Source organism: Barbatula barbatula (genome assembly GCF_947034865.1).
Source record: "Barbatula barbatula genome assembly, chromosome: 15".
Taxonomy (NCBI): Eukaryota; Metazoa; Chordata; class Actinopteri; order Cypriniformes; family Nemacheilidae; genus Barbatula; species Barbatula barbatula.
The window spans coordinates 10,319,351-10,463,529 of NC_136778.1; the positions used below are offsets into that span (position 1 = coordinate 10,319,351).

Genomic DNA, 144,179 nt, shown 5'->3' on the forward strand with positions numbered 1-144,179 from the left:
GCTGCATTTCGACCAGTTTGCAAAAACAAGGACATTATCTCCGCTGATTTATTTTATTTATTACAATGCCTTATAAAGTGTTCCAGTTTATTTGTGTTAATATGAATTGATTCATTGAGTTGAATTGTGCAGTCATTCTCAAACAGGTATATGTGTTGTATATCCCAGGGGCTCTTAAGCAAGTTTTGGTAAAGGTTTTGCTTAGTCACACTTATAAAACACATTTTACCATGATTTCCTTCAAAGCTGTCAAAACGTATAGAAAAAAACAACAACATTTTGATAATGTTTTGAAGTGAATAATGGTGTCTTTAATAAATGAAACGATAATGTTGAATAATACCTTTATGAATGTGGTTTAAGATGCCGGCTTAAAAACCCTCCAACCATGTACCTGGCCATGTACCTGTTCCACAATCCAGTGTTCTGGGATCTCTACAGTTCCTTCCCACTGATTTAACAAAACAATCAACATCCAAACATCAGTACTCATGCCTGTAGAATAATGCACTGTAGTGCTGTATAATCAAAGACCAACTGTGGCAGGTGTTGAGGCCACCGCCTCTTTTTCTCTTGGGCAGAGTCCCCAACAGGTCATGGATATTGAGATTTAAGCATTCACACTGCCAATGCAGTGATGACTTTCATCTATCTCCAGAACAAAAGGCTTCTGGAAATCTGCATATGCAAGGACAGGTGCTGTAACCAATTTTGTCTTCAGGGTTTGGACACCATTCTCACGACCTACAGTATATACCATACAAATGCTAAAGGTAGCTGTGGGGTCTTTCCCTTTTATTAGGAGACACTCTTGTTACCAGTTCTTGAAGAGGTTTAGCCAGCATTGCAAATCTATCGATAATCCGACGATAATAGCAAACCTAATACCAAGTTCTGCTAACCTACAGGACGATTCCCGTCTTTTACTGCTGCCGCTTTATCAGGGTCAGTAGAAACTCCCTGCTCAGACACTAGATGTTCCAAATACTTCACTTGCTTCTGGAAACAATTACATTTGATCAGTTTAATCTTCAGACCAGAATCTTCTAAACCACCTCTACCCATAACAAATGTTCCTGTACAGAAGAGGAGAAAACAATCATATCATACTCAAACGGGGTAAAAAAAAGCAGCCTTACCTGCCTCAGGGACTTCAACCTGTTGGTAATCACTAGTCAAATCTAGTGTAGAAAACCATCTTGACCCCGTAAGAGCATCCAGAGACTCCTCAATTCTTGGCAGTGGATTAGCATCCTTCCGAGTCTTTGCGTTCAATTGATGATAATAGAGACATATCCTAATCGTTCCATCCATCTTCTGTACCAGGACAATCAAGGGACGAGTAAGGACTACTACATTCCCTTGTTACCTTACTGTCCAAAAGCTGTTGAATATGAGAGTGTACAGACTCCTAGAGAGAAGGAATTTGTTTATATGATTGTCAGACTGGTTTATCATCCAATAACGGATTCTCATGTTTAATCAGGGTAGTATAGCCTATATACCCCTCGGTAGTAGAAAAATGACCTGGTATTATTTAATAGCCCCCTTGCCTTTTCTGCTTCATGTTCAGTCAATGTGGCAACTAGGCAACTGCTCCACCATCTGGAACGACACAAGTTCTTCAGGGCATGATTCGAAAAAAGGCTCTTGGGCAGTTACCACTTTCACTACCTGAACTGTATAATCTGACGTGGTGCTACCCATACCTCAATACTACCTACATTAACAATGGGTGCGTATACCGAAGATGGAGACATTAGCAAACCTTCAGGAAGGGGACGTTTTTCTGGCTCAGTCCGTTCTAGGAGAAACTCGATAATGGCATCTCAAAATTGAGGGCAGGTAACTGGAACCATGTTCAGATAATCCACTGCTATACGAACTGGGGATTTACCCTGCCCTTTCACCTTAAACAAAGAGGAAGAATCCGACATACCTGCAATTTTCCGGTTTCTATGCTAATGTAGCTGATTGTATCTTAAAAAGTTCAGCACCAAGTTCTTTATCATAACACTCTCAGATAATGTTCATACACAATACAGCACCATTTTCTGGTTAGTGTGACCTCAAATAAAGTAAAATTTAGTTCTGCATACCCCACACAAGGAAAATCGATGCAATTAGCAGCTTTTAATGCCAACCATGCACGAAGACCACCTTTACCCAAATCAGAAAAATGTAGATTAAAATAATTCTGTTAAAAAGGTTTTGAAGAGATTGGTATTTCAGTAAACTAACCCCAGTTTGAGAGTTCTTCTGAGACTCATGATCAGAAAATGCTCGTGTACGATTGTGTGACTTCATAACAGAGGTTGTTGAAAAACATAAACCCGCACTGAACTGACAACATCGACAGCTTCCTTATCTAGACGGGGAAGGGACCTATCTTGATAAACCTACATTTGTTTAGTGAATGTAGTTTGATCCCCACATTAATTTAATTAATGCTGCTAGAGCATAAGGGCACATGAATTTGAGAGAAAATCAAGCTGAGAGAATCTCATAAAAAGGTGAGACTTAAACACAGTACATTTATATGTTACACACTTGCATTTTCTCTCGAACTGTATTATGTATTTGTAAAACGTACTCCGTTTGTTTCAGAGTTTAGTATATTTTGCTGTATAGGTTGCGTTTGTTTGCAAAACGCTGGATTTGTTTGTTAAGTTTAGGTACACTTTTCGCTCAATAGCTGTTACGACTATTAACCTCAAAGTGATAGTTCACCTAAAATACAAATTCTGTTATCAAACCTGTATGACTTTTTTCTTATGCAAAACACAAAAGAAGTTATTTTTTAGAATGTTGTTAACTGTTTTTACCTGCATTGGTAAAGTAAATGGGGTCCACTGTACTGTTCGGTCACAAACTTTCTTCAAAATGTATTCTATATGTTTTGCGGAAAAAAGTCATAAAGGTATGAATTTTTTTGGCAAACTATCACTTTAACCTTGTGCAAGCTGTTTATTTGAAAACATCAGTATTTGACCAAAGTCTTGTTTAGCATAATAACTTCTTAAAAAATAGTAATAAATAACATGACTCAAAATTGTCACCTTACAGTGGTGAGGGCTTATACATATAGTTTATGGATTGAAACACAGACAGGCAATACTGCAAAACAAACTTGAGTGTTTATTTATTTCATTACATGTAAATAAAAGACTGCCAGTGCTCTTTATCCCCAAATTTTATTCTAATACCAAATCAATCGTTTCGTAATAATCACATCTCACAAACATTGATAGTGCTCATAAAATTGAGTACACAAATTCCTTTGAAACACATCATACACAAATATTAGCATTTCAAGAAATTAGCATTTCCCGTAGATTTACCCAATCACAGGCCAAAATCTGAATAAAACATCAGAAAAAGATTTACTTTACCATTTAAAACAGTTTGAACGAGAAACAAAAATCTTCCAACAGAAACAACGAGTTTTCTTCTGAATACAATAGTTAGTCTATTAGCAAACAGTTCAGTCAGATTAACCTAAGCAGGGCAGATATTTACGGCATACGGCGAAGCCATTTTAAATGTACAATGAAACCATGTCTCACATGTATTTTTAAGATAAAAGCCAAAACAGGCCAATGGCATACAAGATCATTAAAGCTGTCAATAGCATTTTGCTCAAGCGGAGACAGCTCAACAATGTGCTGGTGTTAAAATCCTGATATCAGATGTTTTTACACAGACAGGAAACATTAAATAAGTAAAAATGCCCTTCTGCTTATTAAAAGAGCATGCAAGAGTCTGATCACAGTCAACTGAATATAAAATATTATAACTGACCACAGCTTCAATGAAACACCTGGACTTAAGCTTAATCAGTCATATACATTTCTATTTTGTATGTATATAAATGTATTTATTTCATGTTGTTGTTTTGAGAAAAATACATATTAAGAGGAAATAAACAAAAAATGGCGTCCTGCACCAATACTTTTATTCTGAACAATTGCTTAAATTTACTTTTGTGGCTGATTGATCATGCTTGGGTGGATTTGGATAAGTTAGGTCTGCTTAACTTTTGTCACAAGTTGGAGTCTGCACATACCTAATAATGCAAATACAAACGTATTTCATAGCTGCATAGTGTACAGCTGGAAGTCAGTTTGAGCGAAAGCAAACATGCTACTAATACGTGCATTAAATGCATTTCATCCTGTGCAGTCAGAATCCGAGAAGAGCCTGACAAAAGATTGACCTGTGACCTTGTAAAGCCCTTTAATGCGGGCTGATTCTTTATCAGTGCTGGTTCAGAGGTGACCCTGCTGCAGACTGTTTCAGGTTGGAGTGCTTGTTTATACCTAAAGATGAATAAGGACTGATACTGTACATTTTATTGTTTGCTGATTGAGTTCATCGCAGAAGAATCCCTTTTGAGTTTTATATAAGTTAAACTGTAGATAGTGAACACGGGACATGCTAATGTTCGATAATGGCATGCTTGTCCCCATGATCCGAAGTGTACATAAGGTCACTTATAAGTGTGCACGTGAGGGAAAGAAGGAGAAGAGTGGGAGGTTGGGTGGTATTCAAGACGACGTTACTTGGAAGAAGTGGCAGGCATGTTGAGGGCACGTCGAGCGTTGGTCACCTGACGTTGCTGAGCCAGGAAAGACTGGCCGGGCAGCACTAAAGAGTTGGACCGGCCGCTAAGCCGTGACTCGATTGCCATCTTCTGGAAGGTCAAACTCTGTTAGAAGTAAGTGAGAAATATTGTATCAGCAAGAGACTAAAACTCATTATATAAAAAGGTTTGTATACACTGAATGTTACAAAGTTTTGAGGCAAGTCCCCTTACCGTATTATGCCAAGCCGTCACTATTAACTTCTCCTCATATTCCTTCAATTTGGCCTGTTCACACTCACGCTGAGGAAAAGATGGAAAGAACAAGATCACAAATAAGAAACAAAATATGTTAACATGAGAAGAACATAGAGATGAGGTTCTACCTCCAGAGCAATGATCTTCTTATCTTTCTCAGACAGCTGACTTTTCAGCGACTGAATCTCAGCTGATGCTGGGTTTAGTTTGGGATCAAGAGCTCGAATCACCTTAAAAATACACAAACAAATACTGTTAGAGGAAAAATAATAGAGGAGTACCAAAAAGTAGCAGGGTCTCATTTATTTGCAGTAGCTTCATCAAATGGAGATTGTTTGACCTAATCAAAGGCGTTACTTTATGGCGGAGCTATGCTTTGTGAGTACAAAAGATCAAGTGGCAAACTGAATGTTAGGGTTAAAGTTCAAATAACTACATCACGAGCTTTCTCCAGGTACATCTTGTATCGGTTCTCCATCGCCTTCATGTCCTCGTCTTTCTTTTTCAGTGCTGCCACCAGCTTATCCAGCTTCACATCTGAAAGAAACATATTGGTTACGCCTACCCTGATGACAGTTCCACAAGGTCAGTTTAGGGTCAGTTATAAGGTCAGAAGCTCACCGGTTTGATTTGCCTCTGGCTGAAGATCTTCCAACCACTCCTTTTTCTTCATTATTTCATCTTGTGCCTCATTCAGTTTCACCCTAAAGATACATTAAAACACTAAGCTTTACAGGTATGCAAATGTGGTTCAAATATCAGTATTAACATTAACATAAACTTACATATGAGCATCCAACTTTCTCTTCAGATGAGACTGTATGGAAAAGAAACATGACATCAAAAAAAACATTTAAAGTTAAATATGTTAAATACAGCAGCCATGAAGAATGTGAAATACTACTGGGTTACCAGAAAAGTGCAGTGGCACCATCAAGAGGCCAAAATGCACACTTACATCTTCAGGTTTGGCTCCTTGTGTCTGTAAGGCCTTTTGCAGATCCTCCACCTGCTGCTGGAGCTCGCTGATTCTTGCTTTGTTTAACCTTAAAAAATAAACAATTTTCACCCGATTTTGTCTTTGATTTGAAACTTTGCAACAACTTCAGTTAAATTATATAATATATTAGTATTTGGTATCGCCACTTTTTTCACATCATGTCCTTGAGCTGGCATTGTTTACATTTGACTAGTAACCTTGAACAGCGTAAAAGTTTAGAACCTTATACATATTATTTTAGTATAGTATATTAGAATATTATACAAAGTTGTTTTACTGTAGCGTTTAACTGTGGCTTCTCATATATGATGCTGATAGTGTGTGTTTGACGTTCAGTACCTGTTCTCAGTGTCTACTTCACTGCATGCCCGCCGGGCCACCTCCAGCTGTTCCTGCAGCTCAGTTATGCGTTCGTTCTCAGACTCTTCCTGCTGCAGCCGCAACATCTTATTCTCATGCTGCAGACGGATGAACTTCTCCCTAGAAAATCAAGCATGAAATTTAATTCATATCAACATACACAATGAAAATGCTACGTGATATAATCCTTCAAATATCATACCTGTATTCAATAGGCAACATCTCAGCTGCCAGGGTATCATGGCTTGGACTTCCTGTTTGATATTTTTCTGTAGGATATAAAATGTGAACAAGATCAAGTCAAAGTCCTCTTGATTAAAAAGTTTATGAGATGAGATGTCCAATGACCAAGTACTGAAATATCTTGGTTCACTTTTACATTCATGCGGACAGAATATATATACGATTGGCTGTATCTCCTCTGATTTACCAGATTTGTATGAAATCGACCTGCATAGGACAGTTTTACTTATTTATTGCAGTACGGCTTGCTTCTGCCCAATCGTCTGGTAATATGGTTTTATCCCACTTGTTTCCCATGTGAATATAATGCAAAAGAAACAGAGTAAAATATGATGCATTATCACTTTAATTTGTGTTTTTAAGAAGCATTAACGCATATACTGTATGTAGACCCAGTCCCAAAAAATGTATACATTAAACCTGAATTTCTTACATAGACAAAAGTCAAACAGAAAAGCATTTAGTTACACAAAAGCCTTTTTTCTAGCATCCAAAGATTTAACAAACAACTATTCATATTCCCTATGGTAAATAAATACAAGTAAACTGAATTACCCACAAAACTTGTAGGCCTATTAAACAAGTCCATACTGGAAAAGGATCTTATTTACCGAAGAGGGCTTCAGATTTTGGAGTCTCTGCTCCAGTATGTGACCGCAAATACTGAAAGCTCTTTCCGATGGAAGCTGGGATGCAAATTAATGCTGTGTTCATTTGCATAATCTGAAAACTCTTGACATCATCTTTTCCACTTCTTCATGACAACCTTCGTGTGCTTCTGATGCGTGCAACTTTTGAATATGCTACACAGCTCTCTTCCAAAACGTCTCATAGAAGTACTCATAGTAAACTCCAGTACTCAAAATAAACTAAGACATCAACTAGATCTTTTGAAAACATTCACAGAACACAGGTGTGTCATCTGCATACATACCTGCTTGTAATAGCTGGTCTTGTTGTGCCTGTGTACATCGGATCTCCTCATTGGTCTCTCTGAGTGTGTCCCGCTCGACACTTATTCTCTGATGGATCACACAAACACAGTTATCACAGGACTTTTAAAGCAAATGGATGTATGTAACTGTTAGAAACTGGCTCGATTCTCCCAGTTTATCACTTATAGGAATCGTTCACCCAAAAATGTAATCATTTACACACCCTCAGATTGTTCCAAACCTGTACACCTTTCAGGAACCAAACAGATCTCATTCCCCATTCACTGTCATGGTATTTATTTCCCCTACTATGGCACTCAATGGGGGATGAGGTCTGTCTGCTTACTGACATTCTTCCAAATATCTTCCTTTGTGTTCAACAGAACAAAGAAATGTATACAGGCTTGAAACAACCTGAGGGTGAGTAAATGATGACAATCTTGGGTGAACTATCCCTTTACGGTCTGTGGGAATGCATGTCAATGTGTGTGTACCTCTTTCTCCTTAAGTACAGTGTCAAATTTTTCCTGAAACTTCTTCATCTCGAAGGCCAGGTTATCAGCCCTGCGGGATTCTTCCGACATTTTCTTATGGAGCTCCTGCACCTGTTGTTTGAAATTCAAAGGTTATGTGGATGCTCAACCTTGAGGCTTGAAGCTGCTTCTTAACGTATTTTCATAAGATGCTTTTATTAATTCACAGTCATTTTTAAGTTGACTTTCACTGTATAGACACTAAACCACAGAGACATTCCTTGAACTATCTTCTCTTGTTTTTCACAGAAGAAAGAGTCATAACAGGTTTTAAATGATATGAGGGTGAATATATTATAACATTTTACTAAGGTGAACAATCCCCTTAAATCTGGTCATGTTCGTGTCTTTATTCGTGTACATGTTTTCACACATATTTGTACCTGTCTCTTGTACGTTTCCAACTGAGCTCTTGCAGCATTGGCCTTGCGTAGCTCCTCTTCCAGGCTGAACGTATTGTGCATGTAGGTCATATTCTTCTCCTCTAGAGCTTTCACCTGCCGCCTGAGGTCACTCAGATCTTCTAACTTTTTCCTGTATGTCTCGACAGAAGACTCTAGCTTCACTGCCCGATCAGAGTAACTCCTAAACAAACACATGCAGATGATGGGATCTATCTGTCTCAAGTTCTCCAAAACACACATCATAGACAAGAACATTCAAAGCACAGATAAAGATACACACACCTCAATACATCTAATTCGTCTTTAAGTGCTCGGGACTCCTCAGCCAAACTGGTCAGTTCATCGTTGCGATGCTGTAGCTCCACTACTTGTTTCTCTAGTTCTTCACAGTGGGCGCGGTAATCGTCTTTAGCTGTCTCCAGTCTGGGTAGTACATAAACATCTATTATAGACACCATAACTGTTTAATATTAGTTTAATTAAATTCTTTAAGAGAACTATTGGTAGAAAAACACATGTGGTTGAATGAAGATGCACCTGAAGTTCTCTTCCTGAATCTGCTCTAACTGAAGCTGTAGTTGGCTATGCTTCCTGCCTGAGGGGGTGCTGAGGTCGTCGAATGTATCAAGCTGATTGGCTTGATCAGTCATGAGGTCAATTTCTGCCAGAAGACCGTTTCTATCCTCCTGCAGCGCTGTCACCTGATCAAAGGACAAAAAGGACATTTGTCTGGGATCTATGGGGTACTTTATAGCAATTCAGATGATTGAATTAATGTATAAATTAATCATGAGGTTAGGAAAAGAGGTTATAATACATTTGTTAATATAAGCTGCACTTAAAGGGATAGTTCACCCAAAAATGAAAATTGTGTCATTATTTGTTTAACCTAAAGTTGTTTCAGATCTGTATAAATTTCGTAGTTCTGTTACATACACAAAAGATAAATGATTTTTTAGATATTTTGAAGCATGTAGGAACCAAACTGTTCTGGACTACTGTAGTAGTCTATGGTGCCCCAGAACCATTTGCTTTCCCACATTCTTCAAAATATATTATTTTGTGCTAAGTGCAACAATAAAAGACATTTCATTTTTGGGTGGTCTATCCCTTTAATTACTTTCAATATATTATACACATGAACATACATTTTCATGATCATTTACTCACCCTGTTGTCGTCCAAGATGTTTATGTATTTTTTTCTTTAGTCGAAAAGAAATTAAGGTTTTTGATGAAAAAAATCCACGGTTATTCTCCATATAGTGGACTTCAATGGACTCCAAACGGTTGAAGGTCAAAATGACAGTTTCAGGGCAGCTTCAAAGGGCTTTAATGTGACGTTTTCAAAGTAATTATGTATTACGTGAATGTGCTTTTTAGAACAGAACAATTTGCATTTGTGTTTATAGAGCATATACATTAAAAAAAATGTTAAACGACCGATCATTTCGCTGGATTAGACCCTTATTCATCGTCTGGTATCGTTTTTAAACTGCACTGAAACTGTAATTTTGACCTTCAACTGTTTGGAGTCCATTGAAGATAAAATGTGAATTTCTGTCATGGTAAACTATTGGTCACATTACTGTTAACATTGTTTTCATAGAAAAAATTGGGTGAGATTACACTTTGAGATTAAACAAAATGTTAATTTAATATTAAAAGTCCAACTACTAACCAACAAAAGAAAAAAGATAATGAATGCAATTCATGAATCCATTGTTAGGCTTGTTAAAATTGTCCAACAGCCCAAAATTCTTGTTTTAGTTAATCTTAAAATGAAAACCCCAGCAACCTGATAGCCCATACATTCCAGAATTATTCCAATAAACTCTTATCATCACATAAAACAACTCTGACCACTTTGACTTAAGTTTCTCAGTTTAGTGATAGGTTGGTTAGTGGCAACGGAGGATTTAGATTTAGTTAAGCCTTGTTGCCATGCGTTCCTTCAGACTCACCTCTCATACTTCAGGGATACTTTTACAACTCAATCTGTCAAGAATCAGCAACATATGAATTTCTATCCCATATAAATGCACAGAAAATGTCACTTGGCTGTTTAAACCTCAAACCTAATGTAGTATTTTCTCACGAACGTATTGAAATTCAGGAGCGACAGGGATCCTAAGCCTGAAATAGCTTAATGAAAATACTGTATATTACACATACAGTTCAACACCTCCATGTAAAAACTGCAATCAATGTATTATTATTTGTCTCTGCAGACGCCAACAAAAAATTCCTGCACTCTAAGGCCGAATCTGTTCATCCGTGAAGGTGAAAGAACAGAACAGCACGACACAACAATTCCTGTTTACTGAGCGACTTGAACAGTCTGCAACCACAAGCATTAAAACATATGCTCTGACTGCCACATGATGAAACTCCAGCTTGACTGTTGTTTATACGTATATGCTGTCTGTAGATATTTCTTTGTACCCTTCTTTGTCTGACTCTCTATCATTTGTAATGCACTTTCGATAAAAGTATCTGCTAAATGAATGAATGAAAACTTCAGAAAAAACAAAGCTTGTGCAGTTTGGCTTTCAATGGCAGAAATCTTTAGTTAACTATCATATTGTATATTTGTCTCACCTGCATGTCGAGCTCCTGACAGCGCTGGGCCAGCTCATCTTTCTGCGACATGACATCAGCCAGATCTTCCAAGGCTTTCTTTAACTAAACAAGTTTAGCAAGTGACTCACTAATCTTGCAGAACATGACTTTGACGTTATACAAACATAATAAACATAAAGATGCCTTACCTGTTGGTCAACATCTCCAAAGGGTTCTGTTCCTAACTGTGGCATGGTCTCCCTGCTCATTAGCTACACAAATGAACAATACTTCAATTTCACATACTTTTAACTCTTGAATGTATATCAATGTTGAATGTTAGACAACATAAAACCAGCTTAAGATATCTAAATAACTGAATTACCTCCTGGATGGCAGTCATCACCACATGTTGTACAGATTCCTCCAAGGTCATGATTATCTGGATATAGTCTATAGACAAAACATTTAAAATTATGGAACAGAAATATATTACAGAAGTCTGTAACATATTATTTATGTATTACTCATATCGGTTATTTTTTTGTGTTATTTTGCTTTCCCATCAGCTTTACCTTGTTTTCTGTCGCAATTGACTGCACAGCCCAGGATGAGCTGTAGAAGGCGCCCTAACTCTATTTGATCAGAATGCTCTACCACTCGGATCAGGTCAGGCATAGGGAAATCTGTGATCTGCTGGCTCAAAACCTATTAAAACACATAAATTAATAGTCAGAATGAGAAAAGTTAATTATAGGTTAGGTGTCTTGAAAAAAAAGCATAAATTACTAGGCATTACAAAATTTTACAACTTTTAACTTAATTTCTTAAATTGTTTAATACTGTTTTTCTGAGGAGTAAAGTGTCTGGTGGCATGCAAAACTGAAAAAGCAAAAATTATGTATGCATTTTTAATAAATCAAAGATTAACTCATCATTTACCTCATTATAATAGTCAACCATCATTTGAAGAATCTTTTTGAGGTTGTTCAACTGAAAAAATGGAGTAAAACAGACTTAAGGTTTAGGGACCACATTGTATATGGCATGTTCTTAAAATAAAGTTTTTATGCACAGAGGCCTAAATATAAATATACCTTGAGTCTAAAATTATATCCAACATCCTCTTTAATACGTGCCAACCAGTTCTCACTGAACCACGAAGGATCTCTGTAATTGAAACATATTTGTCAGTTTGGTTCAGCTAATTCACAAACTTTCAGATGATTTACAGTAATTCATAACATGACTATAATTTGTACAAAATAAGTCCAGGTTTTGTTCTCTTTACTAACTGTTTAATGGCTGTCAATCCATTAATCGTGATTTAGGAAAGATGAACATGTATTATTATTATTATTATTATAAATGTTAATTAATTATAATATTTAACATAAATATATATGTGTATGTTTTATAAATAGAAAATTAATATGCAGAGTATACACACATATATCATGTTAACACAAACTTTTTCTCTGGATGTGATTAATCAATGGATAACCCAGAATACACAGCCTCAATAAACACAAGATGCTACATTTCAGTGCAATTAACCTTAATGCATAAACAAGAAAAAAGCTAAAGCATCTCAAAACCAAGTGTCAGGAAATGTGACTCCGAAGACTACCCACAATCCCATGCATGTCATAAAATATTAAAACGCTGACCAGTTGATGCATAAATCAGTAATGCTGGCAGAGAATATGATTTAGTAGTGGATGTCAGTGAGAAATGCACAACACAGTCAGGTTTGTGTAAATGACGAACAGACGATCAAACCAAACAGGGTTGACTTAAGTCTTTATTAAGTGAAATAGGAGTAGTCTGTTTAGTCATTGCACACCTATGACGGAAAAGAATAACAAAAACAACTGCTATTGCATGGTTTGTGAAGCTGACTGGTAGAGCGTAGCACTACCAACAGCAAGGTCAAATGTTCAAATACCAGAAAACACAAATACTGATTAAATATTGAACGCGTTCTAAGCTGATTCGCATTAAAATGTATATCAAATGAATAAACACTCACATCTGATGCAGTGCCTGAGACATGGCAGCTCCTGAGGTCAGATCATCCACTGTCTTACATGGTGCTGCGGTGTTGAAGGTCTGCAGCTAGGGTCAAATATACAAACAAATCCAACTGTATATTCAGCATATATATACAGCAAAAGTCTAAAACCATAGTGTGCCTATGATAAATAACATTGGACAATTGTGCGTTAAAAGTGAGTATATAGTGAGAAAAAACTGCCACAGTGAACATTGCAAAATCATTCTGACTAAAAGCAACATAATGGAATAAACATTAACAAAATGCACGTTAATGTTTATACAGTATGTGTTCCTTTTCCACAGTTGTACACCATGTTTAAAGTTCTGATGATAAAGATTTGCTATGTATATCACATTGATTTAAATACGCAGAAAAGCATAGACTTCTGATCCATATGGTTACACTACATTTAAAGATTGTATGAATACACTGGACGCATTACAGTTCCTTCCCATACGAAATGAACCACGGTTGTACAATTGTATAGTATTTATAGCAAAAATTAGTAACCAGAAATTAACATTGGACTCAAAATAGTAAACAAAGTTTAAGTATGATATTTGTAGTAAAATACTATGCTCTGGTGCATGCGCAAAGTAAACAGCCATGGTTCAGATCCAAAAAGAACCTGTTACTATATACAACACATCACATCCAAAACTCAAACCGATATCATATAAGACTGATCTGGGAAATATTTTATTGCATATAAGCGACCGAAGAAAACCCCAATACGAGACATTCCACAAATACTCTAGTTGAAAAGATTAGACGATTAAATCGGATGAGGATGAAGTTGGCCGTGACTGTTTACATCTCCAAATTACATTCAACCCTCTTCTTTCTGATATAGAAAAGACACATCATTATATATATCATGCTGTACATAATGTACAGCATGTACCGCAAGCCCATTCAGTTTCAGCACACAGCCATGGCTTCGTTTAAATGGCTTATTTCCGGTATTTATGAACCACGGCGCTACAAGTACGCGACTACCTGCGACAGGTAACGCTATCCTTATCGATCCGATCACACATAAATAAACGATCCATCACGCGCGCACACAAGATCCCGTTGGACATACACTTCAAATAGACGGAATCTTACCCAGATAATCAGGCTCTCGCACAGCACCGTTTTATTTAAATCCATTTCTCCTCTGCGCTGTCGGCCAAATATCTCCGTCCACCTGTCAACAATGCGCTTCCCTTTCCCAGTGCATCAGACCTCACCTGCGAGTGTATTTGCGTTACGCCGACTCTCTCAACGTTCAGGTCTACAGCGTCTACGCACTAATTAAAGCGTAAGAGTTTCGTGAATGCACACCGCTGATACTTGTCGTGCTGCGTTCATAAGGATTGGGGGATCAAGAGCGCTTCAGCGAGGAATGAAACGCCAATGAGGTGTGTTTGACTTGATGCGGCGCTGCGTAGACTGATCAGCAGTTGACAGTAAAGTGTCGCGAGAGTAGACCAAAAGCTGTGCTTATCAAATGTTCTCGCGGTACTTTGATGTTAGACGCCGATGGGTCTGCGCAGCGCCGCATGAAGTCGAACACACCTCATTGGCGTTTCATTCCACACAATACAGAACTGGGAAGAGTGGCAGTGTCGGGTAAAGAACAATCAGTGAACACGGCTGTTTTCTTAACTATTTTAAATTCACATATTTTAAATATTAGTAGGCTAATGTTAAAAAAAGTGCTATAAAGCATGTTGCAAAAAACAGAATTAGTTCGAAAGACGTGCAATTTAAAATGTATAAATTTATAAATAGACATATTTTTTGCTTTATCAAAGTCTGGTTATAATGGCATAGTGGTATGTTTTTATTATAACGTCAAGCCTAAATATGCAAACGAATCTCTTTTTGAGTTTTTAATTCAACTTTATGTTTAATTATTTATATAAACGAATCAAAGGGTTACAGCTGCTAAACATTAGCAAATCATGATGTTTTAATGTGCCTCTGAAACCTTTTATGACCCCTTTGTAATAAAAACATGCGATTGCGATGCAAAGTCACACGCATCTAATGAACATACCTACTACTAATGATATGTAAGAAAAATTACTAAATCACATAAGTGTTTATTTCATGCTGAATGTTTTAATGTTTTTCATTTTATATCCATTAAAACCCATGAAATTTAAATCCTGGCATTAAACTAAGTATAATTTACACACATTTGTGTAGAAAATCCAGATATGCTGAATGTTGGTAAAAAAATCTGAATAATATTTACAACACAAACCCATTTAAGAAGTTTAAACGAAAAGGCAATAAGCTCAATTGTGCCAATAATTATTACACCTAAATTAATAACTTGAAAAATGTATGTGGAATAGTGTAACAACTGCATGGTGATAGTCCTTGACTAACATGACACTGGACTTTAACCTTGAGGATCTTGGCCCAAAGAGGCCACTCTCAGATTCTGATTGGGGGCAGGGGGTTTATTAACCTGCATCTGTGACACCAAGGTCTTATGGATCTATTTTTAGCCAATGTGACCTTGCAGTTTTGGGCAAAAGAAAGATCAATATTAGCTTAAGAAATTTTTAGCAAAGCTAAGTCAAATGAACTGATATGGTATAAACGTGGAAGATGTGGTAACTTAACTACAGTACGTGAGCTATCTCGTGAACAGACATTTAGAAAGATATTTCTAAATTGATTGACCCACTCACACACATAGGCTACACACAGTCATACAGTCAATGCAAGAGATTAAGCAGTTGATTTTATGTGAAAGCATTAGAAGGGGCATAGTAATGTGTAGCTTTAACCTACATAAGTGTCTTATAGCTCTTTTTATTCGAGGGAATAGTACATTATATTGTGCAAACCTATGGTAAACTATTGACAGGATACCCAGACACTTAATACATTCCTTTTTTTTTCTTACTGTAACAGGAGGACATTTCTTCGAACTTGTGAAAGTGGTCACGTGACAAAACATTGCCTGAGGAATCGGCTTTTATTACTGCTATTGCTCATCCAAACTTTAAACTTGATATGAACATATATTGATATCTGTGGAGGCCAGTAAGTCTCCTCAAATTTCCTCAATGTCTAAAATCCACCCGGAAATCAGCATATTTACCCAACCTCCAAAAATAGCAGCCATGTGGGAGTGAAAACCCTGGTTAATGAATGACTGCTCTGTCACATTTACTGTGTGCAGCAGTGAAAATCATTTCACTCTCTCTGCCTTCTGAAACAGACGGCAACTGAATTACCTTCAAGAAACATGCTTACCAGTCACAGCATCCACAACAGGTGAGTTAGTCAATTTGTGTTAGTTTTGTATTGTATATATTTTATGTAAATTCATGTTCCAGGTATTTCCTATACAATTGCTAAACTCTGTGCTGCAATAACATAATAGTCTTTAATAGGTATTTAAATATTTACATTTATCTTGTAAGAACAAAGCAATACATAGAAATATTCAGAGGATTCAAGTGAAGTGCTATGGTATGTTGGGCCAGCAAGCGACGCACACAGAATAGCATGACATCAGAGAGTTTAAGTTCAGTTCCAAACTCACAGTGATACAATTCTCAGCTATGTTCTGTTATCTGATGAGAGTAAAACACAGATGTCACATTTACATTCTGTACGTGCTTCTTTAGAGCCCAGATACTCAGTGATAAAATAAATGTCATGAAAAAAGTAAAAAGAAGAAATAAAACAAAAATAGTGACTTTTTACCTTGAGATAACAGCTTTTACCGAAATAAAATAAAGCTTTACTTTTGTTTGCTTTCTATAGTATTCTCAGGAAAAGAAGACTGCATTAAACACTTGTGAACATAAACTCCAATGTTTTACACTTCAGTAACTGCATCTCTCACTTTTGAAGGTCCCATCATCTCTCGCAAATAAGGAGTCAAGGTCACATGAACAGAGAGGTGAGTGCACGTATCTTCTACACCCCTAACTACTACAACAATACTTCTAACTCTGCTTTAAAATGTGAACAATATTATGCTTCATATTTTTTTTATATTTATCCCATCATTATATTTAACATCATGTTTGCAGGATTTGCGCAAGCTGTGGTTACCAACTGGCAACAGTGAACCCCAATGCCCCGTATGTTTGCAAACAGCCAGCTATCCTGTAGAGACCAACTGTGGGCATCTTTTCTGTGGTGCGTATCATCACACATCAACAAAACACATAACACTGCACAGGCATAAACCTTGTTTAAACTGTTGATAATGATGTATTTTAGATTAGGGTGCAAATTCCATATATCATAGACTATAGAGAGCAGATGGTGGTGGGCATTTACACAGAAGGCGTTTAGTCAAGTATTTACTTAAACACTTGCTGGGTCATGTGACTCATCTACAACACTGCATTAATTTTAATATTATACTGCTGTCATAGCAACAATAGTTGCACCTGTCAGCTGACACAGACCTCAAACATACACAACTGTTTTTACAGGACGTTTTTACATAATCTAGATGTATTGTTTATAAGTTTTATCAAATCTATTGTTTATGCCTCTAAAGCAATAAGATACCTGGATAGATTATTGCAGTAATAAATGCACAGATTTCTGTCTGCCAATGAGACTTGGCTCATGGCACAGGCTGAAGTAGAGGCCATTATTCTGTAAACACGTAGCCCACGTTCATCTGTCTCCTGTGTTTTTTATTTTATTATTTAGCACCGTGCCTGATATCATATTGGAAACATGGCTCCTGGTTAGATGCCATCAACTGTCCTTTGTGCAGACAAAAGGTAGGAGAGACCTACTTCCTGAAGTTCTTATAGCTAATGCATGTATACATGCATTTTGTCCTGTATTCATATGCATTTCTTACAAAAGAGGTAAATATATGATTGGTCTTTAATCCTTTCATCTCAGGTGAATATGATGTGTCATCTCTTCGGGGACAATACAGCTGACCGTACAGAAAGAGAGATTTTGAGACATATTAAAGATTACAACAAACGTTACTCCGGAGCACCACGACAGGTAAATTATAACACTGTTGTACTTGACCCAAAATACTCACCCTCATGTCATTTCAAATCTGTATGACTTTCTATCTTCTGCAGAACACAAAAGAAGATCTTTTCAAGAATGTTGGTAACTGAACAACTACGGTACCTATACATTCTATTGTATAGACACAAAACATATGCAAGTGAATGGGTATCACCATTGTTCAAATACCATCCTTGTTTAAAATATCTTCTCTTGCAGAAGAAAGTAATACAGGTTTAAATGACAAGAGAAGCTGTTGAAGGGAGTGAATAAGTGATTGCCAAATTCACTTTTTCACAAATCATTTTTGGGTGAACTATCCCTTAAAAATGTGCTTAAATACAACACAACCTTTGTTACTAGCAAATTACTTGAGTAACTCAAGTGTGTTGAGTTACAGAAACATTTCAAGTCTATGTTTCTGTCTATTGTTGCCAATCCCATACATCGGACACCTGCACATCGGTTGGGCAGATTCAGTTACCATAACTACTTCTAAGCAGAGTTCATCACTTTAGATACTCTGGGCATTGTCACGTCACCACACCCATTTTTGTTCCTTTTTAATGTCACAAAGATTGTGAAACCACCGAGACGAATGGATCACATACACTATAACTAATACACATGTGCTGTTGTCCCATGTGTTGTCTCAATATTTTTTTTATTCCTCTCTTTCCAGATTAAAGATTACCTTTGTGACGCACCTCTCTTCATGCTGTTGCTGGTGCGGTGGTTAGGTAACATGAGTGGTCTGGTTTGGTTGTTTCTTTTGAGGGTGGCTGTCTGTGGATTTGGGGCTGCCATGTCTCTGGCATCCCCGCTGGAGACCCTCCCAGGGCCTTTGGGTGGTGTGCTGGGCATGCTTGATGATTTTGTAGTGGTTTTCCTTCTTCTGATCTGCATTATTAACATCAACCAGCAGATGGGGCCAGAGAGGACAAGAACTCAAATGGTCACACAGGGTGTGTTGACAGATGTGTTGTAAAGGACATTGATCCTGTGCAAACTAGCATGTTGAAATTACAGTAACGGACCTTGTTGGCAAAGGTTAACAGTTATGACCTTGTGCACTTTCTTGTCAATAAAAATTGATTTTCAGCAAAGATTTGTCTAAAATAGACAAACTGTGATAAGAGTTGAGAACGATAGTATGTATAGTACATGTAAAATACTTTTGTAAATATACACATTTCTAATAAAACATTTCATACAAACCATAGAGACTAATGTTATAATCAAGTTTTTATTTAATGCCTTGATAATACTTGTAGTGTCTATCACAAAAGCTTTGTTTTCCCATGTATTTTTAATCATTTCTGGAATGTACATTTGAAGTAAAGAAACAATTCTTCTAAATATAAGATGAAATTGTAACAATTGGCACAAACTAATGAAATCTCCATAGTGCAACTCTAAAGGCCCCTTATTTTTATCAGCAGTTTACAGTAAGAATGTTAATACATTAACTCCACATTAATTGTAATGTATTTATACAACAAACTATTTCTGCTATTTAAAATGTAATCTAAGATTTTTAAAGATCGTCCACAATCTCCTATTACTCTCCATGTTATAAGTTTGGCTATCTGGTAAACTCGCTATTTCAAAATACTGAAAGTATTCCTACGGCTATTGCAAATTTAATTACAATCACGGTACCTGACTTCTTCCCACCCCTTTCTATGCACTCTGACACCACGCTGCTGCATTGCGGAACATACTAAGCCACGGTGAGGGCTCCAGTGATCCCCTCAGGTGCCGAGGGGCCCAGGCCCACTGCCAGCCTAACACTGCCCGCTCAGGGTGGGGCATCATGGCCAGGTGGCGCCCATCTGCCGAGCAGATGCCTGCAACACCTTGTGCAGAACCGTTAGGGTTCATGGGATAGATTTCAGTGGGGGTGCCAGAATCATCCACATAACGCAGAGGAGCTAAAGAGGCATTGATGAGTCTCCGCTGAGCTTCTGAAGAACGAAACTCCATCAGACCTGTAGAGCATAGAGTGGAAAGATTTTTACTACTGGGATCAGACTTCTGGACCACACTGTATTATGTACCCTATTAAAGTAAATGTGTGTGTGTCTCATGTGGATTGAACAGATTTCGAACCTTCTCCATGAGCGACCCATACACCCAGAGAGGACCCCTCCATTCCCTTAAGCATGATGGATGGAGAGGGCAGGATGCTCACACTCACAAACCTTGACTCGAACCGGCCCGACTTGTTATGAGTCAGAGTAACATCAGAACCTGTTAAAAAAACGAGTAAATATAATAAATGATTCCTGATAATTCATCATACACGCTCGGTATATACATTGTAGGAATGAGACCACTTCACCTTCATCTTCTCTCTCGCCCACCCAGCCCAGCAGTGCCAGAAGCTGACATCCGTTACACACTCCAAGGCTCAGGGTGTCATCACGGTTACGGAAACGCTTGAACTCATCTCGAGCCCTGGGGTTAAAGGTCACTGTGGCAGCCCACCCTTATATTTGGAAAGATAATGCTTGCTATTGCTTGATGATTAACTGCTAATAAAGTTTAGCATGCACTGGGTCACAAAACTTAAACATACAAAGGCATATATCTTTAAATGTTATCACAGACAGACAAATGCATACACACAGTTCAGTGATATCAACATGTGCTGCAACATGCAATAGTATGATTTTTACCTTTAGCTGAACCCAGCACATCTGCATAGCTGAATCCACCGACAAAGACCACAGCTCGGAAGGGGTCAAGGGTCGTAGAGCCTGAACACAGATCCTGCATTGTGACATCCCACACCTAAAGGTCATAAAAGGCAAAAGGTGAAAAGTCTCTCAAAAAGATTAAGTCAATATCGCTAAGACTTTCTTCATGAAGATTCTTTATATTCTTTTGCTGATAACAATAAGTTAAATACCTCAAATCCAGCCATGAACAAAGCTGCAGACATCTCTCTGTCACCATTACTGCCTTCCTCTCTTATTACAGCAACGCAAGGTTTTCTTGAAACTAAAGCACAATCTTAACGTAAATGTCAAGAAAATAGAACACGTATAACTCAATCATAGTGAAATGGCTCTCACCAGGTTTTTTATTGATGGGTGTTTGGGAGGGGTCAAAGGTAAGTTTAATGTAAGGCTGTGTGCGAGAAACAAGCCCTTCTTCCTCCTCCCGGACACAAAGTGGATTAGCCTGCAGTCGCTCTAGCTGAAAGCTTGTGCTTTCCCATAATGCCCTAAGTGTTGGAACACGCTCATTCAGCACTTCCTGTCCACGTAGACACACTCTGACCTGCAAAAATGGTACAGTACAAATTTACATGCATTACTAGACTCAAATAGAAATATCATGATTGCAGAAGCTATGCATATGCATAAGAATCCTACTTATTCTAAAGCTCACCATAGCATCAGGTCCAAAACCACAGGTCGTGCCAATCCTGTGACAGAGCAGACCAGCTTCTTTGTATTTTTGACAGACGCTCAATGCGTTACTCTCACACACCTCCAATACCAAACCAAGTTCTTCTGAAAACAGAGCCTCCATGGCTGAAAACAGAGAAAGAAATATCTTTGATGGACACCTTATAGAAACAGACAAGTCACAAGCGACCAATTTTTTACTGTAAAATGAAAACTTGACAACCTTTATATTACATATCAAGGACTCAAGTGATGGTCTTCGGGGTTAAAGACTTTATTTATAATATAACAAATCAATTTACAATGATTTAGCAGGCGCTTTTGTCCAAAGCGACTTACAGTGCATTCAAGCTTTACATTTTTATCAGTTTGTGCGTTCCCTGGGTATCAAATCCACAACCTTTTGCTCTACCAATGGAGTGCTCTACCACTGAGCCACAGGAAAATTTTTTATTACCTACCTTGAACACCTTCAAAAGGCAAGTCCACCTCTATCCCACAATTTCCTGCAAAGGCCATCTCTAGCAAACAGGAAATAAGCCCTCCGTCACTGACATCATGTCCTGCAGTCAGCAGTCGATCTATAAAATAAACCATTTAAAATCAACAAACTGTATTAATGTCAAAATGGTCTTGCAATGTTAGGATTCAAAGTAATTCATTGCTAATGTGGTATCCATGTTATTCTTTTCTTGCCGATTGAAAAAGCAGCATTACTTTGTTATTATCTATGTGCTCTCAGCTGCGTTTAAACAACAATTTAAGATATGAAAAGACGCTTATATATATATATATATATATATAAACATGTAATAAATAAATTGCAATGTTTTTTTTGTCACCTAATTTTACCAGTTGAAACTTAATTACAAAACACCAACGTTGCTGAATTTTAATCAACTCGGGTATTATAAAAAATATTAAATAGACCCGGGACCCGAAGTAACAGGATTTGGACCCAACCCGGCTAACCAGGTAAAATATAGACCCGAACCTGTACGAATCCCGGGTCTGGTCTCAGGCCCTCCAATAAAACTTCTAATTCAGAGAGTTTAAGAGGTACTGCCCCTAGATGCCTTTATGGATTTTTATTATTTATAGTATTGTATCAACTGATGTTGTGATTAATGTAGCAATACAGGCAGACTTCCAAAAAGCAGGCACTGACCCTGAATCAGTGTCTGGGTGGTGTTGAAGCAAGCAGAAAGCTTATCTGGGTGATCCAGATCTGGACTGCAGTCTCCAAGTTGCCCATAACATTGTGCCAGGGCAGAGCCACCCAGCCTGTATTTACCCGGGCTCACGGGTACATACAGTAACACACCTAAGAAAAAGATAGACAGACGATAGCACGCAAGAGATGTCTACACACAAACAATCTATTAGCAGAAATACAAGACTGATATAATAGCTGCAGAAACATGATAGTGAGTTCAAAAGGGCTAGTGATGTGCAGGCCTGACCTTTGCCATCAGGGTTGTCCAGGTCAGGGGTCACAGTGGCTGTGATGTCAGGACACACAGCATACACGGAGATAACCAAAGAACCTAACACCCATTTTGTTGCGAGATATAAATTAAACATATGGAGAAAATGCTGACATTTTTTAACTAGATACGTGTACAAGTATTTGACTAGTCAACTATTATAGTTGATAAGATTCATAAGGACATCAAATTATAAAAAATTCTAAATGTATTGGTGACATAACATTTGTGAATAAAACTAAAAGTCATACATTCTTGTCACTACTTGAAATGCTAATTACTAATAGCATACACAAGTTGAGTACCTGGTGCCTTAACAGTGTCTCCACCGACACGTGCAGCCATACTAAGAGAATCCTTTCCTCCATCCACGGCCACACCCAGCTGGCCCATGACCTCACACATGGCCTGACACGCCTCCCACAGACACGCCCCCTCACCTGGCAGCTTAGCAGCCCACATCCAGTTACCACTGCACTTCACATCCTGTGAAGATATGTGCACACATTCTTGAGTCCCATTTACTAAAAGACAAAAACATGCACCTAACGTGTAAATAAAATGGCCGACACAGGTGTTGTTTTTTTGTACCTTGAGAGCAGACACTCGTGCAAACACCAGGTTAGTGAGAGCTTCTCCCACAGCCATACGAGCCCCAGCTGCTGGTGACAGCAGCCCTTTGATTGGTTGCTCGCCTATCGCCGTGGCTGCACCCTGGAGGCTGAACGATGACAAGGCAACAACAGCCACATCAGCGAGCGGTGTGTGCAGAGGACCCACACACTGTTGCTGGGCAACCAGACCCGTCACAGATCGATCAACCTAGAAGAGAAATTCTCATTTAATTTCTTAAATGTAATGTTATGCTTGTCATTTACAGAAATAATCTTTATTCAATCTATACTGTAGTAGTGACATTTATATGGATGTTGTACCAGATGTTTTGTTCTGAGTTTGATCGAAATACTTTGTAATGTCAGGATGGTAGATGAGACTATAATGAATTCAATTTGTGAATCAAATGAAAACAAATCATTGTGAGCATAAAAAAGACAAATGTGTTTCTAAATAATTCTGTTTCCAAGATTGCTGCACGCAAGTGGTTTTCACATTACTTTGCCTCGGGACCCACATTTTGCAATGCACATGGTAAATCTTAGACAGTACCAAAAATACATATAGTATTTATATGATGTCTTTTTGGTATTAATAATATCATAAGGATGAATAATTTTCAGTTTTTACCAAATTCTATATACAAATATGCACTTATTTGTGGAAAATGTACACTGGACAAACTAACAAAAAAGATGCATGCAATGTTTGCAGAACTTGATTCTGTAAAGAAAACAAGTTCATGTTCATTTTTAAACAACACGGTATTAAAGTTGTACTTTTTTTAACTGATCATAAAACACAGGTATAATGCAATTGTCTGATTTGTCCACAACTTTCACACATCTTTGCATTCTTTCAGTTTTCACATTACTGTTGGGTAACTCCAAAAGGGATACTTACCCCAAAAATGTAAATGCTGTGTAGAATATATTTTTTCTGTGTTCATCAGAACAAATAAATGTATACAGATTATACTCAAAGGTAAGTAAATAATGACAGAATTTTGGGATGAAAAATCCCTTAAGGTTTGTTTCTGTTGAAATTCATCAGACACTGGACTGGAATGGCAGCTGTATGTTAATGTGTTAAGAAGAATGTATGGTACCTTGTTGGTGAGGTAGCGTTTGCTGGCCACTGCAGGCAGTCGGAGAACTCTTTCTAGAGCTGAAAGAACAGAGAGACCAGCTGGGAGAGAGAGAGGCTGCAGAGAAACGGCCATGTGTTCCAGCACAAACTCCTAAAACAAAAGACACTGATAAAATATTTTGTACTTATGGAAATGCTGTAGTTCACAAATCATCCAAGTTAGGGCAAATTTGTTCACACTTTTTTTAAATGTCAAATAAAATCTTAATCAGGTCTCATATAGATGTCTAGTACAGTTTAATGCAATTAATTTCTTGCACCTTTTGTGGCATCTTCCCCAACACCCAATCCAGCTCCAGATCCACAGGGTTCCGCCCACCATCAAGCCCATTGGCATCTTTATGCAGGTCGTCCACCAGCACAATCTATTGAGTAATACATGTGCAGAAGTGTTATGCAGATTCTCAACATGTATTTGAATGCTTGTACAAGCTCTGCCAATCACATGCTTTTTACTTACCCTTCCATCACCAGTGATTTTGCCCACAAAGTCAACGGGGCATTTCTCCCTCTGACACACCCTCTCAAGGAAGCTCCGGTCAGATGGACGAAGCAAAAGAGAATTACTCTCCTGATACTCTGCACCCCACAGCTCTAAAACACTAAGGGTGGGATCACCTCTCTGTGCATTAAAGCAGAAATGCATCAAATTAAAATTAAAGTTGACGTAAAAATCTAAATATTACTATTAATATTTTCTTTATCTCACCTTAAACTTGCTAGTGTAAATAACAGCACCAGCAGGCTCACTTAATTCTTTTAATACGTTACCTAAACAAATAACATGTCATGTTTAAACTCTCTTCAGCACACAAGTGCACAATAAGATTGTATAAAGCTACACATATTTTTATCTCTTGGATCATATTGGTGTGTAAGGGAACATAAAAACATTTCAATATATAAAAAAGCATTACCGTTGCCCCCAGCGCCCTGATCATGTATGCTGCATATGGGGTTTCCTTCTGTTCTCTCCAGACAGGCCCTTAGAGCTCGATTCATCTTCTGCTCCATTTCCGCATCTCCTCTCTGAACTGCGCCTAGATCTCGAGCACTTGAGTTATCACCTTGAATCTACATAAAACAATGCATATATTCATTTGCATGACTCCCTCAGAAGAGAAATTGGAGACCTTAAATAGACAACGAACTTTAAAATGTACCTGTACAGAAGAGGCAGCACCTCCACCAACACCAATCCTGTACACTGGGCCTCCAATTTTCACCACCTCCATGCCTGGCAAAGAGACAAATGAGATCAGGATAAATAGATGGATGGATAGATAAATGTGTTTGCTCTCGTACCTTGCTCAGCTTGCTCTTTTTTCACATGCTGGTCTTCAATAGAGCCCAATCCTCCACTGAACATGATTGGTTTGATCCACTCCCGTCGCTCACCATTAGCCAATCGCATTCCAAAAGAACGAGCAAAGCCTGATAATGATAAAAATAAGATAAAATATATTAACTGTAAATATACAGGAAATAAAACAGGAAAATCCAGATATCATAGCCAAACACTACCTGCAAGGACTGGCTCCCCAAATTTGTTGCCATAATCAGAGGCTCCATCACTGGCCTCTATAGCCACCTGGAGTGGAGGTGCAAAGCTTGATGGATACTCCCACCCCTCCTCCTCCCAGGGGAGAACACACCCTGACAATATAAGAAAGCGTGTTCACAATAGAAGGTCAAGGGCATACTGCATCTTGCTGCAATTTAACAACATGTTTAGGAGTCTATTGATTTATTACTTACCTGGGATGTGGAGGTTACCAAAACAGTACCCAGCAGTCCCTGCGATCACATGTCCACCCTTACCGGCACTCTGCACATCCCTGATTCGTCCACCGGTGCCTGTGGTAGCACCGCTGAATGGAGCAACGCCTGGCCGTGATACGAAGATATGATGACTACATGCGAAGGACTGTCATACAGCACAATCTGTGTTTACTTTTTTGATCACGTTATTGTCAGTCTAATCTGAATCAATAAAAGGCTTCAGTTTTTGGCCTCTGACCTGTGGGAAAGTTGTGCGTCTCAGCTGTGAAGATGATGTGTCTGGTAGTCTGTCTGGTTTCATACTGACTGGCCTGTGCAGGGTTTGTGGGATACATACACTCCAGATCCATGCCTTTAATACCACTGCAAAGACACAAGAATCATATATTTAGACATTCCCTAAGGCGAAGGAATCATCTTTAGAAGATTGACATTCACGCTCCAGCTTCTAACCTGCTGTTGTCAGAGAATTTGATGACGTTATTTTGGTTACTATGGCGCTGAGTGCCCATAATAAGGCTGAAGAGTGTCTCCTCCTGCTCCTCTCCATCAATGATAATGCGTCCTCGGAAGAACCAATGGCGACTGTGCTCACTGTGAGAATGCAATACAAAATGAGAACACGAGCAGTGTTTATTTTAGATTAAACACACGTTCAGAAAACAAACCTGTTGGACTGAGCCAGATCAAAGCATTCAACGCTTGTTGGATTTCTTTTCACCTTTTCAAAAAGAGCAGTGTAGTAGTCCAGATCCCATGAGTCAAACGCCAACCCTGCTCACAAACACAGAGACAAAGGTCAGATTGATAAGTCATAAAAGCTTTTTAAAACCCCCCAAATCCTATTGAATTTCACATTTTAATGAGAAGACAAAAATATCACACTTTTTTATTTAGTCCATCAGGCATTTACCCTTCTCTAGGGTTGCAGCAATATAGTGTTGGCACATCATGGTACAATGTATTGAGATAGAAAAAGTTGTGATTTTTTTTAAGACATCACATCTGTTTAATTCTATTGGTTATATATGCCAACATGTGACCTGTAAATGATGTGAAATTGTTAATGTTTTTAGAAAAAAAAAATGTATTTGAATTCTTAAAAAATAAATACTATTGTGTGTGTGTGTGTATTGTATCTAATAGTAAGCTGAGTGTATCATTACACTCCTCCTCTCCTCTAATACATGCTGGAATTAAAATCGATTTGGTGGTACTGTTAACCAGACTGTCCTAAACAGATTTCTCTAACCATGTGACGTCAATTCTTCCTCTAATCATGTTACGGATAATGCGACTCTGCAGATTCCAACACTATCTGCGTACTACTGAGTACTGACACACACAGTTGTATACCCTGTTGTTTGAACCTTTTTTAAATATTCTTAGTATTTAAACATTAAAATCATTTACTCAATCTCAGATCCAAACCTGTAATTATTTATTTGTTCAGCTGAACACAAAGGAAGATACTTAGAAGAATGTCAAGACTTTTTCCAAATATCTTGCGTTGTGTTCAGCAGAACAAAGGAATTTATACAGGTTAGGTACAATCTGAGGGTGAGTAAATGATTACAGAATTTCCATTTTTAGGTGAACTATTGTTCTAGCGTTTGTGGAAACTAGAAACTTGGTATATGAACTTCTTATTTTCCCTGTATTACATATCGCTTTATTGCTCCCTGAACTCTCTGTAAGTCGCTTTGGATAAAAGCATCTACTAAATGTAAATGTTACCGAGTTCATCATTGGCCATCTCTAAGGCAGCACGACCCTTTCCTAGAATGTCCACCTCGAACACTTCCTGTGGCCGAACATCAACAGCAAATGATGTGATTGGCTGAGGGTAAACACATTCAGTCATGCTGTCGTACAAGATGCAAATCAGTCTTTCCATCTCTCCATCCTTCATCACACAATTGTGTCCCTCCCGTGGCTAGATGGGGAAAATAAGACAACATCCAATAAAATAGCTGAAGAAAAAACATTTAAACAAAAAGCTATTTAAGTCATAATCTCTTCTGACCTTGATGAGATGCCTACAAGAGAGCTCTACTCTGGACACCTGGTTCAGGCCTGCACTTTGGCAGATAGACACGGCATTCGTGGACCAAGCAGTAGAGAAGTTTAACCTACATGGGGCATCACATTAATGTAAGATGTTATACAAGATGCATGAAAGGTGCTGCAAATAAATACAATGGCAGGTGTTACCTAGGACCTATCTCCACCAGTTTTGCCCCATCCATTGCGTTTAAACTGGGCTCTTCTGACAGACTTGCAGAATAAGGAGGAGTGAACAACCAGCGCAGAACATCTTTCTGCCCCACGCTTAAAGAGTCGGACCCTGAGAGACACAGAGGAATGGATGAAGAGGGAACAGAGAGACAAACTCGTCACATCCTCTATATTTCAATACACAACATTTTCGTACCATTCACTTGCACATTGTAGCAAAGCTCAGTTGTTATGGTGACTTCAGGATAGAGCTGTGCAATGCTGCGTATGACCCGCCCTTTACCTGCATCCTCTCTCCTGTAGAAGCGTATGACTGACATGACCCTGAGAGAAAGAGAGTAACCATAAATGTGCTCAAAACTTTGATGTTGCAATAGGAAACTATAAGTATGACAATGTTCTTCATGGGAGAAAATCAGTTGATCGAATCTTAAATCGGACATCAAAGAGAAAAATTACTTAAAGTAGTTTTAACACATTTATTTAACACAACTATTCGTTTCTTTAGGAACTTATTATTAGATCATGGCTCAAAGCAGGGGTCAAACTGATAAGCAGAGAAAACAATCACAACGTAGAGACTGATATTATACTTAAGATTTGATTTAACGACATAATATCATGCTGAGTGCTCTTATTATGTCTTTTTAAAGCACTGACTCGGCGGACAAAATAGACGCCTACGAATTATTTAAAAACTTTTTGAGCACAGTTAACCAGTAAACAACTGCTTTGTATGTTAGTCAAACAAAACAAAACGTTTTTAAAAGTTTTAAGCTGACATCTTACTAATATCGGTGCGAGTAGTCCCCTTGTTAGACAGCTGTTGAGTATTCACTTCTGTGATGATGTTGACCACTAAAGACTACTCGCAGATCCACGTGTGTCACAGGGTTAAACACGAACCTTCCGCCACAAGCACAAGCCCCCATATGCGCATGCGCGTGACTGCGATTGTCTGATCAGAGAGATCACTTTGTGAACTTAATTAAAAGAAAACAACCAAAGATTTCCAAAATTAAAACAGACTAGATAAAAAGACTTTTGACACGCAAATTTATTTATTTTGTTAAACGTCAGTACATACATTTTGAGTATTACTCAAAAACATGCGTATGTTTCCGCTCATATGTATACGCATATTTTGTGTTTGTACAATCAATAAGAGGTTGTACGCATTTGAAATACTTAGTATTATTGATTTATTAAATCACATTGTTAAAACACTTCTGCTGCTTCATATAGATACCCGCGGACCATTTAGCCAATCATGGTCATCGTTATTGAGTGAAGCCAGCCAATCAGAATGTGTTTCGATGCGCACGCCTGTTACAGCGAGGTCAAACATGGCGGCGTACACACGGAGGGCGAGAGAAATGATGGGCTTGTTACGAGTCTCAAGAAATGTGGTTCAGAGCGAACGTATGTTACACTGCTTTATATTCTGCACTGCTAAATCAGTTTTACATGTTCATTACAGAAGTGATTGGAAATTGGACAAAAGATTGTCGACATATCCGTGATTAAACAGCTGTCATGCTGAAGCATCACCTGCTTTGGGTATATCATGATGGGAGTTGAACGTACATACATACTGATACTTATAAAAGTATACAGATATGTAATGTTTATTTATTTGTAGGACTTTTTTCGACGTCAACGTTGAGGCATGCTGTGGCTTCAGACGGACCACCAAAATTCACTCCTCCCCCAAAACCTGTCATCATAGACAAAACACAGAGCGAGACGTCTTTGCGACGGTTTGTACATCTCTGTGAATAAGTGATCTTTATTTTCAGGTTTATTGGATTGTTTGATTGTTACATGATGTCAAGTTGCATCCTTTGGATTTGCAACATCTTGTGAATTACTGGTTAATCACTTTTTTATCACATTATTTGTGGAATGTATACAATAGTTTGGTAATTTGGATATGCTTGCTTATAGTATGTCGGTTTAAACGGAGTGTGTCACTTAGAATATACAAAAAACAGTTAAAACATGTATATCTTGGTTAGGAAATTTGCTCTGATTGTCCTATGCTTAATTCAGATTTAAAATGGGTTTTTTGTAGGTTTCTGAGTCCAGAGTTTATTCCTCCACGTCAGCGCACAAATCCCGTTAAGTTTTCTATTGAACGAAAAGATATGATAGAGAGACGGAAAATTCTCAACATTCCAGAATTTTATACTGGTAAGAAATAACTGTCAGCCATTAACACCTCTGGATTATTTTGTATTTGATACAATTTATTGATTTGTAAATTTTCCCTGTTGCATCTCATATCAATTCCATATAGGCAGTGTTTTAGCAGTCACCATGTCTGACCCATATGCGAACGAAAACCTAAATCGCTTTGTTGGGATCTGTACTCAACGCGCTGGCAAAGGATTGGGAGCTACTTTCATCCTCAGGAATGTGGTAGATGGCCAAGGTAATAAAAAGACATTGCGTGATATTCTCAGCTGAGATGTCGTAGTTTTAGTTTTTTATTCTACTTCCTTGTGTTTGCTCTGAATCATACTTTTTTATTTATTTGAATCATGGTATGTAGTGCGTTACATAAAAAAATTTAATGGCTTTAAAAATTATGTATTTATGTTGTCTGTAGGTGTGGAGATGTGCTATGAGCTGTACAGTCCACGTCTGCGGCAAATTGAGGTGTTAAAGCTGGAAAAGAGGCTGGATAACAATCTCATGTACTTGAGAGATGCTCTACCTGAGTACAGCACCTTTGACTTTGACATGAAGCCGGTTCATTTTGAGCTCACAGGAGATGTTCCAGTGAATCCAGTAAGAGAAGAATTAACCCTACATCTAATTTAAGTGCATAACTAACCTAAAACATTTGCCTGGAATCTGCAGTGTTTGACCACCTTGTTTAGTTGTAACCCCTCTAACAGTTACCCCTCACAATTTATTTAAAAATCAATTGGTAGATGTAAATGTAAAATCTTTGGCTTATATTGTTCTATTTATTTAGTAAAATTGCATAAAGTGCATCTTAACCTGTTTACTCCAGACACACTCTCATGGTTTTCCTTTCTTTTGTTTTCCTTTCTCATAGTTAAAAGTAAAAATGAAGCCAAAGCCATGGTCTAAACGATGGGAGCGTCCCAAGTTTAACGTTCAGGGTATCCGTTTTGACCTATGTTTGACCCCAGAGAAGATGGAGCATGCTCAGCAGTGGGCTCAACCTTGGAGGAAGTACGATATGCTGCAAGAGTATGACACATCCGAACTCGAAGAGCAGATCTCGCAGGAGGTACAGGAAAACCTTAGCAAGTGAGCAGTCCATATAGACTTGTTCCAACTTTGCAGAGAGAATTCTGATGAAAGGGCCCGGTGCCAAGTCAGCAAATGAGTGAGTTGGTAAACTAAAAGGGGTTGAATTTGATGAGGAATGCAGATGACAATAGACACTTCCATGCATTCATCCACCCACTTCTGGTTACACACAGATGACCAAATATCAAAATTGGAAAAAGAGTCTTGTCTTGACAAGAGTCTTGTCTTTATATGAGAGTGTGTGTTTGTGTACATATTGTTTCTCTGCAGCTCAGAACTGTTTGCTGCTGATGCTTGCTTACAAATAACCATCTTCAATTAAAAGTTTTCTGTTATTTATCATAAATCTGTGTCATTTTCAATTGGAACAACAGCACAATGCATTACTTGGACCAAAAGATGGCAGCAGAGCACTCAATTGTTAACAAATAGCTAAATACGTCCTAAAAACAATTATAATCTAATTTTCCAATTAAAACAATGCGATTGATCGTTTATGAAGTGCACGCAGTGGTCCATTACCACAGAACAGCGATTTGCTGCATGTGTGTGAAGTATATATTACTGAGCCTTATTAACATGACTCAAATATTTATATAAAAATATGGTTTAAATATATATTTAGGTAGTACTTTAGTGAATCATCATTAAGAATTCGTTTCTTTGCAAGAATCCTTTTTCAATTATTTACTGTTGTAATTGCATGGTTTGCAATGATTTCCATGCGAGTGGTGGCTCATATCCAAGCGCGGAATTTCAATGCAAGCCCGTTTCTAGATATGTATTAACCACAGCATGAATTTGTCATAATATTATCGTACATGGATTTTTTCCGACATCATCTGGAGCTGTTCGCGCTAATCCTCGTGCCGAGCGCATCTGTCCTGCTCCAGAGAGCGAATGTGCACGAAGCACCGCCCACCCTGCTGTTGTCTGTGACGTCAGCCCTATCACTTGTAGATAGTGAAACGACGCCGCAGTCAGCGGTCTGCAGTGAGCATGTACAGCTGATCCTTCACCTGAAAACGAGACACTCATCGCCCTTTTCTGTGAATATTTTACATTGCACTGGCGCTATTTCTAAAACACAGGAAGAACACAGGATCGGTCTTTTTTCAACGTGAACGGTAAGCAGTAATACTTCGCAACATTTATCCTTTGTGGGTCCTTTTATGCTTACAATAACCTCTCTACCTACTTATTATAAGGTTGCGCTCTATTCTCTGTTTACATATCGCGTAATCTGCATATTTTTTGTTGGTTAATCAATGTTTAAAATTTGATATAAACAGCTTAATTATTTTATGCAAAAAATAGAGGCAGCACAGTTCCGGAACAAAAGCCTGTATGCCGGTGGAGGAGTGAAATAACTGTTCGCACAACGGACGAACTTGTTTGGCAGGTTGTGAACTTACGGATACAGTAACTCTATCCGTGTTAAACTTCAAAATATCCTGAAACGTTAGAGCGGCAACATTGTGTTTCCCCACCGGGTTTGCCAAAGTGTCGTCAGGGATGCAACACCTGTCCCACGAGTGCACTTGCCTCCAGGATACCTGTGTACATATATCACCCTAAACACCCAGTTCTTCTGGATATCCTCAATGCGCAGACCACTTGGCTCATCTGCTAAATAAACATTTGAGTTGGTATGCGTATGCTAGAAATAGAAACGTTAAAACGAATCATTTTATATGAAGTGCTGCTTTATTAGTGTTATTTAATACTTCCTAATATAATTACTGTGTGACATGTTTAATGTAATAGAAAGTGTGACCCCAGAAGTTTTTTTTAGATCACAAGACTGCTGAAATGGGTTATGTGGCGTGGGCCAACTGCTGTATGTTCTCAACGCCCTCTCTTTCTCCAAGGCCAGCTATGTTAATCAAAGCACAGAGGCTATAATCTGTTTCGGCTATTGCATTTCAGGATGTGGGGCATGGGCCAGTCCGAGGTAGTAAATTACCTGCTTGATAAATGGGTGACTGGTCGGACGAAATATGCAGACAGTCGTTCACTTCCTCTTATCAGCAGAGTGATGGACTGTTCTCCCGTTTCATATACCAGCACTGTGAAATTGATCACTGACATTAATATAATCGTAAGGTGTCCGTTCACCGACCAACATGTTTTTTATGGCATGCATGGCTGTATCTGTTATCAAATGTGCAGGTAATATTTTTTTGCAGAATCTTTAGAAATATCAATAATCTGGGTATTTTCTCTTGCTTTGATTAAATGTTTCTGAAGTTTCGAATACCCTCGTGTTCTTCTAGGCTATATTTCAGATGCATATGCAGCATCTTTACCTGAACAGTGTTCTGATGGACAGGTTGTAACAGATTCAAATGGTTCTAATTACCAAGACCATTATGAACCCTCAGCTGTTTACCCTTCAAACCATTATAACATTCCTTTATGTAGACTACAGTTTTTTCTTAAAGTAATAATCAATAGTGTTTTATTTGTTACCATCCCACCAATACAACTAATACATTACCAGTGGAGATCCACAGGGACCATTGGGGTTTCCTTTAAAACCCATAGAATTCCTATTGTAACCATTAAATAGTTTTTTTGGTGATGGTTTTCATTAACAGGGGCGTGGTGTGTTATTTAACATCTTAGAATGAAACTTAACGTTTCGACGGTTGTGATCGACTTGAATTGGCATCAACCCATACTAAGATTTTTGGACAGTGGTTGTCAGAAATAACCGCATACAGCTGACACGTTTTTATTTAACAGGACAGCACATCTTTTTGCAACGTTTTCACCCTAAATATTTCACCCTGAAATGCCAGCCACCCATCTTCTGTGAGAGAGTGTGTGTATATCTCCCTAGGGTGAACAGGGTGGAGTGCCCCAGAAATATGCCTCATATGTCCCACACAGAGAGAGGATTGCTTTCTACAAGAGGAGGTTGGCTGCCCTAAATACTGACAGTATATATATGTGTCTGTGTGTGTGTGTGTGTGCTTTTGGCTTTACCAGAGAGATGGAAAGAGGAGAAAAAGAAAAATAAGTGGAGGTTGAAACTGAAATAGTGTCTGTAACCATGTGTCCTCAAAGCGCTCTTTTATATAATCAGATCTGCTGGAGTCAAATTCTGTACTGTGTATTATCCAGAACTTCACAATCTCACTCTCTGAATATCAATGGCGATAGAGAGAAACCTGACTGCTGTCCTTGTGTCACCTTCAAACAGAAAAAGACTGATGAAGGCTTGAGGAGAAAATGAAATTCTACACAGAATAAGAATGTTGGACGTGAAGTAAAGAGAATCAGTTCATTTACTGTACATTCATAGGTGCATGGTCCTTTCTGGTCCAGTCTGTTATTCTGTCACAGAGAGAAGCTGCTATTTTTTTAATTTAATAATTCAATGGTGCCTTACGTTTCATACTCACCTCTGCAACATCGACTCTGATTCTGGACTGAATGGTTGTGGCTGGCCTGTTTCATATTCTTGTTTCCTGTGTGGACAGAGGAGCCCTTATTCCCCTTCCCTGCACAAAGCATGCTGGGTAATGCACCCAGAACAGACATGTGCTGTGTGAGGGGAATGATATGTTGAATGCTGATTGGCCAGTGCTGGATGCAGGTGTCCATCACAGTTCAAGGGACATTTGTATGTGACAATCTAGGTAAAAATGAAGTGAAGGATGAGAAACAGGCAGAAAAGCTTTAAGAAGCGAATACGCGTAGAGAATCGAACATAACATGTTACCTGTTGTTTTTCAGGCGAGTGTGAGGTTTGGGGTGATTTTGGGTGGTTTGTTATTTTGTATGTGTAAAGGACAGCTTTTTTTCAGTATTGTTTCCCCGCTTGTAGGAGTTTTATACTGTCCACAGTGTCTCGAATCTGGAACATAGTAATGGTTAAGGACTTTTGTTTTCCATAAGTATTCTGTCTTACAGACGTGTCTGTCTATCAGTTTGTCAATCTGTTCAGCCAACATCCCCTATAATTTCTTCTCAGGGCCCCAGGAAAATGTATTTTATGTGTTTTTGCATTTGTGTGGGTTTAAACAACAATTTTGCTCTTGGACAGCTTGAGTTTATTGCGTAAAAATTGTGTGAAACCTTTCTAAAACCCACATTGACTTATAGTGGAGTCAAAAAGAGAGGGAGAGAGAGGTATGTTTGAGTTACTCTATAATAGACATGGCTTTGCAAGCCTTGCTGTAAGATCAGTGATGTGTGAAGTCCTCTCTTCTCTTTCTCTCTTCTCTGCTGCATTTAAAAGACCCAATTTAATATTCAATCTAAGTCAACACGAGAACAGTGAAATAGAGAATGGATTTGGAGTCTTTTATAAGCAGTTCATTCTTGGTCTATTACACCTCTCAAACCAAACCTTACATTAGCAGAACCAAAAAGCTCTGAAACTTCATTTACACTTCTCATAATCTTAAAACCATTTAATCTCTTACATATTTGGATGAATGATTTTTCCTTTTCTTGAGGAATATAATTTGTACCCATGCATTTCTTTAGAAAGCTTAAATCGTAATTAATAAATGTTAAACACATTGATAAGTTAGACCAAAACAGAAAAATAACTACACTCTAGAAGATAGAAAATAATATTGAAAAAAGTCTCACGAAAATTCTCGGTTTTCAAAAATGAAATCATGAAAATGACACAAGGCGTTAAACAAGTAATCTTATGAATTCTACTGATCTATGAATCCGAATACAATTTCCCCGGTTCAGCTAGTAATGACATGCAAATGTCAGGATTTTATTATGTGCATATAAATGAGATGCTTGTATAAGAATACATTGTGTATTGTGTCTTTGTCATTGTTTGGGGCAAGCATTTACATGTTTTTTTTTACATATTTTCTGTGTTTGGCATGAAATAAATAGTCACTTTAGGTTCAAATCAGTAATTTTCACATTTGAATATAGTGAATTTTATTGTGAATTTTACCTAGTGGTTGGCCTTTGAAATTATAAATTGTACCTGTTTCATAAAGATTTCGTTTCAATAGCTAAAGTTGGAGGTAGCTTTTGAGGTTATCAGGGGTTTTGTTTCAGAAGAGACCCATTCTCTCAAAATAAACGTACACCAACACAGCCACTGGAAACTAGAGTAAATATTCACTCTAATTCAATTCTATGGGAAGAAAAGCTTTGTTATATTTGGAGCCTGTATGACAAGAGTTGAATTGCACAGGAGAAATGTTTGTGTGAATACGAAACCAGTAGCCTGGCACTGTATAAAAGTAAAAGTCTATGAGATGTCCTCACATGATCCTTAAAATAGTTTAATTTACTGAGATCCAGATCACCTTCTAATATGCACTCTATGATCACATGCTGTTAAAGTGTGTGCGTGCTAATGTGTATGCACACAGTATTTGTGTGTGTGTGAAAGAGTGTGTGTGAGAAATTCAATTACAATAAAAGTGCTTCATAATGGCAAAAATGACAGTTTACATCTAAACATTTAGATTTCACTTTAGTACTTCAGACAAAATCAGAAAGCTTATTCCACATAGAAAACAGCAGTAAGTTTCTCTATATATACTGTAGTTTCTTAGTCTAGCCATCAGTCTGTTCCATCCCAAAGCACACACTCATTTTGATCTGTAATAGACTCCATATTTTCACGCAATATTTTAATAAAGCATGAAAACCCTTGCTTACTTTTTCTTACTTTCTCAGTCTCTTCTATCTCAGACGTCGGATTCTCAGCGCATATTAAGTTAAGGCTACAATTTGCTTAATTATGATGTGGGTTCATAGCATTTCCACAATGACAGACTCTATGAATCTTCCATTCCATTAAAGGAAAGTTCTGTTATTAGAAGATGTACACAGATTTAAATATTGCTTTTTAAGTAAAAAACCCCGGAGATACCCAACCAGGATATTCCAGTTCCCCTCTGGCAAAAGCTCAACAGTAATTGCACAACTAGGCTAAATAAAAAATATAATTTAGTAATAAAGTAAATTATAGGTTTAAGATTATCATGAATAATCTAATAGCGGTTGAATTTTTGTAGTGAAGACTTGTCAAGTAGCGGGTTCCTTCCTGACCCAGCTCTATCATCTCAGCTCTTCTCAGGCAGAGATGGCAGCATCCCATTCTCATCTCTACCGTCAGGTCTGGGCATGAACTGCATCTTGCTGGCTGTGGTAACCTCGGAGCAATGAGGCAAGACAGCTGAGAGTAGAGTACTGTTCTGCACTCTTTGATGCAACAAGTACGTCAGTTGTTATTGTTAACCTACTTGTTCCGGTTGATCTAACTAATGCAAACCCTTGAGACGTTTTATGTTATGGAAGTGTTGTGTATGCAAGATTGAAAAGATGCCTCTTTAGTCTAGATTTAAACTGACTGTGTCTGCCTCCCAGACAGTAGGGAATAATGTTCCAAAGTTTAGGTGCTAGAAAAGAAAAGGCTCTACCAACAGAACTTGATTTTGATATTCTAGGTATTACCAACTGGCCGGATGCTTGAAAGCGTTGTGCACGTGAAGGAGTGTAATGCAAGAGACGCTCACTCCGGTACTGAGGAGCTAAACCATGTAGGGCTTTATAGGTAATTAGCAATATTTTATAGTTAATGCTATGCTTAATAGGTAACCAGTGACAGGTGGACCGAACCAGGCTAATATGCTCATACTTTTTTGTACATGTTGGAACTCGAGTTGCCTTGTTTTGGACCAGTTGGAGTTTTTGTAATAAGCCTGCAGGGCAACCACCTAATAGTGCGTGACAGTAATCTAGTCTCTATGTCATTAATGCATGAATTAACTTCTCTGTACCTTATAGTGACAGCATATGACGCAGTTTAGATATATTCCTGTGTTTTCCTGTGGCTCAGTGGTTAGAGCATGGCGATTTCATGAGTTCGACCCAGGGGATTGCACATAGTCAGAAACAAATGTATACTACAATGCAGTGTAAGTTGCTTTCGATAAAACGTACATGTACATGTAAATATTCTTAAAATAAAAAAACGCAATTTTACAAATGTTGGTGACATGGCTCTCAAATGACAGATTACTATCGGATAAAACACCAAGATTTTTTGATTACGACGAAGGGTTTTGTGGAACATCCGACACTAGTAAGCAGTATTCTTGGGTGTTACGTATAGTGGTTTTCGGTCCAATAAGTAACACTGTTTTGTCAGAGTTCAGTAATAAAAAGTTGTTAATCATTCAGTTTTTTTATATAGATGCATGATAGATGCATTCCATTATTCGATTGAACTGCTGTTTTTCATAAGGCTTCGAGGAAATATAAAGTTGAGTATCATCAGCATAGCAGTGAAAGCTAACTACGTGTCACTTTATTATATCTCCTAGAGGTAGCATGTATAATCCGAAGTCGGAGGCCCTACACCGTACTGGAATTGCGATTTGCCTCACACCTCATTGTTTATTGCTACAAATTGAAAATGGTTGGATAAATAAGTTTCAAAGCTATTTCATCAATGCCGACGTGTGCAGTGGTCAATGGTTTCGAATTCACACGCTAAGGTCTAGCAGAACCAATAACAATATACAACCTCGGTCAGACACAAAAAGCAGATAATTTGTAACTCTGTTCAAAGCAGTCTCTGTATTGTGTGTGATGAAGCATGAATTGAAATGAATTTTAGAAACATGATGACGTTTGGTTAAGTGTTAGAAAAGAAAATGTCTCTTTCTAAGATTTTATTGTAGGAATAAGTTTCTCTTCCACAGTGACTAAACTGCTTTTAGCATTGTTAGGTTAAACAAATAAGACTTTTAACAGCATGACATAAAACTAACGTACAGATATTACTCAGTATTTGCTCTATTTAATGGTCCGTGACACTGTATTGATCCTAATATCCTCCTCTGCCCAGGAATGAATGATATCATGCTATTTTCGTCTAATCACATATGCCTCAGCACTTCTTAATGCAAAACTGATGATCACTGACTTTCATTCACTGCCTGCTGTTTTATTCACTGCTATTCAGAAAGATAAATGAGTCGTCTGTGTTTTTGGTTGATTTCAGTGGTCATTGAGTGGTTAAAGTCAAAGTGCTGATTCTTCAGGAATAGGTTGATCAAACACAGCTTAGGAGTGCTATTCAATGTTGAATTGGTTGACATGTCTGCAACAGACCATTGTAATAGTTGGAAACCATCGGCATCTAAATATTAAAGTAAAGGCTTTTACAGAGCTCTGACTCTACTGGCAGCCGTGAAAGCTCCATGACTATGGGAGTGCAATGCAATAATTTAGTACCACGTATTGTAAGTGCAAACCTGCTAAGTGAAGATCATTGTATTAAGCAAATGCATGGTAATTATTAAAAAATATCAAAGGCTGTAAAAACAAACAGCTTGTCCTTGGGAGTAAATAATGTCAAAGAGAAGTACTTGCTGTTGAATAAACTTAAACTTAGATGACCTGTGTAGCCAGCAGGGTTATTATATGCTTAAGGCAAATAAGGCAAGGTAAAGTTTACATTGCAGGGATGGAATGGGACTAGTGCAATTTGAGCATGTATCATATACAGATACTCCAGAAGTTATTTACCAACTGACCTTGGTTATTAGCCTAACCATTCCAAATTGAAGATATTCTGCATTAAAATCCCCGAATCATAACAGTTACAGTACAATGTGAGCAATAATGCTTTGAGCTTCAGCTTATTGATAATTAACTTTTTTGCGTCAGACAGTTTTAATAGGATTAGACTAAATAAGATGAATGAATGATGCAGTTTTGTGCACTATTGAGTGACTGCCTGGAGACATGAGACTAATTAGCATCTAAACAGTTATTTCAAGACTGCTTGAAAATATGGTGACATCTGATTTGTATACTAACATATTCTAACGCAAAGAAGCGGTAGCTGTAAGATGTTATGTTTTGTCGTACACTTACAAGTGGGTAATAACCAAGCTGCACTGTTATTGCCTTCCTCACACCAGCTGCTGTGCTGAAACACTTCCAAGTCTTTTGAAAACATTGCTTTGGCTTTCTTTTAAAAAGCAAAAGATAAGATAAGGTCGCTTCACAAACGAATGTTAGTAAAATTATGGATTCATAATGGGTCATGTTTTTAAACATATGAGGCATTTGTCCTGAGTATTGTCACTTATAAAAACTATGTGCACGTTGTAAAGACATGACACCTTTGTGCATTTACTTATAGAGAGCATGTTTTGGGTTTGTATAGATATGAAGTGTTTATCATGTTAACTTTCACTTATAAGAGCAATGTGCCAGATTTAAAGACGTAAAAAAAACAACGTGCTCTTATGACTCTCACTCTCATACAAAACAATGTGTTTGTTTTTTAAAGATGAGACAGTGTTCATTCTCCTTCGCTTCATGACCATTCTATTTAGTGTTGTTGTTACTGGAAGCACCGGCTCACACAGCCCTGCGCTTTCTGCTGGAAAGGGGGAACCGACATTTTTGATGTTGGGCCATTTCAATGTATTTTGAAAATACTGAATTAATCATCTTTTTGCAAAAAAGAATAGTCTGGAAGTCATTGGCTAGACTGGTGTACCACCCAACATACTTTTGTGTTTATACAAGTGGCAGTTTCTCACGCTGTTGGTAAAAGTTTAACTTCAGTAAGGATCTTTGTTTACTGGTCTAAAATGTAGATCATTGGTTGAATAGGAAACTTCATGTACATGCGATATAGGGCGTGAGATGGTCACACAATCAGTGTTTGGGATCGATATCCATATTTACTATTTATAATGTGTGTGACTCTTATATTGTCCTGTAAACACAACAGAGCAGACAGTATCGGATTTTCTGTGTGAACTGAAGTCCATACTCTTTCTCAGATTTCAGTAATATCAGTAAACATATTCTTTATAAAATGAAACACTCAATAAGGTCCGTTGTGTAATGTTTTGGAGGATTTTTGGACAGAAATGCAATATAATATACATTACTTTGTGTGCAGAGGTCTATTAGACCTGACACAATGAAGTGTTATGTCTTTTTTACCTAACAATGACCTATTTCAATCCACATACAGCATGGGTCCCCTTGCATTGAAGTCGCCATGTTGTTTCTACAGTAGCCCTATACGGACAAACTGCTCTATAGAGTGCGTTTCATAAATACGTTAAGATAAGAAGCTAAAACGTGAAGACATATTAGTCCTGTGTCAGTCACCCTAGTGCTTGCAATTCACAACCTCACCGCTAGATGCCGCTGGATTTCATACGCTGGCCCATCAAGGATTTGATAATTATTATAAACAAATCATTCAAAGGTTTGGGGCATTTCTGGTGTTTTTAATTCTGTCAAGTTCTTTGTCGAAATTCCTCTAGTTCTGTTTTGAGGTTGACACCCAATTTCTCTACAACCAAACACGCTTGCAAAACTCAATTGTGACAACGAGAATTTCAAAATCTGTCTATGCTTGTTCCATTATAATTAATGGAATTGTGGATGAACAGTGCAGTATTTACCATGGACAACCGCATTTAACAGCTTTATGAACACAGGAAGTAATAGGGCGGTTTTCTGGAAGGCTCAAGCCGTTTTTGAAATTTGCTGAGAGCTCTTCAGATCTAATTGGTTTATATTTGGCCTGTGTTTGTTCAAATCGCCTATGGAGCATTGACTCTTAAGATTTTGCTTTGAGACTCAGGGCTAGCTTCCCAGAATAAGCTTTAGAGCTAAGACAGAGCTGAACGCAAAAAAAACCTGCATTAGTTGAAAGCGCTATGGCACAATCAATGTCCTGTTTGTGTATGTGTTTGTAATAGTGTTCAAGGGATGTGGCTTGTTGCATATGTGTGTGTGTGCGTGTGTGTTGTGGCATGATGGATAGAAACAAACGAACAAAATAAGAGAGAGTGCATCTCCATTTTTGCCTCATTCATTGCCGCTCTTTACCATTCTCATCTTTGTTCTCGTTCTTTTATTTAATCCTTTTCATTTGTTCACTTTTTATTTCTGTTGCTATCACAGTGTGTTCTTTGTAGCTCTTCTGTGTGTAATTTCCTTCTCACAGTGCAAATCTGTCTCTCTCTCTGTTTTTGCAGATGAGCATTAGCTAACGTGTCGAACTGAGGGTCCCTCACATCCCACCTGCAGTCATGAATGGTAAGAACACAAGTCCTGTTGTGTTTGTGTGTCTGGGACGTGAACTCGCTTTTAAAGGGATAGTTCGCCCAAAATGTTTATTCTGTCATAGTTTATGTGTTTTTTCCAAACAATGAACATCAATGGAGATAACTGCACTAAATGCAATACACTGTCATTTCAATCTTTTTCTAATACTAAGCTATCTTACTACTTAAAGGATAGTTCGCTCTAAAATTATGTTTCTGTTATTATTTATTTACTAACTTGTCATTTTAAACCGGTATGAGTTTCTTATGCAGAACACAAAAGAAGATATTTTGAAGAATGTTGGTAGTCAAACAGCAACCATTGACTTTGGTTAATCGGTAACACTCTCTCGTCCCTATCTATCCCTTTTCATTGTATCCAAGAGACTGAATCATTTAGCTAAACTTCTCCTTTAGTGTTACATAAGTGAAAGTCATACAGGTTTGGATTTGGAATGACATGAGAATGAGTAAAATGATGAGATTAATTTTTGTTTTCGACTAAACTGTCCATTTAAAAGATAAAGAGACAAATTAAAAGGCGGAGACCTTTTTTCTTCACTCTTCTCTCTTTCTCTGCCTTCATTTGTTACGTAAAGAAAATAACTCCGCTGACTGCTCATTTGGCTTCTTTAATGAATTGTATCAGTACAGTTAGTATATACAAATTTGAGGAATTTAAGAATTTTTAGGATAATGTGAGAGGATTTTCTAAAGTTTTCACAAAACGACTGTGATGTCATTATGCATATAAATGGATATATTTAATATATTTTTGTGTATCTCCATTTATGGTATGAGTATGTGTGTGTAGTTACTAATCCTCCCAGATCTTTTGGGACAGGGTTGCTTGTTCACATCTTAATTTATGTGATAGCGCACAGCGTAAAACAGATAGCCTCCTGTTTGCTTAGCATTCGGTACATTCAGCGGATAGATTTTGTCTTGGTTCATGTAGTTATTGCAATTAGCGGAGTTATCTCTGTATAAATCTTAAAGGCTAATAACTGAACAAGACTAATCGCATGACTAAAATAAAGCAAATCTGCTAGTTAGAACTAAATGGAGAAATAACTAAATGGAGTAATAAACCCCGGCTACATGTTTCAGTGTGTGGCCTGAGGAGATTTCATTTTCCCAAAGGAGCACCTGAATACTCCATCACACAGACTCCCTGATTCCCACGCGACATGCGCTGTTGCCACGTTTCCTTGAACACACTAGACAACGGCTGGTGTCAAAGCAACAGTCTGCTCGCTAACAGTCTGAAGTGATTGTATTAAATAATATATTTGGTAACACTTTACAATAAGGTTTTATTTGGTGACATTAGTTTATGCACTAGCTTATACTTCTGCAGAATTTATTATCTTAGTCAGCATTTACTAATACATTTACAAAATGTCTGTTGACATTGATGCACAAGTGAACTAACATGAACAAATATATTGCCATTTATTAATTCAATTATATGAATTTAACAAATTCAACCTTATTATGAAGTGTTTTTAAATTCTCATGTGGAATGGGGTAAATTTGTAAAGAAAGACGTTACAGGATTTCATAGGCCTCTGCTTAATTAATCAAGATGGCCTTTTTGGAACCCTGTGTTGCTGACAATGCAAAAACATAAAGCTAAAGGAGGCATATGTGTGTACTCCCCAGAGTGAGAAGAGTGAAACTAGAGAGGCTAGGAAAACAAGTGTGTTCCCATTTCTTTCATTGCTTAATATAATAAATGTATGTATATTGTTCACACTGTATGTATGACAACTTGAAATTACCGGAACTATCACTGTTTTTTTCCATACGTTTGATGCAAACCAATTGCTCAGTGAAGCCGTTTTAAATCAAATGCTGTCTTTTCCATTTAGGGCAGTGCCAAAACACACCAGAAGGTGATAAATGGTGTGTCTTCAGCACTCTGTGTGAAAGCTCTGTTGAGATTGGCCCAATTTAGGCAAGGCATGTTGCGTGAAGGACGGATTGTTACTGGCCACTTACGTGGTTGATGGATCGCTGCACATTGCCTTCGAAAGCTGTCAGGGTTTATATTGACTCCTCTATGATGTTGATCCTGCTTTGAGAATCTCCGTTTTAATTCATGTTATGTTATGATAACAAATTACAGTGACAAACAGTCACAATAATGGTCTGAAACATTAAAGCCCAAATGATCTAAAATATGAATCACAGATTTAAACAATACCTCTACTAACAATTAAACTGCACACAAGGCAACAACCCTCTTTAAAACCCCCATGCAATATGACGGATTTCTTAGAGAAGTGGTCGAATCTTAAAGACCTTAAAGAACGAGCGTAATAATCCAAAGAAAAATCTCTCTTTCTGTTTGTCTTTCAGGTGGTTTTAGTATTTGGGCTATAACACCAGAAGAGAGGGTGAAACATGACAAACAATTTGACTCCCTGGTTCCCACTTTGGGCTATCTGTCAGGTAAAAACACATACAGTGTTTACAGACTAATACTAATGTTTAAAAGTTTGTTTATATGTTTAATTTTTGTTTTTAGAATGATAGTAACCTCAACTAAATAAAGTAAACAAACACAAATGTAAATAATGATCTAAATAAGTATCACAAATGATGAAAATTCAATGATATATGTTGGCATCTTCAGTCTAGTGACACTTTGCCATGAAAGTGTAGAAATACTGGCATTTTGTTTCTTGAGGCCTCACCCTGGTATGCTTTTTTAACACTAATGAAAGGTTTCCGGTCGATGCTGGGCGCTTATTTGCTGTTGTTTTTTCATTATTCTGTAACAGTCATCCCTTTCTAAAAACATTCTAATTAAATACATATTAAGTTTTGTAATGAAAGAAACCAATGTGTTTGGACAATTGTATTTTTGTTGAACATTCAAGCATATTAAACAATTTGCTCATGTAAAGCCTAAAGAACTCTGTAGTGCTCTGATGTCAGTGTGCGTTAGTATGCAGGCTTTATTTTCATTTCCAGGAGATCAAGCACGAAAGTTCTTTCTGCAATCTGGACTTCCAACAGCAGTCCTGGCTGACATTTGGTTAGTGTGCACACTTACACACACCCTTACTGTACATACACACTTAATCCGGTTTTTAGCGTCTTGTTTGTTTTATTTTTTCTGTATATAAATATGCGTGTGTGTACCTGTGTAGTCGTGTTTTATTTGGCAGTGCAGTAGTTATTATAATGATGTCGTGGAAAGCTGTGTGAGTCTGTGGAACAATTAAATTCGTAGCCACATACCTCTCTGAAGGGTGGAGGTTTCCTTAAGTAACCTCTTCCTGTCTGCGGTTCGTTTATGGGTGTAAACACTGTCGCCCATCCACAAACAGGAAGTAGATAATGTCTGGCAAGATGTGCAACTTTTGATGTAAGATCATAGCATGCAGGTTATCTTCTCTACCCCATGTGTGTTTTAAAATTCTCCTATTTATAAACAAAATGATGGTAGCAAAACAAAGTTGAGCTCTAATGATGGTGCTCTGTCATCACGCACATGATTTTGTTCGGCTCCACTGGGATTGTGCTGGCAATTAGTGCTCTGTAAGCCACTTTGGATGAAAAGCTTCAATGGCTGCTTGCTTCCTTTCTTTCAGGGCACTGGCGGATATGGGGAAAGACGGGAAGATGGACAGATTGGAATTCTCCATCACAATGAAACTAATTAAACTGCAGTTGCAGGGTCAGCCTCTTCCCTCCAGTCTGCCAGTCATCATGAAGCAGACCCCCACCCCCGTTATGACGTCATCATTACGTTTCGGTACGGCTGATTATATAATTACTTCTGTGACTCGTTTGATTTGATATTAAAGTTGAGACTCAGATGATCCAGTTAAGACACAGATTAGGTTTCATGAAAAACAATATTTGTTTTGGACGTCTCAGATAAACTGACTGGGAATTGATTTTATGATGTCTGATTTACAGGGATGGGATCAATGCCAAATCTCTCTGCCATGTCGGTAATGCCCATAATAACACCCGTGCCAGCATGCCCGGCAGTGACCCCTTTAGTCCCTGCGCCCACACTGATGCCAGGAATGCTGCCTCAGATCCCCAGCTCTCTCAGTGTGCCAGCCCTGCCCAACGGCAATGCAACACTCCTCACTTCAACACCAGGTATTTCTGTTTTTTGTTTTGTTTCATTTCAAAGGAGGTGTTGTACTCTGTGTACATTGCAGTTTATTGTCTTCCTGCTAAGGTTCCCAATCTCAATGGGTTCCAAAGAGATCGATAAATACCTGCCTATACAACCGCTCACTCTATTCTGGATTCAACCAGTTGCATTCTGGGAAATTGAATTTCAAGCACACATGTTTTTAGAAATGCAAGCATTGATTTTCTTAATATAATAAAACCCTTAACACAAGTTTATCTGCACCGAATAAATCACTCTAACTGTCTTTTACCACTCCAGCGTTCCCAGTTTCCTGCTGTTTAAGTAAATCTCACTCCCTCTTGGACCTTGGATCTAGCAGGTATCAATTTTGAATATTATATTGTACTTCTACATAGATATTTACACCTAGATTTGTATTGGATTTCCACATAATATGCATTTGAGTGTGTGGTGACATTTTGGTGCGTTTGTTGCCGCAAAGACAATGACATCCATATTGCAGATAAAAATCAGTTTGTAGGAAACATTGTTTCTTTGGTCTTGTTTTTCCAGAACATGAATTTATATAGGTGAAGTTACTAAGTGCGTGTTGGCTGACATAGTGCAGCTGTCTCTCAGTATCTTAATAAGATCTTGTTAGGGTTCCTCTGAGAGCCATCCAACCTCTACATGGCGGTAGATAAACTCATAGTAAAGTCATTAACACCTGCTCAGTGCCTGTTTAAAATGAATTTGTGTTTAGGGTTTACATGAAAGACTATACCTGAAAGGTTACCAGACAGGTTTAATCAGGTGTATTGTAAAATTTAAGATTATTCTGAAATCTTTACAGTTCAAACTCCTCCTCCACCACCTCCCTTGCGAGTAACTCCCCCCAAACGGGCTCATCTGATTGGTCAGTGCCTCAGGCGTCGCGTCTGAAATACCGCCAACAGTTCAACAGCTTGGACAAGCTGATGAGCGGATACCTGTCAGGTGAATACTTAATGTTTGTAAATGTAAAGCAAAGTTGGGAAGGACTATGTTTACATTAAAGTGTGTACACTGTGCTTGTGTGTATGCATTCACTTTTTAAGTGTGTGTTTGAAGGTCCCCAGGTCAGAAATGCTCTCACAGTGTCAAACCTCACGCAAACACAGCTCGCCACCATATGGTGAGTACACAAAACATATTTGTAATGTGTCAAGGTTCATCAAATATGTATTTGTTTGTGCATCGCTACGCAATTATATTTCTGTCTGCAGGACTCTCGCTGATGTGGATCGTGACGGGCAGTTAAGAGCAGAAGAATTCATTCTGGCAATGCACCTGGTTGATATGGCCAAGACTGGTCGTCCTTTACCTCTGAGTTTACCTCTTGACCTGGTGCCTCCCTCTCTCAGGTAAGACACCCGGACCTAGTTGTGCTGAAATACACTAAGAGGGGAACGTCTTTTCCATTGAAATTGTTTGATTTATGAGCCCGTGTTTGTCTTCAGAACAGGGAAATCATGTGACCTCTTAAACGGACCTCTTCCTCCAATCAACACTGAGCTCATTGAGCCCGAACATTTACAGAATAACAAGAACAATGGTATTTACATAAAAATTAAATGATACTATATTTGCACATCATTTTGTGATGTGTTCTGTACCTTTAAGCATTTTCGTTCAGATAACACTTCTCATCTCACCTCTCTCTTAGTGTCGTATGAGGATAAACTGAAGGAGAATTTTCAGAGAGGAAATGCAGAGCTGGAGAAGCGACGTCTAGCTATACAGGAGGAACAGAAAAGAGAGGAGGAGAGAAGAAGAGAGGAGGAGAGGAGGGAGGAGGAGAGGATACGACAGAGGGAGAGGGATGAGAGAGACCGGAGGGAGAGAGAGGCACGGGAGATTGAACTGAGGAGACAGAGGGAGGAAGAGAGGAGGAGAGAGAGAGAGCGACAGAGAGAGGAGGAAAGACTTAAAGAATTGGAACAACGAGAGGCAAGTGGAACATACAACAGTATATAGCAATACAAGAAACAAAGATTACAGGTTAATATGATAGATTTCAAAATGATTTAAAAAAGGTTTTCTGAATTTACTTTTTACCGGTATGTGTTTAGGTAAAATGATGATTTTTGTTTCAACTGCCAAAATATTTCTCCCAAATTTCAAGTGAAGATGTAGTTTTTTTGCATTTGTTTGCAGAAAATAAAAACTGAAGAAACAGCTCAAAATAACAGAAATACTGTTAAGAAAACAAATTCATATTCACTTTAAGCATTACAAGAAAAGATGTAATATTTGTTCAAGCGTTTAGGAAAAGTTCAAAACTTTTTGTGATAACCTCGATGACTTTATGTCACTCCTTTGGTTTGATTTAATTGAAATAAGACACTGACACTGGACTAGTATGGTCAAAATACATCTAGAAATGTTGATTAAATAAAAATCTGGAATGGTTTCTTAATAGTTTTCTGTGGCTGTATATGCCTGTCAAAATGAAATCCTCTGTCTCTCTTTTTCTCTCAGGAAGCAGAGCGTCAGATGCGGATGGAATGGGAGAAAAGTAAACGTGTGGAGCTTCAGACACAGAAAGAAAAAGAGCAGTGTGACATACAGAGACTGAAGGACAGGAAGAGAAGTTTGGAGATGGAGCTGGAGGCTGTGGTCAGATTATATACATTTTGTATATACAACTTGTAACTAAAACACATTTCTTGACAATAGATTTCAGAGAATGTGAAACAACAATATAAAAGACCAGTGAATTGCTAAATATCAATGAAATAGATCAAATTAAAATATACAAATATTTAAAAGCATTAGGTAAAACATTATTTAAAAAATGACAGCTTACTAAGTAATCGCTTAACCACTGCTTATAAGTGAAAAATGTTTTGTGTTTGACTGTAGTTAAGTAGGTACTGTAAAGCTCTGTAAATAAATTGTAGGTTTTGCACAATGTAAACATTATTTTTTATTTCACATATAGAATGTATATACATACATTTTTAAGATATATTATATTACAAAAACATATTTCAATCTTACTGTCTCTCAGGGCAACAAACATAAGCAGATCTCCGACTGGCTCCGGGATGCCAAGAGTAAGCGGCAGGTGCAGAGGGTCGAGCTGGATCTGATTAATCAGAAGAGCGAGAGTCGTATAGTGGATATCAACTCTATACAGTTACAATTTGAGGTATAAATATTATTTTTGTGTTGCATGAATTATATACATTCTTTTTTTTAAGTCATTTGTAAAACGTTATACCAATATTTCACTCAAAAAAGAATAATATACTTTGTCCTCTTCCCAACTGCTATCACTCATCCATATTCATATATATTAAAATATATAATTATTTACGTAAAACTGAAATGAAACAATTTATAAAAGCTCTTTATGTGTATCTAAAATATATTCATACTTCCATGGAATATAAAACAAATATTTATAACGATATATATTTTTAATATAAACGTGATATTTATACTTCCATTTAATATAAAAAGGAACAATGTTCAAACTGCTCTTTCTATACATTAAAAGTTGAATGGTGACCTTATCTGTAAAGCAAGATTTTCATGTGTACATTTCAGTTTCTCATTGCACAAAACTGTCTTACAGCTTAAGACTTGATTTCCTGCCACAAGCTGAATGGATTTATTTTGTGATGCTTTTATTGTGTTTTCATGGTCACCATTCACTTTCATTGCATGAAAAAGACAGCTCAGACAGGTTTGAAATGTCAAGAAGGTAAATAAATTGGACCAACCGTTCCTTTAGCAGCAATACAATATATATATTTTTTGCAGCAAATTCAGATGCAGTTGAGTCGATTGGGTCCTGAGAAGCAGAGACTGACCGACAGACTGCTTCACCTCACCCAGAACACCTCAAGTGAGCATTCCTGTTCATCTAAAGCACTTCGTCAATAGAAGTGTGGATGAGTAATTACATTCGTGTCCATTTCATTACTCTTGAACCCAGGGCTGGGGTTTCTTTAACAAGAGCTATTTTTCTCTGTCCTTCTTTCTCATTCCCTTTCAGGTCCTTTGATAAACGATATGAAACAGAGCATGTGTGAGAAGGATCTCAGCTGTCGGAAACTCAAGGAGCAGTTAGATGCTTTGGAGAGAGAGACCTCTGCTAAACTCTCACAGATGGAGCAGTACAACAGAGAGATCAAGGTCGGATTTAATTGCTTCTCAATATGTACTTTGAAAACAAGTGGCGTGTTTATATTAAACCGTAATGTGGGTTAGAACCTCACTCTGTAGTTCACTGTTCTAGATGTTCCTGTGATTTAAACCTACAGCTTAACGCCCAGTCTTGAAGACAGGAACACTGATCCTTACATGTTAATATTCACTAATAAAGAAAACTTAACACACAGACATTTATTACTAACACACATTTACTGCATTTCACCCGTTGATATCTGAGAATCAACTTTTGTTAGGTGTTCTTCTAATATTTCCCTCTCCAGGTTGTTCTTTCTTTCTGTCTTTGTTTCTTTCTTTCCTTCCTTCCTTTTTTCTTTCTTTCTAACCCTTATGAGCATTGCGCTTTATTGTTGCCTTTCCTCTGTTCTCTCTCTCCTTTTTTTCTCGTTGTCTCTCTACGCTGCCTGCCTTTATAGTTTGTAGAAATGGATGACTGTGTGCTTCAGGGACTTCTCTCTTTGCTGGGCTGCTTAACCAATCTCTTCCTTCTAATAAAGGTTGACCTCTCTTTGTCTTACTGTCATCTCACCATTTCCTGTCTTACAGTCATTTTCTTTATGTTCTTACAGTCATTTGTGAAGAATAACATAAGCTATCCTTCACAAATGTTCCTATTTTCAAATAAATGAGCTTATATTTTTTACCTTAAATATTTTAACATCTTTATCGCTGTGCCATATCCATCACTTCATTATGGCATCCTTCAGCAGTCTAAAGATTTCTACTTACTACCTGAAAACTAACAACCATGAAATTTGTTTAAACAGACATAGAAGCTCAATACCATAAGATTGATTCTTGGGTTGATTTTGGGTTAATTTAGGCAGACAGTGGAGCTCATCACATTGCTGTGCCAAAAATTGGATTTGAAGCATTGTTACTAGTGGTCGACCGATAGGGTTTTTTCAATGCAGTATTAAAGGAAAGCACTGTGGCCGATATTGCCGATAAGAGGCAGATATAACACAAATGCAATTAAGTGAGAGACATACAGAGAATTGGTGAAACTAAATGAACAATTACTGTGTATTGTGTGCCTAAATAGCAACAGACTTGAACACACAAAAAGGTCCACCCAAGACTTTATATTAATTGTGGGCGGTTAAACATGGCTTAATATGAATAAAATATAGCAATTTAAACAAATTATTGATCATTTTTGTATCTCATCCACTTTACACCACCCATTTAACTGTGGTCATATTACATTACTAAGTAGAAAATACCTGCTTTACATCTTAGTGGTGATCAAACATAAGAAAATATTGTCCATTTGTAAAAATGTATCGGCCGATGCCTATAGTTTAAAAATTCCAAATATAGTCTGATATATCAGCCATGGTAATATATTGGTCTATCACCAATTGTTACTGTATATTTAGTTGTAAACATATTACAAATGTTGAGGGAGCGTGTGTGTAACGTTGCAGGAGTTGAGACAGCGGCAGAGCCAGCAACAGAACGTTCTAGAGCATTTGAGGAAAGTCAGATCTGAGAAACTTCAAGAGCTACAGAGACGCAGAAAAGAGGAAGAGGAGAAGAGGAGGAAGCAAGACGAAGAAGAGAGGAAGAGGAAACAAGAGGAGGATGAGAGGAAGAGGGAACAAGAAGAGGAGGAGAGGAAGAGGAAACAGGAGCAGGAGGAAATGAAAAGGAAAAAAGAGGAGAAGGTGATACAGAAGAAAAAAGAAGAGGAGGCTGCCAGGTAATCTGTTACACATTTACATATAAAATTTGACTTTTTGTGTTTTTAAAATAATGCATAGTAGTTACGACAGGCTGGCAATGTCTGTGATTACAAAACAAATGCAATGTAGATGTTTCAGTGTTTACATCTACAGTAGATTAAAATGAGATACTTATTGTATCTTGTGTTTACTATAAAAAATGAGTAACAATGCTACCATATTATTATTCATGTCCCAGTTTATGCTGGAATGAGAACTTATTTTCAGTGTAGACCTATTTAAAATAAAAATGCATTAGGCCACCTCATTGGCTAATACTGTTGGTTTAATTTTAAACCCTAACCCATACATCACAACAGAAAAGCTGGATGAAGACCTATTGCCTTTGTTCCTGAATGCTCTAAGTGGTTAAAACACTGGAATATTAAGTAGTACATAGAAACCACATTTCTCCAATTATCACGCTACAGTTTACAGAATGGTAATAAAATATGACAATAACACATAGTTCAACTGTGTCAGAACTAATTCATCTTGATAATGTCGGATAACTTTAATAAGGTATTTAATGAAGTAGGTTGAATAGCTGTCAGCTGTTTAATTTATGTACACTATTAAATACTTCCAATTTAGTGCAACCAATCACAAAATGATGCAGAAGAAAAAAAAACTTAAAATTTCACCAGGGAAATAAAAATGACAATGCCTATTTTTTTCACAAAATATTGCAGCGTTTATTGTAAATAGTATCAATGTGGATCATTCTCTTTTTCAAATGTGTGTGCCCTCATAAACTTTAGTTAAAATCTTAACATTCACTTCCTTTAATGACTATCCATCTTAAATGACGTATGTTAGACTGCTTGGGCGGAGCATCCGTAAACTCCATCCCTTCAACTGTCCACTGTATGAAGAATATTTGGGTATAATATGTCACAGTTTACTTTATTTTGCTATCACAACTTACATAGAGGAACTACAGTGTCAAAGAATTGATGTCTGAATAATTTTTGGTTTGTCTGTATCAATCTACTACAATCAATTCAATCCTTGCTGTTTTTAGCATTATTTACTAAAATCTGAATATTGAAATATTTTTCCCAGGGCATGAAAAAATTCCTCCGCACTTTCTCTGAAACATTTTGTAAAATGTGCTTTAGACAGGAACAGGAGCGTCTGCAGGAGGAGGAAGCAGAGCGTCAAAGGAAACTTGCCCAGGAGCGAGAGGCCAAACTCAGGGAAGAGCAACAGCGACAGGCCCTGGCCCGACTTCAGGAGGCACAGGACCTGGCACGAGAAAGGGAGGAGAAGAGAAGAGTTGAGGAGAGAGAGAGAGAGGATAAAGAAAGGAACGAACTGATGCTACATACTCAGCGCAATAGCACAGAAATCAAAAGTAAGTACTTAAATGTGTGCATGTGAGAGGTGCTCTGCCAAACCTACAAACCGGTTTGAATTTATCTACTTGCCCAATATGAGGTTTTCATTCTATTCATTCTAATGAGTGTCATTACTCTGAGGGCTTCATGATTCACTTTAATTACATCCCATTAATTATATGAGTTAGTATAACAGACTCCGCTAGAAGATAGCGAGTGCTTTGAGCGAATGAACAAAAGGAAAAAGACTAAATATGTTCATGCGGTTTGATACAAAAGTATTTTATTTTATTTCCTACACTGAACAAGTACTTTGTCTACAACATATCATTTCACTGTTAAGTAGTACTGGAGTACATTTTCATCTTTTGGCATTTAAAATAGTATAGTATGTACGTCAAACAAATGCTTTGATATGACTGAATTCATCTAACTTTACTGGGTTACATCAGGTAAGTCATTTTAAAAGTTGGATTAAGGAGAGATGGATCCTTGAGGGAACATTTGCAGGTTGCGATTCTTAGTGTGCTATAAATAACTCCTTTTGTGTTTCACAGTGGAACAATTTTCTTTAATACTTTCAGAAGGATTGAGCAAGTAATAATTTTACTTTATACTTGTTATGACTGACCAGTAGGTATTTTATATAACTAAAAATATATTCCGGTGAATCTGGAGGATGCTATTTTACACAAATACAAATATATTAAACCTATTGTATATTAAATCTGGAGTATACTTTATTTAGTATATGTAGTGTGAATTGCATTGATGTTAAAAGATGTGAGCTAATGTGGGCTTTCTGTTTTCTTCTAATGGGGTTTTGGGTGTTTTGTTATAGGTTTGCCAGTGGTGATTACTGAAGATATATGTACTGCCCTCACCACCTATAGAGCCTTGTATCCCTTCACAGCACGTAACGCAGAAGAGCTCTCACTGGAAGCAGACTGTTTGATTGAGGTACATGTGTAAATGTGATCGAGGTCACAGGTTTGATTTCCAAAGTGCACACTAATAAACACATTGACTGCAAAGCATGTCAAACTTTCATTTATGCATTTGGTATCTTTTTAAAAGACACGTCTCATTTTGGTTACGATTGGATCCATAGGTAGATGAATCAACAGTTAGGGAGACGGGCTGGCTGTATGGGCGTTACCGTGGAAACAGTGGGTGGTTTCCAGAGAGTTATGCTGAGAGATGCTGTGCAGACAGTGGGACTGAGCGGACTGCAGCTGTTACACAATCCACAGTGCCCTCTACCGACTACCCTGGGTATTACAAACACATTTACTACACTCTGGCTGAAATAGTTAATTATTTTATAGCATGTGAAATATAGTAAATTTTGCAATGCCAAACATTTTAAATGTAAATATGCTACACTTTTGTCAAATGACCTTGTGGCGTGGGTATGGCACATGTTTGTGCAGTTCATCTTCATCAAAAATAAAATGTTTTTTATATATTCGTTTTTAGAAACATCTTAATATTTTGTGCATTACAAATAAAATAAATCACTACTTACAGTTTATTCGACACTTGCCATTGTGCATATTATGCACAGCATGCATAATGGAAAAACAAAAAGATTAGAATGGTAGTGCAATGTTTGAATTCAATTTCTTTAAGCTTCACATAATCATCCTAAAATGTTACAGTAAGTGTATGTATATCAGAGAGACGAATCCGAGGTGTTTCGTCTGTCACCTCTATTTAGTCATCTGTCACGTCTTCTATGTGCCTAATCTGCGAGTGTGACAGACATCTGAAAAAAAGTGTAGTGGTTCAGCAAAAACACATCTTTGACTGGTTTAAAGCAGTTTTGGCTTAACAAACAAACGTTCCTACTTTTGTTGTATTAGTTTGTATCTTGTTGTTTTCAATTAACACCAAATCAATTGAAATCACTCTTTCACAGAATACCCAGAGTGGATGTGGAAGGACCAACACCAACACACACACCGGCATCTATAAGCACGCAACACTCAGAGGTACTTTACATTCACATAAAGGTTATTGTTATAGATATTTTTTATCATAATTTTTTATTGTTTGTGTGTGTCGATGCAGGCTGTTGCTTTGTGTGAGTGGTGTGCTAAGACTGACAGTCACCTGGGCTTCTCCAAAGATGACATCATCACGGTTCTTGAAAAGCAGGAAAGCTGGTGGTACGGAGAATTAAACGAGAGCCGGGGCTGGTTCCCCAGTTCATTTGTCTCCATGGTTACCACCAATAACACACAGACCGAGTAAGGACGAAGATGCCACTCGCTTAACCACACAAACATGCATCAATTGGATGGACTGATCTCTAAACAGCAATGTACAAAAACAAACGGAGAGAGACACTAAAGATATTACAATGTGTCCTTTTCGAAACATGGAAAAAGCACTGTACTTTTTAAGTGATGAAATATTGAAAGCGCTTTTTAAATACTTTTTATCGGTTAGATATTTGCAAAACTGAGTGACAAACATAAAGGGTGACTAATAATAATAATAATTATTCATACATTTTTGTATATTTGTATATTTTTCTCTAGACCATTGTATTCTACTGTCGATGAGATTGATCTTTCAGATTCTGGTCTTTTAGAGGGTGAGTAATATAATTATGTTTTAGTAAATCTAATGTATGTTTGTGGTTACATTTTTAATGTATATATTGGCACACTTAATTGATCTGTCATATCAGAGTGTGTATGTGACTGAATGTGTTTTTGTAATTTCATCTAATCAGAGTATGTGGCTCTGTACACATATGAGAGTCCGGAGTCAGGTGACCTGACGTTCTCTGTGGAGGATGTTGTCCTGGTAACAGAAAAGGAGGGGGAATGGTGGAGGGGCTGCATCGGAGACCAGTCAGGCCTCTTTCCATCTAACTACGTTAAGCCCAAAGAGAAAGATGTGCGTTCTGCTAATGTTATAGATTGTCATTTGACTTGAATTACCCTTTGTTTATCTCCTGAGGTCCTTTTTTAGCTCATTAGTAACCTTATTTTTATATTACTTTGGTAATGGTAATATTGATTTTCACATAATGGAAATGTTAGAAAATCTGATTCTTTATACGATCACACATTCAAGGACATCTATTCACAGTATGTATTGTAATCATTATGTGCTTACTGTATTGTTTTTTTCAGACGGCCAAACCCGAAGGCCCTAAAAAGCCAGGTGAGGTCTGAAAGCACTACCACAGAAATACAAATCAAGGCTGGAAGGTTTAAGATTTTTAACATTGTTTGTTTCATGCTGATTGTTTTTTTAGAGATTGTTCAGGTAACAATGGCCACTGCTGCCACAACAACAGAGCAGTTGAGTCTTATGCCGGGTCAGCTGATTGTCGTGCTGCATAAGAACTTAAACAACTGGTGGCTGGGTGAGCTACAGGTCAGTGTTGAACATGACACAAGCATATTTTCTTAAAGAGATTCCATAATAACACAATCATAAGACTCCGTCGAAATTATGTGTTGATACTTTGTGTCTATGTGCGTGTGTGTGTGTGTGTGTAGGCAAGGGGTAAAAAACGTAAAAAGGGCTGGTTCCACTCTACTAATGTCAGACTACTGGAGCCCAACAGTGGCAAAATAACTCCTGTACCTCAACCACGTAAGACACTGTCATATTCTTCTGTCAATACTCAGTCGTGTTCCTGTTTGAGATAGTGTTCTGCACCATTGCTCTCGTCATTTTTCATTCTGTCCCTCTTAGTGTGTCAGGTTATTGCAATGTATGACTACAAAGCAGCCAATAAGGATGAGATGAACTTCCAAAAGGGTCAGCTGATCAACGTACTTAACAAGGACAATCCTGACTGGTGGAAAGGAGAGGTCGCTGGGGTCACAGGACTGTTTCCAACCAATTATGTGAAGATGACCACAGAATGCGATCCCAGTCAGCAATGTGAGTACTATTAGTCTTAACGCTGATCACTTACTATTTCCACGTTAATGGATAAATCACATGCTAATGAGATGCTTATGCAGGAAATGCAAGCCATGTTTAAGAATAGATCATATTTAAAACCGAACGCTTTATTATTTATTCCAATATAACTTTACTGAATCTGAAGTTGGGGCTTTATAGGGACAAAACAAATATTTTTTGAAAAGAAAAGCTTTTTCTTTCTTTCTTTCTTTCTTTCTTTCTTTCTTTCTTGCTTTTTTCTTTCATTTTCTTTATATGTGTTCTAATATTTACTCTCTTTCCATCTTTTCATTATCCATCCATTCTCTTTTCCACTTCCACCTCATCTATGTTTTATCATAGGACTATAGCCCTGGCCCCTCCTTCCACTTCCTCCTCTTTTATCTGGGCCAATCAGAACACTGCTCTGGTTTAGGAGGCATCCTCAAGACTCCGGCCTGTCTAGCTTGTTTGGATTTGACTTCCTCATTTACTCTTTGTTTTAACTTTGTTTTCTTTTACATAAATTTACCCCCACTCGCTTTAGCACATATTTTATTTTTTGTTTAGCAGAGATCCACAAGCAACACAATATTTCACTATTTGTTTAAGAAATAGAGATGAATTAAAGGGGCCATAACATGATTATAAACTCAAAGCCTTTTTTTGCTGCACCTGGCTGTGGTCTTAACAGCATCTTGAAGAGGGTGCAAAACAGTTTAAAAGAAAGTGCAGAAAAGGGTCACGCAAACCAATTTACAGCTCAACACAGCAGAAAGAAGTGAAAGAATATACAATGCTAAAAAACTGCATGAAATGACCCCTTTAAAGTGAACCACCCTTAAGTCTCTTACACAAGCAAGTAATGCTCATCAGCACAAATCATACTGTACATGTGTAGATCGTGGGTTTGTTAGTCTGCCTCTGCGTGTTTAATTGTAGATGAAAGACCTGATGACCAGTGACATGTGTTGCTCTTACTCTTGATCAGCTATGCATTCAGCTAATACTCATGACCTTAGAAATCATTAGACTCATTCGCTCTGAATGTGATAACCTTTGCTCTCAACAAAGTTTTGTATTAAAAGTATATGAATCCGAATTTCAGAAATAAAGTTTGTTATTGTGAGAAGCTGTGGTGACGTGGTTACTGTATGGGTGTGGATGTACTGTTTGTGGTCGTGTGTGTTACTTGTGCTGTGTGTGTAGGGTGTGCTGATCTGCTCAGTTTAGAGTCTATGTCTACTGAGGAGAGAAAGAGGCAAGGATACATCCATGAGCTCATTCAGACAGAAGAGACCTACCTGGAAGATCTTGAACTTGCACTGGAGGTACAGTAAAGCAACACTTCAGAAATGCTGCTTGAGCTGTTGTGCACAGCTCTGTTTATAATATCTGTATTTTTGGAGAACTCTTTTCAAATATCATTTTCAAATATGTTTGTATGCTGTGTTGGGATGATGACTGGCTGACGGCATTTTAAGTCGCATACATGCCAAACTTTGTCAGGCAATACACAATACTCAACACTCAAATGTGAGCCTGTTTGTGAAAACCCAGCTTAAGTTATTTTTGTTGATTTACCGTTTTCTACGTAAAACAGTTCTATGTAATGCAAAGAACAATGTAAAAAAGTTATTTTATGGAAGTTTACTTTTACCGTATAAAGTAGTTTTGTAATACAGTAAAAATGTTGGTTTCACTTTATATTAAACACCTTGCATGTGTTTATCTGTTTTCCTTATTTTCTCCTGTAAAACTGCTTTGGAAAGTGCTTTATAAATAAAATGTAATTGAATTAAATATTTAGGTCCACAAATTAACAAATCTAAAGTGTCACCAAAATGTCAAATTGCAGACATTTTAGCAAATTTACAACTTGGGTGTAAAATTACATGAAAAATATGTAATATTATTGTACAATAGGGGTGTAACAGTACATTTATTCGTACCGAACCATCAAGGGGCAAATTCCACATGGAAGTGGAATCATTCCTAGTTCTACTCCCGTCGAAGGGTAGAGCCCTCGGAGTTTAGACTTTGGAGTAAGCAGGGCATGTGCGTGCCATTATGTAGACGAATGCACTTGGCAAAGGGAGCAGGGTAATTTCCTTATTGTCTTCAGCTGGCTTGTTCCTGTGACAAGCAGCATGGTGTCTGCCAGCAGATGTCGCTGTTTTAATGGCATAACTTAAGCATAAAGCGTAACTGTTGTAAAAAAACATACAAGTATATTTATTAGTGTTTATATATTATATAGCATATTTTAAAAACTTTTTAGGCATAGGAATGATCACGTCAATGTGGTATTTGCCCCGTGACGGTTCCGTACGAATAAATGTACTGTTACTCCCCTACTTTCAAAAATAATGTTATTTTGTTATTTTACTTTTTCTTGTGCACCAGCTGCCAAAATATATCAGTGAATGTTCTATAAAATATATATTATATTATAAAAAATATCCTTTATATCTTCAATACTGACTAAGACCTTTTCAAAGATTGAAAGTTATGTTTAGAAACTAAAACCTAACGTCTGGTATTTTTGCTCAAAATAATATGTTGTGTAAACTGTAATTTCGCTATTTATCAGCAAAATGCTGCTGCCGACCAATCAGAATCAAGTATTCCATGTGCCTGTGTAAAAAACATGAATATTTGCCTATTAGTGTGTCTGTGTGTGTGTCTGTGTGTGTGTGTGTGTCGCTGTTTAGGTGTTTTATAAACCCATGGCAGAGTCAGGGCGCTTGACAGAGGCTGAGATGAACTTGATCTTTGTGAACTGGCGGGAATTGATCATGTGTAGCACCAAACTCTTAAAGTGAGTCAACACTCCAATCACTTGTAAATCTCTGTCTGTCACTGTAGCAATGTTCAACAATGTCACGGAACTAGAAAGTTACAAAAGTGATGTACTCAAAGTATAATCTCATGAATGATATAACGTCCTCGTGATATTCTGTGTGCATTAGAGCTTTGCGTGTCCGTAAAAAGATGTCAGGTGAGCGGATGCCCGTGCAGGTGGTGGGTGATATTCTGTCCTCGGAGCTCTCGCACATGCAGGCCTACATCCGCTTCTGCAGCTGCCAGCTCAACGCTGCGGCCATGCTGCAACAGAAAACAGACAAGTCACATGACTTCAAACTCTTCCTAAAGGTGAGATGCTGCACAATATTTAATATCATAAGAACTGTAGAGAAAAGTTCTTGTTTTTTATGTTAAAAGCCATGTGTCCAATTAGAAGCTTGTGTTGTGGCATTTGGTAGAAGTCAGTCAAACCAAGCAAATTGGAACCATGGAAAGGTTATACATGACATAACTAAATCATGATCAAAAAGTCATGTTTTTTTCATGTTCATCGTGTCATTTTTTATATTGTCAGGTCTTTTTAGTTCATGGTAATGTTAATACATTTCAGTGTTTCATTTTTAACAAATTACATTTTGATATTTACATTTTTCACACCCACAAGAGGGCGCTGCAGAATTTGCTCATGTGGGCAAGTGGATGACTTTGACTCTGTAACTAAGGATAGACATCATTTTTTATCTCCCTTGTAGAAAATCGCCAGTAATTACCGGTGTAAAGGAATGCCACTGTCTAGTTTCATCCTAAAGCCCATGCAGAGGATCACACGCTACCCACTGCTCATCAAGAATGTATGTGAAGCTTCCCAGATCTCAGCTATTTTACAAAAGAACGATAAGGGGAGTGAAGGCTATTATCTGAAAGAAGAGAATTAAAGCAGGGAAATGAGTAATGAAAAATAAACATAAGATGGCAATTAAATATGAGCTCATTTAAAGATCTTGAATGCCAAGGTAATTTAATTGTTCTTAAAAAGAGTGGAGGAATAATAAGTCACAATCAACCTTAACTAATATTTTATGAAAATGATGAATGACTGAACCTTGTCCTGCTTCGTGCTTGCTATATATATTAAATATTTAACTATTTTAAAAATAGTTATACAAATTTTATGTTTTTTTAAGTTGAGCCGTAGTTATTAAGGAATATCAAACCATTGGATAATGCAGATGACCAATCAGAATAGAGTATTCAATGCAGTTGTATTATTACTAAGTCTAACAGTATGTGAGTGATACAACTAAAATATATTTATTTCTGCAATATTGTTTATATGTTTACTTGTTGTACATTTTATTCAAACAATCCATAATTTCAATATGTGTTTTTGAAATCTGGTTATTTTAGATTCTGGAGAATACCCCTGTAGGTCATGCAGATCTTGCAAACCTGCAGATGGCATTAGAGCAGGCGGAGGTGTTGTGTTCACAGGTGAATGAAGGGGTGAGAGAAAAAGAAAATTCAGACCGACTGGAATGGATCCAGAATCATGTGATGTGTGATGGAGTCATTGAGGTGAGACCACAAAATCTAAACTTAAAAACGAAATACTGTTAACCTTAAGATGGTTGTGTTAATATAAATATTCTTTGTCTTGTTTAAGCACCTTGTTTTCAACTCTATAACTAACTGCCTGGGTCCCCGAAAACTCCTTCATAGTGGCAAAATGCACAAGACCAAGAGCAGCAAAGAACTCTGGGCCTTTCTGTTTAATGACTTCCTGCTCCTCACATACACCTCCAAACAATTCTCATCAAGTCCAGACAAACTCTTCAATCCTAACTCAAATACACAATACAAAATGTATAAAACGGTGAGGCTTCTCCACATAGTTGATTATGAATTTAGCTGTATTAGATTGTTTTACATAACTATACTTTAATATTATTTGTAAAATTAATCATCTCTTTTAATCTCTTCCTCTAGCCAGTGTTTTTGAATGAGGTCTTGGTCAAAATGCCCTCCGACCCTTCCAGTGATGATCCAATCTTTCACATCTCACACATTGACCGTGTGTACACACTCAAGACTGACACTATGAATGAGAGGTACACAAACAAACTCTCAATCAAACCGTAAACAAAACAGCTCATGTCAGGCTACTGATATGAGTGGATTATAATCTCATTTGAGTGTACATGATTTATCATTTTTATAATAGTAAGACTACTCATAAAAAATGGTAGAAAACGACCCCTTTAGTGTAAAATTTGAATCAATACAGAGTGAATGCAGTGGGTAACAGTAGTGATCACTTTTCTGTATCAGGACTACATGGGTGCAGAAGATCAAAGCAGCATCTGACCACTTCATAGAGACTGAGAAGCTCAAAAGGGAAAAAGCCTACCAAGGTTAGACATCATTGAAGGTTTAAGGATTAACTTGAAAGCCATGAATCTGGGTGTACTCATAAAAGCTTGTGCATTTGGCTCAGCTCGCTCTCAGAAGAACAGTGGAATTGGACGACTGTTAGTGACAGTACTGGAGGCAACAGATCTGAAGGCCTGCAAGCCAAACGGTTTGGAATAAACACACACACAAACACAACAATCACACAAACATCATGAAGCCTTCATGAGCGATTATTGGGACAGAAAGCAACAAGCGAGAAAAGCAATTTAAACTCAGGTCATCTATAAAATGATATTGCGTCCAACGTCAGCAGGATCCAAACATTTTATCACATAAAGACATTTAGTTATCTCTTTTATAGTTTATACCATTTACTAACAACATGCTAACCCTTATTAGTGTGTATAGAGCTGTCAATTCAGTGTTAGTTTATTATAAAATATTCGAACATAAGCATAACTAATATTATTATAATTAATATTATGTGTGTTTGTGATTATTTTAGTTCTTAGTATTGTAACATGATGGCTAGACAAACGCATGACAAAGGAGTAGGATTCTAAAAGAGTTGCGTTAATATATTGTAACACAGTTCGTAGACATAGGGAAGGAAGGAGGCGGGAACCGACGAACATTCAACAAAACTTTAATTAAAATAAACAAACAATAACATGGAAGTAAAAGACTGGCAGCCACCTCACGGTAGACTGCCGGCCATAAAACACAAACACATGTCCGGGCCCGGTCCTGTCTCGTCCACACCGGTGGGCGCACAGCTGATTCAAACTATCACTCACGTTACCGGCCCCGCCTCGCGGCTCTCGTCCCGCCTTCCTCATCACATATATCCACAAACGTAAATAACAGGAGCAAGACCGGAACAAAACAAAACAAAGACAGACAAAGAACTAAGGAATAGACGGGCTTAAAAACACAAGGGTAACATAATCAGGAAGAACAGAAACAGGTGTGGGGCAAATAACAACCATGGACACTTTTGACGGAACACAGGCAAAGCAGGACAGGAACACAGAAAACAAAATCAAACAGACTAAAACTCCCTCTCAGGAGGCGCGTTCCCGCGCCATAAAGGTCCAACTGGGGAGGGAGGGTTGGGGTTCAGCAGGTGGACGAGGGGCAGGCAATTGGGAGAGGTGGCAATACAGGGGCCAGGGTGGTCAGGATGGTGGGAGGAGCCAGGGAGGCCTGGAACAGAATGGAGGTCCAGAGACCAACCAGGGTGGTGGAAGGAGCCCATGGTGTCAGAGGCAGGGACCCGGCGGAGCCATAGCGCCCGAGGATGGAGGGTAGAGCCAGGGCAAAGGAGGAGCCTGACACAGCCATGGGGATGGAGTGAAACCACCTTACACAGCACGCCAGATCTAAAAAGTCCCTGTTGTGGTCCTCCAGCGAGCGATCTCCCTGCTCCAGGCAGATGAGCTGGATTGCAGGAAAACACCACTTTTAAAATAACTTTTTAGGTCTGCCGTGCTGTGTAAGGTGGTTTCACTCCATCCGCACGGCAAAGGAGAAGAATTCCAAAAGAGTTGCTTTAATAAATAATAATAACTAACCAAACAGACTACAACTGTGACATATATCAGGTGTTAAGTATTAAGGTTATTATCATTTACTTAAACTACCACTATTAACAAACTCTGTTAATTGAAAATTTTGTGTTTAGCACACTTAAACTATAAATGAAAATTAAAATGTTTTCTTAACAATAAACTAAAGTAAGTTTAAGTTGAATATAAATAAAAACATATAGCAATATACAAAAAAACAATTGAATAATACTATGACAAAAGCACATTACAACACTGGTAAAATTAACAAGAAAACTATAACAGATGTTATACATCTGTGTGTTTCTTAGGGAAGAGTAATCCATACTGTGAGCTCACTATGGGTGCTCAGTGTTACACCTCACGCCATCAGTCCGACACGCTCAACCCCAAATGGAACTTCAGCTGCCATTTCTTTATCAAAGACCTGTACCAGGACGTCCTCTGCCTTACCATTTTTGAGCGAGACCAGTTCTCTCCAGACGGTGAGTTGTCCCACGCCAGTGCACATACAGGATTGTTAGGCTCCTAATGCTTGGGCTCCACAATGGAAACAGACAATACTTTACTTTTATCACTTTTTATCCACATCCAGATAAAGATCCATAGTCAATATGAAGATAATATGAATACGTTTTATAAATAGGTTTTTGTACCGAACATCGTCCTTTGTTTTATTTTTACTGAATGTGCTTTCAATATATACAGATTTTCTAGGTCGTACTGAGGTACCTGTAGCAACAATAAAGAAGGATCAAGAGGGAAAGGGTCCATTGGTACGACGTCTGCTGCTTCATGAAGTTCCAACTGGGGAGGTCAAAGTGCGCCTTGACCTGCAGCTCTATGAGCAAACACCTGTCCTGTGAAAACATCAGTTTCAACAGCAAAAGTGATCAAATGTGGCTTCATCTAACAATTTATATTTCCTAAATAGTTGAACACCTCATGTACCATAATTGAGTTCACTTTTTAGCCTTGGAACACAAGCTTTAAATGCAGACATGCAAAGAGTTGATCATGCCAAAAGGGGGAGCTGTTTATTTACTGAATTTGTTAAATTAGAGTGCCATCTTTATATTTCACACTTGATACACTGTAGATAAACCACTTAAACAATGTTTACAATATGTAAAGCATTGTAGTATCATTATATTTAATGTAAAATTGCTCATGATGGGAAATTCAGAAAGACACTCAGAATCACAATTTTAGACCTGGGCTTAAACTGCATCTGAGAACTGAGCAAATAACAATTTTACTTGTTTCTTTTCATTTTTACTTAAATGATGTGCTTTCTGACACCTTAATGTGCCTTAGTTTTATTCTTAATGAGCCAAAATTACTATAATAGAATTTACTGTAATGTTGAAATTTCTGGTATGTTAACTACTGTATAGTGCTGCGAAATGAAATGCTTTACTAGTCATCGACAGCCGTGATATGCGCCCGAAATTATATAAAAGGTAAAAACATTGTAAAAAAATATGGGCACTTTCGTTAGAAGTCATATTTTCCATTTACAAATAGATTAAAAAGATGCCATTCCTATTTAAAACCAAAACTATGTTTACAAATGCCTGTATTCAGGACATGCCAAGCATGAGTTCAGTAGTTTGTAGACTCTATTAGGTGAAGCCATTTTGCTATGTCACACCATAAGACACATGCATCGTCAACTACCCATATTTTGAATTGGACTACAATTCAATCATTTAAAATAAATACTAGGAGAGATTAGCACGTTTTCATTAATAAATAGTGATGGACAATATGTTAAAACTACTGTATATGATAGAAGTTGTGACACTAATAATAATACTTTATACTGTACAACTGAGCTGTATTATACTGTAAGATTACAAATATACTGTCAAATCTATAAATGCATGCATATAGATGCTTTAAGAATGTGTAAAAGTCAATGTGTATATTTTATTTTTTAGTATCGCATTGGGCTTAAGAACAGACTGGATCTGAATATTGTCCTGTTACATTTGAGTTGTTGCTGTTGGATAATTTTATTAATTTAATGCACAATATTGCTATACCAAATTTCCAAAATAATACATTTTTGTGATCTGTTTGACCGACTTTTAAATGTTTGTCATTAAAGGGACAATACACACAAAAACGCTTCTAATAATTTACTCACCCTCATGCTGTAGGTGTATATCACCTCTTTTCTTCAGTTAAACATAAACATGTAATGTGGTGGACCGTAAAGCTCACAAAAAAATTGGAAACCCATCTTGATAGTTATAAAAGATATACGATATAAGAATATTAACTATTTTTCTTACAAAAAAATCTACATGTTTCTTTAGAAGTCATTTATTAACCCACTGTCATTTGGATTACTTTTGTGTGCATTATAGTCAAACTCACAATTAATAAAATGGCATGATTTGGATGTTGGATGCATGATTCGTGTTTGTGTGCTTGGTGCGTGTGTGTGTGCATTCAGTGTGCAAACTTTTAATTTGAATGGACGCTATTAATAAAGAACCACGTACACTGCTACACTGTTTATTTCACTGTTATAGTAATTAAATAAAACAAGAGGACCATTTTCACAAATAGCCCTGCACATCTTTATAGAGAAAGAACAGGACGTGATGAACCACGAGAAGACCAGCATTGAGGCTGAAAGCACCGACCGTCTGCCGTTGACACACATGGAGTTTCTTGTCTCCTAAATATCACACAGAGAAAAAACAATTGTACCAAAGAAAATTTACCTCTTTAGAAGAAGCCTTACAATCCCTACAATGAAATACAACAATGATATTGTCGTTGTGGAAGTGAAAGAACTTTAGAAGCAAAAAACTTAGGAAAAAACGAAAGATTTAGTTACAGTTTTCACCTGACAAAATAATAGAATGACTAAGATGCCAGTACCTTGATCCCCACCGACTGTGGTCCCCCCAAAGTCGTTCTGATACAGTGTCTCTGAAGGGTTTGGCATGGGGCTTTGTAAGACTATGCTGAGAAACAGGTAAACTCTGGCAACATGTATCCACCCGCCGATGACGATGTAAAAAGTCTGGCAAACAAAAAGCTATTGTATTACACAAGTGTTTTAATACTCACCAATATAAAATTATTAACTAGTGAAACATGAAATGATTTATATTTTACAATATATACTTCAGAAATAATAATATACTAGATTGTGAGATAATAGTTTTTCGCAGCTGTGCAAAAACACCTGTTTTGCAGCGAAGTATTGCCATTTTTTCCGTAATCATGCCTCGAGATTGTAGAGCTAGTGGATCCTGCAATGATGGAGTTAAAACCTAAAGCGCACAGAGAAACATGATCTTTAAAAAGTTATTCAATTCTTTGCATGATCTATTTTTAAAACATTTTGTTGGATAACTTAAATTGAATAATTCGGTGTATTTAGCCTGCAATGTGTAATTTGGTTTGCAAAAATGATCCACAATGCTCAGACAATTTCATTTAATGACTAAAGAACGATGAAAGCACCACGGCACCACAATGTTTACATTTGTCTTGGAAATAGACATGGCCTACAATTATAATTGTCTTTGCATATCAACCCTGGATAGAGGAAAGTACAGTTACACTGACTGAAACATTAAAACCAACTTTAATAATATATGAGCTTAAAGAATAAAATACTAGGATGAACATGACTCACTTTGTGATGCTTTGGTCTGCTGAAATGATGTATGAATGGATTGTACTCTGAAGGATCGTAGGTCTCTAAAAACACAAAGCCCTGAAATCGTAGTCACATTTTAGTCCGTAAGCTTTTCACAGCACGGTTATAGCTTACCATCGATTTAACTCTTAACAAACATTTAATGATAGTACTGTATACTTCAGTAGTTAACTGCATTTGTATATTATAGAGTATATAATAGAATATATTTTGAGCAACATGCTACCTATAATTTTGTGACTGCTGATACGAGTATATAAGTTAATCTTAGGGTAGCAGTGCATTGCTACATTTACTGTATGCAAATGTCATTAAAATGTAAACCTCTGAGCATTCAAGTGTATACCTTTGCATTACAATAGTTGATATAGTGTGTGTGCATGCTCCTCCTCAGGTTCGTTGTCTCATTGTAGCCGTGCTGTGTAAAGTGTTGTGCGATGCTCTTCTGTACAGGCAGCCACACACACTCTGTCCAGCGTTTATGGAGTAGCTCACGCTTCTTCAGGGCTAATGTGTCTCTGTGATTTAGGTAGTGATCTAGATTCTGTACTGACACACACACACAAACACAGTATCCCCATAGACTGTTCAATGTAAACCTATACTTTATATTAATACATATTAAACACAAACATTATAACCTTTATGAATCCAGCCTCAGTTTTCAGCAGTGGTTTTGTTATGGCATAAACCTCCTTCTGTTCAGAGTGGAATTGTTCCTACAGGTGAACAGACAGACCAGTTGCAAGATGTGTGTATTCAATTCAGTGTGTAGTCGAGATGAACATGCATGTGTCGGGTACCATAAGCTGCTTTTTGGAGTTGACAGAGAAAGCGAGTTGCATGTCATCATCAATCCTTGTGCGTGTCATTATGCTGGTTAGTTTTGTTCTTGTAAGGACATTTCCTGTCTGACCACTTTACTTAATGACAGCTGCTTTGAGAAATAACAGCATCAGAGCAAAAGCATCGTATAAGTGCATATGAAATGAATGTAGGCTATGTAAACGTCAGCATCAAATCAGTATTTTATTTGAATGTGACTTCACATGCCGAGTCTCATTGCAGTTGACCTCAGTGAGTCTGTAACCTGAAATGTATTATCAAATTCCCCAGGGTTTTGAACAGGCTCACCCTGACACATCTCATATACAGGCAGAACAGAAAGAAGAGGTATCCATGCATAACGTATGTAGCTGAAAGACTCATCTATAGACCATGAATAATCAGAAGGCAAATATACAGTTTACCGAATACAATGTTCAGAAATGACGTTAACAGCAACATATTTCAAAGACGGTTGATACTCACAGTGTCATAGAAATGACTCGAGAAACACAAGTAGGCCTACTCTGTTTAGAGACGCCAGTACGCGCTATCAGCGCGCGCTCCCTTGCATTGCTATGGAGACGTCTCAAACGTAAAAGAATAGAACGCGCTTCATCGGATAGTCTAGGGACGGTGCGCAAACTTTAACCTTTTACGATTCATCCTAGGTCACATTTCTAAATGGTGTTTCCAGATGTGTCATTAATTTCAGTGCCAATCCTAGACTGGGGGCCCTTTGCAAACCTTTGTGAGGGACCCTCATCATAATGCCTCAAATTAGATTAGCACAACTGTAAAATATAAGAAATAAACCAATTAACACACTTCAATGAATTACAACTGTAAGACAAAAAACCTTAAACTGACAAGAACAATTAAGTATAACATTAAATTCACGTTTTGATTCATATGTAAATAATATTTTACCTAAAGTATCACGTGGCTCTGGAACCATCTAGCTTTTTACTAATGAAATGAGTGATTGACAAAAATAAGACAAGATAAATATAGCTTACTAGAGAAATTTTTTTTTCTAAATGTGATAACACAAAAATAGAGACTCACGGGAACATTGTACAGCTGGTTTTGTGACTAAGTGTATGTTAATGTGTATGTAACTTTGGAGACGGTCCCTAAATTCACGACAATCAACATAGTCAAACCAACTGCATGCCAGTGGACAAATACTGAAATAATTGTAAATCTGTACTTGCATTAAGTTGCCAAATAAGACTTTGAAATAATACAGAAACACATGCACTCGTGTTCTTTTGCTTCACATTGTTGCTGTTTTTGTCCGCTACAGATGGATAGCTTCGTTTTGAAGCCATGGCATATGTAAAGACGCGTTCCCCTTCAGTCGGTCTCTCGACGTTGTGAGAGACTGACTGGGGTTTGATCTTGAGAACCTATCATCTCCGAGATAATTAATAAACACGCCAATGGTCTTGGCGAATGGCACACGCACGCCAGTAAATACGGATATAAAATGAAGATGGCGGCGGTCAATCACTTATCCCTTGTTCTTCGGAACCTGTCTAACACATGATGTTCGACGTCTATCGTCGTCGAGAGACTTTTTCCTGCTGGATCTACAATGCAGTGCAGCGGATTTCTCCTTCTAGTGCGGATTTCCCCAGGGCGTTTCGGCAGAGGAGCTGCAGACCTAAAAGAGCGAATTTCTCACGGTTTCCTCGGTTGTGACAGACTCATCCCTTCCCTGGGTAAGACGTTGTTGCGGTCACGGCTGGCAACTTTCGGGTGAATGTTGCAGCCACCCCGTTGCTTCCCAGGCGTCGACTGCCGCTACGGCGAAGCGGGGGTGATTTGGGGGTATCTACGGATGTTGCTTCGGCTCGCGGGCCACCCATACCCCAGCACGCTCACCTGACTCGTCCCCGATGGGCGGCGGTAGACCGTCCCATAGCGGGAAGACTTTAAAGGGGGGGTGATGATGAACTTTCTGTCATTGCATCGGACAGCTACCTTCTGGCATCGCATGCGGAAGATCTCTCTGAGCTCCTGCCTCCGGGCTGTCGAACCCAAGATGAGACTGACATGTGATGTTGGCCATGCTTGCGCGGGCCTTGGGTTGCAGGGTGTTCAAACACGCCCTCCCTTGGACGCTTGCGGCTGCACTTGCTGTTTCGGTGGAGGAGCGTGTGCTCTGCCCCGGTGCCATCTTTTTCCGGAGGTGCATGAGGAGCTTACTAGTCTTGGACTGCACGCTTTAGGGCGCATTCCAGGATAGTGGGCTCTGTGGCTTCCCTGGAGGGCGGGACGGCCCAAGCCTGCGTCGACTTCCCCCGGGTGGAGCATGTGGTCGCGGGGCACCTGTGCTCGTAGACAGCGGCCACCTGAGGGGGTCGACCTGGGCTTCCGTCCAAGGCTTGAAGGCTCTTTCCGACACGGGTCGGGGGGTTCCAATGCTGAGGGACAGGCCACTCTCCACGCTTCAGGCTAAAACCCTGAAGAAGCTGGATGGTGGGAGGTCCGACCTAACCTGCATTAGCAAGTTGCATTGGCACCCCAACCCGGGTCTCTCCATGCCTGGCACGTGGACGGGACAAGGGCTTGCCGTTGCATGTCTGGGAGACTGTCTTACAGGCTAGATTCCCGCCACTAGGTGGTTATACGCTTATAGTGGCGCCATTTTGTCCTGGTGTTCTCCCCGGGAGGAGAACACGCGGAGTTGCTTGATCGGGGTCAGTGCTGACCAACAGGTAAGTATCTCTGTCAGCGCGACCTGGTCACCAGGTTCCTCAGGGGCGCGAGAAGGGTGTATTCACCTTCACCGCGCTCCGTACCCTCTTGAGACCTTAATGTGGTCCTACAGGGCCTTGGTACGGCCCCGTTGAGCCCCTAAGAGTTGCCAATCTTTCTCGTCAAAAGATGAAGACTGCACTCTTGAAGGCGCTCGCCTCTATCAAGAGGGTGGGGGACCTACAGGCATTCTCCGTGTCCCAAGGATGCCTAGAATTCGGGCCCGGTGATTCTTACGTGGTCCTGAGATCCTGTCCTGGTTATGTGCCCAATGTTCCCACCACTCCCTTCCGGGACCAGGTGGTGAACCTGCAGGGGCTCCCCAATGGGAGGAAGACCCAACCCTCCAGATGTGTTGTGTCCAGTACGAGCACTGCGTCTCTACCTGGACCGCACACGGAGCCTTACAAGCTCCGAGCAGCTCTCTGTCTGTTATGGAGGACAGCACCCGGGGAGGGCTGTCTCCAAACAGAGATTGGCGCAGGGGATTGTGGAGGCCATCACGGTGGCATACCAATCCCGAATTTTCTCGTGCCCGCTGACAGTGAGAGCTCACTCCACTCGGAGTAGGGCCTCCTCGTGGGCACTGGCTCTGGGTGCCTCTCTGGCAGACATTTGTAGCGCTGCGGGTTGGGCTACGCCCAGTACCTTCGCGAGGTTTTACAACCTCCGTGTGGAACCGGTTGCAGCTCATGTCCTGAATGTTGCCAGCATTTAGGACAGCTCCTGGTTTGGGCGTATGCCTGCGAAAGCGCCTTCTCCCCTTCCCAGGTGAGTCTAGCGCGCTATTTCAGCCTCCCTACTTTCCCCCTGCTCAGGGCAAAGTAAAGGCATTCCATCCATCACTAAGCATTGGCATTCGGTAGCGGACTGGGGGGAGCAGTCTGTTAGAACAAAGTCCAGTACTGGAAGAGTCATCCCTACTCAGTTGGACCCCTATACTAGGACTAATGCCCCATACATAGTTACTCCCCTCTGTTGAATTCCTCACTCCTGATTTCCCTGTTGGTGAATCTGTGACCTCCCCGCCGGTGGTTATCCCACCTGGACTTGTCCCCCTACTCGGGCTGACACCTTTTTTCGCATGTTGTTCTCCCCACTGGTGAGACCATGTTTGTGTCTCCACATGTAACCTCCCCTGTGGGTAGGATGTGGCCTCTGTAACACTCTCTTCTACGAGAAGGGCAGTGTTTCCCCAGTATTCAGCTCCGGACAGCACCTCGCTAATATTAATGATCACGGAGATGATAGGTTCTCAAGATCAAAACCCAGTCAGTATCTCACAACGTCTCGTTCCCTCCATCAGGGAACGTAGGTTACAGTCGTAACCGGGACGTTATCACATTATGTGCATGTCATCACCCTCGCACTGAATGATGTCATAGTATTTCAAAGTATGTCACAGTAATTCAATAAATTAAGTATTAAAAAGGAAATTTCCAAATGATTCCAGTAAAGTTTGTAACGGAACAAAAGTTGAAGAAAGTTGAAGCAGCATCTTGCTTCCCCCCCGGTGGTTTGGGGGCCCTATACAGCTCGCGTTTGCGTATAGGATCGGCTCTATATCATGTAGCGAATAGAAGCAAAATTTGTAAATAATTAAAAAAATTACTCGAACGTTCAAGATAATCATTATTTATGTTTTATTAACTAATCGATTAGACTGTCATCTTGTCAGTTACATTTGTGGTCTTTTCTTTTGTTTTATATCATGTTAATCTCTAAAAGACTGGATTTTGATTTTTTTAACTTAATTTCAATAACCTTTCCTCTTACAGATACAAATGCATTATGCATTATTTGACATTGTGTTAGATTAAATATTTAATCATTTGAATTTTGACCATTTAGATTTTGCAATTGTTTGTTTAAGGTTTTTTCACACTGTAAAAAAAACGGAACAATATTTTTAATTGATAATAAGGTATGCAATAGCAGGGATTATATAAATTAAAAACTCTGGCGAGAGATCTGATGTTTTCCTATCTTTGATTCCATTAAAAGTTGTGGCTGAAGTCAGTATTGTTATAACATTTCTCGTGTCACTTCATTATCTTATTAACTCAAAGTTACATTTACCACCCTGTCTTATGTACACTAAGCAGTGTTCATTTAATTTGGGCTAACCAGATTTAACTTTATCATTTTCATTGTTCTGTTGAACACAAAATGTGCTATGTGTGATAAGGTGTAAAGGCTGCACATCTACATTTGATAAAGAAAGCTTAGCGAGAACTGCCAAGCGTACTGCAACCGGCAACTGCCGGCGGCGGAGCATGAGGCTGATGGCAGTCAGCCCAGAACATGTGGTTGACTAAAGGAAGTTTTCATAGACACACAGAATGAGTCCAAAATAATGCTTTAAATACACCACAGGGTAAAAACAAATATAACCTTAAAAGTAATTCTGTGATAAAAGTTTGTAAGTGTAAATAATTGTACACATGGATCATAAACCTTATCTCTTATTAACAAAATACTCTTTGCATGAGTTCCGTAAAGCAGCTTTGGAACAACCTGTAAAAGACGACAACAACAACAAACTTTGCCCTGAATAAAGGTGTGGCAATGCTCGCCATTTTGACACTTCATTCATTCCTTCATGCTGTGTGGTACAGTGCATCCACCGCTTATTCGATTAAAAAGGAAAATGAAAATTGCAGGTAGAAACTTTTTTATGCCTCTCACCAAATAGTTAACTGATCATCTTAATGATGTTGAACTTAAGTTGCTGTGGCTGATTTTAAGGTTGAAAATGTTTTTTTTTCTTAACGTTTGCTCGTCATGTAGCATTTAAAGCTAACCCAGATAGCACCGGTACGTCTGTAAGATGTCTGATGAGATCTGGAAAACTTCTTTAAAAAGCAGTACACACAGTTTACAAACATCTTACAAACATCTTCTAAATGTTTACATTAGTATTGCTATTGTATAATAATTGCTATTAGGGAAACAATGATTTCTAGTATTTTTAGTTTTAGGGACATAATGTAAGTTCATTGGAATTTATAATTAACTAATGGGGTAGAGCAAAATAGTATGAACACCCACTGAGGGGGTAATAGTGTTTGTTTGCTACTGGGGCAAAAACAAACAATGCAAGTATCTTTAGCTACAATGTTTAAGTGAGTAGCAGGTTCCCTACACCAACAATTGAAGCAAACTTGTTCTGATAGACAAAATGTACATTTCAATGTAGACTATTCCAAAGTTTCATAAATCTACACTCTTAAAAATAAAGTTGCTTAGAAGTTTCTTCACAGCGATGCCATCAAAAAACCATTTTTGGTTCCACAAAGAACCTATTGAATGTTGACCCTTTATAGGCCACTCGTTGAAGTACAAAAAAATCTAAATATCAAGCCTGGAGTGTTATTGGAGGTTATTACAAGACTTTTGAACTTTTATGACTTAAAAGATAAAAAAAACAGTTATAACAAAAAAGGATGTTCTATGGCATCGTGAAGCACCTTTATTTTTAAGAGTATACTGCAAGAAAGTGTGAGGTGCTATTAAAGGCAAAGATCCAACAACCTATCCACTTGTTAAGTCTGACAAAACTATTGAAAGCAACAACCCTGACTTTAATCTCCATAGAGAAATCCCAGATGGCCAGACAATAAAATATTAAAGTCGTAGTTAAAGTGGAGGCTTGGACCCAGAAATGTATAAACTCTTTCCTTTGTGTTCTCATTACTTTTTACTGTAAACCCCCTGTACTCTATTATCCTTTAATTTATTCTGTTGTTTCTACTATTACACAGATTTTAAAACCATGTTAGAGGATCTCCAAAAACAAGGTATGAAATTATATCAGACTTGTAAAATGTACAGCTCTCAATATTATATATAATATTATACATTTCTACTTTTTTCCCAACAGCAGATGAACTGGTGATGAAAAGGTTGGTAAGAAACCAAGAATGAAAAGAACACATCTATTAAATTGCACCCTCATTATCTCTGGTTAATTTCTTTTTCATCTTTTTAGTTCAGTAGGGCTGCCCATGACCTCTATGGACAAGATCTCTCTGCCAGCTAATGGTCAATATGGCCCATTTAAGTTCAGTAATATGTGTGTCGTTGATTCAATTCTGATGGCCTTATATTGTTGTTATCTAAAAACGGATCAGGTTAGATCGCTTTTTAGCTCTCACAAAATACTGAGAGCAGTTATGGTTTTTCTATCTGCTAAAAGGTATAATGAGGTCAAAGCATGTTGGGTGTTAGCACAAAGTGATTTGTACGAGAATTCCAAAATAATTATAACTAAAGCAAACAACACTGATACACAACAATTTGAAGTAAATGCTTGGAGTGAACCAACAGACCATTTACGTATATTTAAGGAACTTGAATTGGTCAAATATGATTATGATTCTGAGTATTATGAGGACAGAAAAAGCCCACCTGCTACTTCTCAAGTTCTCTTGGAAATATTAAGGTAATTCGCTCCTGTGTTGCTGAAACTTTTATTTGAAGTGATTTATCTATGTCGATTATTATTTTAAAATGAATGTGCCCTCTTAATCTTTTTATAATCTTATTTCTGTTTTCGTAAGCACATTTGAACACCTTGGAGATGTGTATGCCTTGGGTTGGAACAAGCACCAACCCATGCTCATTTTGGTGGATATCAATAGGCGTCAGTACACAGCTCCACCCCTGATTATCTCGGATTGCTACAACAGGTATAGAAGCAACAAATCTGTTGATACCTGTACAAGAAAAACAGTAAAGAGATGTCTATACAAAAGTGTGTTATTCACAATGCTTCTCAATCACTTTTTCTTAGGGTCTATGAACTACAGTTTCTATTAATGACGAGAAAATCATTTGACAACCACGTCATTGTTAGTTTACTTTTCTCTGATGGATGGGCCCTCTATGATGATCTGAAGACAGACTATGAGGATTTTAACCCTAAGAGTGCTGATTTTAAAGAGGATTTCATCATTCTCCTGGCTGGCTATGTCAACATACCAAAGGATGAACCTCACGATGGTATGAGTTTTATTGTTATGATATATTTTTTGCGAGTCTTTTTAACACATTACTTTCTCTTTTAATAGTGCCATTTGGCATTGCTGAAGAAGGAGGCAGCGGGACCAGAGTTTTCAACGCTTATCGTCCTTTTAATAATCAACAAAAAGAGCACCTAGACTGACGACTGGATGACTGCTGTAACCTTCTGGTCACACTTCTCAATAAAATATTTAACAAACTGTAACAAGAACAGTCAAGTCAGCACGATAAGCTATCATTAAAACAGTGAAGCAAGAAAATAAAAGAGACAAAAAAATGCTTTGTTTTTAAATTAACTTAAGCTGTACAAAATATGTACATTATTTACAGCTTTCTAAAAATAGATACTGTAATAAAAAAAGAATGAAGCTACAATTCATCCAGTCTTTTTGACAGGGGTACTGACGTTCTCCCAACAGGAAGAGCCAGACGGTCAAACACTCAGTGCTATTATAACCTTCGTAGTTCTTGGCCAAACTTCATGTGTCTGGTCAGCTCAGTCAAACTGTGAGCTGGTACGTAGAAACACTGAACTAAACACAAGAGTTTCTCTCTTTTCTACATCTTTCTTCTTCTCTCAGCGTGAACAGAAAAGTTCTGTTCATAGGGTTAGCTGTAAAGAGAATGAATGAATGTGTGGTGTGTTTGTCATGTTGACCGTAGGAAGTTGTTAGGATGGTTCGAAGGCAGGTTACTTAACCATACTCTGATTTTCTAATGCTGTCTTCCTTTTGTTCTGGTGTTTTAAGTCCCATTTAAGCAGTTTCCGCTACAACAGTTGAAGCACTAGATGGCGCTCATTAGTCAGTATTAAAGGGAAAGTTCACCCTCCAAACTGCCACGAATTACTCAAGGTCTAGTTGTTCCAAATCTGAATATATTTATTTGTTTGGTTGAACACACGGAAATAAATTTGGCTGAATTCTTGTAACAGTTCTTGGCCACCATTGACTACCATAGTAAGAAAAGATTTCAATGGTATAGTCAAAAGTTCCCAGAACTGCTGTCCTACATTATTCAAAATATCTTCTTTTGTGTTCAACAGATAATTGTTCCTACTATGGTAGGCATTGGTGGCAAATAAATGTTTGGTTATAAGCATTCTTTCCAATATCTTTTTCTGTGTTCATCAGATCACAGACATTTATACAGATTTGGAACAACTCAAAGGTGTTCATTTTTGGTTGAACTATCCCTTTAAAGATGACTCTCACAATGCGCATCGCTGCTGTTTTACCTTACAACGCGCATCTCTGCCTTATATTTTATCAGCAACAGGAAGTGTTTTATTGTTTGGTACTGTTTCTGACACATTATTTGGAATTGGATTCAGTGTAAAGTAAACCCATGTTGAGCCTGGGTTGCATTTTTAACGTTTTCAATTTATATATATTTTAAACTCTGTGCCAAGACTACACTAAATGTAAAAATTCAATAAAATACAGTACGTGTTTGTATGTGTTAAAAGCAAATTCTAGCGACTTAATGTTATGAAACAGCTATGCACAAGCACGTGAAATGAGTGCTTATGGAGTATTATGTGCTACACATTATGTGTATATGTCATAGGACCCTCTGTGTGGTCCTGAGGATGATGGACTGCACACTAGTTAAGAGGCCTTTTTAAAAACGTGTGGTTGACATCCTGTGTGCTGTATGTGTGTGTAAAATGACTGAAAAGACTTAAGTGTTTATATAAAAAATATAATATTTTATTTCAAACTACAAAAGTGACAACATGTAACCTTCTGGTCACACTTCTCAATAAAATATTTAACACACTGTAACAAGAACAGTCAAGTCAGCACGATAAGCTATCATTAAAACAGTGAAGCAAGAAAATAAAAGAGACAAAAAAATGCTTTGTTTTTAAATTAACTTAAGCTGTACAAAATATGTACATTATTTACAGCTTTCTAAAAATAGATACTGTAATAAAAAAAGAATGAAGCTACAATTCATCCAGTCTTTTTGACAGGGGTACTGACGTTCTCCCAACAGGAAGAGCCAGACGGTCAAACACTCAGTGCTATTATAACCTTCGTAGTTCTTGGCCAAACTTCATGTGTCTGGTCAGCTCAGTCAAACTGTGAGCTGGTACGTAGAAACACTGAACTAAACACAAGAGTTTCTCTCTTTTCTACATCTTTCTTCTTCTCTCAGCGTGGTGAGCCGATTAGCTTTTGCCGTTAAAAGCTGCCATCCATTCGCTTCTTAATCTTTACGCTCTCAGATTCTGAATCCGCCCACCACAGTTTAAGGGATGGGCTTGGCGTCATCTGCCAATCAGTGACACTGGGCGTCACAGAGTCGGACTATAGTGCAGTATTGTTTTAGGGGCGTCCGAACAGAGCCCGGTCATTTCTTAAGCCCTGCCCACTGTTTTCAACCTAACTTTAAGGCAAAGTAGCCTTAGACATCCACCATAAAAAATGAATATACATATATAAGCCCATGTTCAAGATACACTTAGACACAAACACAAAAACATGTAAAATGAAAGAAACCATGAAAAGACAAACAAGTGTGCTGAGATATGAGATGGATATCTGTTCGATTCAAGTGGACAGTCTCAGGATGGTTTTCTACTACTAGTCGTAGTTGTCGTCTTACGCCATGTCACCGATCATCTGCTTGTAATACATGGACTCAAAGATGTCATTCTCCCCTGGGCAGTTGTAGTGGCATGCGCAGGTCTTGATGAACATCATCTGCTTCTTCATGACTTGGCCGTCTGGGCACTTGAACTCCATGGGCAGGGTGGTGGTTCGGTGAGGGGTGCAGCAGCGACCATCGGTGCAGACGCCGCAAAACTTGGGCCTGTAGGACTTGGTTGTAGTGCAGCCGGAAATCTCAAACTTCATGGGCTTGGAGAGACGAGGGGTACGGATGCACTTTTTCCCTTTCTGTAAAAAGTAAGAAAGACATTTAGCCATCCTATTCTATGTAAGGTTATTATTTTGTGCTCTCGATGGTTTACTCTCACTTGACTATGAGTAAGCTGCTTACCCTAATTTTCTCTTCCAAATGTGACTCGCAGGGGCGGACCATGCAGAGGCGAGACTGCTTCTCAAGACGACACTCTCGGTTGTCATTAGTGACGCGGGTAGAGATTCCCAAGCCACATGTCTTTGAGCATGCGCTCCATTCTGTTGTCTGGACCAGACAGTTCTCTCTCATCATGGAGAGGTCAGGCCCGTATGTTTCCTCCTCTCTGTAAGCTACAACAGGAAGACAAGACATTAGTCATCACATTCCATTCAGTACTACGATGTCATCATGGTTCAGATGACTGTATTACATCACCACACTGATATTTATTATAACCACCTTAATGGAGACCATTACTGTGTTTGTATATGTGTGAATCATTAAATAGCTTCTGGTTATTTCAAACAGTCATAACGTGCTTACCTGCCAGAGCTGAGCCCACAAAGGTGTTCTGGGCAGGGGAATCGCACACCCACTCCTCACAACACTTTCCTTGCACCTTCACTCTTCTAGGCATCGGGCAGTCAGGACTGGGCAGTCTGATGTCCATACCGCAAAGTGGCACGCAACCCACGGCACCGTCCAGACACGTACACTGGTATTTACAGCTGCTTTGAAAGGACTCGCCGCTTCGATACACCATTCCGTTAAACACACAGGTGGCACCTTCTCTTGCTGTGGGACAGAGAGACACGGTTTTAGCTTACAAGTGTGGGAACTGAGCTGGAGCTTGTGTCTGCGTGTGTGTTATTCTCACCTGTGCAAACTCCAATGCGACGGTTGCTCGGGGAGCCGTAGTCACAGTAAAGGCCTTTGTGAATGTCACAGATGTCTCGCTCGGTGCAGAGCTCGCCCAACTGCTTGGCACACACTCGGCAGCATCCACAGGGGTCCAGTACCAGGCTCACACCAGGCGGACACTGGGGAGGCGTATCGGGGCACTGGCATTGTCCACTGCACTCCTGAGCTGTAGCCTGAGGAAGGTGACAATCCTTTTAGACATTTTCTTCTGGGACTTCTTTTGTACATTTTAGATCTTTAAAAGTAGGAAATCTTGGTGTGTATTTTATGAATACTTTTGAAATAGCTTTAAGAAGAGCAGAAGGCATTAGAGGATGCAACAAAGAGCTGTTGTTGTCTGACTGAGTTGGAAAGATGTCCTGATCACATTTAAAGTTTTTGACTTCACTATTTTCAGAGCTACACATATATCAAAACAAGGCATTAAAGAACTCACCCATCTCAAGAAGGTCAGGCACAGCAGAGAAACCACTCTCAAAGTCATCACAGAAATCATATTGACCTCTTCTTCTGTCTTTCTGCAGTATATATAAAAAATAAATATATTTTTCAGGATCCAACTGAGTCTTCTCTTCAGATTTGATCAAGACGATCTCGTTGTGTAGCCTTGAATCCAACTCCTCCTGTCTGTCGAGTGAAAGCTAAAGTTTAGCTTCTGTAAGAAGTTTAGGCTGAGCCAGGCAAGTGTTGCTTCACTCAGTAGGACTCAGAGCGTTCTGATTCTCCAGCAGCAGAAGGGCTTCCTTTATACACGCCCGGCTGCGGTGGACTGCCTCCACCTCAATGGAACGCTGGATAAACATGGGCATTCCTGGCATTCTTTCCTAGTTTCCTGCCCCCCCGCTCTCCACTCCCCACTCCGCTAGACCTGCACCCTCTGCCATCCTGCATTCCAGGGCTGTCATACATCAAAATAAAAGTGCACACTTGGCATAACCTTGCTCTTGCATCGCTTGCCCGATGGTGGTCTTATAGATAGATGGCTGCATGTTTTTCGAATGAAATAAGCTGGGCTGGCTTTGGGCTCCTACTGTTTGTTCTCTGTATAAGTAAGTGATGACTGACAGACGGTGATAGCGCCCGTATTAGTCTTTCTTTGGCAGATAACAATTAGTATAAAGGGGCAAAACAAAGGCGTTTGGGCTTTATTAATTCACATTTAATGTTTAAATGACAAAACAATTAATTCCAAAATGTATAAAACTAATAAGATAAGCAACGATTATGTTGTGAAATGATGTACAATAATAATGTACATTTGTGTACTGTTGTTTACATTATCTTGAATGTATTTAATAGGCAGTTGACCCCAAAATGATGCAATAAACATTGATCATTTATTCAACCTCATGTGGTCGACTCTTTCTTCTGTGGAACACAAAAGAAGATGTGTTGATGTCTAAGTAGTTTTGTGTCCATACAATAGAAGTCAATGGGGGCCAATGTTCTTAGGTTGCCAACGTTCTTTTAAATTCTGCAGAAGAAATAAAGCCCTGTTTAAAGTGTCCGACATGATATTGAGAAAATGATAAAAGATCAAATAAATTTGGGGGTAAACTGTCCTTCAAATGCATCACACAGACATAAACATGTTGTTTTATCCCCCATTTACTGCCATAGTAAGGAAAAAAATACTATGGGAGTCAATGGGGTACGGAATCTACTGGGTTACAGACTTTTTTCAAATATCTTCCTTTGAGTTTAGCAGAACTAGGAAATGTATAGAGGTTTAGAACATTCTGAGGATGAGTAAATGATGACAGAATTGTCATTTTTGGGTGAACTATCCCTTTAAATCTACTCATTTTCTGCACTTTTATCCCAACGTAAGAACACTGTGATTTGGTTCTGAGCTGTCGCTTTAACAATGCTGTCTTTCTGCATGTCTTTGCTTTCACCTGGCTAATAGGGTTTAATCAGCTGCGTGTTTTACAGCGCAGGTGCAGTGAGATTCTATTTTGCGCTTTCAGACAGAGAGTAGACAGAAGAGCAGGAAAGCGGCTAGACTTCAGCGTTTGTATATTTTCGTAAAAAAAGGATCCCCAGACTCCCCTCCTCGCTCTTATGAAAGGGAGCACTGCCTCTTGCCAGCCGGCGAATCGGAAATGAAAAACTCCCAGAGAAGAAACGGGAGGTGAAAGAATGTTATCCCTCTGCCAGCAGACATACTGTTACTACATGCACAGTCTCGGAGGAAGACTTGCCTTATATGGGAATCTTCACTCCAGGCTCTATTGCAAACACCCCATCCTCTTTTCCCTCTAACTCATTCTGTTGTCTGCGCTCCTTGCCGCTGGTCTGGAAACGGCATTGCCGGTGTGCAGGATTGTAATGGGCTCTGTCTGTCAACAACTTCTCATTCAGAGCTCTCCCCATACGGAGGACCTATGAATGACAATAAACCGTGGGTTACAATAGAGAGTAGGACTATACAACCAAATATCCAAAAGATGGTAGAAAGGGTGACATGATTCTCTATAGCTTTGACATATAATTCAGAGATCATACACTATCAGAAAAGATAGTTGTATGTTAATCTAAATTTGACATCAAGTTAATAGATGATAACACTTTTACTTGTATAGTACAAGGTAAATACTGTCTGATCAACAAGGATTTTAATGTTTTGGTCAAGCATTCATTGTTCATGAGTAAATTGCGTATTTGAGTAATGTATGTTTTGAAATAAGGTTTGAACTTTGTGACTATTTTGTGGTCTTACACAATGAAAGGTTGAGCTGTACACTGTAACTCTGTCAGATTATGCATGTAAACACATTTAGCCTCTCACACCGTCAGTCATTAACAATGTGTTCTCCGTGAGATTTCCGTGGCCTCGCAGGATGAACCGTGCACACAGTCTGGCGGTTAAAAAAACACAGCTCTGTGTGTGGCGCAATTCAGGTGTGCGCAAGAATCGCGTTCTTACCTTAGTAGTCTGCGCTAAGCTCTTTTAGTGCCTGCGGCTGCATTCCTGCCTCAATGAAGCAGAAATAAATACTTTCAGCTCTGCTAAACTTTAATGTCACGCTTACTACCCCCCGAGACGGAAGAAGACCGAAACTTTACCTCCGACAGGGTAACTATCCCAGAAACAGCTTTTTGCCAGATCTTTGAACAGAAGGGGGAAGAACCTCATAGAGTTTATTCCAGCAGGCGCGGTGTTCTAAAAAGAGCATGAGAGGAAAGCTGACAGTGTCATAAAACAGCTGGGAAGGGGAAAATGTACTGAAGGAATGTTTGAAGAATGGTGAACTGAGAACGGCTTTGAAAAAAAAGTGATTGTAATAACTTGATTTTGAAAGCTCTGAGGTGAGACGGAGGACCGAATTTAGCAAGCTTACTGGGCATGTCTGTAGCAACCGCTAAAACAGGTCAGAGGTCATTATCTAATAATGCAACGGAAAAGACCTTAGGTATGGGCGAAATAAAAACCTGTCGACAGAAGGCCCCGTTATCAAGTAGCGTGCGTTTTACTTTCATCAGAAGTGGATGGGGTCAGGGTTCGAACGCAGGCGGGTGGGTGTTCTGGTCATAATTTGGAGGCTGTTTATTGTTCTCTAGGCAAAAGCCAACAAAGTCCAAATACTTTCATGCCTGCCAGGAGCGATTTTCCATCACTGTGCTATTCCAGAATCCCATTTTCATTCTGTCTGGACGGATCCCAGACCAGTTAATTCGAGTGCTCAGGTTACCAGTGTTCAAGCTAAATTTGCTATGTTGTATTGGTATTTTAACTCAAACCAAAGACCAAATCTTTGTTTTGGAAGAGTTCCTTGTCTAGTCTAAAGAGTGTCTGGGGCTTCCCAAAGAACAACGAATATTGCGGTACTTTATCATGTTTGAGTTTGAAATGATGATAAAATACTTATTTTAGTATATAGGACACAGTAAAAAATCTAATCTCAGTTTAACTCAACATTTACCTTGATTTGTTTCATCTAAATCTTTCAACTGGATCATCTGAGGCTTTATAAATGTATCACTTTTAGTTATGGTCTCTTCAACAGGCATATGTAACATTTTTCGAGACTTTAACTTAAGTCAATTAAAATGTTGAGATGCAATGAGATTTTACTTATTTTTTACAGTATGGAGTAGGCCTATTTCACAAGTAAATGATTTTCCTTTTCTTCCTCTTCTGTTATATTGTTCATGAAATGAGGTCTGACTCGCCATCCACTTCAGTACAGCCTTAAAAACAAATAGGTAGTTACACGCATTATTATTTCCTCATGTAAAAACCCACTGGAAATATGACAATGTGCTTCAGAGTACGCAAGTAAACAATTTCCAAACGCAGGTGCTACAATATAATCCAACAAAAACACAATTGGGTCATTTAACCATGAACAGATGTTCTTAGAATTGCTTAAAACACATACAATACATAGACCGATTTTAATGCAGCCTCTGTTACTACTTCATTGACAGTACATTTATTAATTTAACAGACAGTACCAAACGACTTCCAAATGGGAGAGCATTTAACAGAGCATGTAACGCTTTGTCTATTCTAATACATTTGACTATTTTAACATTTCCTAGATTTCGCTCGTGATAATATAAACCCAGCGTAAGCAATGAAAGAGGATGGCATTGCGTAATGCGTTCTCTGAACTGGACGTATTTATATGTCTAAACGCTAGGAAATCCCATGTTGTGGTTTTTTCATGTCAGGGTTTCCTCCGTCTGGTTTGTGAGGTTGTGTTCTGGGATGCCTTCGTTTCCTCGCTTGTTGTGAGGCAGACGTTTTTGCGGCTGCATTCCTATGGGATTCAGTAGAGCATTCCTAATGGGATTTGCCCGACGTTCCTTTACTACAATTTCTTAGTTCTTCTCTAGTTACATCATTTAGCTTTCCTCTCCGCCCATCTCGTGATGTCATCGTCGCTTATGTTTTTGGGTGGGTCAGCAAATAGCAAATCTTTCTTATGGAAATTCGTAAGTATTACTAAACATTGAAAATAGAGAGTATAACAAGGTCAACAGGTTCACACGTGTTGAAGATTCAGGCCTCAATGAGAAACATTCACATTATGTGTATGGAAATACCAAAAAACTTTTTCAATCTGTCCTACGGTATGCGCACTGGAATTCAGAAGTGCTTCTGTAAAATTTCTGCCATATGGCAGATTCATGCTTCATGCCTTGAACGTTTCCAGTGAAACATAAAAATTCCTATTTTCATTCCATAATGTAATGCATCAATGAACTAAAAGAGAATAAAATAAGTGTTAAATGAATAAAAGCACATGTCAGAGTAAGACAGATAACCACGCAAGTAAGAAATTATGATGGAGCTGCATATCCAGTAGCATTTTTACTTGATCAAGCTATACCGCATGAAAGAATTTAATGTACTGACAGAAATGAGACCAGCGGCTCAACTCGAAGTGTAAAAAGTCTCATCATCAAAAGATTCAAGCAGCTATATGTGAAGAACCATAAAATAAACTCAGAGAAAGATTATTTACCCCTCGATCCGCCACACCATCTAACGCCGCTGCCTCTATAATTGGCTTCTGGCGGGCCGTTAAAAGAAAATGTTCCGCACTTTGAAACTTCAAACCCAGCCTCCCACAGCCTCAGTTTAAATACCACATGTGGCAGACACGGCAAACGTTAATGGTGGTTACGGGCCGCAGTTCTGGCCCCTTTGAAATGGTGCGGCTGGGTCAGACAGAACTGATTCAAAGTCCAGACTGGCCCGAGCCCACCAGACAACATCACATGTCTCAAAGCAAAAACCAACACCACTCATTAGATCATTTAGGGTAGCGTGAGAGCCAGTGGACAAAAATGTGGAAATTGAGTCCCTTAGAAAGGGTTAGTTGATTTATGAGAAAAGTAAAGGGGCCTGATGGACCGGTTGGGTTGCGGGAGTTTGCGGCAGTAAGCGATCAAGGATTGAGTGTCGTTTTGTTTCAAAGTTAAAGGATGGAATGTGGTGGGAAACAGTGGTCGATTTGTTGAAAGTTTTGATCTGAATGAGGAAACTGGGAAATGTGCAAATCAGTTAAATTTCAGCTGTGCCTGTTTTAAAGTTCTCTTATGTTACCGTCTGACATATTGAAGCATTAGGTTTAAATCAAATCTTGAGAATCTCAGATTTTATTTTCCTTGCTGGCGGTGGCCAATAAACTGAACAGTGCCAAATAAATTAAGTTTCAAGACTAAATGTGCTAGAAAGAACTACAGTAGGCCTAACCAGCCGTAAGTAGTTCCGTTTCTATTACAGCGGGGGACAGTTCACCCAAAAATAAAAATTCTTTGATCATTTACTCACCCTAGAGTTGTTCCAAATCTGTATACATTTCTTTGTTATGATGAATGCAGAGAAAGATATTTGAAAAAATGCTTGTAACCAAAACAGTTTGGGGCCAGCATTGACTCAAAAGCGCCCCAGAACTGTTTGCTTTCCTACATTCTTCAAAATATCTTATTTTGTGTTTAACAGAACAAAAACATTTATAAAGCATTTTTTTATACTATGGTATTGCAAAAATTGCAATGTGCCATGTTTTATATAATCTAATATATATACATGTGAGTCGCAGTCGGACGCTCCTGCTTACTTCTCCGTGCTTTACTCTGTCGCTTTTATATTTTAAACTTTTAGTAATGGGCAAAAGCAAAACTAGTTGATCTCATAAAACCAAATGGATATTTTTAATTTCATCTATGTAAAGCACTTTGAATTACCATTGTGTATGAAATGTGCTATATAAATAAACTTGCCTTGCCTATATATATATATATATATATATATATATATATATAATCTATAGTCTATATAATCTTTATTCTAAATGTATATTTATATGGTGCTTTGCAACAACACAAGAAATTGAAAATTGAATTCAATATAATTGTACTGTAACAATTATACTGTAATATAAAAGCATGTTGTTTATAAAATGTTATGTTAAATTATAAATGTATTTATTTATATTTTTATAAGTATTTTATTTCTGTCCCCACAAACAATTTCCATTTATAACAATAGACATATACATCGTAACTGAAAAGGGTGTTGAATTCTAATACCATTTTAGTTAAAAGCTTTTTGGCCCACGTTTGTGTGTGTCTCGAAAAAACCAAAAACAAAATGGTACTCAGGATATGCCTGGTAGTGATACAGCATGTGTGTCTCCTTGTAATATTTATAGCAAAGTCTCCACAGTAACAGTTGTTAACCAGTGCAATTCTGTACAATCCACCAATCAAACTGACTGATTTTCCATATGGCCGCTTGACTGGCATTACTCAGTTTATTGAATCCCCCGTCCTCCTGAATCCGGATTGTGGTTTGAACAATGTCACGACAAAGAGCAATGATTCAAATACAGGCCCCTCAACACCTCGTTCCGCCAGACGTACGCCAACATTACTGTTTCACCAGACAACGCCAAAGTATGCGTCCCCTCCCACCCCACAGCGCATTTACAAGAACATTCTATAGATGTGCCTCCATATTTTCAACTCCCTCCGAGAGATCTGCTGTTTGCAGAATACTCGCCAAACCTCAAGCAAATAGGGCGGCTTTGTCCCTGCGTGCCTTTTGAAGCTGTGTGTATTTAGACAACCGTAATGAGACCGAAGAGTAAAAGTGGACGGAGATCTGTGAGTGAAAACCAAGATGGGTTGTACCAGTAAATTTACACCGTGCTTTATTTGTCCCGAAAACAGTAAGACTTATAAATAGGGACTGACTGGGTTCATGTATGGGCTGGTTATGGAAAGTACAAGACTCACCGACCGGCCAAATAAAGTCAATTAATTGAGAGTTTACAATTTACAGCTGGACTCTGTGATTTTTGCTCCACTTACGTAACCAAGAGGAATTGGTCGTTTCCCAACATTTCTGTCTGCCGTTGGTTGGGCACAAACTCCCATGCCAAACTCCAGCTATTGGTGGATCTAAACATGCTCAAACAAACAGCCATGTTTTGGTAGGTCCACAGAGCTTTTATGGAATTTTGTCCAGGGACAACATTTAACTTAAAGGGATAGTTCACTCAAAAATGTAATTCTGTCATCATGTCATTCAAAACCTGTTTATGATTCTTTCTTCTGTGGAACACAATAGAAGATATTTTGAGAAATATCTTGTGGTTTTGTGTCCATATAATGGAAGTCAATGGGGTCCTATGATGTTTGTTTACCAACATTCTTCAAAATATCTTCTTTTGTGTTCTGCAGTAGAAAGAAAGTCATACAGGTTTGAAATGACATGAGAATGAGTGAATGATGACAGAATTCATTGTTAGGTGAAATATCCCTGCATTTTGTATACAAGTTAGCCACTGAAAAGTTGATGGTGCATCCAGGTGTTATATAATTGCTCTATATGAAGCTTAATTTATTGTACATTTGCGTCGTTTGCATTCCAGTTTGTGTTTAGCGAATCGGGTGGATGTCTGTGGCAGAGGCCATGAAAAGCTTTGATTCATCTGACCAGTACGGGACAAAACTAAGGTGCCAACACAAGCAGTGCAAGAATGTTCTTCCCCAAAAACAGGCTGCAGAAATAGCACACCGTTTAAACACAAAAACACAAAAACACACAGATACACCACTCCACAAACACAGCATGCAGATGCATCCTTAAAGTACCTGACATAAAGAACACTCTGAAGGTCGGAATATGGGATAACACTACATCTGACAATTTAAACGTGCAAACAGCAACAATAGACAAACTGACTGCACAGCAAAACATCACACCCTACCGAACTAATAAACAAAATGCACAGATTTGCTGTTTAAGTTTTAGTTTTATATTTACGCATTTACCAGATTTATCCAAGGAGTTAATGTTGCCCTATATGGAATTTGCTAACACTAACAGTCAGGCAGGTAGCAGCAACACAAAAGGGTGTGGAGTGTTTTCCACCACATAAGTGAGGTTAGGAAAGAGTGAATTGTCTGTTCGTTCGGTGAGGAATCTATCACTGTGTCCTTACTGTCCGCTAACTGCGCAGTCTCTCGCTAATCCTCACAAACATGACTGTTCGAATGTGCCTCACCCAGACCTTTTGACTTCTACAGCATTCTGGTCTATTATTCAAGGCTTGACTGCTTCATTCAGCAGTTCATATAGAGGAACGTTCTGGGTTCAATGTTCAATATGACAGATCATTTGAAAAAATGGGTATCATTCACTAATAATTGTGTAGCTGGCTGTAAAAGTGCTGTTATTCAGATAAACCTTGCAGCTCGAGCTAAAGTCTAACGCAGCTTTTCTTTCCCCTTCACTATATGATGACTGTACAGCATATATATACTATATAATATATAAAGTATATAACTAATCCTAAAATCAAGCATAGATTTTATAATGTTGTCTTAGTCAGAGAGAGAGAGAGAGAGAGTAAGAAAGAGATACGTGTGCTTTCAGCTTTTAAATTTCAAATACAAAGTTTTAGTGAGTCGTGATTTGTTCGGGAAACTGTTCGTACGCAGGTTTCACGCACAAATTTGTACTTATGCATGCTAAGTGAACGAGACCCATTGTGTTTACAGTAACACACTTACGATGGAAGCCTAAAAGGGTAAACCTAGTTTTCTTAATGTTTATTTCAATGTAATTTTTAGCAATGTTTTTAGTGTGCTTTTGTCAATTGATTATTTGTTTACTTTTTATGTTGCTAGATTTTTTATTTTTACATTTTCAGTTAATAATTTAAGAAATGTCAAATTACAGAAATAGAAAGTTGATATCATATTTTAGCGAGTGGTGAGACACGGACAAAGGACCCAGGCGCAGACAGCGGGTAAGGGGTTAACAGACTTTAATAAACAATAAAACAAAGACCCACGTGGGGGAAACAGAACAAAACATGACAATGACGCAGGAACATGGAATGACCAAACTAAACTAAACTAAACTAAACTTGACAGGACCAGGAGACACTTAAATACAATACAAAATAACTTGACTAGACTAAACTAACAAGACACATGGACTCACCACACAACCACAATGAACCAGCACAAGACAGAAGACACAAGGGCATTAAATAAGGGACCAAATCAAGAGGGGAACAGGTGTAGGGCATGAATCAATAACGAGGAGACGAGACTTTTTTTCATTTATTTTATGGCCCCACCGCTGCCTGGAATATTATCATTTTGACAGTGTAATTTTCTTTTAGTTTGTATCTCAAATAATCTTTAGGTCAATATTTTAATTGTTTTCAATAAACAGAAATAATTAATTAGTTTAGTTTTAGTAAACCGTAATAACCTTGGGCAAGACATTCCAAAGGCTTTAAAAGCAGACATGTTTTCCTCATACTGTATCTTTGGCAAAGCGCTTAGTTATTATTCTATGAAAAGATGTGTGTTATTTGAGCTGTAAAGCCGTCATCCTTTTAGTGGTGGGACTGTATTGTTCTATGTGCATTATCAATGGAATCTCTTGGAGTGAATTAGTCATGTCAATAACAATGGCACATATCATATGAAAGGTTGAATTAAAGACTGGTTTAAAAAGAGATCCTTTCACACTTGCCTTAACTGGCTGTGCATGATGCTAAAACACCAAGATCATGGGTTTTATTTTCAGGAAATGCAATAAAGAACATGCTTATAGACTGTAAAGCCTAAAGTACTGTAAGTGGCATTAAGTTGGATGAAAATTTCTAGTAAATATGTAAATGTAGTCCAATGTAAGCATGTATAATGTCATTCCTGAAGCTACGGTATAGTTTCGACACATAAAATGCACATTGTGAGGTTTGAAATCCAACATATTTCCACATAATTATAACGTATTTGGGTTTAATGGCTTTTCAAGCTGATGGATTCTGGCATTTGTACTGAGCCAGGTCTGTTCTGTCCTGTTTAATCAAGATCAGATTAAAAAGCCAAGGCGAATGTCTATGTGGTTTATAACCAAAAAGGATTAGATTATTGTTTGGTTCAATAGGTTTGCTTTGAAAAGTTATAAAAATACAGGCTATGGACAAACATTGGAAGCGTTGTATTTATTTGAGCTGTATTGCTTGTGGTGAATCTCTCATTGGAATGGCATCTTTGTTGGAGTTGGAGTTCTTTGTGCTTTATTTTCCCTTAAAAGGCAACTCAAGTGGGTTCATGGGACGGATGCTTAAAAACATTCCCCCTGGCAAAGATTAAAATTCTGTACAAAAGATGACACACAAATGTGCTTATCACACCACAACAGAATGTGGAATATGAGAAAGGAGATGTCAAAGCAGACATTTTAACTTCAGCATCAAAACCACAATTTTGTCAATTGTGACGGTACATAGATGAACAGTTGTACTTCATGAGCTTGCAAAATTGTGTCAGTGAAAAAAAATTAAAGCAGGCTTTGTGGGTGCCAAAAAGAGAGACATTTTCCAGACGACTGTCAAGTCTTGACCTACTAACAACAAGTCCAATCTAGCACGCCACCCTGCCAGATGTCAAGCATACAGTCTTTTTTCCCTTCTTTTTTTCTATTTAAACGTATTCAGGCATCCATAACTACTCGCGTGCCACCCTGTGCAGAGTAGGTCACGATCTCTCAATCTTCTGGCCTACAAAAGAAAGCTTTTATTCCTCTCTCACTTTCTTTCAAGTTCTCCAATTTGCCCAGGTGTTAGCTTCATTTGGCACGGACACGGCATGCAAGAGGCCGCACGAAAATGAGACGGAAATTTCACTTCCCTTCATTTATTTGTCTAATTTGCTTCATTCATTGAGAAGTGAGGAAGCTGTGTACCCTAACAGTCATTATCCATCTTTCATACGCTGCCATTGGCTGTTTTCTTTTTGATGATTTCACAGGAATACCGGTTTCTCTCTGTAATGGCAGGCACTTACATACCCAACTGCTTTCCTGTAAACTCTTTGAATGCTGAGATTAGTTTTGGTCAAATCTATCTTTTTGTTTCATTATGTGCCAAAGTAAATGTTTCTTAAAAGCATAGTAAGACTGCTTAAATGTGACTTAACTGTTTTTCTTTGCCACTTTATTCCAAAACAGGTGTTTCATAGCGTGATACGCCGCTTCCCTGTCCAACTCCATCGGTTCTGATCCAAAGATATCAAAGTAACCAGGTATGTTGTTTTTTTCCCCAATGAATATTTAATTTAAAACATTCATCCTGTAAATACATGTGGCTTTGCCTTTCCTGAAGGAAATGTCAGAGTCTGACAGCCTAAAAAGACCTGCAGGTGTTACAGCTTATTTACTTAATGGTCACAGACAGACCTTGAACAACATTTAGCTCTCACTTCAAAAGTTTATAGGTATTTGAACATTGAAGGAATTTGATGGTCAAACATTCATATTTTGATTTATTTCTAAATATTTCATTGTGATTCTATTTTTTCTAAGAGGCACAAGATCAGACACTTCCAGAAAGTAAATGATGAACAAATTCTTCTTATGTCATTTATTATGAACTATATATTAAACAGTGCATTTTATTCTCTGAAAGGGCCTTTTGTTCATACAGTAATTTCTCTTAATTCCTTCCCACAGTCCCTTGCACTCTGTATGGGTAAACACAACCAACAGCGCAGTCCAAAGAAAACACCTGAAAAATGCCCATCAGCGCCGATCACTCTGCCTGGAAGCGGTTCATCAATGTGGTTTGGTCGTGACTTGCCAGACAGTTTTAGTACAACCAATCAAACGGTTGGTAAAGTTGCACCCTGGGAATTTCTCATAAATGTCCGCTCCAAAATCGACAAGCCAAAAAATACATTTCTAGGGATCATCCAACCGTCAAATTATTTTAAATAGCATAATAGTTACTTTGATTCAGGTAAATTTTTTCTGTGTAATGATATTTATAATATTATATTATAGAGTTATACGAAAATAAGAGAAAAAAATTGCGACGTTACAATTCTGAATATTCGTCTTTTGTACCGAAGGGATGTGTTTGAAAGCAACATTCTTAAGGTTTTGCATTTTATCAGGATGAAACGCTAACAGATGATATGGGTAGTTAACTAATAAACAATAAATGTGTCCTGTGGTGTCGCAGCAAACATTTACAAAACAACAACAATTCAAGATAAATCTCACTTATGCCATTTTATATTAAACATATACAGTAAATATGAATAATATAGAATTTGTCATGGCACACAATAGGACACATGTATGGTATATTTGTCAACTACCCACATAGAATAAAACAATGGGGTCTTCTTATTGATGATGTTTAGTTTCAAAAATAAAGATACAGAAACACAAGAAGCAACATGATAGACTACATAAATTTTTGTGACATCATGCTTTTACCATGACTTCCTTTTTTATTGACAGCTAAGCAAAAGTTCAGCTTTATCGCATTAATCACATTACATTAAATATTGTATAGCACTTATCAGAACAAGATAAAAAAAGTCACTATTTAGTCTACTTAGTTGACCCAAATACAATACAGATGCTGCATCAGTTCTTAAACTTTCTGAGCTGATGTTGCACATCTGGCCTGCTCAATTCCCGTAGCTCTAATCTGAGCTCCACCTTACGGCTGCTGAATCAGACTGCATCTGATACGCCCGTGGAAGAAGAAGACATGCTTGATTGTGTGTCTTAAGGGTGTTACCGGCTAAAGGTCTTAATGCAAACCTCAGGTGTGGTTGCTCAACCTTGGCTCGTGCATGTGGGTTTTGGGAATCAGTATTGCATTGCACACGTTCTGTAATGTACACTAAAGCGCCCTTGAAACGAAATTTTACTTGAACCGAGAGTCATTCATCAAAGTATGCTGGAAAATTGTTCATAGTCTTTCTTATATGACTATTGACTTTGTTTTAAAAGTCAGTTCTGGTTGAATCTGGTCTCAGATCTTGAAGGTAAGATCTATGGTAATTAACTTTGTGCCTAAGGCTAAGAGTCAGGCCATGGTTCATGCTGACCCTTAAAATACCTTGAGAAGATTTTTAGGGGAAGAGGAAAAAGACATACAGGTATAACAATATTACAGTAACCTATTGATATCAAGACTCTTGTACTTTCTTTTGGTTATGTGTTAAGACGTTCAGTAAAATGTGAAAGAACATAATTTGATAATTTGGTGGCAATTATAAATATACATACTAACTTACAATTAAATCACCCGTAAGCTTTAAATGCGTTACATCAATTATGGATTGTAGGTCTTTATTTAGTTCTGGAGTCTTAGTATGTTTGATTGAATCTTAAATGTAATTGCCATTGGATATTGGTGTTTAAATAACAAATGTGAAAAACTGTATTGTAAGATTTGGCAACTTTTCTAGAATGAAACGACGCCGTGTGGAAAAAATAAGAAGTGGAACGTTCTAAATATATTGTCCCAAGGGAGTGAGATTTTCCACCTGATGAGTGAGGAAACTTCATCACATTCAGTGTCTTGGGAGAGAGAGGGATCTTGTATTTGACTGTATTTTGGTGAGCTTTTTGGTGCATTCCCTCTGACAGTCAAACAAAGCTGACACATAATGTTAAATGTATAACATATATTATTAAAATATTCAAAAAGAAGATTTAATATCTAATATCATAATAGCACAAGGGTCTTAATGGTGTTTTATATATCACTGCTCCCCTTCTCAAACCTTGTATCTCCATCTCTCATTATTATTATTCACAATATATGTTTAACTCTGGGTTTTGCAAATATATAAGCAATTCAAAGTATTAATTGTGCTTGTCAACTTTAACAACACATTATTTAATGGGATACTCTACACATTACTTCTCCCCAAGTTGTTCTAAACCTGTATAAATGTATTTGTTCTGTTGTCAGAAAGACAACTGACATTTTTGGGACATCATTGACCACCACAGTAGGAAAAATTTGAATTAGTCAAAGGTTCCCTAGAACGGTTTGCTTATCTAAATTCTTCAACATACCTCATTTTGTATTCGCCTAAAACTAAATTATGATACAATCATTTAGGTAGTCAATGATGTTGCTCACATTTTTCCAAATATCTTTCTTTGTGTTCAACCGAACAAATAAATGTATTGAGGTTTGAGGGTGAGTAAATGATGACAGAAATTTCAATTTTGGGTGGAGTATCCCTTCAATCATTTTAAAAGAACTGTGTATTTTCCATTTCCAAACATTAAATTTGGACATCTGAGGTTTTGGAAAACAGGGATGATAACATTGTCCTCTAAATCATCTTTGAAAACATGTATGGCCACAAATGAGACAATTAATTGAACTTGTAGATAATACATCTATTTTAGGTATAATTTACTATTTAAATCAGAGACCTGTGATAAATCTGAGTAGCTCTGAGACAGATATGAGTTTGAGACATGGTTTAAATCTCTTTTTATGGGTTTTTTAGGCTAATTTCGAGAAGAAAGTATGAGCGAATCATAAATGTCAATGTTTCTGCTTCTCCAATAATTACCATTGCTTTCAAAAAAAAATTTCAAAAAAAATTAAAGACTCGATCAACATGAATCTGCCAGAATGATTTTGGTGTGATTCTATTTTGTAAAAACCCTGTATTATTTGTGGAACAACTCGCTCTCATTAGGCAATACAGTCTGTCAGATTATTTGTGTTTCCTATCCAGCAAAATCCAGAGACAAGGCAAAGGACTATATAAATGGAGTGGATTACATGGCCTGTTTGGAATCTGATCTGGCCGATGTATCTGGCAGTCGCCCCAGACTCATATTGTCTGTGTCGGTGAAGGGGCCTGGAGAGCTGTACTGTCTGTCTGGCCGGGACTCACACTGAACAGTGTGCTTCTTCCTTCACTAGACCCACGCGATTCAGTTGTCTAAAATAACGAAACCCCCCTCTCAACAAAGTCTGTATGTGTAAGCTCCTTTCCCTCTCCTTTATACTATATATAGAGTAAAAATCAAATGAATGTCTTGGGAGACAAAAAAAATGTGGTAAAGAATAAATTCAGACACATCGTGCAAAGAACTCTGGAGCTGTAAATTGTACTGATATGGCCCCACCAGTTAAAAAACAACTCCTGGAACCAGCTTGTTTTTCTTAGGGCCTCGCAGGTTTCGTCTCTCTTTCCAGCGAGATTTAACCTATGGCACTTGGGTGAGAGTTACGTAAAATGTGCCTGTCCTTTCAGCTTGTGAAAAGCAGGTCTGTTTCCATTTTGGATCTCCCTTAGTTCAATCAAAATGTCTGTGTGAGTACAGTCTGGGTGTGTGAGTGGTGCAGATATGTGTAACGGTGCTAAACGTCTGAGATTTATGCTCTGAATGAAGTCTGCTGATGTACTACAGGCTTGTTATTATTGCTAAAGATGTGCTTGCTCATTAACATCTTTTTCATATCAGAAAGTGTGAAATGAAGCTGGAAGGCAGATTGCATGCGTTTGTTTACCTTCTGATGGCCTTATACTGTGAAGCGTGATTGTGTAACAGAGGACTGAGATGTGTGTGTTAATTTCTGTTTTTAACTGTGTTTTATAGATAGAAAGTTCAGTGTGTGGTCACAAAGGGTTGACTGTGTGTGTACTGACTTTTTACATCGATGCGGGGTGTCCTGTTGCTTCATACAGTAGCTTGAGTTGGGATACACTGAGGGCCTATTCACTGGCTTCAGGCCCAGAAAATCCCCCTGCGTCCAGTCACAAACAGAGGCATTCCAACACCTTTTGAAAATTCTGGGATTTTGATAAAGACTTCATGGGAAGGTTTTTAAAGGATGGAAAAGCAAAGTCCCTGGTCCCTCCTGACACCCCCAGGTCTGTGAGTGGAGTTTTCTCACCCTACCTATACCTACATTAATCCATGTGGTCATTGGTGATTTCATCAGGGAAAGACGGAACCATTGAGACAAGCTCATAGTTTCCTAAACATGAGGTGTAGATAAACAATGAATCAAACAGAATCACTCAGTCACACTCAAACACAGATACACAAACACACACTGCCCTGAGAGTACACACAGTACTGTTACTCTTCCTGACTAAATTTTTGTTCCCTTCTGCTTGTAAGGCATGAAAGCTTTGATTTTTAAAAGCAGTCAGACGTGTAGAGATATCTTCTTTAGATTTTTTCAGGGGTTGGTGTTTAAAACATTTTAACTTGTGTAAACCAAGAGCAAGATGTTGTCCAGCTGAGTGCAGCTGTAACACGTCAGAGGAGACCTGGCCCTCCCTCTTCATTAATTTATCATTGGGGTTTGAGTTCTTGCCAATGGGCCGCTGATATTAGATTAGCTAAAGATTCTGAAAACTCTAATACCATTGTAGAATGGTCGTACTCTTTCTTTAACATGTTATGTATTTGAACTTTCTCAGTGTTTCTCTTTTAGGTTTTTCCCATAAAGCTGCTTTTTGCTTTTTACAATGTTGCATTGTTTCAATGTAAATACAATTTAATTGAATTGTGAGAATTGTGTGATTCTAATTTACATCAGTTTACATCAATTTACACTTGAGACATTTGAGCCAAACACTCATAGCCCAAACCCATCAATGACTTCAATGACACTTGTTCTGTTCATTTCAGAACAGAAGAAGGCCCTTCCTAAACTGTCCAACTATATTCCACTAATATGGTATTGTATGGTGTACCATTAATTGTTTTAATTGGAATTACTGGGGGGGGGGGGGCATTTTAATTAGGACAGTAACACATTAATTTATTTGATATATTTGATCAAATAATTTAATTTTGACATAGTTGGTTAAAGAGGGGTTGTCCGATTGACAAAGAAGCTAACATTCTTATGTTGGGTCCTAATGACGTCTGAAGTGATGTGAGCACACTGAATGTGTGTTTGCTCTACAGCCGTTCTCACAGATCCATGTTGACTTCTCTCACCATAAACCTACACACTGTCACACACACAGCCCTCCATCCACAGCTCAGAGAGAGAGAGAGAGAGAGAGAGAGAGAGAAAAGGAATGGAAATAAAGCACCTGTGCTGGGTTTCTGAAAAATGTTGCAATGACGCTCTTGATAGCACATTTTTGCCATAACAGCTATTCGCCAAACCAACCCACAGTCTGGATCACTTTAACTAAATAGAACTTTGGTGCAATTTTACAGGGCCTGACAAGTCCAAATGTGCTGTAAGGTCAGAACGGCAGCTAATATCTCCAATAGTTTGTCCTCAACACTACAGGCCCCGGGTGCCCATTGCTCCGGGTGTACATGTGTTCACAACTTGCAGTGCGTGTGTTCACTATTCTTGCTGAGCTGTTCAAAACAATCTCACTGGAATTTGTAACTATTTTACAAAGTGGCTAATTCGTATGAATTCATACAATCTTATTTCTATGTTTTAAATATGATTCGCTTTAGCACCAATGACGTTCAAGGGGAGGGGCTTCGGTATTGTTTTTTCCTAATAATTGTACTTTTTGTGCTGTTCACATCGCATGAATTCATACAAATAAGCCACCTTGTAAGATAGTTCGGAACTCCCATGAGATTTTGGTGAGTTGTTACATGTTATGAAATGGTATAGCATACAGTCAAAAGAATAAATATTTTTGCTAAGAAATGGTATCAATGATAAAATATTCAGCTTCACCTAAAAATAAATAATTGATTGTCCTAAATGAAATGAAGCATTTTGCAGTTGCACTTAAAGCATGCATGCACAGACTGCAGTATTACTTTTAACTAGCATTTTTCTTCACTTAAATAGTGTTCGTCAGCTGTAAAGTAAGCAAAATGCATTCATATATTTGTTGGGTTTCCTTTCGCTTCTGTCAGAAGGATGCTGAGGAACCAGCTAGTAGGAGCTGGAACTGTGTCCAGCTGCTGTTGCAGAAGAAAAACAAGACTTTGAATTAAAACCAGACAGCCCCAAGTGCCTTAATAACTCAAAGCAGGGCCTGCTGGAAAAAAATGTATAGATTAAGAGTATCTACTTAAATCAAAGGTCCAGTGTGTAGTTTTTACTAAAATGCAATATGCATAACTGTCTTTAGAGGTCTACCTTACATAAGGAAGCGTAAATGGACAAACTGCTCTACAGAGCACATTTCGTAAATGCGTTATCTCGCATTATATCTAGCAAAAATGCAATGAGATCGTAGTATTGTGCAACAATAGTAGTGCTTCAAAAACAAGGGGTGGACTGAGCCATTGGTTGCAACGAGCGTTTGTCCATTTTGCGAAATTCTAGTGCATTTTTTCAGTCAACAAATTCATTTCAAATTGGACAAGATGTAATGTCATGGATTGATTGACAGGTGAAATCAGATTTAAATAAAACAAAATGCACAGACAGACTATATTTTTGGAACAGTATATGTCTGCTTTACCTATTGCTTCTCATTTGCACAGGAACATGCAAATGACAAATGTAATTTCTCTATTTATATATCACCGCCATATAAAAACATTGGCAGGTATAAATACTGGAGGGTGTTGAATTTATAAGCTTTCCCACAGTTCTCAACCTTCAATTTATCAAAATAGTAAATGGCATGTACTTTTTGCAGTATATATAATATAAACTATAGCATGGAATGTATAATTTCCCTGTTTGATATATATTATTCTCTTGACCTCTATCTTCAGTGCTTACACAGACACACTCATACCCACTTCTGCCGTCTTAACATTAGTGTTTCTAGCAGACCTATCTTAGATCTTTGAGGGGTTTGCGTGGCCTGTTTGGGTGTCAGCAGAGCAGTCTCACTCGCGCTATGGCACGATATGTTTGTGCAGGTGTGGACCGGCCCATAGGAGGAATTTCCTGCCTTACGGGAACCTCAGAGCTGTGTGCAGTATGGCTAGACTGTTCTAATGACCCAGCACTCCTCACATGCCCCTCACCGAGCACCTCAGCGCCGTTCACTCAACACTTCCTCACCTTTAACACAGTTCAGAGGTCACAGATGAAGCTTTTCGACTGCCTCTGTGATGTATAAACACCTGACCAGATCGTACTGGGTGTTTTTTAAGCACAGACTAAATGATTTCAATAAAACAAACAGTATATTGTACACTGTCAACGTGGAATTACAATGTGCATGTTTCTTATTATTATTTATTAATTTGGCAGAAACTGTTAGTTTAGAGTGCAGTACAGTCTTAAAAATAAAGGTGCTTAAAAGGTTCTTCACAACGATCGCATAGAAGAAACATTTTTGGTCCCACAAAGAACCATTCAGTCAAAGGTTCTTTAAAGCACCATCTCTTTCTTTTATATAATCTGAGGAACCTTTTTAAAGAACATTTTGTGAAACAGAAGAGTTCTACAGATGTTAATGGTTCTTCTATGGCATCGAAGAACCTTTTTTTCAGAGTGTATAGCATAGAAAACAAAGCTAACACGAGTTAAGTTAAACTAAGCTCAAGAGAACCTTAAAGGGATTGGACACCCACAATTAAAATGAAAATCATCATTTAATCACCCATATGTCATTCAGAACCTGTATATGGATCTTTTTTCTGAAAAGAAGATATTAAAGTGTTCAGAAATGTAAGGTTTTGTGTCCATTCATTGAGAGTCAATGGGGTCAATGTTGTTCGGTTATCAAAATATCTTCTTTTGTGATCTACAGAAGAAAGAAGGTTTGAAAAGACACGAAAGTAAGTAAATAGTAAGTAAATCATTTTTATTTTTAGGTGAACCATCCCTTACAGTACAGTATGATTTAGAGCCATAATTAACTTTTTTTGCAGGTTCTAGATAATACTTGGCAAGATATGAATTTTTCATTTTTTTTAAAGCTATTAAACAAATTATGAACAATTGATTGTGGGTCCTATGTGTCTCATTTAACTGAGAAGCTGCTTGATTTGTCCGTCTATCTGTCATATCATTTGTGGCACAATATGATCAAACTGATCATGATTACTGATCAAACATCAACTTTTTCAAATGAATGTATTGTGTGTTCATCTCTACAGGTGGACCTTCATACAGATGCCACTGAGGCTAAGAAAGGAAACTCAGCAGGGGAGTCGGAACAGACTTACGAAAATAAAGAAGAGATTCCCAAGTCAGTGAACCGAATCCAAAGTGAGCTATTTTTAAAGTTTCAAGCCCCCGAGGCTTTAGCTGTCTGTAAAAGAACAGTTCCTGCTGACATGTGTTACATCACTAAACTGACCCGAAACACACCATCAGGCCCACACAGGGGATGCACAGATGTCTGCTTCTGTCTATGAATACATTAGTCTCATTTAAAGCTCCCAGCGGCAAAACCACCATTAAATTATTAATTTATCTTTGCTGGTGGTAAGTTGCATTTTAAACAGTTTTTCCGGCTCTTTTTACATGACTGGTAATAACATGTTGCTTTTGTTTCCAGTTGGAACCACTAAAATACATAATATATGTGCTGACCAGCTGCGCTTTTTTTGACCAATGATAGTATGTGACCTAATATGTTTGTGAGTCTGTGTGTGGTGGCAGAGAGGTGAAACCACTGTTGTGTTCATAATTTCATCCCTCTACTGTACTTGCCTTAATCGTGTCACCGTCGCTCGGCAACAGTTCCGAGAACACGCCGGAGGTCTCAAGGACCTCAGCCACACACGGCGGCTGTGGGTGGCGGAAACCCTTGCTCTCATATACACTTGCAAATGCAAGGACGAATGCAGGCCGCAGCCCAGATGTTGGCTCGAGCTGTCTGTGTCCGGTACGTTTCCGATGCACCATTATTAGAAACGCGACCATTACAAAGACACGGGTTGTTGGTTGCGTCATGGTTATTCTGCTCTGTGTCAAGAGGTCACATCAGGCCTTTAGGTCACTCCAAATATATTTAGAATCTCATGATGTAAAGCCACATGTATTTTTGTGAGCTCAAGTCGGTCAGATTTAGACGACCAGATAGCACTGATCTATTAGCATAGACATTTTAATGTGATGATGTTAGGCTCTGGCTTTTAATTGGTCGGTTTTGGGTTGGCACTTAAGGGTTGTATATCAGCCACTATCTGGTGCTTGGAGACAGCGTATTTTGAAGTTTAATGGGAGTTTTGAATGAAAACAGCACTTTTGTATCATTAAAATATTTATGATTATGAAGGCATAGCTGTGTAGTAACATGCATATGGATAGTTGAAATGGCAAATGCCCTTTGCAAAAATATATTGGAATATATTGAAAAAATAATGCAATATATCAAATGATACATTTCCATTTATTGAAACAAAGTGCTTATATTTTTAATTAAAGAAAAAAGATCAATTCCTTATGTATTATTCTATAAAATTATAATATGTTAAATGTCAAATACTTTTAATATTATTGTACTTTAGTTGTCTGTCCACATTGAGTGCAACACTGCATATCATGATCAAAAATAAATTAGACCATATAAGGAGATTAAATATTTTTTATAATGGAATTTCATAGACTTAAAACCAAGTGGCCAAAAACAACTGATTTGGTGTTTTAGAGACTGAATGGCATTGCTTTGATTGCATGGTAAGGACATGATTTTAAGCCCCGAATACTATAAAAAATCCTTAGGCCACACAACTGAAGAGCACAAGAAGACCTGGTTGACCATCATTTCAAATATCAAGGAGCTCATTTTTTGGACGCTGATAAATTCAATGCAGCACAGAATAACTAGCCATGATAATGGAAGTAATGATTATCACTGCTAGCTATGTTTTTAGTTATAGAACTTATGTATAGAAAGTATGTAGAGTCCAAAATCTCAGTTTGGCCTTGGTGGTTTTGGGTGTAATCTAAAACTGCTGGCCTGATGTTTTTGGTTTTCCCACTTCTTATGTGCGTGTGAGTTTGGTGTGTTTGCGCACCTCCATGCTGAAATCATTGTTCCAGAGGTGCACACCTTCAACAGAGGTCAGCAGAAAACTTGGGAAATACCCTCACATGCAGTTTCCCCTCTGGTTTGTGCATTCAGATTTATATCTGATTGCCAGGGGATCAAGATGAAAATGCAGAGTGAAGTCAAGTCTGGGTCTTGTTCATTTTCAGCTTAATAATTGGTGCACTGGGAAGTCAGTTGGAGTGTAAAAACAGTGGTGTTATGATGGAGCTTTACCTTTGACCGGCCCAGCCCATAGTCTGTTCTCTGGGTTCAGAAAGCAGTAAAACACACATTACCACAAACACAGGACTGCAAGCACAGGCCCTTTATGGGAACTCTCTCTCACCAGGTGATCGCACCTCAATTAGCAATATGAGAGTGGGAAAATGTTCTCACCAAGTAAGTTTTCAAAGTAACAATATTGCAAGACATAAAATAAAACTCATTCCTGATATAGTCAACAACTATATTACACTGTGCACACCAGATGCAGGGACAACGTGCTTAGTATTTGCTTGAAAGAAAGTTCTGTACACTATACAGCTTTATTTTGCTTATACTTAAAAAATAAAATATAAAAATGATCCTCAGATCTAATGAAAAGTCTTAAAGTCTGTTTTTATAATATGATATACAATTTCATGAATTCTGTCAACTCAGACTTCTCAAAATCTGCAGTCTTGCTATGATGATTGCAGCACTTTAAACTCCAAAAAAACAATTTGGGATTATTATTTTTTTACAGTAAATCTAATATGTTTTGTCTGTGGGAGAGACTTTGTTTTCGGGAAAAGGGGTGGATAATGTGTTGTTGATATGTGTCAGAGTGGCTTAACCCAGCCTAATAGCTTTCAGAAAACTACCTGAAGGCTCTGGTGTGCAAACAGTAGCATTTGTTTTTAACATGATAAATTCCTTTCATTGGCATTAAGTCAGGATGGGGTAAATCTCCTCATTCGTAAATGCCAGGATTGTTTAAACTAGAGCGGCTTGTGTTTTCCCTGAAAGAAACATTCCAGCTTTGCAGAGAGATTTATTGCTTCACTGTGAGGACAGTTTATGTCACGATGGGGGCAAAACATAACAAGCCAAGCACTAACAAAAACCTATAAATTACTTCAAGAAGTAGGTAAACAGGAACAATGACACGGGAAGAAACTAGACCGTACCAGCATAGGACAGCAATCACAAAGGCATTGACTAGGAGAACTAACAAGGGATAATTGCAATGGGCAGGTGTGGAAAATAAAACACTGGCGGGAAGCTAGACGAGCGAGCGAGGGGGTGGGGTCAAGCAAGACGTGATAGGAGAACACATGGCACATCACAACAAACGATGGCCATGTGCTTCCACACAAAACATATGGGACTGTCACGATCCTGACTAGAGAAGCATGACTGAGCCAGGCAGGATCGTGACAGTTTACCTCTGGTCACTCAGAAAAACGGAAAACAATCTTTTTGCAGACTATTTGAACCGCTACAAAACATGTTTTTCTTGCACTTTCATTTCCATACAAAACTGTAGGTCCATAAACCCTGTGACCTATTGACCCTTCCCAATTTAAGATACATTTAATGAATTATTTGAATTCACTATTATTTTCTATTTATTTTAATTAAACATTTAAATTAGTACTGGACAATAAGACAAGAATAAAAAATAAGAAAGTTTTTTTTGCAGTATATAGTTTAGGATCTGGCTAAGACCAGTAGAAACCAGCAGTAAAAAACATGTGGGGGATTTTTGTTTGTTTCTTGTCTTAAATCAAGGGTTTTAATCTATCATAGGCTACTTATCGCAGAATGAAGGCCCTGCTGAAATGTTCCCATTATTAGAGCATGTGCTGTTTGAAACGTCTTTGGGCACAATTCTGGAGATCATCTAGTGTCCGTTCCAAGTATTGCTTCTATTAACGCAGTTCAAATAAAGCAAACTCGCCACACACGCTGCTGTTGTTGCGACAGAGCTGGAGAAGGGATGAAGTCATTGTAATTGTTCAGGCTGCCAAAGATGAATGGAAGAGGAGAGGTATGTGACTGGTTATGTCATGAGTGAAGTTTAAAACTTCACTGCTGCATCAGACAATCTCTGTTTAGGTGTCATGGAATATATATTCTCTGTCCCAGACACTGTGAACTTTATGGCTCAGAAAAGCAATATATCTTATGTTGAAATCAGAATCTAAACTAGGAAATTCACACTCCATACATATATAATTAGGATTAGGAAAGATTTCACATTTCAAAGTTTTAAAGGACATGACTTTCTCAGGACAAATTTTATAGGGGAGGTAAGATAACAGCACGTCTGAAATACACAGTTTTTTTGGAATGTTTGTCTGTGGCAAGCTTAAAGATGCCTTAGGTTGTGTTCACATTTGACTTCTTTTTTGTCAAGAAGAAGTTGGCAATGACGCTTTAATAGTAAAAAAAAGCTTGCAGCTTTGTGGTTACAAATAGCAGCAATGACTTCGGAGGCAGCATTTGTTCAAGAAGGCAGCTCAGAGAAACAGAATTATAAACAGTCTTTGCAATAACCAATCACATATTTAAAAACTATAATACTTATATCAAACAAAAGTCATTGAAAGTGAATATATTGGGTGAACTGTCCCTTTAAACTGTTACAAATCCAGCAGTCCAATATAGAGAGTGTTTCCTATACAGTTTTACCACATTGTCATTAGTAAGACTTGTGTGTGCGTTAATAAGCCGTTTTTTCACCTCGGTAAACTCTTGGTTTCTCTCCAACTTCCTGAGTCTATCCATCAGTGAATGATCCGCATTAGGCCCTTTAATCATTTTCTCGTGTCCAAGATTTACAGGAGATTTTACTCGAAATATAAAGGTATTAGAGGAAGCCGGAAAAAACTCAGGTGATGTTTGTTCACTCTGACCTTTCACATTTTGTTGTTAAGTCCCGCTGGCACACATTTGTGGGGTAATATAAGGTAAAAATAATGAATCACACCTTACGAGAATCTTACCCAAACGCAACACACAAGATCAGTGAGAGCTTTGAAATATTAAACCGAGCTTCACGGAATTCTCATCACCCGAAGCTGTTTAAAGTAGGCCACCGTATTCGCTACAGCTAAACTTGAACTTCCATATTAAAGATAAACATTTTCCTTAATTATTTCAGAAACTGGATAATGTCTATTTCTAATTTTACTTCATAAGGTTCATAGTATTAACACTACTGCTAGACAAACTCCAATAGCATGCACACACGGATGTACTGTATCGAAAAATGTTAAAGAAAATAAACAAGTCTTGCATGCTGCAGGACAAACAACCCGAGAATTCCAGAGCGATCTGGTGTACTGTGTGGTCAGTCGACGGCTACAAAGAGCTCCAGTGTGCACGAGGGCAGTGAACGGGGCCTTACGGACATTCCAGCGGACCTAAGAAAGCTCCTCTCTCTATGCCCGTCCTAGCGGCTGTTTTCGTAAGCTACTTTAGAATGTTTGTGCAAACGCTGTTGACCACTTTATTAAAAATATCTTTTGATGCTGAAACGATGTCCATCGGTGGGGTCGGCTCAAACCGGTTTGCGAACAGAAACAACGCTTTGTGGTGAATGAACGAAGCGTCTGTAAACAGGCACGGGCCATGAAGGGGGTTCGAGCTACATTATGGAGACGTTTCGTAAGCCTGTTTGCATGGGATGAACATGAGACGTAAAGCGTTCACACACTCACCTGTCAAATTCACCTCCTCAGACACGCTTTTGTGATCTCTAGCCGTTTGTGTTCGTCCGTCCGGACGATGGAAGGGGAAATGCAAAACAAGAGAAAAACGGAAACGGGTCAGCCTTGCGTGTTTTAGTAGACGTTAAGTGACGAAAGTAACAGTATGCTGTGAGTCAACACATGCTGTCTGTGTGAGATTGTGTGTAGAGTATGTCTAGCTGAAGACCATGAATGTATGTAGTTTGAATGTCTTAGTTGGTTTGTATGAAATAATGAGCGATTGTGTTTTATTTGGTAAGAACTGTCTGATTTGTTTCAGAGGGACATTCAAGTAATTTCCTCCTCTGGCAGTTGCTCGGTTGGCACAGGTCCCCTTGGAAGAAAAACATTGGAAATCTGCCAACCAGGTTTTTTAAGCCAATTAAATGAGCCGTAAATGCCATGTGATTAATAACTACAGCAAATGCCAACACTGATTGGCCGATGGCACCACACAAACTGCTGAGCTGTGACAAAGGAATGTAGTCAGTTTCCGCTGTATATATATATATTTTTGCTGCCCTAAATTACAAAAGTACAATCAAGCTGTCTTTCAAGTCACTTCAACTTACTGTTATTCAACTATTTTCAATGTTGAAATGTTTGTATAAGACTCATCAATATAAGTGAACAACTTCAACTTAAAGTGGAACTCTGCATTTCTGACTCTCGCCCATAGACAGCAATGCAACTGGCTTATCAAACGACTTGAGGGTGGATAATTCATGGCATAATTAAACATTTCCGGCCCTTTCATTTTTTTGACTCACCACCATTAAACTCCTCCCCCCCGGAACGACTTTCACTTCCAGTCACGAGGAAAGGTGCGAGGATGGGGTAAACAGAGATGTGTTTCTGCTGTGTTTTCTCATTTATCACGATATGGAAATAAAGACAATCGCTACTTCCGTTTCACTTTGCTGAATTTAAATGTAAATACAATAACATATAATAACAGTATTGGCCTTCGATGGAGAATTGTCTAGTTAGCAAGCTAAATAGAGGGTGCAACCAGCCATGATAACAAGCTAAACCCCAAACCCTTATTTTTATCAAGGCCTTTGATATTTGATGTCTGATCTCTAAATATGTGTAGTACATCAACATTAAGAACCAAAGTTGTTAAACGCTTTTACAGAGCCCCGACTGTTTTCTTTTACATGTTTCCCTTCCAGAAGAAACCGACCAAGGAAACTGAAGCTTCAGCCGCAGCCCGTACCGTGATGTAACATGGGGGATAAGAGAATATTCATGATTATGTTTGGCCTAATGTTAGGTAGCGTAAGCTCCAGACAGAGGCGGATCCTGCCTTGATGGAGAACAGGAAATTATATTTGTTAATGGTGCCCGAAGGCACTGAACTCGGTTAAGTTTGGTTTTAGCTCTGGTAATCAGAAAGTTGTATTATTCAAAAGTGGAAAGCAGGCTTCTCAGCACCGCTCTGTATTTTTTATTTCCACCATGCAGTTTCAACAACAAACAGCGTCTGTTGACATGGTTACCACACCCGTAATGTTTTACACTGGGCAAAGCTGATGTCACTCGCTTGGCATAAAGGACGTAATTAACATCACTCATTTCATGTTTCTGTTTGCTTTGACGCAATTTGCCGTCAATGCTTGTTGCACGATGTGGCACCATCCGGACAGTTGAAGAGGAAATGTCGTAGTCATTTAGATGGCCTAATCCAAGTCAAATGCCAATGGAAGATATGATGACATGGTGCCATCCTAACATGTTTTTAGCTGGAGACAGCTCTGTCCAAAAAGGAAAAAAGACAGGTGAAAGGAAAAGTCTGTCCACAGTCGTGTGCGTCACAGACATTGGCAGCTCAAATGTTTCACATTCCTTATAGACATGAGAGGAATCCTGACCATCCTAATGCTCCCCTGGAACTGAGCCTAAACTTAAATCTAAACTCAGGATCCTGGTGACCATTCCATGTTTTCATTGTTATACAGTAGGGGGTGCTGTTACATATCTAATAAAAGTGTACAGCATTTACAAATCCAAAAACAAACACTCAATCTATAGTTGATAAAAACACACTTTGTTCAGTTTTCTGTTCAGAACGTTTTACATTTTTAAAAAACGTACACATTTGCCAAGAGATAAAGAATAACTATAATGTTTTTAAATGCTCTGTTTTTTCGTTTGATATATTGTATGTTTATAAATTCATAAAACAAAATATTCTGGTGGATATGAAAGTGTTGTGAAAATGCGCTGCATGGCTGACAACTTCAATAAACACAGCTAAACCTAATCTCTGGATCCTGCACCTAAAGCCAATTCTAACTCAAAAATCTCCCTCCCTTCATCTGTACCAGAACTTTGAGGCCTCTCGTTTATATTTTTGACAGGTGCTCAAATTTGCTCTTTCATGAGTGAACACACAACGTCTACACACACGGAGATGCTACAACATGGACAACATTCCACGTTCCAAGGTAAAGTTTGCATTCCGCCAAGCTTTTGATGAATTTGACAGAATGTGTTGTGGATCCCCTGCTCTGCGTGTATTAGCTGGAGTCGTTTTATTGGGCAGTGAAGGAATGTATACGTTTCTAACAAGACTTGTAGCTTTTTGGTTTCAAGTTATTTCCTTTCCCTCTGGATAAAGATAAATACAGAAATGTATATCCCTTGCGGCTGGCAGCCTGTCTAAAAATACGGCTGGCTGAACATTGTGAGACTTTTGGCCCAATCTTTAGTGAGAATCTGACAGGATGAATCAAAATGAATGAGTCAAATAGAGCGAGCTCTGCTTTAATGTACGTAGTGGTAAAAACAAAGATAGAATCAGTTACTAATGATGGTCTCAGATTCGGTTTTGGTTAAATAAGCAATGGCGCCTTGGAGACTCTTTAATATTGATTCTCCTAGACAGTCATGGAATCGAGTCACTTGCTTCTCAGATTCTCTCAAATCTCAACAAAGTCTCATAGTGAGCTTACATGCCAGAGTATCAAAGTCCGTAGTCAACTTTATCTGCATTAAATTCACCTCTGGATATGAAATCGCTTGAAAAAGGTTTTATCATTACATTACAGGTAAAAAAAAACTATAACGATTTTAACCGTCATCGTTTTTTCCAGTTCCCATTAATCTGAACTCTTGTTCCCTTTACTGAAAAACAGTCAACGGTCGGTTTGGGCTATAGAGGGATATTTAGGTCATTGTGGTCACAGACCCAGTACTCCGGTTACACTCTGAATTCTGCCCTTAAATAAAGAAAAAGAGATTAGCAGACAAACAGTGGGTTTTACATCAGCAACCCAGCATTAGATATTTTGGTCCAGAGCTACAGATAACAAAAGCATAAAATACGTACGTACATTTAATCCTGCATTATAAGCTTCTAAGAATGTTGATCAGATGAAGCAGCTGTTTTGTTTAAACAAAGAGCCTTAGGAGCTCAAGGACAAATTCCATTCATTCTTTAAAATACAGTTCTGAAACGCAGATGAACTAAAAGTGACGTATCAAATATTTTTAGCAGATTTTTGAGGCTTCCGGTGTCATGGTGAATTAGAGTCGGTATACGAATGTACAAGAGGCAGGGGAGTATTAAGGGGAATTGATGGGATTTGTCATTTACAAAGGGCTCAACCCAACTTGATATAATGCAGATAGTTAAAAGCCAACCTATCAGTGTGCCTGTTTTACTAGCAAGCTACTAAAAAGTATTTTGAGAAAACTATTTACAACCCGAATTCCGGAAAAGTTGGGACGTTTTTTTTATTTGAATAAAATGAAAACTAAAGGAATTTTATGACGCAATATTTTATTCACAATAGAACATAGATAACGTAGCAAATGTTTTGAGAAATTTTACACCTTTATCCACTAAATTAGCTTATTTAAATGTAATGCCTCCAGGTCTCAAAAAAGTTGGTACGGGGGCAACAAACGGCTAAAAAAACTAAAGCAGTTTTGAAAAGATTCAGCTTGGAGAACATCTAGTGACTAATACAGTTAATTGATATCAGTTCTGTATCATGATTAGCTATTGTCTTAGAGAAGCAGAGTAAAGATGGGCAGAGGCTTGCCAATCTGTGATAGACTGCGTAAAAAGATTGTGGAATACTTTAAAAACAATGGTCTTAACATCATCAAAATATTCAGAGATACTGGAGAAATCTCTGTGCGTAAGGTACAAGGCCGGAGATCTTTATTTGATGCCCGTGGTCTTTGGGCCCTCAGACGACACTGCATCACTCATCGGCATGATTGTGTCAATGACATTACTAAATGGGCCCAGGAATACTTCCAGAAACCGGTAAACACAATTTGCCGTGCCATCAGCAGATGCCAACTAAAGCTCTATCATGCAAAAAGGAAGGCATATGTGAACACGGTCCAGAAGCGCCATCGGAAACTGTGGGCCAAGGCTCATCTAAAATGGACTATTTCAAAGTGGAACAGGGTTCTATGGTCAGACGAGTCCAAATTTGACATTCTTGTTGGAAATCACGGATGCCGTGTTCTCCGGGATAAAGAGGAGGGAGACCTTCCAGCGTGTTATCAGCGTTCAGTTCAAAAGCCAGCATCTCTGATGGGGTGCATACGGTATGGGCAGCTTGCATGTTTTGGAAGGCTTTGTGAATGCTGAAAGGTATATAAAGGTTTTAGAGCAACACATGCTTCCCTCCAAACGACATCTATTTCAGGGAATTCCTTGTACAGCATGGCTTCGTCATGGAAGAGTCCGGGTACTGAATTGGCCTGCCTGTAGTCCAGATCGTTCACCTATAGAGAACATTTTGCGCATCATTAAACGAAAAATACGTCAAAGACGACCACCAACTCTTCAGCGGCTGGAAATCTATATAAGGCAAGAATAGGACCAAATTCCACAACCAAAACTTCAGCAACTCATAGACTCAATGCCCAGACATCTTCAAACTGTTTTGAAACGAAAAGGAGATGCTACACCATGTGGTAAACATGCCCCCGTCCCAACTTTATTGAGACCTGTAGCAGACATTACATTTTAAATGAGCTAATTTAGTGGATAAAAGTGTACAATTAAACATTTGCTATGTTATCTAGGTTCTATTGTGAATAGAACATTGGCTCATGTGATTTGTAATTCCTTTAGTTTTAAAGAATGTCCCAACTTTTCCGGAATTCGGGTTGTAAATTGATAACTCATTTTATTCAGCTGGCAATAATTCAGTATTCAACCCAGGTTATTACAAAAACATAGGTTAGGGTTAGACGATATTATAAAACTGCTTCACCAAGAAACGTTCAAAACAGAACATTGTGATCTTACACAGAAAGTGATTTTTAATTCTTGACAACTACTGCCCTCTGCTGTCGCTATTGGGAAATACACCATCAGAACTTTAGAAACATTTCAAAGCTACTTGGCAGACTGAATCAGACTTAATAGCGTAAAAGTGTTATAAATATTAATATTTTAACATGAAACCTTTAGACAGGTTATCTTAAAAATATTGATGAGAGCAGAATATAGAGGAGCCCCTGACCCCCCTAGATCAAAATGGAAACGAAGTCAACAGGAAGTTGTCTTGGCACTACAGGATGTGTCAGCTTTCTCATTACCCTGCCATATTCTCAGGTGTCTGCGATGTTCCGTTACATTTACAAGAATCTAAACCTCAGACTTTAACTTAGACTGGAAGAGACCGACTAAGCTAGACAACACATTCAAAGCATCATACACAAATTCAAGCACAATATAATAATTAATAAAATCTTTCTGTCTCTGTTTCCAATCATTATTCCAAGTATTGTTTGAGCTAACCAGTTGTGGTTTCTGTGATGTGGTAAAACCAAAAAACTCGAGAGGTTGTACGAGTAGCTCCAAACCAAAGTCCATGTTTTCATCTTTTTTTACAACCTCCATTCAAATTCAACTACATCTGAATCATAATGCCTTTTCGTTTTTTTTCCTTATAGATTTACCATAAGACAAAGCCCAGTGAATCACACCAACACAAAAAGACTGTTGATGACTCTCTGTGAGGTTACAATTCCTCTCTTTCCCTTGTTTGGTGCTTCTTTCTTCTGGGTTGGTACAGTTTCCCGGTTATTTCCAACACCGTTCTGAATCACAGCTGGCACTTCATTGGTGCCAAGCTTCCCCTAGAAGACATAAATAAAACAAATCTTACCGTCCTCCTGGTAGATCTTCAAAGAACATCTTTCAGAGTCAGGAATGAGCTTGAGAGAAGGAAACATTTCTGTGGCATTCTCGAGCACACGTTGGCACATTTAATACCCTGCGGCCTTAACAAGAGATGTTCCGTGCTGTACCAGGGACTTCCAAGCAGTAACAGTGGACTTACAGTACAGGGCCCTGGTGGTAAGAGTGGATAAAACTACCTCATGCTTTCATGATAATAACACTGCTCCATAATATCAGCTCCGGATTTGTTAACCATCTCAAATAGGGCTGTTTTCGATTAATCGCATCCAAAATAAAAGTTTGTGTTTACATAATATATGTCTGTGTACTGTGTACAGTATATTTTTGAATGTATATATTTATATATAATTATAATTTCCAAATTGATGGGTATTTTATATACAGACGTGCTCAAATTAGTTGGTACCCCTCAAAAACAAAATCGGAAATATCTTGAAACTGACAAAAGTATGTGGCATCTACAAGTGTTTATTTCATATTTCATCCAAATCAGACTTTGCTTTTGATTTTTTATTCAACATAATATTGCAAATAATAAAACAAATGAAAATCTCATGGACAAAAATGATGGAACACCTGACCTAATATTTTGTTGCACAACCTATTGAAGCAATCACTGCAAGCAAACGTTTTCAGTAGCTCTCAATGAAACTTCTGCACCTGTTAACAGGTTTCTTCCTGAGCAAACTGCTCCAGCTGTCTCAGGTTTGATGGGTGGCTTCTCCGGACTGCAAATTTTAGCTCTTTCCATAAATGTTCGATAGGATTAAGATCAGGACTCATAGAAGCCCACTTCAGAATATGTCAATGTTTTGCTGTTATCCATTCTCTGATTATAGCTGTGTGTTTTGGGTCATTATCCTGATGGATGACCCATGACCTGAGACTGAGACATAGAGCTGATGTGACTTGCCAAAAAGCTCCAGTTTTGACTCATCTGTCAAAAGGACATTCTCCCAGAAGGATTGTGGCTTGTCAATATGAATTTTAGCAAATTCCAGTCTGGCTTTTTAATGTTTTACTTTGAAAAGTGGAGTCCTCCTATGTCTTCTTCCATGGAGCCCACTTTTGCTTAAAAGGCGACGAATGGTGCGATCAGAAACTGACGTACCTTCACCTTGGAGTTCAGCTTGTATCTGTTTGGCAGTTATGCTTGGTTCTTATTCTGCCATTCGTAGTATCCTTCTGTTCAATCTGGGGTGAATTTTCCACTTGCGCCCGCGCCCAGGAAGGTTGGCTACAATTCCATGTACTTTAAACATCTTAATCATATTTGCCACTGTTGTCACAGGAACACCAAGCTGCTTGGAGATGGTCTCGTAGCCTTTACCTTTACCGTCCTTGTTTACTATTTTCTTTGTGAAATCCTCAGACAACTCTATCATTTGCTTTCTCTGGCCAAATTCAGTGTGGGGCACACAATGATACAAAACAGCCCAGTGACTACTTTTCTCATTTTAAATAGGCTGAATATGCGTGATTTGAAGATCAGATACACGTGTGATACCAATTAAAGAAACAAATGAGTTTGAAATATCACTATAATCCAATTATGTTTTATCTTTTCTAAGGGCTACCAACCAATGTGTCCGGGCCATTTTAGGATATCTTTATAGAATAAGCAATAATTCATCTCTTTCCACAGCTTCTTTGCTTTATTATATGACATACCAAAGGCATGCAAGTAGACACGATACAATAGCTTTTAATTTCAACACTCTTCAGGAGGAATGAAGCATTATTAAAATGAGCTGTAAAGGTATCAACAAATTAGAGCACGTCTGAATATGTGCATGTTCATGTGTTTATAAAAACAGAATATGCACTGTACACAGACATTTATTATGTAAACACAAACTTTAATGCAGGACGTGTATACTTTCAATTAATCGTTTAACAGCCCTAATCTCAAATCAGGGTGTGACAACAGTATACTGATATAAAAACCATGATACTATTGATTATAAATAGGGTTGATTTTACACATACGATAATATCATAAATAATTCAGCACTTGTTTACCCTTTTGCCTCAAGAGCCTACATGGTTTCAAACTCTTTCCACCTCACTACACTCTCGATACAATGTTTTAAATTTGATTCACAAAATGAACTAAATTAAAGATTCATTTGACCGATATTATTGTTTCTTCAATAGAAATTTCAATATTATCATGATTTTTGCCATGATAACTGTGTAGTGAATATCCGATAACTTAACAGTCCTAGTTGTAGCCCTCAAAAATATTATATATAACATTAAGTTCACCCAAACTTGTTTCCCATCGACTTGCCATAGTAAGTTTTATTCCTACAATGGAAAGTCAACGGGGAGCATTTATTTAGTGAACTATTTTGACCTTGTTTTATATCAACTGGAACTGATGCTTCAAAAAACTGTAATGCAAATATGTTTTCTTATAAAATACACACAGCATGAACAGATGGCTTGTCTATGAAAAAACATTCATGAGGGAGGAACGCAATATAACATGAAAAAATAAATGTAATAAAATAAGTTTTTTTTCATAAAAAAGTATCTTCAAAAACAAGTTTTTAAATATTTAAAAGAAATGAGCATGTATTGCTATGAGACCCAGACATCATATAAAAGGTTTATTATTTTGAATATAATGCCAGAATTCATTTATGAAACACATTTATTGTAGCTTACGATTAGAGGAACAGAACTCTTCACTTAAAGCATTTTCATGTGTTGGCCTGTACTGAATTTTTGGTGCAGGTTTAACTCTTTAACTTTGTACTAAACCGCTTTGCAATCACAACAGGTTAGACATTGTGGTGAGCAATATAATCATCTATTCGTAATGAGATTTTGATGATTTAAAGAGAGAGACCCTCGCTTGAAGTTGCAGTATGCATGAATCCAATGATTTTTTATGAGGAGCATGAATTCATCCAGAGGGTTAGTAAACTTTGACCGGGGCTTAATAAGCATGAATCACAGTGCAGTTACACTATAGCGTATCCAATATGTAAACCATCTCAACTGTGCCGTGTACTGATGGTTAACACTGGGGTCGGTGGGACCTTCTGTAATGTATGTAAAGATTTAGAGAACTGGGATGACAGCAGATTTTAGAGGTGTTAGTGTGTCTGTAGTATGAGCAGTAGACATGCTGTGAGGAACACGTTAAGGAAACTTTCAAACTCGGACTCTGAGACATTTCTACAGGGCAGAGCATCCTCAGACTTCTGCTCTGACTTCAGCTCGGGTGGAGAGACGATTATGCCTTGAATCTTTGACAGAAAAAATGATCATAAACATTTTAGTTATTACTTCAAACTATTTAAAGAATAAAGGTAAAAATATACAGCACGTTTACTCACCGACCACTCATCCTGGCCGATCTTAGAGCAGCGGACATTCATGGGGAGTTTCCGAACAACTTCATTAAACTCTTTTCCTCTCTTCCTTGTCCATCTGTATTTATCCATTGCCTCCGTAAAGGACAAATTGCTGAATTTCTTAGGACTTTTAATCACAAATGGCCACGTTCTGGAAAGAATAAAATAGTTTGGGTTTGGGTAGAAGTGTCCTTAAATGAATAGGTCAACAAAAGATAAAAATGAATTATTTCATCATCATTTCTTCATCCAAATGTCATTAAAAACCTGTTTACGACTCTTTTTTCTGTGGAACACAACAGAAGACATAGTTTTGTGCCCTATGGAAGTCAATGTTTTTTTATTTACCAACATTCTTCACAATATCCTCTTTTGTGTTCTGCAGAAGAAAGTCATACTGGTTTCGAAGGACACAAGGGAATGATCCTTTTAGAGTTAACCTGTGTAAAAAATTATACATTTATACATCTGTAACCTCTTTTTATACATTCAAATCTAAACTATTCCAGATATTTGAAATTGTGTCTCGAATACATGAATTAAAAGGGAACAATTGAGCCAATTGATCTATTTTTCTTATGTGCTGCTTAGATAAGAACTCCATCTGTGAAATTAAATTGGAAATATAAGGACACTCATCTTAAACCTATGAGTGATGTCCCTTAAACCCATTTCCCAAATTATACACGACAGTTTGTGTATCAAGAATTTACACCTTGACCAAAGACAGTCCTACAGGCACAACATCCCCCTCAGTGAGCTGTATAGGAGAGAGAACGAAGGAGACAGAAAGACAGAGGGCGCTTGAGGGGGAGAGCTTTGAAACAAAATCTGATAAGGTTGCCAGATCTATCCCCTTAAATGCCCCCTAATTCCAGCATCCATGCACAGTACAGCTTGGAGCCTCAGGGGGTTGAACAAACACACCCCATCGGCGGGGCTCCTCAGATGTTCCTCATTTTAGATGTATGCAAACCCAAAAACATTCACCCACTCTCACGCGAAAAAACAAACAAGCGTGTGTGCACGTATAAACTAAACACACAACTTTTTCTGTTCACTCTCCCTCCACACACACAACAGAATCTATACAAAACACAATCAACACGGCAATACTACAGAGATGACTGTCATACTTCTGTGGGAGTCAAACACATGTGGCTAAACCAACTACAGCTGTGCAGTCTTATAACTCATACAGTTTGTTTTCAGATTTATAGCATCACAGAAAGATAACATCTTAGCCAGAGCTATAATTATTTAAGATAGACATATATTTAGCTGACTGGTTTAGATGCAACATAACATATACTGAACGGATTATATAAATTGCATAACCCACTATGCCCACAGACTGCATGTTTTGGTGCTTATCACAAAAAACAAATGTTAAAGCAAGTGACAGTTTTTTTTCTCTTGCATTAAGAACAGACTGGATTTGATACAATCTCTCAGGCGATCTATTCACAGGACAGGCTTGTGGTTTAAGGATGTCTTTATGTGTCTCTTGAGCCACTTTAAAAGGAGACAAACAAATTTTACAATGTCCATACCAGATGTTTAAGAGGATCAGACAAACAAATTGTACTTTCTGGTGGAATGATGGGAGCAAGATGCCAGATCTTCTTGTAAAGCTCTTGAGCAATTTACCATGATTTGATCACTTCATTGTTTGGCAAGCCTGTGGGGATGACGTCAGACATTTATTTGGTTTCTCCTGTTTTAAACACTTTTAAAGTTGTTTTCCATTTTATGAGCCCCAACAAACATTAGGGGGTCGATAATGTCTGTTGTTGCAGTTTCCACCGACATTTAAATCTAACAATTCACTTTTAGAAAGTTTGATGTTGCAGTATACTGTTAATCTGTCCACTTGTTCCCCGTTCCTTTGGTTTCCTCCAAAGGAAGGGGGTGTTACCACCGCGGTGTTACGGTTGTGACGGCCACCGTCACAGCCTTAATTCTCACCACACACTTCGACGCTATTATTAAAAATAAATCATAATTTCTTACTCGACAAATTTCTTCCTTGACTAAGTCGCGACTGTGGCATAAAAGATTAACAGTATATGTACTCTTTGAATATTCTGTGTTCATACTGAAAGGTAGTCCTCGGAAATTGTTTTAACAGTTCTTGGTGGGCCATGAGTTGCAAAAGGTTGAGAACCCCTGTTCTAGAACTCGTGAAACGTCCTTTGAAGTCCTGCTTGCATGTGTCTCGTGGTTAATCTGCTTGTTTTATTATCCAACTTAAGTCCAATATAAAAAGAAAAAACTAAAGCTTCTGTTATCAGTGTTAATTAATATAACCGGTCTGACGTCATTCGGTCCCATGTCATTTCCCTCGCCATAGCAGGGAAATAATTGCGATCTCTAACAAAGATTGACGTTTGCACATGCACTAGCAAGCCTCCGTTACACTTCGATCGATCTGCATGTTTTTAACTGATAAAGTGAAGTTGTTTATTGCTAAAAGCCAAACCTTATAAATACACGTGCACTGAAGGGCACCGACCAATCACAACAGTCTGAGAAGCGGAAGCTCGCTGATATGGTATGGGTGGGACATCACACACGCACGCATGCACGTGCGTTTCAGAGCGTTTCGGAAGGAAGGACTTTATATAGACAGGAAGAAATCCAGTTGTTTTGTTAGCAGGACTGAGGTCGGTCAATATTCTTTAAATATGTGAAAGATAAAGCGTTTTTTTATTAGAAAGATTAACATCCATTGTTAAACACCCAAAAAACATAACCAAAGCCTCAAAAACCGTGAAAGAACAGGGCCTTTTAATTAAACGATTTCTAAGATCATGAGAAGCATTTTTATCAAGCATGTATAAGCACCCGCTCTGTTACAGTACATTTATCATTCTGTAAATTTAAATAAACATCCTGAAACTGTCATTCTTGAATCATGATGCATGTATTTGTGATCCTTGTGCCACTAACTGCATACATATAAACTAGATGCTGCGTTAGCATCTGTTTCTATGGGCCGCTATACCTAGTCGTCCGATATATTGGAAGGGTGTGAGCCGGTCTGTGTTGCCAAGTCTGTGGCTTTCCCGTGGAATTGGGTTACTTTTTAAACTGTTGCTCTATCCGAAGGTTAGGAGTGGAAGGATTATATAGCTGTAAATCTTAAAGGGCTAGTTTACTGAAAAATTATGTCATCTTTTACTCACCCTCAGGTTGTTTCAACCCTATATACAAAGATATTTGTAACAATGTTAGCCATTTTCAGTTCTGTAACATCATCATCTACTATTGTAGGAACGTTTTTAAAATCTTTTTATGTTCTGTTGAACAAAATTGAAAAATGTAGGAAAACAAACAGTACTGGGGCACCTTTGACTAACATAGCTAAGCAAACTGTGAGTGACGTCAGTGGACCGTTCCAAGATGGCGGACACTTCCATGTGCCTTGAATGAGGCATCCTGTTATATATATCTATGTCTCCTTATCAAGCTTTGAGTAGGTTGTTTTGACTTACGTAACAGGTTCTTGAATCTCTTTGACCCCGATGAATTTGAGCTGGCCGGTAATTTCTGGTAAACTCTCGCACCTGGCAAGGTTGACCCTCGGGTAGTAAAGCAGGTATGACAAACACATCTCATCCCGGGTGCTGAGACCTCCCTGTAAACAAATTCTAGGGTGAAGACCTTGAAATACAACACCACAATTAAACATCCAAAGCACTATTACAGCTAAAAGTCTGTGACAAATTATGCTACATACTTGACTAAACTTAACTGACAAGCAATGAGCTGCAGCTATATCTTGATCTCTTTAAAATGAATCCAAACGCTAGTGATTTGGCTCAGATTTTTATGGATTATGGACTGTGTACAGAGAAAAAGCAGCTCTGTGTCTTAGCTCAGCCTGTACTTCACTGGCTGCCTGTGTACAGATAGACGTCAGTTGCTGAATTCATCACAGACCAGCGGCTGTCAGAAAAAATACTGTTTGGCCAAAAGTACACAAGAGTTTTGGTCAGAACACACATGCTCTTGATGACATTCTGAACATGGCTAGATTAAAAGTATAATGTTTTATGTCTTTGTCTAATGTTATATTGAATTCATCAAGTTTTTTTATTGTTGTTTTTTCTTTAAAACTACACTTGTGACAACCTAGTGTCATTTGTGATTCTACTAAAATTCCTTGTGTCTGGAACAAGATGTTCGTGTCACAGGGCCTGGGACATTGTTCCTGGCTGTCCCACAACCTCTTTGCCTACCCTGTTCCTAGTATATTTAAAATGGTGGCTTAAAACTGGTAATATTTCACATGTGTGTCACACACAGAGTTTAAAGACTTTAAGCAACTTACAAAACACCAGATGGTAAATTTTCCACTAAGGGTAAAAGTAATGCACAGATGGTTCCATTAGTAGATGATTGGTATGTCTTCAATTTCAACCTGACACCATCGGCATTCTCATTCTGATGATTATCTTCTTATTGCATTTCATCTGTTTCCCACAGATTTGCTAAATGTGACCCTGCCTTTGAACACCCAGCTAAAGTCAATTTTGTGATTTACTGTTGTCTACTTAAAATCATGCAACATAGTGTAAAATACAGTCTGTGAAAATAGCCTTGATAATGGTAATACCATGTCAAAGATTTAAATCATAGGGAAATTATTAATTCAAATTAAACTTTGATGCTATCATATTTAGATTATGAAATGATAGTCTGGATTTCACAGACGGAGTCACAAATGTTTTGAAAACACTTGACCAGGATAAAAATTAATATAGTTATTAAGTTATATCATATTTAAAGGTCCAGTGTGAATTTTTTTGGAGGATCTTCAGAGGTGTTTAAAGAACTTACATAATGAAGCGTTGTGTTTTTATTACATAATCTATATGGGTTTATTTAATAATTGGTGGAATCTAACCCCAACTATGTAACACAAATCTAAAGATTCATGAGTTTAATCTTACCCAAGTCATATTCATTCTGCCTTTGGTGTTATATCTACATTCTGTGATTAGAGAATCACCCTGATGACAGAAAAAGACACGATTAGCTCAGAAATGTCAAGAAACGTCCCAAATATATGTTACACTGATTCATGTGAAAACTGTTGTGTGTTAGCCATAAAGAAGAGATAACTGAAAGCCATTTATGCACAAGTTATTAGAACCTCTTTGATTATAATCACAGAACAAGACAACAAGTCAGTCCACAATCCTTTTAAAGAGGAACCAGTCCTACAGATATACAAAGGCTATCTGAAAGTGCCCTCTTTATTGAAATTATTACCCAAGTCGTAATACACAACAGTAGGTAATACAATTAGTATTACAACTATAAGATATGAATATTTAATAGTTGCACATAAAAATCATACTACCAGTCATATAAAAGTGCAGCCTGTCTACTGTACTGAAGACAACCATTGCATTTACTCTATCTGATAGTGTTCTTAACTAACAATTTTCTTCCATCAGTCAAAACTTGACCCCATTTGCTTCTATTGCATGGATAGAGTCCATGTAACAACATTTTTCAAAATATCTTCTTTTATGTTTTGCTGAGTACATAAAGGCAGATTTATCACTTTACCAAATGATGCCTAAAAGACAAGATTATCCCAAACTAAGCTTTAATACTCTAATAAACTTTGTCTTACGGGTAAAATGAGTCTCTCCTGGCTGAGCGGCTGGAACTCTTGGAAGTTGAAATCAAACTGGTCATCTGAGGCCAGCGGCGTGAGCTCGATCTGCTGGCGGAAATGTCGTGCTCTGATAGACCGGCCTGCCAGGTGAGCATGAAGCAGCACTGCAAACACATGAACTCCACTGGGCATCTCACTGTTTAATGACTTACAGACAGGGAATGACAGTCAGGCAGACAGTAATAAAGTTTAAATAGAGTGTATTCTGTTTATCTGTCCTACTTCCTGTAGACACTCCTGTGTGCAGTGTCCTTCTGTAATATAATCCTGCATGCCTGGAGGGAGCATGTGATAGAGACTGACCCACACTCCTGTCTCAATGACCCCAGCATCATAACGCCTCAGGTTGGGGCTATAGTACAGGCGCAGACCTGAGCTGTCCACTTTTCCTGTGTTGAGATCACACTTTGAACATCTTTGAGGTTTAGGCCTTACAGAAAAGCTCTATCATTCTTGTCTTTGTTATGATTGGGCGAGAAACTGTCCAATGATTATTACATGCTCTATATTCTATCACCTACATATACTGTAAAAGTCACATTTTAGACTGTATCATTTTAGAGTTCATTTTAAATAAATGTATGTTCTGGATGTCTGTATTGTTGACTGTTGGGTTTGGCCTTAAATGTTTGTTACCTTTTTGTAAAGACGGATTATCAAAGTGAACTTCCATCTGTACAAAGACTGGATCCATTGAGGTTCCTATAGACATTCCAACATGTGGAGGATAGGTGAAGCCCTAGAATGGATAAAAAAAGTTTTGAATTTACTTTAGAAATCCACTATTTTATTATAAAATTGACTCACTTCAAAATAAAGGTGCTTCAAAAGGTTCTTCGATGCCATAGAAGAACCTTTATTGTTTAGATGGTTACATGGTTCTGTTTCACAAAAGGTTCTTTGTGGTGAAAAAGGTTCTTCAGATTATGGAAAGGTAAGAAAGAGATGGTTCTTTAAAGAACCTTTGACTGAATGGTTCTTTGTTGAACCAAAAATGGTTCTTCTAATGGGGCATTGCTGTGAAGAACCTTTTAAGCACCTTTTTTAGAGTGTATGGAATGTTATATGGAAGAGAAAACAGTTTTGTCAGTGTACATGCCAAAATAAACAGATTGTATCACTGTATGCTATCTTAAATTCTTAAACGGCCCAATAATGCATTACAACTAGCTCATCATTGAAAATAAATCCAAGAAATCTCAGGCAAAGCGAGAGAAAATCCTTTCATGACTCTATTAGCATTAATATAAAACACACAAAAAAGGACCACCTCTCCCCCGATAGCCCAGGCGAACAGGATGGTTTCGCAGGTGAAAAAGGAGTCTGGCATGTTTGGATGATAGCATTCATGTTCTCTGTTGATCTCACTTTTGTTCAGATTGCTATTGCACTGGTAAAGCAGAATGTGATGGACCAGATTCTCATGACCCTTCTGAATCAACGGCTCTATCTGAAAACAGAACAAAGATAAGCAAAGAATATAAATGTTAAAGCGATTATATAGTTACATTAGTTTGGTTAGTTGTAAACTAATGTACAATATTTAAGAGAGTAAAAAACTGACGAATTTCACATCTACACGCCTGTCCAAGCTTAATAAAGCGGGGATTAGCCAGAGAAATTGTACAAAAATCATTTCCATTTTTTCTTCTAGATCCTGTGTGTGGAAACAGCAGTTCTTCCTATGTGTGTGTGGGTGTATTTTTGTGTGTGCTAAAACTAGCCCAGATATCTCTGGAATAGGAAGTAGGGGATTTCAGAATTATTTTTCTCCTCACAGTGGGCTTCTTCTGTCGGAACTGGAATTCTAAATAAAAGCATTTCCAACAGAGTGATCTGTGTCCTGCTCTTCCAGGGGTCTCTGTCTGAATCAGTGGGACCCGGGGCCAAACAGTGGCTGAATAAATATAAAAACATTCCTCTTCCACCTCTTCTTATTTATCCATGATGAGCCATTTTGGAGTCTAAAAGCTAATGGAATTGTTCTAATATAATCATTTGGAGAATAAAACAATTTTTAAGCAATAACAATTAGTGTCTGATTCATCTACAGTACCTGCAGTAACCATACTGTATGATGGCACTGTTGTTATACTGATGATTATTGTGAAGCTGCACGGTTGGACCAATGGTTTGCACATTTTGCTGGTAATAATAATTATGTTAATTGACATTAGTTACTGAATGATACTTTTATGAAATTGTTATTTGAGTTACTGTCAAGTGCATTAAAGAAACAGTTTATAAAAACATAAATCCTGTCATCATTTATGCTCATGTCATTCAAAACCTGTGGAACACAAAAGTTTTACCAACATTTTTCACAAAATCTCCTTTTGTGTTAAAGAAACAGTTCGGTCAAAAAATAGCTTTTCCAAATCTATAAATTTCATGTTCTGATAAACCAAAGAGAGATATTTGGAAGAATGCTTTTAACCAAACAGTTATCGCCCACCATTGACTACCATAGTAGGAAAAATGACAATGGTACAGTAGTCAAAAGTGCCCCAGAAAAGTTTGCTTCCCTATATTGTACGCAATTTATAAAGCAATGTTCCTACTATGGTGGCCATAATAATCCTTCAATGGTGGCCATGAATTTTGTTTTGTTACAATCTTCCAAATATTCTTCCAAATATCTTGTGTTCATCAATCAAATACATTAATGCAGATATGGAACAACTTGAGTACATGAAGACAGAATTTTCATTTTTGGGTTAACTGTTCCTTTAAGCAAGATGACACGAGGGTGAGTAAATGATGACAGAATTTATATTTTTGAGCAAACTGTCCCTTTAACTTATATAACAGATACAACATTAACTTTTGTATTGTATTAGTAAATGTTGAAATGAACGTATAAAAAATGCTGTAGAATATTTGTATGTTGTCATTTCATGTTAATTTAGATAACTAATCTTAAGAATTGTAAAGTAACTACATAACCACCAAGTAATATGACTGTGTGATTTGTTATTGAGAAGCTGGTATTCTTCTGATTTCGCAACTTCAAGCGTGTAATACTCAGGAATTCTAATGATTTACTCATCACCACAATTACTGCAAGCAAAAGCCTATTTTAAATAGTGCCCAAATATATTTGCCTGTAAGAATATAGCCTATTTCCTCATTCCCAATACACTACCTGTATCTTTGAAACCTTACAATACATGTACAATCTGTAAATCGAGGCCACACTGCGTATATTTCACAGATTTGCCAGACAGCCACGACAAATTAAAAGTAAACGCGAGACTACAGCAAGATCCGAATCTGGACAGTGACAATACAGGCTGAGATAGAGAGTGAGAGCACAGTGTCTGGAAAATCTGTTCCTATTTGACAGTTACACATCTGCTCCATGGAATAGGCAGGAAACAGAGCAGGAAATATTCAGACACTGGTGTGGTTATGGGAGCAGCTGCTGGCATCTGACATCACAGCCTGGAGCTTTACAGATTCCAGGCTACTGTGGAGGATGGGAGGGAGGTGATTCAAGGGTCAAATTAATATACAAAATATTAATGTTTAGTTGAAGTTAGTGAAATGTTATTCAGTATAATCAAAAAATTCATCCAATATAGGGACAAACTTTATATTTACTTTTAATGACATATATTTTAATGTTGTGCTAGAGCTTTATCGCTTTATATTTATTTTGGTCATTCGGTGGGGCTTGACAATCACAAAGGCCTGCTTTTCTCTAAATACATAAAAGATTGGTGTATGTATGTTTCATCGCCTGTAATATACAGTCTGAGAAAAAGTCCCTCACTGTAGCTTCTTTGTATCCAGCACATTACACTATATGCTGACAGATTCACTTTCACTAAATGGGTCACATTCATACTATGAACTTCTCGCTTCTTCATGAGCAGAGTCAATGTTATCCGCGAAAAACGTGCAGCTGTAGTCACAGTGATAAATGCATGATGCAGATGACTGCATTTTTACAGCTGCATTTTTCACACCAATCTGTTAATTAAAGATAAGTCCCTATGAACAATTTGTCTGAAAGGATGAAACATAATTGTGGTGTTTTATCATATGATTAAAGTCTTTTAGCATTACCTATTCTGCCTCTTATTAAGAAAACTTGAAAAGCTCAGTTACGAGATACCCTTTCATCTACAGCAAAGGAAGTATAATTCCTTTAACCTGTTTGATCTATTAATACCAACTACAAAAGACAATAATGAACAGGTGGGACATCAATTACAGGCAGAGAGACAGACAGACAGAAAGATGAAAATACAGGTGATGTTTTTATACCTAGGTGAAGACGTACAAAAACAGCAGTGAGGACGTAACATAAAACAAGCAAAGGCTTCTAAAATAAAACCATAGTCTAAACCATAAATCATGAATGTCTATTAAGCAATGTGTCATCTGTAAAAAAAGGATCCTCTTGTTCTAGAACTGCATTTTTCCGAGCCTTTGTGCAATTACTTTGAAACAAATGGTTTTGAGTTTCAATGGATGTACAAAGGCAGTTTGAGTTCACACAGGTGTCCTAACAAAGCAACCACATGCAGTACATGGCACCACTAACGTTTGACTACTAGAAGGTGTCCAAATTCATGTTGTCTCAATATGTGTTATCAATATAATTATTTTATTTTAAGTGCACTTGTGGTGTCTTTTTAAACGAATGGCACCTGTTTCTATTTTTGTTATGTAGCCCAAAAACATTGAAACATTCTTGGAAATTGGAAAATTCTTGGAAATTGGAAATTCTTCAATCATTTCCAGCCGGTTTGACATTCTTTCCTCTGCTGAACACTGAAGAAAATATTTTGAAGAAAGTTGGTAACCAAACAACACTGGCCCTTCCATTGTATGGACACAAAACCACATTTTTCAAAATATCTTCTTTTTGTGTGTTTCACACGTGCACATTTTGAACGACATAAGGGTATATAAATTATTATTTTTTTGAGTGAACTAGCCTATTAAGTCCCCAAATACTTGGTTCACTATATTATCAGTATTACTACGACACGTTGTGTTATATGGCACTGTTATATTTACACTGTGTAAGTGTAAATCCAGCTTTTGATCATCAATAACATTTGAATTCAAATGTCCCCAATATTTCCTAAATTCTTTGTCCAGCAGGCTAAACTAAGTGGATTGTAATTGTGGAATTTAATTTACACTATTAGTGAATAGTAACAAAATTTTTACCACATTAAATCATTTTATTACTCACTCTGATTACATGATGTTTCCTCTTCATCTCTGGGAATTTCAATATTCTGCACCAGTACGTTGTATCCTTATCCGGCACACGAACCTACAAGATTTGAAACTGTCTTTAGACTTTTTATATTTTAAAATGACATAATCACGATATGTGCCAGTCACAAGGCGATTAAATGCGGTTAGAGTTTAATTGTTTCATTTTGGTAAAGGCAGAAGACTAGAGAGTGTGGACTTCCAGTTTTATTAATCTCATTTCCTGCTATTTTCTTACTCAAATGTTCTGTTTTTTGTTGTTGTAATATGTACACTCTTATAAAATCTGGTGTTTGGCTGTACTCCGCAGGCTGAAAGGAGGTCTTGTTTTCATTTCAAATAGGCAATCAGTAGGGCTTTGTATTTTTAAAAGGATTCACATGTTACCACTTATATCCAAAAACAGTTCAAGAACCTTGATTTCAAGCTTGTAAAAATAAACAAAACAGTAGGTACACTATTGCCTAAAGCAAAGCTCCTCCCTGTCACTCTCAGAAAATCAAAGGCTCTAGCAGTCTGGCATGCACTTTCCTCACCTTCTCATTTTGAAGGTCAAAGAAAGCTGTTCCTGCTGGGATGCTGGAGCTGGTTCCGGGGTTAAGTAACCGTAGGCTCTTTCTCCCCCTGTTCATCCCGTGGTAAACCGGCCCTGATGCTCCCACGTCCTCCGCGTGAAATGCCCAGATCACTCTCACCGTACTGCCCTGGGCGATGACAAATTGTGGGCAATTACAGACTCAAGTGCAAGAGACCTCCTATACAGGTAATAATTAAACAACAGTTTAGGGAATGATGTTCCCCCAATGAAACACTGCACTATTGTTTTATTCAGTGGACGAAAACGTGTTGAAATTAAATTTAAGACTGAGAGGCCAGAGGCATAGCTTGAAAACTCCTTAAATTGTGGATAAAGCCAGTCAATTAGATTTATCTTGCTCTATGCAGTTTTAGGAAATAGGCCAGGAATTGTTCATGAAACATTTTGTGTGACATTATATAACATGCAAAACATTTGAAAACACGAGTTGCACTTTTCAGAAAAGCAGAAAGTTGTGTGTTGCACTAAGTTAAGTCAATGTGAAGAAGACATATACATAGACCATTGCATACTGTATGGCAATGCACAAGAACAATAAATGCGGGTGAAGTTATGCTAAAACCTTACCGTAATGACTTTGTCATTGTCATCACACGTCTGAATGTTTCTGCTGAAAGCCAGGACAGTATGTGTATCATTTTCCCTTCCATACAGCAGCTTGTAGCTCTGGACTGGGTCTTTATGGACCTTTCTGTTTGAGTCTGTGAAATAGTCCTGAGGGAAGAAGAACAAAGTTAGAACTCTCAGGTCAAATTGGATTATTGATTTTAATTCAGTTTGGCATCTGGTCAGGTTTGATAATAAACAGTTGTGACTTAACTGGTAAAGCATGGCACCAGCATCACTGGCATGGGTTCAGTCTTATGGAAGTTCATATATTGTATTTACTGCATACATGTTAAAGTGATAGTTCACCCAAAAAAAATATTATTTACTCACCCTCTTGTCATTTCAAACCTGTATGACTTTCTTCAACAGAACACGAAAGGAGATATTAAGAAGAATGTTGTTAACCGGCACCCATTCACTTTCATTGGTTTTGTGTTCAGACAATGGAAGTGAATGGGTGCCGGCACCGTTACCAACTTTCTTCAAAATATCTCCTTTTGTGTTCTGTGGAATGTCATACAAGTTTGAAATGACAAGAGGTTAATGATGACCTATTAGGTGATATTGAGTAGGCCTAATATTAATATCTGTTAATATGCAGCCCAATGGTTCTGCTTTGAATAAGTGTTCGTTTTACTATACTTGTCGGGACGTTACATTATTCTATACCGAACCCTTAAACCTAACCATCACACAAACATGTCCATGACATTAGATTCAAAGAAAACCACAAGTTGACCAATTTATGAGCCGTTTCATTAAGTAAGGACTACTAAAGTGACCTCACAAGTGGGTTGTGATTGTAGTTTAATGCGAGGAGAACAAAATATATCTAAACAAGCACACGCACAGACACATATATATCCTCAAAATCGTATAACCTCAAAATCTTTAGTCAGCTTCATGGTCAAGTGTTTTTAATAATACATTTAAACACAATGACGTAGACGTTTTGGAGCAGAAGCGCTTATGGCTCACTCGTGTTTACAAAAACAGTAATGTATACGTGTAAAAGAGCCTCCATTAAACAATATAATTAACAGTCCTTGCCTACAATAGCAATATTTCAAACATCCATGATGATTACAGTATTCATCATACAATTTAAAGTCAGATGGGGATTGCACGGTACAGAAAGGATGGAGAGCTGGTGTCTGCGTCTATTGCCTGTAAGTACAACCATGCCTGGATTTAAACCTTTTCAATATAAGACATCACCAATAATTGTTCCATTCTTACGAACTGTATGAGTTCAGGATTGTCTAACAGAAATCCAGGGCAGCTTCCTGAATGTAGGTCACTAACTGTGAAAGATTTACGTCCAAAATGTTTCAGGAAACATAAAAAGCCGACAGATGACATTGTTCTTGATTTAGTCTTTGTTGGGTCATGGGTTCGAATCCCAAATAAGTGCAATTGGAAATGTAAGATCAACCCCATGCACATGTGAGTTTCATTGACCATGTCAGGAATCATTTTCCGTCTTTGAATAGAAAGTGAAAATAGTGGTAGCATTAAGAAAGTATATATAGGGTAATAAAGCAAAAGGCTTATCTAACAGATTATTTTTAACTGTAAGTGTAATGACTATAGAATATAGATGCTATAGATCTTGCGAAGAGACTCGCATTCCACACTCAAGGTGCGTTCAGACTCACCAGTAGATATGGACTTCCGTTAAGCACGCCGCCGATTACGATATCAGACGAAGCCATCGCACCGGTTGGTGACAAGCCAAATCCTATATATCCCCTCGTTTCCACTTCTGCTTCAAACGTTATCGTTGACTCGTCAAATCCCCATTTAATGTTGTATCTCATATCCCCATCTAAGGAAGCTGAATGGACAAATCCTGTCTTTGGCGAGCACGCTGAGAAAACCAGTGAAGTTAAGAAAACTACAGCGCAAAGAAGCTTACTTCCAGACATATCGAGCTCAATCGAAAAGACAGGCAACGGACGCGTTTTATCCATAGAGCTGTTGATGGAAATATGCAACTTCCGAGGGCAAGAGTGTTTGTTTGCTTTGGTGCATTGGAGGGATCCTTTCGGGCACTGGCAGCCTCCCACCACTGAACTGTTGAAACTTGTGGGATTCCCCTTTGATGTGAAACACACGTAGAACTTCACATCGCGCCTCCGAGAGAGCGACGTGACCGACGAAACGCCGCAGGTTCTGCGCAAGTTGAGAAGCATGTCACGCAACCCAACAAACTTTTTTAGAAATTAAAAACGAGGCCCTGTTAGGATTAAGCCAATTAACGGGCTGGAAGTTTTATAGTGCTCAGTTTAACGTGTCATTAACTTTAATAACACGAACCACCTTTAATTTAATTTCATTTATTTTAGTAGTAAAAAGAGAACTAGCCCGAGCCCATATGTGTTCTTTGCGAGTAATAATGAGGAATTTGTTATTTTCTTGTAGCCCGCGTCATATGGCTGTCGACTACCCAAGTCACTCGGGAATCGAAAATCCGGTGTTTATATTTAAGAAACACATGCACATTGAATTATTGCCTGAAATGATTCGTAATAAGCCTCAACAACACTGTGAGAATAATAGATGAACAAAATTAATCGATTTCATTTGTTTGAATTATTATCGTGTTTGGCGCTAGAGAGAGTGAGTAGGCTAAATCATGATAGGCTGGCAGTATACGTTTTGACAATATGGGTACAGATCGTTACAAAACCCGAAATGCAGGTTTAAGTGTCTCAAAGAAAGCCAAAATTATAGGCCTAATAGTATTTGTTTGGAAGGTAAAACAATTTAACATTTGATGTTTCTCGGTCTAAAGAATTATTAAAGGCACCACAGCTCAAATTATGATAGGAGTTACTGTCTACTATAATACCATCACAAACTCACAAGACTTTCCTATTCTATTCTATTCTATTCTATTCTATTCTATTCTATTCTATTCTATTCTATTCTATTATATTCTATTGTCTACTCTTGTCTACTCTAGTCTAGTCTGCATTTGTGACTAATCCCTGCCATCTAGTGGTGAAAATGCATACTCTGGTTTTTAAAGTGATAGATTCATCATTTACTCACCCTCTTCTCATTTTAAACATGATCTTCCACAGAACACCGAAGAAGAAAGGAATTAACTGGCAGCTATGTGCTTGCATTGGTTTTGTTTGGGAATGGGTGCCGGCGCCATTTGGTTAACAACTTTCTTCAAAATATCTTCTTTTGTGTTCTGCTAAAAAAGAAAGTCAAACCAGTTTGAAATGACATGACGGTGAGTGAACGGGATGACAGAATTGTTTTTGGGTGAACTATCCCTTTATGGAACACTTAAAGAGTGTTTTCATTCTTTTCAGAGTGATATACGAGTGATGAAGCAAAATACATTTGTTTTAGAAAAATGAGTGTTGTTTAGAGTTCCAGTTTCACAACTCAAACAGTTCCGCAGATGTGATGTATTTAGAAGATATAACAGATTTTTTGACCGTGCAAATTATTTGTTGGTAGTAATTTATTAAAAATACATTGTGTTCAATGAACCGAAGAGAGCATGCATCACTCTTCTCTTCATTTAGTTACATTGGCTCCATAGTTGCTCGCCTCAAACTCAAAGCTCTGCTCTTGGCCTTCAGGATCACCACTGGTTCGGCACCACCATATCTTCACTCGCTAATGCAGCCAGGTCCCAATACGCTCTGCAAACGAACAACGTTCTAGTGCCATCCCAAAAAAAGGGAAAAAATCATTCTCACGCACCTTCTCTGGATCTGTTCCACATTTGTGGAATGATCTGCCCGCTGCTACAAGATCAGCAGATTCTAGCCATCTTTAAGAATCGGCTGAAAACACATCTCTTCAGTCAGCACCTGACCGATTAGTTCTGACCTCCATCTCTTTATACTCTTTCTATCCTTAAACAAATCAACCTTAGCTTTGTATGCTGTGGTAGGCTATATGAGACTACTGCACATATGCTTTGTAAGTGGCTTTGGATAAAAGCGTCTGCTAAATAACTAAATGTGGTTTTTAATTCTATTCATTGATTTTTTTATTTATAAAGTGGTTTTGACAAATGGTGCAGTGGAAGTGTATGTTATTTATAAATAATGAATGGTGCATTGAGAAACATTGCGATTTATTATTATAATTCAATGTTTAATATAACACGTTAAACGTTATGTATGGTTTGGCCCATCCTGATTGGCAACTGTGGAAATTCCCTTTTTGTAATATTTGTGTTTGTAGTAGAGCTCTCTGAATAATACCATACAATAGTACGATTTTATTTTCTCAGGCTTGTAGTTTCATCTCAAGACACAAGAGGACAGTATAGTACAAGGATTAACTACATAAACACTGCGTGGTTTCAGAAATTAAATTACACTGAAGAAAACTGAAAAAACATTCAGATTGAGATAACAAATTCAAGTGATATTGCGCTCGAAAAATAAGCATTACACATTTAATAGGGGTATTATTGCTTTTGGGTGCAGGTTTAAAAGGTATTTCCTGATGTTATTCACAATATTATCCTACTTTAAACAACGTAATTTCCTAATGACAATTAGGGAGGGCTTTAACGTGCTAACAAAGTTTTTGAGCCTTCGTGTGTAATAAAGTTAATTCTATTATTAGTAGTGTTTTGGATTTAGGAATGATGCGTGAAATTGCTTTTTTCTTTTCGATAAACTTCACTTTTCCTTAATGTTCCTACTTAGAAGCCCTTACTGAGAAGCATTAAAGCACAGAAGCGTCTGCATCAGGTGAGCTCTTCCCTCTGGAGGCCTTCAGGAGTCACATATAATATACAGCGTACCCTTGACCCAGAAACGTGTGTTGAGTTAAACTGTTAATAATGGCTTCTGACTACTCAGCTTTCACGATATAATCTGATGCATTGATTATATTTAACCTTCACTGCTTCCCACACTGAGCATTGAAATGAGCGCACGGATATTGACCAATACACCGTAAATAAATAATTAACAAATAAACTAAGTAAATACATTAAACTGTGTGTATACTCTTACATTTATATTTATAATATAATAATATAAAAAAATTATATCAATACATATTTGAGTATTATGTTAAACCAGTTTAGTAGGCCTATAGTAAACCAGATTTGTTTTCATTGATTAAATTACGTTATTGTTCATGCCTGTTTTAGTAAAACAAACCCATTCTTCTACAGGAGAATGGATAAATTAATATCACTTTATGTATGTATCACTTTAAAACCGAACTAAACTTTTTAAAGTACGTTTAAAAATGATGCATTTAACTGTTCTTACTAGAAAGCATCTCCTTAAACAATGATATACTGTACATACAATCTGTTTTTATTACATTATTAGAATTTAAGCACACACACACATTTCCTCACACCTTGTCTACTGCTTCCTCACTGACGCACGTCACACACAAACACACTCGATCCACCTCCCGTACAGCTGACTCATAGACAGACGCAGTGGAGGTTCAAAAGGTCTTTGAGGGCAGCCAAGCCTCTCTAAACATGCTTCCTCTCCATGTGTCTTTCCATTCTGATGAATCTTTCTGTCTGTTTTTGACTGTCTCACAGTCGCTTCTCTCACAATCTCTCCTCTTGCTTTTCTGTCTCTCTGATGCCTTGTAGTCTGTCTGCATTACTGTCTTTCCTCCCAGTCTCTCTCTCTTTCGCTCCCTCTCTCTCTCACCCCCTCTGATTAACCCTAGGCCCCTGCTGAGCTGACTGCCAGACGGAGCCATTTAATTTTCACTCGGATCCTTTTCATTTCTCTCCTCCAGGCAGATCCCTCCGTCACCTCAGAGTGGATAAAATACGGGCAGCTTTCAGGGAGACACTCTCTCTGTGAGAGCAGACTCGTGGAAAAAAGACATGCAGCTCACGTGAGATATGCATGCGTTTTAATATTTGGTGTCTTTTGGGGGCAAGCTTTTATCGTTTTCCTGTTATATATAATTTAACATCTAAGTCATCACATTTTACTAAAACACGTATCCATATGATACTTGTTAAAATGTACTATAAGGGCAAAGGCAAAAATATATTTCAGTTATTTTGGAGTTACATTTGGTAATCGATCTTATTTTATTTTGGTTGGGGTGCTTAAGTGTGTGTATAAAGCTTTAGCACGGCGCGGGTTGCTCTGTGCTGTGCCCACCTAGCCAGATTAGCTAGATTTTAAATTAAAGGGCAAGAGTCAGGAGGTTTGCATTTCACGCAGTATAAACTTAAGTAAACGGGGCAGTGCTGTACAAACAGCCATTCATGCTATTGTATTTCAAGTAATGAAATCGTATAGTGCAACTACGTTCTGCAGTTGAAAATGTACTGTTTTACTCTGTTAGATACAACACATTTTGGTCATTAAAAGCACAAGCAAAGCCCTGTGTCCTTCAGAAAGTACACACACATACAAAAGTTGGATGAGGTTACAGGGAACCTTGTGTATCAACCGAGCTACAGGGTTAAGCGTTTTATTCAAGCACAACACTGGCAAGCAGACCAACCCTATGATCAAAATATGCCTCTGCTTGCCGTGTTCCTTCCCATCATCCTTTGCCAGCCCTGGGAATCAAACCAACAATTTCCTGTTGATTACCCCATCTCGAAATCCACCAACCACCTGGTGATGTCATTTACATAGCATCCATTTCATCTTTCAACACTGTAAAAATGGTTTGTCAGTTAAAAACATGCTTTATACATAGTGACATCTAAATATAACTAGTTTAATTTACGCTATATTCATATAAACTACTGTATATCAATAGTTTAAATTAAAGGGATCGTTCACCCAAAAATAAAAATTCTGTAAGCCTTAACTCACCCAATGGGAAGCCAAATAATCAAAAGATTGGACGAGACAGCGGGTATTACAGAGCTCGCGCCGCGCTGACATGTCATCTGTGCGATTCAATCGCTCAGCCAGCCGACTCCTCGTCAGCGCACACGTTATTTAAACAGCGCAAACCGTACACTCAAATGTACAATAAAGAAACCCCTCATTCCTTAAAAACATTTACATTTGTTTACATTTACACAAGTCTATCAGTTTTTCCCTACAGAAGACAAAGGAGATCAGGATGAAATGCATAATATTTTTTTATTATTATCTTTAATAGTGTACAAGTAAACGGTAGTGTTTTGCATCGATACTTTGAAGAACTGCACATATGAATAGACTCCATACTATAGAGGCTACGGAAAGACCCGCACAAAGCAGAAACTTCAATGACTTCCAATATCGTAGTCTTGAGGAGCACGCCAACCTTCTGGAAATGATATAGGACAGTTTACAGGTTCAGGTAATTTATTTTATTATTGTAGTACGTTTTGCGCCTAGCCATTTTACCTCAACTATTTACGTTAACAATGGCAGAGGTTTATGGGTAAAATGTAAATGAGTGGCGCCAAATGAACATTGTATATGTTTTAATTGGTCAGTGCAGCGGATTGAGCAGCGTGGCACCAACCATCGGTTGGCGATAGGAAATTGAACCGCACAGATGACATGTCAGAGCGGTGCGAGCTCTGTTATACCCGCTGTCTCATCCCACTATTGAATTGTTTGGCTTCCCTTACTAACGCTCAATTTGCGCGAATCACACCACAAGTAGGTATAGGTCTATCACCAGGGAGTCAGTCAAGAGAGAATGAGTACACTGGTCCACTTGCACTGGTACACACTGGTACTCCATGGCACTTAGTTCTCAGCTTTATAGGTTTTTGGGGGAATGGAACAGTATATATGCATATCTACAGGGACCGCAAGGATGGTGTACCGGTTGGTTGTGTCCGACCCATTGTGGTGGGCCGGTCTGAGTAAAAATGCCAGGGCCCTGCCTTTGTCATTTCAAACGTTTATGGCTTTCTTTGTTCCGCAGAACAAAAAAGAAGATATTTTGAAGAAAGTTGGTTACCGAACAGTGCCAGCACCCATTCATTCCTATTGTTAGACACAAAACCAATGCAAGTAAATGGGTGCCGTCACTGTTTGGTTGACAAAATTCTTCAAAATATCTCCTTTTAAACAAATATTTTATATATGTATACAGTACATTCTGTATATTTCTTAAAGACAGATCAGGTAATACCATAACTTGAGAACTGCATATTTGCACTTTTTGTAATGTATTATGCTCATCAAAAATATTTACATTTACATATTTTACATGATTTACATTTAGGCTATACATTTTATGTGTTCCCTGGAAATCCACCCCACGACCTTTTGTGCAATGCTCTAGCCATTGAGCCACAGTTTTAAACCCTAAACTAAATACTTAACTTTCAAATCCAAAGTATTTAACCAAGTATATAAACGTGAATAAAGCTTTAAACCAGTTTAAATAACATATTTTTGATCAATTTAAACATAAAATTGATAAATATGTATTTTATTTACAACATCATGTGTTTTACGTGAAACAGACATACATTGTGAATGCTAAGTTAGATTTTTGTGTTTTGTCATACTTAAATTACTATTTTACTTGTAACTTAAAGTTTAAGTACTGTTAAATGCCTTAGCAACACATCGCCCATTTCAATGTAGAAAAAATCTGGTGCATATAACAAATAAACTTGAAACTCCTCAAAATCAAATGTAAATTGTGTCTATGAATGTTTGTCTCCCTCTGCAGGCACATCATAGCATAACAAGCAACACAATAGCAGGTGAGACTACAACAGCTGGAGAGGGGAGGAACATTAACACTCCTACGCAAAGCTGTTACTAGGTGTTCCCAGCTTTCTTCATTTAGAGATAATTATGTAATTGCTGTCAACACTAAGCCAACATCAGTCCAGAAAACGTTTTTTTATCTGCCTCTCTTCAACACCTTCATGCTGTAGATGTTTTCGCTCGTGTTTCTGCACCATTGAAATGTTTGCAGGCATGTTTGAAACCCCAGTGAGTAAATATGTGAGCTTAAATGATTTGCAGTCAGAAGAAGATCTTCGTGAACGCTATTCGCCCTGTGTAATGAGCAAACCTTTCTGTATGTTTGTAACAGTAGACGAGAGCGTTTATAGTGCAGACATGCCTGTCTATAGAACTGCACGAATCCAATTTAATCTTTTTCCAATGAATGGATACTGTGACCCAGCAGGACCACCCTGCGGCCCTAATGGAAAAATAAACTCTGGGTGAGAATTAGCCTTCAGGTGCTAATTACAGTCCTTCACCTGCCGGCTGTCTCCTCTGAGGAGCTCCAAGTACGAAATGAGTGAAAGAATAAATGCTTTCAGAGTCTGCACTTTCCTACAGGAGACTACTGAGACAGCACAATTGTTGGCTTTCACATTCCCCCAATTTCACTACTATGGTTAGGCAGCAAAGTGGCCATTGAGCGTTACTGATTCACATAACATCCTGTGAATAGAAAGATTCGGTGGAGCAGATTCATGTAACGCACCCACTATTGTTCTACACTCAGAAAATAAACTGCACTTTCTACCTTAATATTTCAAAAAATTAAAGTGAGAAGCCTTTGTCTTGGGGCAATTTGACTCCTTTAGCTTTTTTAAGTTGACATTAAATTCAAATCACTGCCATTCAATATATGTCTTAACATGTAGAAATAAAAGTGTGTTTGAAACTCCGTAACTCTTGTTGTCTAAACGCCTTCAAAGCGAGAAGTCAGATTAATCATAAATAAGAAGCAGAGCTGATAAGGCAGCATTGCGCTAAAAGAGGGGCAATAGTTCACATATTTCATTCTAAACTTCAAAGAAAGTCTTGCCTTTTTCATGTTTAAACATTCTTTCAAGAAATTAGGTCAAGTTTTCTTAGTGATTTAGAAATTAAGAGGGTGCCGCTTTGAAATTGAATCATAGAGGAGAGCATGTAGAAATGCCTAACTTTCATTGGTTTTGTTTAATTTATGTGTTTGGCTTAAGGACCTAACTTATCTCAGCTATCGTGTGTTTAAAAAGCAGTAAGAGAGTTAAAACCAGGAATGTGCTTACAAACTGAGTAGCATAATAATAAATTAATTTGTATAAAGAGACAGATAACTGATAATGAAGGTCATATTTACTAATTTGAACACTATTAAATCTGGGCTTTCATGTTTTCACGTTATTGTACTGTAGATTCACATCTAGAAAACCCCGAAACTAACCATTCATTCTGGCTGATTCTGATGGCAGGCCCTTAGTTGTGAAATGGTGCTGCTAGGTCTTGAGATGTGTGTGTGTGTGTGTGGCTAGGAAAGAGATAAGTTATGCCGGAGAAGTCGTCGTTTAGCACACTGAAGCACTCCACAGAGATCTATAGCAACATGATGAGGAGATGAAATTAAGGTCAGCAATGCCACAACTTTTCCTGTCACAGGAAAGATGCAGTGGATGGGTCAGGGAGAAATGACATAAACTGTCCCAGGTTGTCTGCGTTGGAATTTGATTTCTGGAGTCATTCATTTTGTTCTGTAGACTTTTACCATGCGATTTTAACATAACTATAAAACTCTTACAAAGCATTGAAGCTGTTCTGTGTATAAATATAATAGAATGTGAAATAGCTATATATTTTTTATCATTTCAAGATACAATTTTTTACATCCTAAAACATTTATTTTAATTTCATTTAACTTTTTCTACTTGATCAAGAATTAATGCTGGTCTGTCTAAGAGGTTGGCTGCGTTGTTTTTTTTTTGCCATCAAGAATTTGTACTACACTAGGAACGACCTCCACATTTTAAAGGGGTCATACGGCGCGAATACGTGTTTTTCTGTGTCTTTGGTGTGTTATAAGTTGTTATAAATGTAAGTGTCGGAACAAAAGATGCATTCTATCTTAAAGCAATGCTCACCCAGACAAAGCATTACAATGCGATGATTCCAAAGTGTGTGAAGGTTATGGGTTCAGCACACATATAAAATGTATAGCTCGAATGCCTAATGCATAAATGTTAAAGTAAATTCTTATAGTTTTTTTATATATAAAAAAAAAATAAACACTAGCCAAAAATAAGCAGTCATGTACTGACATATTTATAAGCAAAGAAGCTAGCAAACGATTTTGAAAATTGAAATTTGCATTGAAAATTGTGTCACAGCAATTGGAAAATGGCATTGTGAATAAACTCATATCACACCAAAACGACCAATTTTGTGCACCTCTGCCTATGATTTAGGACACAGGATTATTTTAATACACCGTCAGGATTATAATTAATATCCAGTTCAGGTCCCCATGCCACAAAGTCTACCTATGTTGGAAAAAAAATATTTGACCAATGAAAAGAATACTTTGAGATGCAAGATAAAAATATCATTTCTCAGAGGTAGTTTTTCAGAAAACCTTTGGAGAATCAACATATCAAGCTGAAGTGAACGAAAAACAGCCAGTATACAAAACAATATCTCAGCTGTCCTGCAGTACTGCAGCAGCTGAAGAGCACTATGTTATCCTTCACCAGGTTTTCTATAGGGACCAGCTATAGTCAATTTATGACAGGCATCTCAGGTTCAGCAAAACCAACGTATCTGGCAAGAGTACATCATATTTTTTCATCCTTTTATTTAGGCTTATTTCATCTCTCTCTGTCTCGTTCTCTCTCTCCGTCTCACCTCCTTTCCGTCTCCCCCCCTGGAGCTGTCAACCCAGAGTGTGGTCCAAAAGTGTTCTGAGAAGCCACTCAGGGTTTGATTGCCCTTAGCAGGGACAGTGTGGCGTAGCTTATCTGTCCGTTAACTGACAGAAAGAGAGCCCCACAGTAACAGGTATCAGCTCCGTTACACCAAAGGAGCCCCAGGGGACCCCGTCCATCCAGTTCTACACAGAGTCCAGTCTCTCTTGACACTAACCTGTGGCTGTGGCACTAATTTAATATGAAACCTGTTTTAAGAATGCATAAATTTACAAAAGGCTGTCACAACTTTGAGCATCTTATTTGGACTGACTTATTTGGACGTATTGCCCAACTTTTGGGGAATGATGTCATAGTTGTGGGTTTACCTCTGCATCGAAGAAAACACATCAAAATGTAATTTTGCAAGTGTGAAGCACATCTGTCAAACGTCTCTGACGGGAACACTAAAAAAGACTAAAACATAATATGCTACGGCTGTAATTTTTCTTCCAAAGACATTTCTTCCTCCACAGCTTGTCAAAAGTTTAGCTTTTTCTAGAGGCAATTTATCAAGAACAAGAGTTTCTTTCGTGTTTTGGTGGCATCAAAGCATTGGTGAGGGTTGATTCATGGTGGTGTCCCAGCATGCAACTGTCAGTCTGAGGGATTTTCTGCTGAGGGATTTCCATGACTGGTCATCTGAATCCAAAGGAACATGTGCTGCCCATTGTAGCCAATTTGACAGATAGCTGGGGTCTTCTATAGTGGACGTTCTAATGTCTGGAGATGATGCTGAGCCTTCAACCACTGTTCAAATAATTGAAATATTTATTGTTAAATATTGAATTGAATTGAATACTATACTACTGCCCTCTAATGAACCTACAAATACTTAATTTTTGACCTTAAAGAGGATTCATTTTTACTTGACATTACATTTCATGCAGTGTGCACAATTACGATGGAGCTGAAAGAGAATTGATTCCTTGGAACAGAAGGATTGGAATGTGGATCCAGATCTATGTGGCATCTATGTGGTTGTGAGTTTGTGAATTGCAACCAATGGCTCACTCCACCCCTCCCCTTTCTGAGCTCTACAGCGGCTTACCCAGGACTAAGACGTCGTCACATTAACACTTCTTTTCTAAAAGGGATAATGCATTTATGATGCGCACTCTGTAGAGCAGTTTGTCACCGTAGGGCTTTTGTAGAAACAACATGGTGAATTCCATGCAAGGAGACCCGCGGTGTATGTGGATAGAAATAGCTCTTCCTAAGGTAATAAAAACATAACGCTTCATTCTGTAAGGTCTCTATACACCTAAAGACATAGTTATGTGTATAATATAATGTGAAGAGTGTGTGTATTATGGAAATATTACCCTACATATCTTACAATACTTGATCCTAAGGTTGATACAATGACCAATGTGACATTGCCCTTCAAAATATCCCTCGAGTGGCAGGATTAGACTTCATTAAAGAAAATTAGGTAAAGAGAGAGTGATAGATAGTAATGGAAGGAGAGATAGTGAGTGACAAAGAAGAAGATGACCAAAGCTGACATCCATGAGCCATTTACATTCTGTTCCCACGCATTCCTCTGAGATGAAAATTAACTCTAACACTGAATTAATCGCAATCCTGTTGAATCTGATTTGCAGTCGGTTCGTCTGCCGGATGCAGCATTTAGGGTCTATTTTATGCCTTTGGCTGGAGTCTGACACCTTTATACCCATTGCACAACCCAAATGTGAACCTGGCAGGGCAGAGGGGCTTGATAGGGCATTTTTAGCCACCTCCTGGGGAAACACAGCGAATGAGATAAAGAGGTTCTGCGTCTGCCTGCGAGGAGTTCATGAATTGTAAAGCAACTGACAATTTAACTGTTTTGTAGTTAATAAGGAATGGATGCGGGAGTGCTCTGCTGTGTCTTGAAGATCACTCATGACCTTCTACTAGAAGTAGAGGCCTTACCTCAGGGTGAACCAGTTCCTGCATACTGTGAAAAGGTAAAAAACACATGGTGAGGATAGACCGCTATCCTATTCTGCCTGATCTCAACATGCTGGGACTGTGAGACTGTTTTACAATAAAATCTGATGTGTAAGGGTCAGTGCATTACTCGCACACATACGCACACACGCAAGCACCTGCTGATGTTGACCCAGTGTCATCTCGGGCTGTCAGTAGAGCCGTGGTCTTGAAAGCTGTGGGGACTTTAATATGTGAGGTCTTTATGACATCATTAATCACTGTCACCCACACATGGCAGAAGAACGGTCTCCAAACCACACAGAGCACCGATCTCTATCCCCTGCAACATATTGCCATCACATGTTGGAGACAGTGGAAACCATTTTATTTCATTTTCTTTTTGATTGACGTGGTATTTGGCGATGCAGTTACATTGTAATAGAAGTCAATTTGAAACGATTTCCCTAGATTGTGTTGCGGACAATTGAAAAGAATCGTTTACGTCGATTATTCAAATGCGATCCAACGCTAAAATCTTACGTAAGTAAAGAGAATGAAAAACAAAACTCGATATGTGTGGGAAGGATGATTTCCATTGAAGTTTGCAACCCACCGCCGACTATGCAAACTGTCTAACACGAAAGTTTGATTTAAGCTGTAAGCTGAAGCAAGACACAGACCTTCCTTCCCTTGCTTAACCACATGCGGGTTAAAGTGTAGAACTGGATTTCATCTCATGTTTATGCATGACCACGCTTTAGATTTCACCTGCCAAGTCATATTCTATAAGTCTGAAGATTTGAAAGTTAAAGTGAGTCTTACCGGCCTGGCTGGAGGACCGTAAGGTTGGAAAATCTTTGAGTACATCTGATTTACATTATATCTGTCTATATCTAGTTGTCCACTCAGCAGATCAATTTCACTGCTAAAACACAGAAGGGGTATATTGTTCCTTGTAAAATGAAATGAATGTGATTCAGAGGTAGGAGTTACTTATAAACTATTGGCCCTATTGCAGACACTTAGGGAGAGTGATGTTTTAATTAAAGTATAATTAGCACTGAATTATTCCAGAGTTGAGTGCTATGCATCTCGAAAACTGCAAAATAATCATTTCATTCTTGGCACGGTGGTACAGTTTATTAGCTGGGATAGTAACACAGTTGATGAATGACAAATGAACAGGAATAACAAAATATGTTCTAATATGTTTACAACAGATTGTTGACATTTAGTTCACTGAAAATGGAAAATTGTGTCATCATTAACTCACCCTCTTG

At 38.1% G+C, this 144,179-nt stretch overlaps 8 protein-coding genes across 11 annotated transcripts; 4 read left to right on the forward strand and 4 right to left on the reverse strand.

The window, feature by feature from the left end:
* Positions 1-3,054: 3,054 nt before the first annotated feature.
* Positions 3,055-14,320, reverse strand: hook1 (hook microtubule-tethering protein 1). Its single transcript, XM_079474636.1, has 22 exons — positions 14,046-14,320; positions 12,909-12,994; positions 11,974-12,046; positions 11,819-11,869; positions 11,452-11,584; positions 11,262-11,329; positions 11,086-11,148; positions 10,916-10,999; positions 8,853-9,016; positions 8,598-8,738; positions 8,295-8,496; positions 7,873-7,983; positions 7,378-7,465; positions 6,403-6,469; positions 6,180-6,320; positions 5,799-5,886; positions 5,626-5,657; positions 5,462-5,544; positions 5,277-5,377; positions 4,969-5,070; positions 4,817-4,885; positions 3,055-4,708 (listed from the first exon to the last, which is right to left on the reverse strand). Exons 1-22 carry the CDS (start codon positions 14,088-14,090, stop codon positions 4,559-4,561), a joined length of 2,142 nt encoding a protein of 713 aa, XP_079330762.1. The 5' UTR covers positions 14,091-14,320; the 3' UTR covers positions 3,055-4,558.
* Positions 14,321-16,141: 1,821 nt separating this feature from the next.
* On the forward strand, positions 16,142-19,304 carry LOC306904458 (E3 ubiquitin-protein ligase RNF170). 2 transcript variants are annotated; one of them, XM_079474364.1, is made up of 6 exons: positions 16,142-16,220; positions 16,716-16,854; positions 16,988-17,096; positions 17,625-17,698; positions 17,826-17,936; positions 18,631-19,169. In XM_079474364.1, the coding sequence occupies exons 2-6, from the start codon at positions 16,843-16,845 to the stop codon at positions 18,934-18,936; spliced, it is 612 nt and encodes a 203-aa protein (XP_079330490.1). In that variant the 5' UTR covers positions 16,142-16,220; positions 16,716-16,842; the 3' UTR covers positions 18,937-19,169. The 2 variants fall into 2 exon arrangements, with proteins under 2 accessions (XP_079330490.1, XP_079330489.1); XM_079474363.1 differs by having other exon boundaries at positions 16,146-16,220; positions 16,806-16,854; positions 18,631-19,304.
* Positions 19,175-29,584, reverse strand: pfas (phosphoribosylformylglycinamidine synthase). Its single transcript, XM_079474358.1, has 29 exons — positions 29,428-29,584; positions 28,835-28,962; positions 28,615-28,747; positions 28,427-28,532; positions 28,138-28,336; positions 27,069-27,174; positions 26,854-26,994; positions 26,639-26,763; positions 26,377-26,505; positions 26,143-26,274; positions 25,924-26,052; positions 25,782-25,855; positions 25,536-25,692; positions 25,328-25,389; positions 25,079-25,240; positions 24,879-24,983; positions 24,578-24,709; positions 23,446-23,676; positions 23,160-23,340; positions 22,831-22,914; positions 22,536-22,691; positions 21,829-21,948; positions 21,348-21,493; positions 21,029-21,236; positions 20,863-20,954; positions 20,630-20,744; positions 20,293-20,439; positions 20,061-20,201; positions 19,175-19,939 (listed from the first exon to the last, which is right to left on the reverse strand). Exons 2-29 carry the CDS (start codon positions 28,956-28,958, stop codon positions 19,632-19,634), a joined length of 3,945 nt encoding a protein of 1,314 aa, XP_079330484.1. The 5' UTR covers positions 28,959-28,962; positions 29,428-29,584; the 3' UTR covers positions 19,175-19,631.
* Positions 29,585-29,910: 326 nt separating this feature from the next.
* Positions 29,911-32,349, forward strand: mrpl19 (mitochondrial ribosomal protein L19). 2 transcript variants are annotated; one of them, XM_079474359.1, is made up of 6 exons: positions 29,911-30,060; positions 30,281-30,398; positions 30,713-30,831; positions 30,938-31,072; positions 31,250-31,431; positions 31,706-32,349. In XM_079474359.1, the coding sequence occupies exons 1-6, from the start codon at positions 29,955-29,957 to the stop codon at positions 31,925-31,927; spliced, it is 882 nt and encodes a 293-aa protein (XP_079330485.1). In that variant the 5' UTR covers positions 29,911-29,954; the 3' UTR covers positions 31,928-32,349. The 2 variants fall into 2 exon arrangements, with proteins under 2 accessions (XP_079330485.1, XP_079330486.1); XM_079474360.1 differs by lacking the exon at positions 30,281-30,398 and having other exon boundaries at positions 29,934-30,060; positions 31,706-32,269.
* A 533-nt stretch (positions 32,350-32,882) lies between these two features.
* itsn2a (intersectin 2a) lies at positions 32,883-67,524 on the forward strand. The gene is made up of 39 exons (XM_079474751.1): positions 32,883-33,053; positions 42,954-43,014; positions 45,387-45,479; positions 46,005-46,068; positions 46,628-46,791; positions 46,959-47,150; positions 47,449-47,509; positions 47,984-48,126; positions 48,241-48,304; positions 48,396-48,533; positions 48,630-48,724; positions 48,836-49,119; positions 49,651-49,788; positions 50,183-50,323; positions 50,941-51,025; positions 51,176-51,315; positions 52,782-53,056; positions 54,200-54,435; positions 55,260-55,378; positions 55,530-55,693; positions 56,340-56,412; positions 56,492-56,670; positions 56,965-57,020; positions 57,162-57,328; positions 57,568-57,598; positions 57,693-57,814; positions 57,940-58,036; positions 58,139-58,330; positions 59,543-59,664; positions 61,048-61,154; positions 61,306-61,489; positions 61,894-61,992; positions 62,549-62,716; positions 62,805-63,014; positions 63,128-63,249; positions 63,470-63,552; positions 63,636-63,719; positions 65,433-65,606; positions 65,830-67,524. The coding sequence occupies exons 2-39, from the start codon at positions 43,008-43,010 to the stop codon at positions 65,985-65,987; spliced, it is 5,031 nt and encodes a 1,676-aa protein (XP_079330877.1). The 5' UTR covers positions 32,883-33,053; positions 42,954-43,007; the 3' UTR covers positions 65,988-67,524.
* A 7,464-nt stretch (positions 67,525-74,988) lies between these two features.
* LOC306904918 (uncharacterized protein) lies at positions 74,989-79,204 on the forward strand. Of its 2 annotated transcripts, XM_079475135.1 has the most exons (7): positions 75,002-75,063; positions 76,165-76,200; positions 76,284-76,305; positions 76,392-76,844; positions 76,963-77,091; positions 77,196-77,404; positions 77,473-79,204. In XM_079475135.1, exons 1-7 carry the CDS (start codon positions 75,003-75,005, stop codon positions 77,565-77,567), a joined length of 1,005 nt encoding a protein of 334 aa, XP_079331261.1. In that variant the 5' UTR covers position 75,002; the 3' UTR covers positions 77,568-79,204. The 2 variants fall into 2 exon arrangements, with proteins under 2 accessions (XP_079331260.1, XP_079331261.1); XM_079475134.1 differs by lacking the exon at positions 76,284-76,305 and having other exon boundaries at positions 74,989-75,063; positions 76,165-76,228.
* ccn2a (cellular communication network factor 2a) lies at positions 79,119-81,935 on the reverse strand. The gene is made up of 5 exons (XM_079475133.1): positions 81,654-81,935; positions 81,174-81,390; positions 80,840-81,091; positions 80,435-80,646; positions 79,119-80,331 (listed from the first exon to the last, which is right to left on the reverse strand). The coding sequence occupies exons 1-5, from the start codon at positions 81,711-81,713 to the stop codon at positions 80,035-80,037; spliced, it is 1,038 nt and encodes a 345-aa protein (XP_079331259.1). The 5' UTR covers positions 81,714-81,935; the 3' UTR covers positions 79,119-80,034.
* Positions 81,936-116,455: 34,520 nt separating this feature from the next.
* moxd1 (monooxygenase, DBH-like 1) lies at positions 116,456-131,290 on the reverse strand (the record flags this gene model as incomplete). Its single annotated transcript, XM_079474619.1, has 12 exons — positions 116,456-117,114; positions 117,205-117,373; positions 120,720-120,862; positions 122,181-122,240; positions 122,873-123,064; positions 123,140-123,306; positions 123,554-123,656; positions 124,188-124,367; positions 128,130-128,213; positions 128,692-128,859; positions 129,321-129,467; positions 131,021-131,290. The coding sequence occupies 12 exons, from the start codon at positions 131,288-131,290 to the stop codon at positions 116,962-116,964; spliced, it is 1,836 nt and encodes a 611-aa protein (XP_079330745.1). The 3' UTR covers positions 116,456-116,961.
* Between the last annotated feature and the right edge of the window lie 12,889 nt (positions 131,291-144,179).

Excerpts from the sequence above, each read along its gene's own strand:
- hook1 (XM_079474636.1), bottom strand. The coding sequence starts at position 14,090 with ATGGATTTAAATAAAACGGTGCTGTGCGAGAGCCTGATTATCTGG. Across the intron at positions 7,466-7,872 it reads CTGTACTTAAGGAGAAAGAG|AGAATAAGTGTCGAGCGGGA; the intron begins GTACACACACAT and ends GTGATCCATCAG. Across the intron at positions 5,545-5,625 it reads AGAAAGTTGGATGCTCATAT|GGTGAAACTGAATGAGGCAC; the intron begins GTAAGTTTATGT and ends ATGTATCTTTAG.
- LOC306904458 (XM_079474363.1), top strand. The coding sequence starts at position 16,192 with ATGCTTACCAGTCACAGCATCCACAACAG. Across the intron at positions 16,221-16,805 it reads AGTCACAGCATCCACAACAG|GTCCCATCATCTCTCGCAAA; the intron begins GTGAGTTAGTCA and ends TCACTTTTGAAG. Across the intron at positions 16,855-16,987 it reads AAGGTCACATGAACAGAGAG|GATTTGCGCAAGCTGTGGTT; the intron begins GTGAGTGCACGT and ends TCATGTTTGCAG.
- pfas (XM_079474358.1), bottom strand. The coding sequence starts at position 28,958 with ATGTCAGTCATACGCTTCTACAGGAGAGAGGATGCAGGTAAAGGGCGG. Across the intron at positions 26,995-27,068 it reads GATCTGGCTCAGTCCAACAG|TGAGCACAGTCGCCATTGGT; the intron begins GTTTGTTTTCTG and ends GCATTCTCACAG. Across the intron at positions 21,949-22,535 it reads CACCCAGACACTGATTCAGG|ATCGACTGCTGACTGCAGGA; the intron begins GTCAGTGCCTGC and ends TTTATTTTATAG.
- mrpl19 (XM_079474359.1), top strand. The coding sequence starts at position 29,955 with ATGCGCACGCCTGTTACAGCGAGGTCAAACATGGCGGCGTACACACGG. Across the intron at positions 30,061-30,280 it reads AAATGTGGTTCAGAGCGAAC|GACTTTTTTCGACGTCAACG; the intron begins GTATGTTACACT and ends ATTTATTTGTAG. Across the intron at positions 31,432-31,705 it reads GAGATGTTCCAGTGAATCCA|TTAAAAGTAAAAATGAAGCC; the intron begins GTAAGAGAAGAA and ends CCTTTCTCATAG.
- itsn2a (XM_079474751.1), top strand. Across the intron at positions 62,717-62,804 it reads TGTGTGATGGAGTCATTGAG|CACCTTGTTTTCAACTCTAT; the intron begins GTGAGACCACAA and ends GTCTTGTTTAAG. Across the intron at positions 63,720-65,432 it reads GAAGGCCTGCAAGCCAAACG|GGAAGAGTAATCCATACTGT; the intron begins GTTTGGAATAAA and ends TGTGTTTCTTAG.
- LOC306904918 (XM_079475134.1), top strand. The coding sequence starts at position 75,003 with ATGCTGTGTGGTACAGTGCATCCACCGCTTATTCGATTAAAAAGGAAA. Across the intron at positions 76,845-76,962 it reads GTTCTCTTGGAAATATTAAG|CACATTTGAACACCTTGGAG; the intron begins GTAATTCGCTCC and ends TGTTTTCGTAAG. Across the intron at positions 77,405-77,472 it reads AAAGGATGAACCTCACGATG|TGCCATTTGGCATTGCTGAA; the intron begins GTATGAGTTTTA and ends CTCTTTTAATAG.
- ccn2a (XM_079475133.1), bottom strand. The coding sequence starts at position 81,713 with ATGATTTCTGTGATGACTTTGAGAGTGGTTTCTCTGCTGTGCCTGACC. Across the intron at positions 80,647-80,839 it reads TGTGGGCTCAGCTCTGGCAG|CTTACAGAGAGGAGGAAACA; the intron begins GTAAGCACGTTA and ends TTCCTGTTGTAG. Across the intron at positions 80,332-80,434 it reads ATTTGGAAGAGAAAATTAGG|AAAGGGAAAAAGTGCATCCG; the intron begins GTAAGCAGCTTA and ends TACTTTTTACAG.